The following is a 121,896-nucleotide window of genomic DNA, read 5'->3' on the forward strand; positions in this document are numbered from 1 at the left end:
AGATCTTTGTTTAACCTCTTCCCACCTCCCCACCCCCCTTCTCTCTGAGAATCATCAGTCTCTTCCATTTCCATGCCTCTGATTCCATTTTATTCACCAGTTTATTCTGTTCATTAGATTTCTTATTTGTTATTTTGATTTTTAGATTCAATTGTAGATAGGTATGTATTTGTTGTCATTTTGTTGTTCTTATTTTTTATCTTTTTCTTCTTCTTCCTCTTCTTAAAGAATACCCTTCAACAACATTTCATATCACACTGGTTTGGTGATAGCTTTTTCTGGTCTGTGAAGCTCTTTATGTGACCTTCAATTCTAAATGATAGGTTTGCTGGGTAGAGTAATCTTGGTTGTAGGTCCTCGCTATTTATCGCTTTGAATATTTCTTGCCACTCCCTTCTGGCCTGCATAGTTTCTGTTGAGAAATCAGCTGGCAGTCATATGGGCAGTCCCTTGTAGGTAACTAACTGCTTTTCTCTTGCTGCTTTTAAGATTCTCTCTTTGTCTTTAGCCCTTGGCATTTAAATTATGATGTGTCTTGGTGCGGCCCTCTTTGGGTTCCTCTTGTTTGTGACTCTCTGTGCTTCCTGGACTTGTAAGTCCATTTCTTTCACCAGGTAGGGGAAGTTTTCTGTCATTATTTCTTCAAATAGGTTTTCAATATGTTGCTCTCTCTCTTCTGGCACCCCCATAATGTGAATGTTGGTACACTTGAAGTTGTCCCAGAGTCTCCTTACATTATTTTCACATTTTTGGCTTCTTTTTTCTTTTTGCTCTTCTGGTTGGGTGTGTTTTGCTTCCCCATATTTCAAATCATTGATTTGATTCTCAGAATCCTTTACTCTACTGTTGAATCCCTGTATATTATTCTTTATTTTAGTCAGTATATGTTTAATTTCTAACTGGTCCTTTTCCATTTTTTGGATGTTTCTAGAAGATTCTTGAGTAACCTTATAACCGTGGTTTTGAACTCTATATCCAGTAGTTTGCTTTCTCTCATTTCTTTTATTTGTGACATGTTTCTTTGTCTCCGCATTTTGGCCACTTCATTGTGTTTGTTTCTATATATTGGGTAGAGCTGCTATGTCTCCTTGACTTGGTAGTGGCCTTGTGTAGTAGGTGTTCTGTAGGGCCCAGTAGCTCAGCCTCCCCAGTCACCTGAGCTGGGACCTCTAGGTGCGCCCCTTTGTGGGCTGTGAGCTCAGTCTTGTTGTAGTTGAGACTTGATTGCTGTTGGTGTTACTGGGAGGAATTCACCTCTAGGCTAATTGGCTGTGAGGACCAGCTGCGACTACAGTGGAAGAGCTGCTGTGCAGGAGACACCCCTATGGAGCAGGACTTGCTTCAGTGTGGCTTTTGTGCTCACTGAATCTGCCCCTTGAGTGTGTCACTTATGGATGTGTAGAGTTGTAATCTGGTATGGTCTGACACTGACCACTGGGTACGCTGGCTCTTGGGTCTCCAGGGAGGTGCAAAGTCAGCCACTGCCTGCGACAACCCAGCAGGAGTGACAGAGAGATCTGCAGATTCCTCCTCTTTGTATCAGGTTTAGAAGTGCCCAGATGAGACCCAGCTATGAAGCAAAGCAGGCTGGTGCTGGTGCCGGGTCTTGGGCCTTTTATTGATAGGTTTGGAGTTCCCTGACCCAGCTGCAGCTTGTTTGAGATTTTAGCTTGAGCAAGAATAGGGCATTCATATGCAAAAGCCTCTGCACACAGCTTGGTTGGGGTTATAAATTAGATGAGGTGGGGTCTTGGGGAATCACCAGGGTGGAGCAATCAGAAATGGCTGCCAGTCAGCCCTGCGACCAGGGAGTCTCCCCTGAGTTCCTGCCCTGATGCCACACAATCCAGTTCCTCTTCATATATGACTGTGTTCCCCAGAGCCTCACCATGGCACTAGAGCTCAGAGAAAGCGGGACCGTGTAAGTTCAGTTCCTGGTGCCAGCCTTTTAAGAGGAACAGCTGGGTCTCCAGCAGCCTCTGTGTCACTGAGACCGAATCTACACTGGTTTTTACAGCCCATAGTTCTTACTTCTTTTCCCAGCTCTGGGACCTTGGGTTGGGGGTCTGGTGCGGGGCTGGGACCCCTGGCTCCTGATCTCCCTCCCGATTTAAAAAGCAGCACATGTGGGTGCCAAACCAGCCCATTCTGGGCCTCTGTACCTCCTACCAGTCTCAGTGCGCTTTCTTCTTTACTTCTCTAGTTGTAGGACTTCCATTCAGCCTGCTTTCTATTGATTCTGGATGATGGTTGTTCTCTATTGTAGTTGTAATTTTGATGTGGTTGTGGGAGGTGGCGAGTACAGGCATTTACCTATGCCATCTTCAAATCTCTCAATAGTTCTTTTTCACTACTGAGTAATATACTATTATATGGTTGCGCCACAATCTGTCTAGCCATTTGAGTTTGCCAGTTTTGTTTTGTTTTAAGTATTTTATTGTTGAGAGTATTACAGATGTCTCCCATTTCCCTTCTTTGTCCCCCTCTACCCGTATCCCCCTCCCAGGCCTTCACCTGTGTATTGTCTGTGTCCATGGACTATGCATATATGCTTATAAGTCCTTTGGTTAATCTCTTCCCCACCCTCCTTCCCACTTTCCCTCTGAGATCTGTCAGTCTGTTTCATGCTTCCATGACTGTGGTCCTATCTTGTTAGTCAGTTTATTTTTTCTGAGTTTGCCAGTTTTTTATAATTATGAATCAAATTGCTGTGCATTTTTCTGTAAAAATCTTTTTGTGGGCAATGCATTCATTTCTCTTGGGCAAATACCTAGGTGTGGGATTGTTGAGTCATAGTGAGTGTATGTTTAACTTAGTAGGAAACTGCCAAACTGTTTGCCACAGTATATTATTATCTGAAAGTTCAGTTCTTTCCCATCCCCACCAATACCTGGTATTGTCAGTCATTTTAAGTTTGGTCATTCTCAGTGCTGTAAAGTGGTATCTCATGGTGTTGTTTTTTACATAGTGGTTTTAATTTGCATTTCCTTGATAGCTAATCATGTTGAACATATTTTCATGTGCTTGTTGGTCATTTATATGTATCTTTCTTTAAAATATGTTTTTATTGATTTCAGAGAGAGGAAGGGAGAGGGAGAGAGAGATAGAAACATCAATGATGAGAGAGAATCATTGATCCGCTGCCTCCTGCACGCTCCACATTGGGGACCGAGCCTGAAACCCATGCATGTGCCCAGACCGGGAATCGAACCATGACCTCCTGTTTTATGGGTCGATGCTCAACCATTGAGCCACACCTGCCTGGCTATATGTATCTTTTTTGAATGGTTTGTTCAAATATTATGTTCATTTTATTTGAGTTACCTTCTTTTTATTGAATTTTCAGAGTTCCTTATATACTCTAGTTAAAAGTCCTTTATCTGGTATTTGCATTGCAAAGATTTTCTTCCAGATGTGGCTTGCTGTTTGGGTTTCTTAATAGTGTCTTATAAAATGCAGAAATTTTTTTTGTTATTTTGATGAAATCCAATTCATCTGTTTTTCCCCCTCTGTGGTTTATGCTTTCAAGTCCTGTTTATGAAATCTTTGCTTTCCTCAAGGTTGTCAATATTTTCTTCTATGATTTCTTCTAGGAGTTTATAGTTTTAGCTTTTACTGTGATTTATTTCCAGGTAATGCTTTGTGTATGAGTTGAAGTAAAGGTCAAGATTCCTTTTTCCATATGGATATCCAGTTGTTCCAGTACCACTTGTTGAAAAGATCACCCTTTTCCCATTGAATTACATTAGCACTTCTGTCAACAATCTGCTAAACATAAATGTGGGCTTATTTCTGGTTCTACTTCTCACTAGCTTCATGACCTGGGATAAAGATTTTGCCTCTTTGAGGTTTCATTTCTTTATCTGTAAAATGGGATAATAGTACCTACTTCTTCCTAGGGTACTTTTTTTCCCTTCAGTGAATAAATATATATACAAGATTTGTCACTGTGCTTAGCATAGTAGGTCCTATATAACTCTGGACTGTTATTATTCCTGATCTGAATACCAACGTCAATTTTATTTACAAAGCTATTTTCCATTTACAAAATACTTGAGAATATATTATTTGTTGTGATCTTATCCTATTCCATCTCAGGCTTTAAAGCTCCTGACAGAAAGAGCAGCACGACAGTCATTCTTGAACTTCATCTGTACTCAGTAAACACTGCCATTTCCTGACATGCAGAGTCTGTGTCTTACCCTTCTTTGCATTCTGTGCATTCTCTCCCAACACATAGATGGTGCCCAGCCACATGTACATGCTAGGTGCTCAAAGGTAGTGTGATTTTGGATGGTGGGACAAGAATTTATCTAAGTTTCTCTGGAAATTAGTCATGTTTCCAGTGTTTCATTTCTCTTTCTCTCCACAGAGACTTCATGGGTTCTGAATCAGCATTGATGATCAGCCCCGACTCCCACATTCTATCCTCTGTCTGGCCTGCTTCCATCCTCCCTCGTGTTTCCAACTCCTTCACACTCGTGGGAGCTATCTGAATCAAAGCTGTTTGGGTTGCAAGAAGCAGAAACTCATTCAAATTAGCTCAGGTAGAAAGCAATCTATTGAAAGTCTGCAGGGGCACTCATACAAACTGAGGGTGGGGACATGAGGGTGGAAGTTGTACCTCACAGGAGAGTTTGCTTGACTTGAGTGACCAAGGAGAGCCTCAAAGATTAACAAAGGAAGTCTGGCTGTCATTTGAAAAGGTGAACATGGTGTGAAAGGTCTTTTCCAGTAGATGGAACACCTTGTATAGAGGCAAGGAGATAGGAATGGACTAGTCATTTTCAAATACTGCTTAGCACTGTGGTTATTTGGGAATCCAACTTGTCTTCCCACCTGAATTCTGAGTGTGAACCTGATCTCATAATTCTTCATATTGATTTGGGACAAAATAATAACTAAGATTGTCATCACCATCACCATCACCAGCACAACTATTTATTCAACACTTACGATGTGCCAGGTATAGTACTAAATTCTTTCCCATATATATTTTTTTTAATCTTCAGAGCACCTTTGACATTTTATAGATGAGGCGTGTTCTTTAACTTGATCAAAGTGAAGAAAGAGTCTGGAATCCAATACAGGTCTGCCTGTTCCCAAATTCCCTTAATCTTGAACCCTAAGACTTCTTTAGAATCTGGTCTTAACCTTTGGCTTACTTGTTGAATGAAAAAGGCTCCATGTGATTGGTATTGGAAATTTCCCCAGTCATCTAAAACTATTCAACTGTTAGTGCAGTTCTGAACTAGAGAACTTAATGATGATTTCCTCCATCACCAGGAGTTCTGGCTCTTTGAAAAAGACTATTATTTCTTCTGACAAGCCCTTCTTCAAATGGGATCTTAATTCTTAAACCTTGTAGGAATATTGACACAAGGAGTAAGTTATTGCTCAGCCACAGTTAGCATTGCTAATCTTTGGGCAAACCTCTCCTTTTAAAGTTGGTTCCTTGGCTTGGCTTTTTACTTAGAGAATTTTGGTTACTTAGAACTCATAGGAGGCGCTTTGCAATTGATACTGACAGAGTCTGGGAGGAAACGATGCACTTAAGTGTTCCCCGAGGGCCAAATGCACTTTCAAGATAGCTACAACGGTGTCTTTTTTAAACCCAGGTCCCTGTTTAGAGAAAAAGGTTACTTTGCACATTTGTTGCAATCTTTTTGAGATGTAATCTTTGGGCCATCAAAGAAAATCCTGTCATCTCCTATCTCTAATGCTCCCCGTATACTACTGGAATTACTCATGGTCTGTAAAAGAGGAAGTGGGGCTATGGAGAAAGACCTTGCCCCAGGAAGCAGTGAGCCATTCCAGTGTGGTTTACCGGGCACCATCTACTGTTGGTATTAAATCCCACCTCTACTCTGCCCTCAGCAGCCACTCCTACTGCCTGCTCTGGTGATCTGTCAACATACGGTTGCATAAATATAGCTCTGAGTTGGTTGCTAACAGCATTTGTTTGCACCTGTATAACTCTTTGTAGTTTGCAAGGCATTTTGAATCATTTGTCAATCCATCCATCTATTCATGCATTCAGTAAATACATACAAAAACAGATCCAGAGACAGAGAAGCATCGATCAGACTGTCAAACCTCAGAGGGAAGGTAGCGGAGGGTGGGGGTAAGGGGGAGAGATCAACCAAAGGACTTGCATGCATGCATATAAGCCTAACCAATGGACACAGACACCAGGGGGGTGAGGACATGAGTGTGTGTGTGTGGGGGGGAATGGGGGGATAAGGACACATATGTAATACCTTAATCAATAAAGAAAAAAACACACACAAAATACATATTTAGTAATAATAGTAATGTTATGGGCCCACAATGGAGCAAGCATTGTGTCAGACATAGAGGCCAAAGTGATAATCAAAAGAGTTATACAGTCATGGTCACTTCCATCATGGACTAAGGGCAGTGTTTTGTTGTTCGTGTTGTTTTAAAACACAATTTACTCGAATTGTGTTGTAAAAGATATTTCTTACTGAGGATCCTGGTCAAAACATGGACAACACACTGTGGAGGCTATTGTGAAAGATTCCTTATCCTCCTCACAGCCACTGGAGAGCTCATGGAGTCTAGCGCAGGAGACAGAAAATATTATTACTGTTCCTGCTTATAATAGTACTCCTCGGTGAGTGTGCCTCCCAGGGGAAGCCAAGGTGGTCAAGCACATCAGTCCCGGCCTTTGATCCTCTTAGGTCTCCCTGTTACCCTCAGGACACAGGCTCAACCACCTTTACCTGGTATGGAAGCCACTTGTGGACGGTCTGGTCTCTATCTATCTCTCTATCTCCCTTCACTGCCGTTCATACTACTTCCTCCCTCCTCCTCAGATGCCCTTCTCACCTCACACCAGAAACAGAATCCATTCAGATAGCTTGTACATCTAAATGTAAAATGAAAACAGTAAAACATTTAGATAAAAACATAGAACATTTTTCTGATCCTGGGGCAGGGCACAATTTCTTGAATAGGACTCAAAAAGTACTAACCATAAAGAAAAAATGGATAAATTTGACTATCTTAAGAATTTATTTTAATCAAAGTGAGTGAAAAGGCATTTCATAAAGTGGAAGAAGATGTTTGCATACATATATCTGACCAAGGGCCTGTAGCCAGGATGTTTAAAGAACTACAAACCAATAAGAACACAATAGACCAATCAGTAAAAAAATGGGAAATAGACTTGAACAGATTCTTCAGAAAAGAGATTATCCAATGCCCAATAGTCATTTAAAGAAGTTTTCAACCTCATTAATCATTAAGAAAATGAAAATTAAAGCACAATTTTATCAACACACCCACCAGATGTCTAAAATTTTTAAAAATCAGAAAATACCAAGTGTTATCAAGGATGTGAAGAAAAGGCAACTCTCTTAGAAAGCTGGTGGGGGTGTAATTGGTGGAAACATTTTGTTAAAAGTTTTTTAGCAATACCTGCTAAAGTGGATCATATACCATGACCCAGCATTTTATGACCAGCAATGTCACCTCTAGGTATACCCCAAAGAAATGCAGATATATGTTAACCCAAATAATATTTACAACAGCACTATTTATAATAGCCTGGAAACTATCTAAATGTCTATAATTTGAAGAATAGATAAATAGCTTGTGGTACTTACCACTAATAGAATACCCTACAGAATAATCAATCTATAACTACATGCACAATATAGTGAAATCTCACAACCATAATATTAAGCAAAAGAAATCAGGACATCTCAACTCCCTCAGTCCCCATCCCCATAAACCATATTCTGTGTGATTTCATCTATACAAAGTACAAAAAGAGGCAAAATTAATCGATACTGTTAGAAGCCAGGCTAACAGTGACCCTTGGTGGCAGGGGGGTTTATGACCAGAAGGAGGAAAAGGTAGCTTCTGGTCATGTTCTCTTTCATGATCTGGGTATCAATCATTTCGGTATATTCAGGTTGTGAAAATGGTTGCACTATATACTTATGATATGTGCACTCAATGCGTGTTAATGCATGTTGGGTTTCAGTACAAAGTTGAAAATATAAATATTAGTAATGCTGCAGTGAACACCCTTGTAGCTGTATCTTTGTAGACATCCCTCTTTGTTTGTTTTTCTCTTGACTAAATTCCTAGAAGTGGAATTGCGGAGTCAAATGCTGTGAACATTTTATGGCTTTCGGTGCATCTTGCCAACTTGTCAGGACTGCTTTTATTTATCTTTGTCTCCCTGTGCCTCGCCATGCCACTGCCTAATAGACATTTGGTTTATAGATGAATGATGAATAAATGAAGGCCTTCTTTCAGTTCCTTGAATGAACCAGGCCCTTTCAAGTCTAAGAGCAGTTTCTGTTTGCTCTGCCTGGAACTCTCTCTCCTGTTCTTTATACCGCTGACTCTCAGCTTAGAAGACACTCAGCTGAGAGCCTTTCCCCACCATACCATCTAAAGTAGTCCTTATTTTCTTTCTTAGCTCCTTTTGTTTACAAATCTCAATGCTTAATTGTTATATTTTATTTATTTATGGAGTTAGTTGCTTGCTTATTGCCATCCCGCCCACTGGACGACTCTAAGTGCCATGATGATAGGAGTGAAATATGTCTTGCCCACTAATCCCAGCACCTAGCACAGTGCCTAGGATGGAGAAGCTCCTTATGTTAGTGAGAAAGTTTCAGCAACGAAAAACAGATCCCTAATCCAGACCAGTAAGAGAAAAAAAAATAAAAAATAAAAAAATTGGGGGCTCATGTAATTGAGAAGTTCAAGTAATTGGTTCACTTCAGACATGGCTAGATTGACAGGCTCAGATAATATTATTAGATCCCTGTCTCTCTCTTTTTATCTCTTGCCACTATTTGACTTCATTTTCAGACAGGTTCTTTCTTGCAGTGGTACCAAAGGACAATTCACAGCCCCAAATTTTCACTGTTCACCATCTCTTAAGGAAAGGAAGCAAGTTTTTGATAGGGCTGTCAGAGTCTTGGAGAGGATGTTCATCGGTCTGTCTTAGGGCCACATATTCATCCCTGAGCCAAACACAGCAGTTATGGGGATGGAGTTCTATGCCCAGGCCATGGTTTCTTGACTATCTCTGAGGGGGTGCATGGGTGGGAGAGGAAGCTCCACCCCACCCAAACCACAAGCACAGATGTGAACAGGTGCAAGGCCACCTGGTGTTGACTTATTTGTCTAGCTTCTAGTCCAACTTACTACTCAACCAGCTGCAGGAACTCAGCTCTCTCACTGGGTATTTGCAGCCATTAACCTAAAACCAGCAACTGAGAACTACAAATAATTGAGCTATTTTCCAGCTAAGTGAGGCTGAAATTAAGTGCTCCCTTGAACCTTGATTGCCATTTTTAATCAGGCAGTATATTGTCATTCCCTGAATGACTTTGGCTTTTGCAGTTTATTTGGGGTTTAGGTGGAGGCCTGCCTTTTGTAACAAACACAGGGGTGGAGCTCATATATGACCTTTTCCTCCCTCACAATCCTTATCCTAAACTGGATCTTTCATACAGTTGTCTTGACCTGTTCAAAGATTACCCCCTTCCTCCTTCCATTATATTCACATCCCTCTGCTTCAGTCAGCTCAGCCACAGTTGACTGAGCTAAGTGACAAACGGGAATTTTCTCATTGTTATGCTGAGATACTTCAGATACATAAACTCACGACAGCCTTAGTATTCACTGCCTTGCAGACTCATCACTTTAGCCTTCCAATTTGGCTCCTTTTTCAGGATTTGTGCATGACCTTGAGGAAATCAATTCTCGCTTTCTGAACTTTGGTAGCTCTAGCTGTAAAATTAAATCATTGCCTTGTCTGCTGAACAAGATGGTTTCTGAAGTGCCCCCCAGATCTCTGATTCTGGAACTGTCTTTCCCCTCCTCAGTAATCTAGTGACGAGAAGGTGACCATTAACTGTGGGTTGGCTGCAAGACAAGCCACAGGATTTGTTGGTCTCCAAACACAATGAGAATGTGCTGCTCTTGCTCACAAAGTATTAAGAATGTCAAGACAGCAACAGCAGAGCACTAAGCTGCGTGTGGACCTTCCTAAGAGTGGGGTCCTGTGCCACTGCCTGGGCTGCACTTTTGTGAAGCCAGCTCCAGGTGCCTGAACGAATCAGACAGGAGAAGCAGCTATGCTCACGCCCCTCCTCAAATTCTGTATTATGTCCCCACATCTTCTACAGGGACAGCAAAGTGAAATGCCTAGAAAATAAACAAGTAATGTGAACTGTGGGTGGTTGGTGACTGTGACAAAATGAACAAATGTTCTACCTAAAAGGAACAGCTTATACTGAAATCTAGCCAATTGTCACCATGGGAAAATTTAGGCTTACTATTTTTCAGGAAAAAAACAGAATAAGGATTTCTTTAAAAATACAAAATTTCCTGATTTTTAAAATGTTGGTGACTGTTGAGAAAAATTAGCCGAAGTTTGAAAAATGAGGCAATTCCTGTCAATGGCATCCAAGAACCATGGTTCTCCAAATATGCTCCCTTATCAAGAGCATTAGTATCACCCGAGAACAAAGCATCAGCATTTTACACACACACACACATATATATATATATATATATATACATATATATATATATATATATATATGTGTGTGTGTGTGTGTGTGTGTGTGTGTGTGTGTACAGGGTGTCCAAAAAAATGTATACATACTTTGAATGATTATAAAGTCACTATCAGTTAAACCTGAAAGGAGTGAAAATTAAGTTAGTTATCAGCTGTTAAAGTGTGTATACATTTTTTGAGACATCCTATATTTAACCATGAGATGTAGCAAGCCCACTCTTAATCTTTTTTTACCTTAGAGAAATGAAAACTTACGTTCACATAAAACTTGAGTATTTATAGTGACTTTATTCATAATTGTCAAAAACTGGAAAGATCCACATGTTCTTCACTGGTGAGTGGATAAACTATGGTACATCCACACAGTAGAATACTACTGAACAATAAAAAGGAACTATTGACACATTGGGCAACATGGGTGAATCTTTAGTGCATTATGCTAAATGAAAGAAGCCAGACTCACAAGGCTACATTTTTTTATAGTTCCCTATATATGACATTATGTTAAAAGCAACACTGTAAGAACATGAAGCAGGTCAGTGATTGCCAGGTTCTGGGAGTGACAGGAGAGGGGAGGGAAATTTTGGGGTGATCTTGATTGTGGAAGAGGTTATTTGGTTATATGCATTTGCCAAAACTCAGAGCCGTGTATACTAAAAAAAGAAAAAAAGGAGAATGTTAACGTATGTAAATTATACTTAAATAAAATGAACTTTTAAAAAGTCCTGGTTGCTGGGAAAACGATAGCAAATTATCACAGGCCAACATTATTCTCAAAGTATGGGCCAATGAAGACAATTTTCCCATAAGTAACTTGAAAGTTTGTGCAGAGCCAGAATGAAATAACTATAATTAATCACTTAATCAATTATTTAATTAAACATATATTGTGCCTTCCAAATGCTAAGAGGATGAGACTAGAACAAGGTCCAGCTCCTATTCACAAAGGGCTAACGTGTAGTGAGGGGTGGGGTAAGAAAAAGACAGTTGCAGTATAACCTGATCATTATCTTTGATAATCACGAAAGAATCAGTATATAATTAGGCTCTTCACACATTACACAACTAAAAGCACAAACTAAGCATTATATATGTCCCCCACCCCCATGCTTATTAGCAGTAGAACGAAGATCATAAAAGCTAGTATTTGACTGCTTACTATGTGAGAGGTATTACATTAAGTACCCATTTAAGCTTCACAAAAACTCAATGAGCTATGTTGAGTGAACTCAAAAAGTCTGGAGGCTTTGCTAGAAATAAATGATAAAGATTTACTCAAGGGTCTGGGAGTTTGCAAACTGGGAGCACAGCTAGGCAAAACCCCAGAAGTGTTCCAAAGGAGAAAGGAAAGTTAAAAGTTATTCTAGTAAAAAGTATGTTCTCTGGAATTATCAGTCCTGCATGCTTGGCTCTAGGATCACTCTAGGATGGTGATCAGACAGGTGTCGGTCGGGCAGGCAGGATGAGGGGAGCCAGGAGCTCTGGTCAGTCTGGACGTCTGGATAATGGGTGTCAAGGGGGTGTATCTGTTGAGTCAGGTGGTAGTCAGATGGCCTGGATCTGTAACTCCTTCAAGGGACAATTAGAGGGTTATCTGGAGTCTGATGTTCATACAGGACTGGAATACTTAAAAAATTTAAGTCCCTGGGCTAGTTAGAAAAAGAATGGAGTCTTGCCCTGACCGGTTTGGCTCAGTGGATAGAGCGTCAGCCTGCGGACTGAAGGGTCCTGGGTTCAATTCCGGTCAAGGGCATGTACCTTGGCTGCGGGCACATCTCCAGTGGGAGGTGTGCAGGAGGCAGCTGATCGATGTTTCTCTCTCATCGATGTTTCTGACTCTCTATCCCTCTCCCTTCCTCTCTGTAAAAAATCAATAAAATATATTAAAAAAAAAAAGAATGAAGTCTTTCCTAATGCCTCAACCTTCATAATGTTAGTTAATAATTTTAGCAGCTTGGTTAAAGTGATTTCATTATATATATTCCCTATCATCACTCTTTCCTCAGCTAGGAACTACCATTATCAGCATCCTTTATAGATGAGGGAACAAAGTCACAGAAAAGCTTTTTTTGCCCCTGGTCCTGCAGCCAGTTAAGGACAGCAAAAGGATTTAAACACTGGCAGGAACATCTCCTAACCATTTTAGTGTACTGTAGATGGGAACAATGACTTGTGTCACCTGGACTCCAGAAGTTTGAAACTTGTTGCTCTAACCCTGCCTCAGTTTCCCCAACATGAGAGGAGAGAGGTCAAGTATGCAAAACTTTCTGAGCCACCAGGATAAACTATTATTCCTTCTGAGTTCTTTTCCTGTCTTCACAATTTAACCCACCCACCCCCATTACTAAAGTCATACCTAAATATTGTAGGAAATAAGAGAGAGAGAGAGAGAGAAAAAACTGCACAAAAATAAACAACCAACCAAAAAAAAAAAATCAAGCTGAACCAAAAACTTTCATTCATCCAAAGTTTCACCACTCAGAGGTAACCACTACAAACATTTTTAGCACATTTCCTCTTAGTCCTTTTTAAAAATGTCTTATTTACATAGCTGAGGTCATACCTAAATGTAATTTTGGACCCTGCTTTTTTTCATTTAACATCAGAGCATAAACTCTTTGTGAAAAGTTATTTTAAATGCCTTCATAGTAATCCATCATATGGATATTCTGTAATTTATTAACTGTTCCTTCACAATTTGATATTTAGGTTTTTCCAGTATTTTCGTTACTATAAATAGCACCACTATGAACATTCTGGTCCATAAATCTTTGTGTGCATTGCAGATTATTTTATTTTTAGGATAGTTTCCCAGAAATGTAATTAGTAGGTTAAATGTCATGAAGATTTAAAAAATTATGTAGAGATGTAGTATTTTTTAAAAACAACAAATACATTCTTTACAAATAAATGGGAAGGCTTCCAAGGGGGTCAAAAGTTCGGTATATGTTTGTGCCCGTGTATAAGTGTGAAGGGGGTGGATAAGAAACAGAATAGAAACTTTATCACTCCTTGGTCAAAGTTCCATAACCACTGGACTTTTTCTCTTGTGAGCCACTTCCCAATGTTCAGGGGCACATGCTGATTAAATACTGATCAGCTGAGTGCCAGCAAATGGAAACAAATTTCAAGTGTGGAGTTTGCATGTCTTTTGTAAGTAGATGGTGCACAGAATTGGCATTTCAGCCTTTGTTGCCTGGGACAGCACTTTCACCACCATTATCTGAACAGCTTCTCATAGCTCTTGGGTGAGACGGATCGGGATAGCCATTCCCATTCCCAGGCCATTGGTCAGACATTCAGGCCCAGAAAGAAGTGACTTATCCAAGGTCACAGAGCTTGTTGGAGAGAGCTGGGACTAGAATCCTAGTCTTTGGCTCTAGGGGGAAAGCCCTTGTTGTGGACTAAATTATGTCCCCTACCCCCATCCATATGTTGAAGCAACTGTACTTGGAGATAGGACCTATAGACACCAAGATTGTTGCAATAAGATGACCAATGCAGTTAATCAGCCATTTTAATAGAAGCCAGGAATAGAGATGCGAGTATACTAGCTGAGAACCAGTTTGGACCAAAGGGAACAGAGTCAGGACGAAATAAAGAAAGGCGTTTAGACTTCTGTGATTCTACAGGACAGAACAATGGAGTTACTGGGCATGTTTTATCCTTGAAGGAAAGGGAAGAATGACCCTGAAGGTGATTCAGAGGTCATGAGGGCTGCCCTTCCTTCCCACTATAGGCGTAGAGCATACAGTCCTAGAGGGCAAGGCTCTTTCAGAGGGTGAGTCCCCCTCCTGGTTTCTGGGAGCCAGGCTGCCCAGGCCTAGTGCCTCAAGGGGCAGGGTTGCAGCAAAAAGCCACAGGGGCAGGGTTGCAGCAAAAAGCCACAAGGGCAGGGCTACTGCCTAGGGCCACGGGGATGACACTGATGCCCCAGCTACCTGGAAGGCAGAGCATCCAGCCAGAGGACTATTCTAGAGCTTTAAGATTTAGTGGATCAACCAAAGAACTGATAGGCAAATATGCATAACCCTGGGGTGGGGTGGGGGCTGGGAGGAGGGGGAAAAAGGGGGGGGGCATCTATAATACTGTCAACAATGAAAAAAAAGATTCAGTGGAATTTGCCTTGCTAGGTTTTGGACTTCCTCTGAACCATTACCCTTCTTTCTCATTTCTCCCTTTTGGAATAGGAATGTCTATCCTATACCTCTATTTTGGAAGCAGTAACTTGCCTGGTTTTACAGGTTCACTGATGGAGGGAAATTTGGCCTCAGGATGAATCATTCCTAGAGCCTCACCCATATCTAATCAGGTATTTAGATGAGACACTAGACTTGGAGTTGATGGTGGAATGGGTTAAGACTTTGAGGGCTATTGGAATGGCATGAATGTATTTTGCATGTAAGAAGGACATGCATTTTGGGGAGCAGAGGATGGAATATTATGGACTGAACTATGTCCCCCCAAATTCCTATATAGAAGCCCTGACCCCCAGTATGACTCTTTGGAGAAAGAACCTTTAGAGAGGTAATGACCTTGGGCAAATTAGCCTCTTAGGTCTGGTTTTCTCATCTGTAAAACAGGATACTCTTAGTACCTGCTCTAGGAAATTATGGGGCTAATGAAAAGAAATGATGTATGCAGATTTCCTGGCACATATTGAAAGGCAATAAAAGGGTAGTTTTTTCCCCTAGATTAATTAAGTAAATAAATGAATAAATGTTACATGTTGAGGACAGTGTCTGGTACTTAGTAAGCACTATGCCAGCTTCAGTTATAGTTATTTTCTGATTCCTGCAGAAAGTAAGCCCTTCACAGTCTTGAATCCTAACCATCCCAAATTCCAATTTCCCCTCAGTACAGCGGGAGGTCTTTCCCCCACTAATACGTTTCTCTAGGAGGCCACTTTCTCTGCCTGGTGCTCCAATCCTCCTCCTCCCTAGCTCAGATGTCTTCTCCCCTGGGAATCCTCTCTGCTCCATCTCCTTCCTCCCAGTCAGAGGGAATGGCTCCTTGATTTGTGTCCTGCTAAGAAAACAACTCCATATAGCACTTAGCTCTTTGTGCCCGGTGGTTCCATTAACCTGCTGAGTGAGTGGCCTCCGTGTCACCCAAGGCGTCTAGAATAGTGCGGGACAGAGGAACGGGCCGCTGTTCCGAGTTAAACGGGTGCAGTTTAACTCCTGCAAGCCCAAGCCCAGGACCCTCCCCAGGCCGCGCCCACCTAGAGTGAATCCTCAACCCATGAGGGCCTGGACTCTGCTTCCGCTGCTCGCTGCTCGGGGTCACCTGAGCCCGCTGGATTCCCCAGGGGTCCCGCCGGCTCCTCCCCTGGCGCCCCTCCCTCCTCCTCCGGGCGGGGCGTCCCCTCCTCCACCCGGCGGAGCCCCGCGGAGCTGAGGGCGGAGCATCTCTGATGGCTAAGAGCCGGCCAGGGAGGCCCTGGACGGTCAGTGGGTTGCAGACGCGCCGCCGCCTGGCTGGGGTGCCGGCATGGCCGCGGGCTTGTGAGCGCGGGGCGCGCACGAGGGGCCGCTGCCACCATGCCCGGGGGTGTGGGCGCTGCCCGGCGCTGCCTGCTGGCGCTCGCCCTGCTGGCATGGACCAGAAGTAAGTGGCGGGGCAAGGGACTGGGGTGAAGAAGGAGGTGGGTGAGCTGGGTGGTCCAGGGACCTGGCAGTTGCGCCCCCTCCCCCCCGCCTCCCCGCAACTCCGCGGGGCTGCACCCCGCTGCCCCAGCCGGGGAGCTCCCCCGGGAATCCGGCTTTGTTCCCACGTAGTATGCCGTGGGAGGTGGTCGAGGTCCTGAGCATGCAGAAAGCCGCGGGTCCCCTCCCTGGCTTCCCTTCCTTCCTCCCTCTCTTGCTTTTTCCTCCCTGTTTTTTTTTTTTTTTTTTTTTTTTCCTTCTTTCCTTGCTTTTGGCTTCTCTTTCCGCTGCTTTCCTAGTCTCTCCTCTTTTCTGCAGTCAGTCTTTGTGTTCCTATAAATATATACTGATAAAATTGGAACCATACCATATGTACAGTTTGGTGTCTTGCATTTTCTGCTTCACATAATGAGCATTTCCTACATTGTTACATTCTCCAAAACATGATTTTAATGACTATAAATTCCATCAAGAAATCGCAGAACTATAATCTTAAGAAAGTTAAAAATATGACTCTCATACAAATATAGGGTGAATGTGGCAAAGATTCGTTGGGTTCATTCTTGAGGCAGTGAATGGAATGGTGAAGCCAGTTCAGGAACAGGAGTGGTACAGGCATTGGAGGAAGAGTGTGGAAATCTTGTTCTGGGACAGATGCAAAAGTGGTCAGTGCCCCATGGGGCCAGACGACCAGATTCTTAGTTATCTTTCTACTACGGTGAAGTCATTTGCATCTCTACGGACCAGAAATCTAACAGTTAACACATACAGTCTTTTAATTAATAGTAAGTAAAAACAAGTCAGACAGAGGTCCATTCCCCTAGATAACTTAGTGATACTGGAAGGGCCCTTAATGCCGCAATGTGACATTGAGAGGACATCCTGCTTTCTCTTTGCCTTGTTTCCAAGTTTTGAACAATTTTTTTAAAGATCCTGTGATCCTCCATTACTGAGCCTTTAGATTGCTTTCAGTATTTTTTTTTTTTTTGCATCATAAAGATCATTTCAATTTTTAAATATTCCATTAAATATTATGTAATTCCTTTATTTATTTTTTATTTTTTGCAAAGAGTCTGGACTTAATCAGAGATACAGAATATCAAGCACTTAGCATAGTGCTCAGAAAACAGGTAATGGGTAAATGAATGCATTGCTTCAGATTTTTAGCAAAATGATGAATCTGATGCCAGGCTAATGAGATTATTTTTAGGATATATTTTTATTGAGAACACTTTATAACAGTAATCTGAAAGGAAAGTTAATCCCACAACTCTAACAAAACAACTAGGGCCATCTTTTCTCTCATTCACTACATTCTATGTGATTGATGTAGTTGGTTTAGACAGCATTGATTTTGGAGACCTCACCCTCATCCCCAGGAGTCCTATGGATTTAGCCTGTTTTTATGGAGACTGATTTGCCTAGGTTTTGGGAAATGACCACTTTATTAAGATTGTCTGCAACCAGTGTTTGAGGGTGCCACTGCCTTAGAACAAGTCTCCTCAAACAAGTTACAATTCGCCTTTCTTAAAAAATAGGATTCCTGCAACCTACCTCCCAGGGTTGTCATGAATATGAAGGAAAGCTGGGTGGTGAGATTGATTTGGAAAGTAGGGAGTGTCATCCAGATGCAGACTTCCCATTAGGAAGCTCAAGTTTATGCTGTGATGCTTTGTGACTTGAGAAGCAATTTCACAGTGACTCTCCCCAGTAATTCTGTGAGATGGGCAGGCAGGTATCATTATTTTCATCTTACAGATGAGAAAACTGAAGCACAATTGAAATACTGCCCATGGCCTTGACTCTAGAATATGCCCAGAATCCAACCACTTCATTCCTCTCCACTGATGTAATTCTAGTCTGAGGCACCGTCATCTCTCACCAGGGCTCCTGCAAAGTCTCCAGCCTTGCCTTCTGCTTTTACTCTCCCTTCCTCCCCTCTCCCCCACCCAGCAAGCCGAACAATCTTTTAAAAACTGCATACAGATCATATTGCTCTGTATTTAAACCCTCCAGTACTTTCCAAGTCTATTTATAATAAAATCCAGACACTTTCCATGGCCTCTGTGATACCAGACCCATGGCTGTCTTGCTGACCACGTCTCCTACCAACTTCCCCCTCATTTACTAGACTCCAGCTACCTTTATCCTCTGCTGCTTCCTTGAACAGGCCAAGGAAGTAACATTTTACCCACTTCTGCTCACGCAGCGCCATTGTGCCTGTGGTTCCTCTACTTGGGGCCCTCTTCTTCCAGATCTTTGCATGACTGCCTTTTTCTGGTCCCTCGGATCTCAATTAAATGCCATCTTTGCTGACCATCCTGTCTAAAATAGGGACCCCTCCTCCAGTGTCTCTTTATTCCATGACCCTATTGTACCATATGAGAATACTTGCGTGTTGTCCGTTTCCCACCGCTAGAAGATAAACTGTGAGGATACAGAGCCCTGGCTACCCCTGTTGAGCACAGTATTGCCAACACCTAGCAGAGTGCCTGACCCATAGTAAATGCTAAGATCCTGGAATCCAACAGGTCTTCTAATGAGCCAGTACGGGGTCCTTCTCAGTCACAGTGCACGCGGCTCAGCTAGGGTGCAGAGGGCTGGGATTCCAATGGTTGTGCATCCTGTGTTGGCAGGAGGAAGAGGGGAAGGCAGCCCCCAGCCACAGCATGAACTAATAATACCTCAGTGGAAGGCTGCAGAAGGCCCTATGGGAGAAAAGGTAAGACCAAAAGCTCTCCTTTTCAGAGGCAAGAGTTGACAACATCATTCTGTGAGGGTAGGGGCCACCTACTCGACTTTCCCGGAGGCCCTGTCATCACCGTTAGTTCTGTTTCTGACCCACTCTATCCTGTCTATTTGTCACTTTTGAAATCCCAGATGGGACTTTCTTTCATCGTGTGACACACTTCTAGAACTCTTTCAAATGCTATTAGTCGAGGAAATGAAAAACCACATTAACGCTGACACAAGCTAAGTGCAAATATGTGTCACAAAAATCACTGGCTCGATTGGAGTTAATTAAATATCGCCATTGGTATTTTTTGCTCTGCGTAATACATGCTTCATTTTATTGATGAGGTAATATACATGGAGAGAAAATGCTAATCCAAACCCTTCTATATATATAAAAGCCTAAGAGACCGTTACGACTGGCCGTTAGCTATGACGTGCACTGACCACCAGGGGGCAGATGCTCAACACAGGAGCTGCCCCTGGTGGTCAGTGCGCTCCCACAACCAACCTCCTGCAGCCAGCCAACTGTCTGTGGTCCCTCCATGCCACCCCCCATCTGCAGGCCCTAATCGCCGGCCAGGCCAAGGGACTCCACCATGCACGTTTTCATGCACCGGGCCTCTAATTTTTTAATAAGAGGTCAGGTAGGGACCCAGGACTCACTGGGGAATGTGTATCTTAAAATTCAGTAGGCATCTTGGGCCACAACACCAGAAGTACACAGGCTTTATCAAGGAGCTTGGGAATACGTCAGAAAACTATCCTGTGCCTGCAGAGAAGGCCTGTGCATCTAGGATATTCTTTGTGGCTCTGGCTTTACATGGGAGAGCTAGACAGAAAGATGTGATTGTTGACCTCCCACTTTGTGAACTTCGTTTCCTCACTTGTGAAATAGGGCTGAGAGGGAATAAGAAGGAAGAGGGCTGGGGAGCAGGGGTAGTGAATAAGATCCCTTTGGGTTCAAAGGATCAGTGATTTATTGGGAAACATCTGAGCGCAAGATTACAGTAGCAGAAAGAGGAGAGAGCTATGTCAGATAAGACTTCAGACTTTGTGGCTTTTAAGTCTAGAAAGGCAAATAGAGAGGAACAATGCCTAGAATCCTTACAGTTATGTTTAGAGTAATACAGACATGTCCCCCCCCCCCCCCCAAAAAAAAGCTCCAATTTGTATTTACTAAGAAAACTTACAGAGAAAATTTTAGGATAAATCAAAGCAAGTAACATTTTACCCTAAAGACAATGAGCGCATGGATTCATTTCATCAAAAAGTAAGAAAGGCTGAAAATAGCTTCAGGAAAAGTCTAGACAAATTAATGGATGGCCAGCCTTGAACAGGTTATTTTTAAAAATTAGTCCAGCCTACCCATTATTACCGAGCACTGTCTCTGATAGTCTTTGTAGAGGCTTCTCTTTTCTTTCCAGATGTGGGATGCCTGGCATCCTCAGGAAGGGTTTGAGAAACAAAGTGGAGTGCCAGATCCTGTCTTTGTTCCCAGCCATTGTCTGTCCAGAATCTGGGTATTGCGTTTTGTACGAATAGTCAGCACAGTGCCTGGCATCATAAGTATTTTTTTTAAATATATTTTTTTATTGATTTGTTACAGAGAGGAAGGAAGAGGGATAGAGAGTTAGAAACATTGATGGGAGAGAAACATCGATCAGCTGCCTCTTGCACACCTCCTACTGGGGATGTGCCCGCAATCAAGGTACATGCCCCCGACCGGAATCGAACCTGGGACCCTTCAGTCCGCAGGCCGACGCTCTATCCACTGAGCCAAACCGGTTAGGGCCACAAGTATTTTTTGAATGAACAAATGAAGGGATGGAGAGAGAGAGGGAGAGAGATATGGAAAGAGAGGGAGGAAGGTGGGTCTCACTCATGTCTCTTATTCTCATTTACATAATTAATTCATCAAACATCAATTGAACACTCACTGTATAGTAAATATCATATTAGATCTTAACGAGGATGCGATACATAGGACAGATTGCCAATACCCTGTGGAACTGAAGACCTATTTCATCCAGCACTAAAGTGAAAGGAATTTTAACCCTTCTCTGGGGTCAATATACTAGTGGGTCAGCTCCCTAGGAGAGGTGACGTCGCCCATTCCAAGCACACAGTGGAGTTGCAAGAGAAAAGCTCAGTAAAGCTGGACAGGGAAGCTGTGTAGATCCTTGCAATGCTGCTTCATTGTTTTGCTTGAAATGTCTCCTGGAAACAAGGAACATCATCTTTTAAAAATATCAGTGTCTGCGCATCTTCCAGACCAGAAAGAAATATATTTGGATTACTCACTTAAAAATAAATATTTACCCTCATGTTGCAGTTTGTGTCTCTGTTGGGGAGGGGTGACAGTGCTTCAATTTCTATCAGCTTTCCTTTTTTGTGTGGGCTGTCACATGGCCACCTGCCTCTTGGATAAGAGAATTGCTGCAGCTCTGTCACCATGTGCTTATTCTCAGATTACCACTTGGGACTGTGTCCCTGAAGCCTCATGTGATTGCACAGGGCCCTTGCTCCAGAACTCCCCAGAGTAAAGTGGCAAAGGACCAGCAACCAGAATAGACACGTGTTGGCAGAGCTGAAGCAGGACATCAGAAACGGAGAAGTGAATCCCTTAGTGGAAAGCTATTGGGCAAGCATCCACCTAACTTCCTCTCCCCATAGTTTTGAAATGTAGTTCTTCTTAAGAGAAGTCAATAGGACAAATTAGCCAAGAAAAAAGCGAAGGACAGGGTTGCTCAAGCATCCTGGATCAGAAAGTTCAGATCTCATCATAGCCCTGCAAGGGGTTGCCCAGGACTCTAATGGGAAGTGGGTTTTGAGGCAGAGGTGGGGGGTAATGGGGGAATAAGGACACATATGTAATACCTTAATCAATAAAGAAATTTTTTTTTAAAAAAGGAGTTTATCAGTGTCTTGGTATCAAGTTAGAGAGCATATATTTAAAATACTCCAGAGAATTGGTGCTGTTTTAAACAGGTTTAAATATGTAAATACCCTGATTCAAATAAGCTTTCCTTCAAAAATAGTTTACCCACCCTATGTTGAATTGTTGAAGCATGGAAGTTAGTTTTGACTTCGATTTTTAATTTCTTTGAAAGTGTCCACAATAATAAGGTAAAAAGAGATAAAAGCCCATTTCTTATGCAATGATGAAAACAGAAAATTACACAAAGGGAAATAAAATTAACCAATAATCCCATTGCCTGGCGGTAATTATAGTAACTTATTGGTTTAGTTTTTTTTTCTCTCTACTTTTTCCTTTTATAAAAGTATATTGAAATAAAATATATAGTGTTATATTTTGAGTCTTTGTGCCTAATGATGATCATGTATAGCTTCTTAATGTAGAAATTATTTAAGTGATTATTTAGTGTTTTGTCATATGAATAGATCATTGTTTATTTACCTCTTCTCCTATTTGGACATTTAGGTTATATTTCATTATTCAGGGTTGTAATTAATGAACATCCTTCAATATAATAAACCTTTGCCCATTCTTCCATTTGTTCCTTTCAGACATAGTCTTATATTACTGGGTCAGAAGGTCTAAACACTTAAAACTCTTAGTCCATACTGTCAGATATTTTCCGGAGTTGGTGGTGTCAATTTGAATTCTCACTGGTAGGGTATGAGAGTGCCCACTTTATAGTGTGCTCTGTTGCCCTATGAGTCATGGTTTTAAAAAAATCTGTCACTTTTATTTCTTTTAAAGGTATTTTTTAAAAAATTGGAGGTGGATAGTTACTAGTGACGTTGAACATACTTTCTTGTCTGATATCTTAAATGACCTATGATGGGTGTATACCAACTTTGAGCATCAGCAAATTTGCTTTAGTATGTAAAATGTTTCATCTTTTGGACTTACAAAACCTTAGTTTTGAAGTGCTCCTAGTTGTCTCCTCTGAGATGACTGGGGTATTTCTTTAAACTGGGAGCAAAACAAAATAATATAAAATGAGAACGTATTATGAAGGGGCTCTTCCTGGTATTTTCGATAATAGCCCCCATGTACTGGGGGCTTCCTATAGGCAGATAAATTCTTTGCATTCACTATGCCACTTAATCCTTCTGAGAGCCCCGTAAGTTTGGCTATTATCTGTTTTATAAGTGAGGAAACTGAGTTGTAGGGAGGTTTAGGAACATGCCCAAGTTCACATCACGGCAGTGCCAGAGCCAGCACTTGAATCCAGATCTGACTCCACACAGAATTTGCTGCTGAAGATCACGTTTTCCAGCATTTGCCTTTACCAGATCTGCACGCAAGCACTTACCAGCACACCACATTTCAGCTCTGAGTTTCTTTCCTTTGTCTTTTAGGCGAAGGCAGATGGGGGAGGGGAATTGGTCCTTCTGGGATTGCAGCTATTTTATGTTTGGGCTGGGAATGCAATTGACCCTTTCCCGTTCACTTCCTGTGGATCAATGTCAGAGGGCTGCCCTAGATCCTGTGTGTGTTCCTGGGTGCCTCTACCCTGCTTTTAAGAACTGACATTCTTCTGTTGTTGCTTTTAGCATCCACTCAAAGCTGAGCTCAGGGTAATGGCCGAGGGGCGAGAGCTGATCCTGGACCTGGAGAAGAATGAGTAAGTGGACTCCTTTGTCTAAAATGAAACAATTCACTTCCATGTCAATGCCGGACGCAGGTGCTGCTGTTTTGTAAGGAAGCAGTTAGTGAAGTGACCCAGGCTCTCAATCCGGGGTTTCTCTGTGCAGAGCCTCTTGCAAAGACAGTGTTTCCACAATCTCTTGACTTGCTGTGCAATTGCTGGATTGTTTAATGGGCTGTATTTCCGGGCTGCTTCTTAGAGTTCACTGTGTGTGTGTGAGTGTGTGGTGCGTAATGAGGGAGGGATGGACTGGAGGACTCTAGCAGCTGTCTCACTAGCTGCAGCACAGGGCATGGCAGGAAGCAAAGGAGATTAGAGGAAAACAGCAGAGAGGAGAGAGGCAAGGCGGAGTGTTCTGGGATTTGCACCTTCAACCCTGGCTGCTCTATCTGTTCGGGGTCGACTAAATCTGAGATTCTGCCAATAGGGGCATGGTCAGCAGTCTCTTGGCTTCTTTGGGCTGGTTCTTCCATCTTTCTAACCGCATTCACCTTGGGTGGTGGCCTGAGTCAGAAATATTTCCACATTGATTTGCCATCAAGCACAGTTATATCTTGATTCATGTTATGGAGCAGGTGAATAGATAATGCATAGCCCTGTCTGTTGCCTGTTCTTGGGCCATTCCCAATCTGCTTGGCCACTGGAGAGCTCTCCTTCATTGGCCTGGAGACCAAGGAGGCCTTTGGTATTTGCCCGCCAACGGTCCCCCTTTGATTCTGCCACACAGACCTTGCAGATAAGGCTGCCTGGCTCAGACAACTGCCCATCTCTTCTTGGCAGCCTCCCTGGAAGCAGATGAGTAATCAAACACATTACTGCCAAGAAAGGGATGGATGCGGTCCTTCCCATAACCAGAAGGATGGGAAGGGCTGCTGAGCTTGGGTGGAAAGCGAGAACATAAATTATTCCAAATTTGGGCTTTTGGACCCTTGCGAAAGGAGCGTGGGTGAAGTCGGAAGTGTGGTAGAAGTGAGACTTGAGCATGCGCAGTAATGCAGCTTCATCCACACCTTTCCTCTGCCTACAGAATGTTAGACATCTCAGTCATTTTTGCTTGACTGAGAATACGTTCTAGACTATGAACTAGAATGTGTTCTTTTTGTCCCATTTCCCTGGAACAGACCTGGCTGCCACTGTCCCAGAGGGTACCGGCTCTGCATGCCTGGGATTTCTCCTTGCATAGTCTTCCCTTTGTCCTGCAGGAAAAGGCCATTAGAGGGTCTGTTCTTGATAGTCTCTCTCAGGGGTCTGCTTCACTTTCTCATGGTCCCAGCCCTCTAACTCTGGTCTAGATGTTCCCTGTTGCCACTCAGTCTAATCTGCTCTATTCTGCCCCCAACTGGAGTATTTGACCCTCCAGCTTCCTCTGGGCAGTCCAAGTGGTGGGGTTGCTGTGATGGGCAAATCCTTAGGAGTTGGACTTGCCAAGGAGGGATCCCAGCGCTCACCCTTCCCTCCTCTTTTGGAGCCTTTGTAAGAGATCATAGGAAGTTGTAGTGGGAATTCACTTCAAAAAAATACTGAGTGCAACTGTCTTATGTGTGGAAGTAGAAACTTCAACTCAGAGAGGGGTAGACACTTATGTAAGGCCATATAGCAGGTAAGCGAGAGAGGTGAGAGTAGGATCCTTTGTGTTCTTGGCCTGGATCTGAAGTTAAGGAGAGCGCGTGGATGTGGTTCTATTGTGTTTTGCTCTGAGCAGCTCTCTGGCTTCCCCCCAGTGAGCGGCAGGGGCCTGGATGTGGTTCCTGGTCTCCTTGAGTTGGCAGGAGGCAGAAGACTTGACAAAAATGGAAACAGCAGCGTCAAGCACTATGACCTCATCAGGTATCCCTGGGGGACAGCTTCCTGCTATTTTCATCTAAATTGGGCTTTTTGTTTTTGAACATGTGTTAGTGAGCGGAACTCCAACTGCACACGACTTCCTATTGTGTTTATTTCCCAAAGCCTTCTCATTCATGGTGCGTGCGAGGCCAGATGCAAAACAGCTTGGGGGGTGGGGATGATGCTTTTCTGATTTTTCAAATCTCTCTGTTAAAGTTTTTATAATCATGATATTTAAGGGGGAAACTGGGCCCTGTGCTAAGCGACTCCTCAGTCTGTTTTTTAAGTTCCTCAATTGATTCATTCATTTTTTCATCTCCTATACGTCCATAGCAGTGTAGGCACTAGTGTCGGTACTGGGGATATAGTTGTGAATAAAACAGTTCGGCCCTTATGGGGCTTATAGTCTGCTGGCGAGAACAGTAAACAAACAAACAAGTGAATGTGTAGTATGTCTGGTGACAAGTGCTATGGAAACGAAGGAACATACGGGCTCAGAGAGCAGGGATGGGGAGGGAGGCGCCGTTTCAGAATGATGGTCAGAGAAGGGCTTGGTGGTGAATTGGTATTTAAGTCGAGACCTGAAGGAGATGAGAAAATGAGCCATGTGGTTGGCTAGGACAGTGGTCGGCTTGCGAGCCACGGTTTGCCGCTCTGTTGACTAATGAGTTTGCCGACCACTGCCTTAAGGAAAAACACTTAAAAAACATTTTAATAATGTATTAATGTCTTTAGCCTGAAGTCAAAACTTCTGGGTAAGGGTAATGCCTTACGCAGTGGTCGGCAAACTCATTAGTCAACAGAGCAGCAAACCGCGGCTCACGAGCCGCATGTGGCTCGTGAGCCGCAGTTTGCCGACCACTGGGCTAGGAGATGGCTATTCCAAGGAGAAGGAACAGCCAAGTTCAAAGGCCCTAATAGGTTATGAAGGTTTCTTTTCTCCCTTCCCAACCCCTATACATTTCCCCCTACATTGGATTCTCGAGCGCCCTGGGAGCTATGGGCAAGAGCTTCTAGCACTCTGAGGGGAGAGAAGACATTTCTAATTTCTTTTTCATCATCCTGAGGTGTCTGGACTTCTCCCATCAAATCAAAGCCCATGTGCTAATGCATGGCCCAAAATAGCAATGACCAGGCCTTTAATGGAATTCGCACATGGAGAGATTGCCAAGAATGGTGAGGATGGAGGAGCATGGGGGATGGGCCAGGAGAGGGGGAGGGGACTTTAGCTCAGGCAGCAGATACCCAAGGTGCCTTACTTCAATAGCATGGCAGCTGGCAGTCTTTTTCTGCTGTGAAGCAAATCAGAATAAACAATGATGTTTATCTACTCAGTGCACAAGCATCGCAGAGATAATCTACATTTGGCTTTCATGTCAGATAGTCCTGGGTTCAGGTCCCAGCTCTCCCACCTCCTGGCTGGATGTCCTCTTTAAGCCTCAGATTCCCTATCTGGGGTATAATGAAAGTCACACGCTCGAGAGCCATGAAGATGAAATGAAATGGTTCATGTAAAGGTCCCAGCACAGTGCCTTGCTCATATTATATACTCAGTAAATGGCAGCTATGTGATTTCTCACGAGTGTCTTTATTCATTGCAACATGCTCACTGTAAAACATTCAGCAAAACCCAAGTATAATAAGTAAAAGAATGAAAGCCTCCTACCCACAAGAAGAATCCACTGTTAACAATTTTGATGGGCATACCTTGGACCTTTCCTATGAGTGTGGGAACCTGCACATAGATACTCATAGACACAGTCGCACAGAAGCACACACACACAGCCTGCTGTTTTAGTTGGGAAGGGAGGAGCAGAAAGAGATTATGCTATACATATTGGTCCACACTTGTTTTTTTAAAATTCAACCATATGTCATGAAGGTAGTACACTGCTCTACTAGAGTATGTATTACATTGTTTTATATTTATTCACACATATACACGTAATTTGCAAATATTGGTGCATAGCTGTTGTTCCGAGAACGTTTCTTGTGGTTAGGGCAGTGTGATACAGTCCTGAGCTCCGAGACAGACATGAGGAATTGGTCAAGAAGCCATTTGGCCCTTCTGGGCCTCAAATTTCTCATCTTTCAAATGGGTGTTTTTCCCCAGTTGGGCTCTAAGAGCTTCTCCTGTACCACTTATTTAAAGGATACCATGCAATACCACTTATTTAAAGGACACCATGCAAGTGGAAAAATGGAAAAGAAGCATAGAGTTTGCTCTCCATTCATGGAGACATCCCTGGAAAGAGGGGACAGTGGGATAAAGGAAAATCGCCTTCAAACCATGGACCTTGAAGTTGAGGATGAACTACTAGTTTAGGTAACATAAACACGAGAAGGGAAATTACAGAGAAGAAATGATGGTGCTGTTTCCACAAGCCACAGTTTGGAGGCATGCATCCATAATGTTTTTTCTCCATGTAATTTTCCCTATGCTCTGAGGACTGGCTCATCAACCCAGAGACCATATTGGACATAAAACAACAACAACAAAAACTTGTTTGCTGAAATGAAATGGAACCTTGCTGAGCTGTCGGCATCAGGGAGAGGCACACCTCAGGGAGTATAGGCCTTGTCTTCCTTCCCTTCTCCTTTCTTCACTTTTTCCCAAGAGGAGGGCACACTGAACTCCTGAACCAGCTTGCAGGATGCTCATTGGGCTGTATTACTAGAGGTCAGGGTCACGACATTAACTACATTGTAAGGTCACCTTCAAAGGCAAATAAACAGCTCAACTAGTGGGCACTGAGCCCAGAGGACCTCTGGCCATATGGTTCTCTCTGCTCGTCTCTTACACACATTTTGGAACTCTCATCTCTTCACTATACTGCCCTCCCTTGGAGTCCAAATGATGATAAGATTTGGGTTTTGGCTTGGAAAAGGGACAGCTGTCCTTTGGTCTCACCCCATTCATTGTGCTTCAGCCCTGGCTAAAGACAGATCCTGTTTGCATCAGTCTAGCTAGTAAGAATGGATATTTATTTTCTTCTCTGTGTGTATCTACCTCCAGACCTCCTGAGGAACAGTAATTGTCAAAGCAGAATGGGGGCATTTAGAGGTTTGCTGGTCATAGTACTCACCATTACATTACTTCTGACTTGAATCTCTCTTCATATCTCTGACTTTATATCAGTCCCTCAGAGATACCCTAGGGAAGGAGACTGCTTTTGTTGGCTTGGAAATCAGGCTACCACCTGGAAAATTAAGTCATTCGTGATTTAGCTCCCTCATTTTCTCCTTTTCCCCCTCAATCCTATTTGAGTTGTACAGTACTGGAGGACCAGAGAAGGGGAGAGCTAGCAGGCAAGAGAGGAGTTTCTCAGCACTAGACAGGATGGATTAGCTATCACCTCTTCTGCTGCACTTCTCTTCCAAGTAGGCCTGGTGGAAATATGAAGCCGATCCCGAGCAAAAAACCACGCATACCACCCAGGCCTCGGAGCTCTCCCCCGCCCCCACCCTCCCGGCTTCCCCTTGCATCAGGAGTACACTTTAACATCTATCTATGACTAGGAAAAAGGACCACTCCCTTCGTCCCTCTCTTGTCAGGAGCTTCATTTGTTGTTGGCAAAATTCAGTGTCCTGGATCAAAGAGAAGCTTAAGAAAGGTGTAGGACAATAGCCCCATGCTTTTGGGAAACCATGTTTCACTGAGTTGCATTTAAATGAGTCGCACACATATGGATTACATTTCACTTAAAATACACATGGCTTAAGAAATTAGAGGATATCATTCTCTAACCTAGTACTTGGCAGATCTCAAGTATTCATAATGTTTTTCCAAACTCAGCACGCAGCTGGGCTCCCCACTCCCTGCAGCTGAGATTGTCCAACCCAAGGAGACCGGTGCCGAGGAAACGATTGGATGGATGGGTGGGGACACCAGAATTTGATGAGAGCTGCCTGTGAGTGTTGGAAGCTTTTGTCAAATACTGTTTTTGAAGTATCAGCAACTGAATTAACCCTGCCGCATTGACTCAGAGGCAGTGAGTGCGTGAGTGAATTTGAATTCTAAGCGCTGTGCTTGGCTGGCATCTTGCCCCTGAGAGACTCTGTGGTCCTGTTTAAGATGCCATTCCCAATGCTGGCTTTGTAGACAGAGGTTAATTCCATTTCTAGTTCTCTTAATGCCCAGAACCTCTGAAGTCACAGACCATGTGGATTGCCAGCCGATCTGATGTGATCTTTGTACAGGCCAAATTCTCAACCCTCCTGCTGCATAAGCAGAATCCCCATTATTTCTAAATCATTGGAAAAATGATGTTACTGTCATAGGGTCCATTGTATAAACTCGGTCTCAGTAATTCGGACTGGTGATTGGCAGGGGTGCAGCTATACAGGTGATGGAAAAGAGGATCAAGTAGCATCTGGAATTGAAATAACCTAGGTGTGTTGATTCTGAAAACTGTGAGCACATAAACCTCAAATCCCATAATCCATAGAGCAAAACAGGCTTGGGCTTTGGTGCCAGAGTGACCCAGATTAAATTCAGGCACTGGCACTTCCTGGTTAGTTGGCCTTCAGCCAATCACTTGCCCTCCGAATGTTATTTCTTCACCTGTGTTCACGATAATACCCCTCAGGCAGCATTTACTGAGAGCCGTCACCGTCCAGAGGCAGTTCACACTCTGTCTTATTTAATCTCCACTGCAACCTTTCGAAGGAGATATTATTGTTTCTCACATCCTATATAATAAAAGGGTAATATGCAAATAGACCAAACAACAGAACAACTGAACAACCAATCAAAGCGTAATATGCTAATGATATGCTAAGGTTGTTCAGCCGCTCACTATGATGTGCACTGACTACCAGGGGGCAGACAGTCAACTGGTCAACCATTCGCTATGACATGCACTGACCACCAGGGGGCAGGTGCTCTGACTGGTAGCTTAGCTTGCTGCTGGGGTATGGCTGATTGGGACTGATTGGGACTGAGCAAAATGGGCCGGACATGCCCTGGAGCCTTCCCTCGGTCCCTCCCCAGCCCAGTCGTGCACTGGTGGTGTCCCTCAGCCTGGCCTGTGCCCTCTCGCAATCCAGGACCCCTCAGGGGATGTCAGAAAGCCGGTTTCAGTGTGATCCCGCAGGCTACTCACAGCAGGTAGGAGCTGCAGGTGGCGTTGCACTGTGGGTTTCAGCCGGATCCCTGCAGGCCACCCAGAGGGACCCCACCCGTGCACGAATTTGTGCACCGGGCCTCTAGTTTTATAAATAAAGACACTTAAGTGTGAGGAATTCAGGTAATTTACCCAGTGTCAGCCAGAGCCAAGAGTTCAACTCAGGTCTACCCGCCACTTACTATATTCTACTGCCTCATAGGAAATAGACATTAATACCTTCATGGCAGGGTGAGGTAGGCTGAAAAAATACCCCTCCCCCCCAATACTGTCCTAAGATAGCCACATTCTAATCCCTGAGGCTGTGCTACCTTATATGGCAAAAAAGAGACTTTGTCAATGTGACTAAATTAAGAATCTCGAGAAGGGGAGATTATTTTGGATTGTCTGGGTGACCTCTATATGAGTGTAGACAGAGGAGGATTTGCCCATAGTTGAAGAAAAGAAGGCAATGTTGACCTTGGGGGCAGAGATTGGAGTATTAAAGCCACAAGCCAAGGAATGCAGGGAGTCACCGGAAACTGAAAGAGCCAAGGAATAGAGTCACCCACAGGGAGATTTCAGCTCAGTAATACTGATTTCATTCTTTTGGTCTCCAGAACTGAGTGAGACTAGCATTCTGTTGTTTTAAACCACCAAACGTGTGTAATTTGTTACACAGCAGCCACAGGAAACGAATACGTGGGTGTGTGAGGTTTAGAGATAATGTAGTACAGTACCTGGCAAATAACAAGCAGTTTTTCAAAATGTGCTAACATTCATTAATGCAAAGTTAAGAACGTGTTTTCTGAAGTGTCTTGGTGATGCAAAACATTGCGTGTGTCCCCTGTGACTGTCTTCAAATAGGAAAGTGACAACAGAAAAACATATTGACAAATAGGACGTGTGGTTATTGTTCATCAGCATTTCCTAAGTTCCGGGTCATGCACTCTGATGCCCTGTTTGCCTTCGAATTCTGGCTGAGGAACGGGGGTCAGATATGAATAATGATGTCATCAATCATGGTGATAGCTGTAGTGTAGGAGATGCCTCTATAGCAGGCTCTGTTCTGAAGTGCAAGTGCCTATATTAGCCCCATTTGGCAGATGGGGACCCTGAAGCATGGAGCCACGTGACTTGCTCAAGGTCACCTGGATGGGAAGGGCAGAGCCAGGCTCTTAATCATTGCCTTTCAGATGCCCTGTCCTTGCTGTTCTTCTGTTAGTGCTAGCGTTACGTCTCCGTTATTCTGCCCTTCCTCTTTTCTTTCCTTCTTTCTTCCCTAGGCTCTGATTAGAATTTGGCTTTCAGTGTCCTGTAGTGGTGTAATCCAGGCAGGCTGGATCCAGAGCCTGGCGCCTGGTGCCCACTGGTGATACACGCTTTGGCAACTTGCTTCATCTTTGCATGTCTCAGTTTCCTCATCCACCTGATGGGGCTAATAGTAGTGGCCCATGTCAGATGTCGTGTGAATTTGCTAATGCAATGCTCTTAAAGGACTTATACCATGTGTGGTACACTGTGAGAGCCCAATAAAATAGTCACTGTTACTCGTGCTTTGTGGGGTTGGAAAAACATGTAAGAATGAAGTAAGAGGGAATTCCCCTGAGTTGGTTTCCAAATGTAATTAAGAAGACTTGACCTTAAAACCCATTGCCCCCGGGAGGAAGCTCACTTTTGCTCTGCAGCCAGTGCCCAGGTTGACCTCATTGTATCTCAAGAATACAGCATTGCAGGGTCCCCCGGGCCAAACTGTATCTCTTCTCTGTGCCTGCGGAATCAGTGCCCGGTCCCGCCCTTGGCAAGTCCCTGAACTGTACGATAAGGAGTCAGGATCTGTTCCCCGGTTCCGGCTCTCTCTCCTTCCAGGGACCCACAGCCAGGGCTGCCTTTGTAGCCAGGAAGGATGTCCACGGTTTTCTTTTGTCTCCAGCTTATTTCTCCTGGCGGCCCTTCAGCAGGAGTGCGGGGTAAAATGAATGGGAGGAAGCTGTCAGCTGGCCTGTCGGCCTTAGATGGACCCTTGTCAGAGTGCGGGGAAGCTGTGCACTCGGAGGAAGTCGGGAGTTTATTCTTGAGTCTGAGGATTCCTTTACTGTTAAGCACCTTCAGGGAATGAGAGCTGGCGTCCAGTGAGTGAGCATTTACCATGAGCATACTATTTTACATAGATTTTTTTTAACCCTACGTATATTTACCCAAATAGGAATATATAGTATCTTCAGTTTTTTTCACTTGGAAATATAGCATCCCAAATCATTAAAAAATTTTTTTACATGAGAACTTTTGGGACTGTTTGAAAACTTGGATAATAAATTCTAGGAAAAAATTACACAAGTAATAGAGTTTTAAAATAAATCAGCTCCTACTTTATATGTTATTCTGTAACTTGCTTTTTCATTATTTGTCTTTAATATCTTTTTATGTAGCACATTTATAGGCCTCCTGTTTTATTCTGTTTAATGGCAATATAGGATTCCATTGAATGGATGGACCAAAATTTATTAATTTCTCTTTCATGGACAGTTAGTCTCCCAACTTCTTGCTATTACCAATAATGCTGCAGCAATAGGCTTATACATAATCTTTAAGCACATTTGCAAGTATTTCTGTAGGACTGAGAGAAGTAGTGTAGCAAGGTCAAATAGCATATGTGTCCCCTTTTTTCCCTTCACTTTCAGAAACAGTGCTGGAGTGAACACCCTTGTATTCTTTGGAAGGTTATACCTATAGTGTAGGAGATGCCTGCTATAGCGGCGTCTGCTAGATCTGAGTCACTGGGTCACACCTCCTAGATGTGAATCATTGGGTCAAAGGAAATTTACATGGAACACATAGATGGATTAAGGCACGTTGCCTTTGGTTTCTCTCTAAATTACAGCTCATCACCTTTGTTTAGATAACTTGCTTCACATGCTATTGACAGTGGTTGACTGTGGAGTTTGGGCAGACTCTTTAAACCCAAGCTCTCCTGCATTTAAAAAAACAACAACAAAAAACAAACCATCACAAACAGCTTTATTGAGCTATAACTTAGATACCATATGCTTTATCCACTTAAAGTACACAATTCAATGTCTTTTTAGTATATTTGCAGATCAGTGCAACCCCACCATATTCTGGTTTTTGAACATTTTTATCACTCTGAAAAGAAGTCATCAGAAGTTATGGGTTGAATGTGTCCCCCCAAATTCATATGTCAAAGTCCTAACCATGAAGTGCCTCAGAGTGACCTTATTTGGAAATAGAGTTATTGTGGATATAATTAGTTAAGATGAGCTCATCCTGGAGAAAGGTGGTCCCTAATTCAATATGACTGATGTTCTTATAAAAAGGGGGAATTTAGACACAAACATGCACACAGGGCGAACTCCATGTGAAGATTAGAGTTATGCTGCCACAGCCAAGGAACTACCAGCAGCTGGGAGAGGAGCCCAGAACAGATCCTCCCTGAGAGCCTTCAGAGACAGCATGGCTGTGCCAACACCTTGATCTTGGACTTCTGGCCTCCAGAACTGTAAGACAATAAATTTGTCTTTTTAAACCACACAGTTTGTGGTACTTTGGTTGGGCAGCCCCAGCAAACTCGTAGAAGTAGTCGCTCCTCACCTACCCCATTCAGCCCTAGGAAACCACTAACCTGATTCCTGTCTCTATGGATTTGCTTATTCTGGACGTTTCCTATAAAAGGAATATTCAATATGTGGTCCATTGGGACTGGCTTCTTTCACTTAGTGTATTGTTTGTGAGTTTTATCCATGTTGAACAGCATGTATCAGTACTTCAGTCCTTTTTGTTGTTATTCCATTGTATGAAGTTACAACTTTTAGTTTATCCATCCATCCATTGATGGATCTCCTGCCTTTTCAGCCACAGCTAACTTGACCTCTTCTACAAGGTTGATTTCAGGAAATACTGATTAAGCACCTATGTGTACCAGTAAAGCCCTATGCTAGGTGCTCTAGGGAGCAGGAGCAAACACATTTTCCTTGCCATCTGGCTGTGTACTCTCTGAGAGAGAAAACATGGACAGCCAAATCCAAGGCATATTACAGTTTTACATAAGAGAGTTGAAAGTTCACTGCTGAGGAGACAGGAGGGAAGAGAGGATTTCTGACTTTGGGAGAGAGAAAGCTTCTCTAAGGAGGACAGCTTAGAGCTCTGTCTTGCAGGAGTAAGGAGGAGAGTCTTTGGATGAGGGAGGGAGGGAGGGAAGAGAGCTGAGTGGAAGCATGAAAAGGAATTCAGACTGAGAAATTAATATATAAATATTTGGTCTAGATCAAGGGGAATCAAAGCTGTGGTGCTAATAATCTCGTAGGAATTCAGTATTCCAACCAGCCAAATCATTTTAATTCTGAAGAGTGGACATGCTGTGATGGAGGAGGTTGAGATACTGTGGGAGCATGGGGAAGGGGAACCTACCCTGGATTGAGGGTCAGCTTCTAGGAGGAAGTGAATAAATAAGAAATAGGGCTGTGATAAACTCCCCTACGCTGACTGTGTAGGTGTCAATCTCTGCCTTAAAGTCCATCAAGAGGTTTTTAATGTACTTGGGTGCTCCTATATTGAGTACATCTATGTTTACAAGATTTATATTTTCTTGTTGAATCATTCCCTTTAGTATTATGTAGTGACCTTCTCTGTCTCTTGTTAGGGCCTTTGTTTTGAAGTCTATTTTGTCTGATATGAGTATTGCTACCCCAGCTTTTTTGTCCTTTCCATTTGAATGGAATACATTTTTCCATCCCTTCACTCTCGGTCTGTGTGTATCTTTTGTTCTGAGGTGAGTCTGTTGTAGACAGCATATATATGAATCATGTTTTTGTATCCATTCAGTCACCCTAGGTCTTTTGACTGAAGTATTTAATCCATTTACATTTAAGGTTATTATTAATAGGTATTTATTTATTGCCATTTTTATTTTCTTTATGATCTTCTCTCTCTCCGTTTCTTCTTCTTACAGCAGTCCCTTTAACATTTCTTGCATTGCTGGTTTGGTGGTAATGTACTCCTTTAACATTTTTTTGTCTGGAAAGTTTTTTATTTCACCTTCAATTTTAAATGATAGCCTTGCTGGATACAGCAGTCTTAGATTTAGCCCTTGCTTTTCATTACTTTGAATACTTCATGCCACTCCCTCCTGGCCTAAAGTATTTCTTTTGAGAAGTCAGCTGTCATTCTAATGGGAACTCCATTGCAGGTAATTTTCCGTCTCTTTCTTGCTGCCTTTAAGATTCTTTCTTTGTCTTTAATGTTTGCCATTTTAATATGATGTGTCTAGGTGTGGGTCTCTTTAGGTTCATCTCGATTGGGACTTTCTGTGCCTCCTGAACTTGTGTGACATTTTTCTTGGAGAAATTTTCTTTTTTTTATTTTTATTTTTTATTTTTTATTTCTCTGAGTAGTTTTATTTCAATGGTAAAAGCATACAGACACGTAGAGTACTTGCCAGTTTCTACACAAACCATACTCTTCTTTTTTCAATGATCTTCCCCCAAATACCCTCCAGCCAATCCATAAGAGTGTCCATTTCCACACACCCTAACCAACCCTCTGCATTACCAAACTTTTTTTAAAAAAATAAATCTTGAGAAGAAACCAAGATGGCGGCATAGGTAAACACCTATACTGCTGCCTCGTACAACAATTTCAAAACTGCAACTGGAAGAGAGAGCGGACATCATCCAGAACCACTAGAAAGCTGGCTGAGTGGAAATTCTGCAACTAGAAGGAAAGATAAAAGGACACTGAGACCCAGAGGAGCTGTGGAGGACAGAGGTGCGGAGAACCACGTGCGGAAAGGGCGAGCGGCTGAATACGCGGCTGGCTTACTCGCAGCGCGCGGAGAGGGCGGGCAGCAAGCACGCAGCTAGCTTTCTCGTTCAGGAGGGAAACAAAACTTCCCGACTGCACTGAAATCCAGTTCTGGGTGAGACTTTGGGTACCCACACTCATTTGGGGAGAAACTGGACTGTCTGGCAGCAGACGAAACTCGAGGGCAGCCTTCTCTCAGAGGTGTGTGCAGCCATTGCTGCAGGACACTGAGACATAGGGGCCTCGTAGGGTGGGGCTGATGGAAAACCAAGGCTGTCTGCTCCACCCTGAGACTCTGCCCCATCCAAGCTGAGCACAGAACCTCTCCCAGCAGAGACACAGCTGAACCTCACAGCCAATTGGCCTGGAGGTCAACTCCCCCCAGTGATACTAACAACAATCTAGGCTTAACTACAACAAGACTGCACACAGCCCACAAAGGGGCCCATCAAGAGTGTCCACCTCAGGTAACTGGGAAGGCTGAGCCACTGGGCCCTGCTAGGACACCTTGCACACAAAGCCACTCCATCAACTCAAGGAAGCAGCCAAAATGTGGAGACAAAGAGGCAGGTCACAAATGAAGGAAATGGATGAAAGTAAACGACTGGATATAGAGTTCAAAACCATGGTTATAAGGTTTTTCAAGAATTTCCTAGAAAAGGCTGATAAATTTAACAAGACCCTCGAGGATATGAAAAAGGATCAACTAGAAATTAAGCATACACTGAATGAAATAAAAAATATTATACAGAGACCTAAAAGCAGACTAGAGCGCATTGCAAGAACCAAATCAAAGATTTGGAATACAAAGAAGCAAAAAACACTTAACCGGAAAAGCAAAAAGAAAAAAGAATCCAAAAAGTTGAAGATAGTGTAAGAAGCCTCTGGGACAACTTCAAACGTACCAACATCAGAATTATGGGGGTGCCAGAAGAAGAGAGAGAGCAAGATACTGAAAACCTATTTGAAGAAATAATGACTGAAAACTTCCCCCACCTGGTGAAAGAAATAGACTTACAAGTCCAGGAAGCGCACAGAACCCCAAACAAAAGGAATCCAAAGAGGACCACACCAAGACACATCATAATTAAAATGCCAAGAGCAAAAGACAAAAAGAGAATATTAAAAGCAGCAAGAGAAAAACAGTTAGTTACCTACAAGGGAGCACCCATACGACTGTCAGCTGATTTCTCAACAGAAACTATGCAGGCCAGAAGGGAATGGCAAGAAATATTCAAAGTGATGAATAGCAAGAACCTACAACCAAGATTATTCTACCCAGCAAAGCTATCATTCAGAATTGAAGGTCAGATAAAGAGCTTCACAGACAAGAAAAAGCTGAAGGAGTTCATCACCACCAAACCAGAATTATAGGAAATGCTGAAAGGTATTATTTAAGAAGAGGAAGAAGAATAAAAATATAAAGATAAAAATTATGAACAACAAATACGTATCTATCAACAAGTGAATCTAAAAACCAAGGGAATAAAAAAGCTGATGAACAGTATTAACTGGTGAATATAATAGAATCAGGGGCATAGAAAGGGAGTGGACTGACAATTCTTGGGGGAAAAGGGGAGTGGGGGGTGCGGGAAGAGCCTGGACAAAAAGCGTACACCTGTGGATGAGGACAGTGGTGGGGAGGTAAGGGCAGAGGGTGGGGTAGGAACCTGGTGGAGGGGATCTATGGGGGGGAAAAAAGAGGAACAATTATAATAATCTGAACAATAAAGATTAATTAAATTAAAAAAATAAAAGAAAAAAATCTTTATTGTTCAGATTATTACAGGTGTTCCTCTTTTTTTTCCCCCCATAGCTCCCCTCCACCTGATTTCCCACCCCACCCCATGCTCTTACCCCCCCGACACTGTCTTCATCCATAGGTGTAAGATTTTTGTCCAATCTCTTCCTGCACCCCTCACACCCCCTTCCCCCTGAGAATTGTCAGTCTACTCCCTTTCTATGTCCCTGATTCTATTATATTCATTATTCCATTCTGTTCATCAGATTTTTTATTCACTTGATTTTTAGATTCACTTGTTGGTAGGTATGTATTTGTTGTCATTTTGTTGTTCATAATTTTTATCTTTACCTTTTTCTTCTTCTTCCTCTTCCTAAAGAATACCCTTCAGCATTTGATATAATTTTGGTTTGGCGGTGATGAACTCCTTTAGCTTTTTCTTGTCTGTGAAGCTCTTTATCTGACCTTCAACTCTGAATGATAGCTTTGCTGGTTAGAGTAATCTTGGTTGTAGGTTCTTGCTGTTCATCACTTTGAATATTTCTTGCCACTCCCTTCTGGCCTGCATAGTTTCTGCCGAGAAATCAGCTGACAGTCGTATGGGTACTCCCTTGTAGGTATCCAACCATTTTTCTCTTGCTGCTTTCAAGATTCTCTCTTTGTCTTTTGCCCTTGGCATTTTAATTATGATGTGTCTTGGTGTGGTCCTCTTTGGATTCCTCTTGTTTGGGGTTCTCTGTGCTTCCTGGACTTGTAAGTCTATTTCTTTCACTAGGTAGGGAAAGTTTTCAGTCATTATTTCTTCTAATAGGTTTTCAATATTTTGCTCTCTCTCTTCTTCTGGCACCCCAATAATTCGGATGTTGGTATGCTTAAAGTTGTCCCAGAGGCTCCTTACACTATCTTCATATTTTTGGATTCCTTTTTCTTTTTGTTTTTCTGGTTGGGTGTTTTTTGTTTCCTAATATTTCAGATCTTTGGTTTGATTCTTGGGGTCCTTTGATCTACAGTTGAATTTCTGTATATTCTTTATTTCAGACAGTGTATGCTTAATTTCTGACTGGTCCTTTTCCATTTTTTTTGGCATTCTCATTAAGGTCCTTGATGGTCTCACTAAGCTCCTCGGAGGTCTCATCAAGTTTCTCGGTGGTTTTTAGAAGATTCTTGAGTAACCTTATAAATGTGGTTTTGAACTCTATGTCCAGTAGTTTGCTTTCCTCCATTTCTTTCATTCGTGACATGTTTCTTTGTCTCTGCATTTTGCTGCTTCCCTGTGTTGATGGAGTGGTTTTCTGTGGTAGGTCACCAGTGGTTCAGCCTATCACCTGAGGTGGACACTCTTGGTGCACCGCTTTGTGGGCTGAGTGCAAAGTCTTGGTGTAGTTAAGCCTTGACTGCTGTTGGTACACTGGGAGGAATTGACCTCCAGGCCAATTGGCTGTGAGGACCTGCTGTGTTTATAATGGAAGAACTGCTGTGCTGGAGACATGCTTATGGGGCAGGACTTGCTTCAGTGGGGCTTTGGTGCTCACTGAGTCTGCCTCTTGAATGTGTCACTTATGGATGTGAGTAGTTGAACTCTGATGTCGTCTCACACTGACCACTAGATACACTAGCTCTGGATCTCCAATGGGGTGCAGGTCAGCTAATGTCTGAGGCCACCCGGCAGGAGCTACAGCAAGAACTACAGTTTTCTCCTCTTTGCTTGGGGTTTGGAGGTTTTGGAGCTGTCTGACCAGAGCTGCAGTTTGTTAGGTTAAGCTGCGATAGGGCAGGCCATTTATATGCAAAAGCCGCTCTGTGGAGCTTGGGTGGGTTTGTAGATTGTGCGGGGCGGGGTCTCAGGGAGTCACTAGGCTAGGGCGTGGCAAACAGTGATGGCTGCCAGTTAGCTGTCTCTGCGTCTCCGCGTTTCCAAGTCCCCGCGCCTCGCGCCCCAGCACAGTAAACAATAATTGCTGCGCGCACCTCTGCAAGAAAGCCGCCTTCACTTTCTGACCCAATGGCAGACAGTCCAGCTTCTCCCCGTAGGAGTTTGGGTCCCCAGCGTCTCCCCAGAGACTGGAGTTCAGAGTAATCAGGAGCTTGTCACCCTTTGGATTGAAAAAAGCAGTGCACCCAGTCGCCCGCCGCCAGCCTGATTCGCGCACCTCTGTACCTCAGCTTTTCAGCACTTGTGCACATCTCACTGCTCTTTTCTCTTTCCTTCTAGTTGTAGAACTTCCACTCAGCCAGCTTTCCCGTGATTCTGGGTGATAGACGTTTTGTCTTTTAGTTGTAGTTTTGAAATAGTTGTGTGAGGCAGCAGTTTAGGTGTTTACCTATGCCGCCATCTTGGTTCAGATCTCTTGGAGAAATTTTCTGTCATTATTTTTTTAAACAGATTCTCTGGCCGAAACCGGTTTGGCTCAATGGATAGAGCGTCGGCCTGCGGACTGAAGGGTCCCGGGTTCGATTCCGGTCAAGGGCATGTACCTTGGTTGTGGGCACATCCCCAGTGGGAGGTGTGCAGGAGGCAGCTGATCGATGTTTCTCTCTCATCGATGTTTCTAGCTCTCTATCCCTCTCCCTTCCTCTCTGTAAAAAAATCAATAAAATATATTTAAAAATAAAAATAAAAAAAAAAATAAACAGATTCTCTGTTCCTCGCTCACCCTCTTCCCCTGCTGGTATTCCTATAATGTGGATGTTGTTACGGTTCATGGTGTCCCAGCGCTCCTTTAAGCCATCTTCCTGCTTTCTAATTCATTTTTCTCTTTGCTGCTGTAATTGGGTATTTATTTCTATCTTGTCTTCCAAATTGGTGATTCAATCTCTGCTTCATCCAATCTAGTTTTAATTCCTTCCAGTGTGTTCTTGATGTCATATGTTATTCTTAATTTCTGTATGGTTCTGGTTAATGGTTTCTATTTCCTTTTTCATGCTACTATAGTTCCCTCTGAGTTCTTTGTAAGTTGCACTAAGCTCCTTAAGCACCTTTATAACCATTACTTTGAACTCTATGTCTGATAGATTGCATGTCTCCATTTCATTTAGTTCTTTTTTTGGAGATTCCTTCTTTTCTTTCATTTGGGGGTTGTTTCTTTGTCTCCCCATTTTAGCTGTCTCTTTGTATTTGTTTTTATGTATTAGATAGAACTGTTATGCCTCCCAGTCTTTGTGGGATGGCCTTATGTAGAAAATATCTTGAGGGATCAGTGGTGCAGTTTCTTTGTTCACCTGAGCTGGATGCTCTAGGAATGTGCCTTGTGTGTGTTATTTAGGCTCTCCTGTTGTAATTTGAACTTGATTGTTGATGTCCTGTTTGTGGGAGGGTTCTTCCCTCCGACTTGTTGCTGGTGAGGTTCAACCCCAACATCATGGTGCCAGCTGTTATACAGGTGTTGAAAAAACAGAATAAGATACAACAGGACCAAACCAAAAACCACGAAAATCAAGCTATTCAGTGTAACAAAAACAGGAAAGAAGAGAAAGCAAAGAAAAGAAAAAAAGAAAAAGAATACTAAAAGACACGCGACCGAAGACTTAGAGTGGATATAAAGAAAAAGGGAAAAAATAAGAAGATGAAAAAATGGCTATATGGAAGCAAAGAGGAAGATAAAAGAACTATAGGAGAAAAAAAGAAAAGACAGAAAATAAATGAAATAATAATAATGAATTTAAAATATAGTAATAATGGGTATACGAAGATATAGATAGGAAAAGTAAAATGTAAAAAAATGAGGAAAAAGATAAAAACAAAACAAAGTAAGAAAAATTAATAACAGTAAGGATAAACTAATAGAATAGAATCAAAATTAGAGAAATGTAAGAAATTAGAGATATATAAGAAAAAAGAGGAAAAAACAAACAATAAAAGCAAAAAAATCCACACACACACACACACACCCCAACAAACAAAACCACACACACTCACATACTCAAAAACCTTTGGGTCTGCTATTTGTGGAGCTCACTGGATTTTTGCTCTGATGTTGTTGAATCTTGTCCCTTGGTGTGTCTATCCTGGGCCTCCTGGGAGCTTCTGTGGTGCAGGTCAGTGTGAATCACTGTCCCTTTCTGTCCCTGAGCTACCTGATTGAGGTCTAAGAGGTCAAAGCCCCTAGTAGTCCAGCACGTAGGTAGTTCTTAGCCCAGAAGCTGGGTCTGCCTTGAGTCTCACACCTTGATTGTCCCTGTTCTGAGCTATACTTCCTTTCCCCATGGAGTTGGTCCTGGAGGTGTCAGCTGCAGGTGCTCAGGGTCCTGCTTAGTTGGGGGGTGCGGGTGTTGTCTGCAGCAGGTGCGCATGGGTTCTGGGTTGTGTCCTGATGAAGAATATTTTAAAAGCCAGATAGTGACAGCACCCAAAAAACATTTGAGCAGGACTACTTCCACTGAAGTGTGGAGAATGGATTGGAAGAAGCAAGACCAGCAATAGTAACAAAATCCATCAAAAGTTTTATTATAATCTGAGTGAGAAATTATGGTGATTTAATTTAAGGAAGAGGTACCTGATTTGGAGAGAAGGGGATGGATTTTAAAGATATTTATATGGTAGAGTTGTGGAAACTGGAGATGGGTTGAATAGGGCTGAGGGAGAGGATGGATTCAGAACCAGTCTGAGGTTCCTGCTTCAGGAAGTAGTAGGACAGTGGTGCCAATCCCTGGGTTTGTCCTTAGCTTGTGGTGGGACCTGGGACAAGCTACTTCTTTCCTCAGGTCTTTAGGTTTCTCATTAGATCAAGGTAGTAATCCCCAGTCACCAACTTTGCAGGATTGTAGTGGGGAGCCAATGGTGAAATCTATGTGAAAAGTAGTCTCCTGTATATTTTCCGTGACCCCAAAAGGAAGGTCTGTCCTTGTCTTGTAATTTGTGCTCTGACATAGTCTTTCCTCCTTATCTAAAATTCTAAGCACTTGATATTCTAGGAACTGGTTAGATCTTTGCCCATTCTAGCAGCTGAGGCCTTACTGGGGACCTCTCTGAGGGTTCTCAAACCAGCTTTTGTTGAAAACAATGATATCATTGAATGGGTGGACCGGGCCAGGCTTCCCTCAGCCAGTTTAAGGAGAAATGGGGTCTTTATGACTTCTGTACTGATGGCTCTTTTCCAGTCTCTTCCATAGTTCCCAAGGGCCACACTACCCCCTTTTCCTCTTTCTTTTTCCCCTGAGGTTATGGGTTTGCAGAAAACTGGCAACCTCCACATTTTCTTCTCTTGCATCAGTCTCCCTGGAGAGAGGTCCAGATGGGCCAAGGGGCTATAATGGCTGCATTATATCAGGCATGGTTTCTTTTTCCAAACCCCCTCCCCCCTTTCTGGGGAAAGGAAGAGAAAGTCATAGAAAGGGATTCCTTTGGAGGGAGGCGAGTGCTAGCAAAAGAGGTGATTCTAAGTGTTGGCAAATATGACAGGCTCTTGGTATTCTAGAAGTTCTTTATATCTTGATTTATTTTATTTTATTTTTCAATTATAGTTCACATTCAGTATTATTTTGTATTAAGTTTCAAGTGTTCAGCATAGTGGTTATAATCATATGCTTTACAAAATGTCCCCCCTAGTATTTTCAGTACCAACTTGATACCATATGTAGTTATTACAATACTAGTGGCCCAGTACACGAATTCGTGCACATTGAAAGGAAATTAATTAGAAGAAATATTTTAATATCACTATTCACCCTTTCTCTATAATAAAGTGTCAACCAAATTCATGATCGACAATGACAGATGGAAACTCACACAAGCGATTGGCACCAGTGAGAGCTTTATATGTATTGCACATGCACAAGTCAACTTAGCCTTTTATATATATAGATAGATATAGATAAACTTGCTTAATTAGACCTGCTTTCTGATTTAGCCCAGTGAAGCACCCCAACTTCTCTTTCAGGTAATTGTCAGCAACACAGGAGTAAATATTAACATGAAGCAGATTATTATTGTAGATTATGCAGGGAGAACAAAGGGTAAAATATTTAACTGCAGCAGTGTTTGACTATATTCTGCGCAGTGAGAAAACCTGAAGTCATTTTCAAGGTCCACCATTTCTTCTTTTCAATCGGGTCAAGTTTCTAAGCTTTCTAAATCTCCGTTTTCCGGCTAATGAAAAGAAAATAGGATTCCACCGAGTCTCCTGTCTCCCTGCTCCAGGACTTCTGTGAGAATCAAATGAGATGAGGCATGGAAAACGCTTCACAGACATTTGGTTAACGTGTAAAGTGTTTCCACCTGGCTGTGAAGCAAGTTGTGTTCCTGGGCTGAAGAAACTCCAAGGAGGATAGTTGCTAGGCTAGGTAGAAGAAGCCGGGCATTGCTACATGACATCATTACCCAGATGGACACTTAGCATATTAGCCTTTTATATATATAGATTATTGACTATATTCCCTGTGCTGCTGTACTTTATATTCCTGTGACTGTTTTGTAACTACCAATTTGTACTTCTCAATTCCTTCACCTTTTTCACCCAGTCCCCCAACCTCCTTTCCCTCTGACACCTATCATTCTGTTCTTTATGATCTCTTGACTTCTTGATGTTAGATTTGTGGTTTGGATAAACTGGCTTTCAGTTGTGTGGTGATAGGAGATCAGCAATGTTGAGTGAGCATTCTGACCTGATCTGTTGGCTGTCTTTCTTCTCCGCCTTACCCGCATGCATGCATGCACACATGCACAGATTTGCCCCCCTGCTCTATATTTGTCTACATGTAGGCAGCTTGTTAGGGGAATTAGTAAGTTGGTTGCAGCACTGGTTTGCAGCAATTCTAGGAAGGCAGGAAGATGAGCCTTGAAACAGTGACTTGGGTTCTGAGAACGAGATAGTGATATCTACCTTCTGTGTGGCCTGTTAGTGTTTGCAAAGGACTTTCACAGATGTCCTTATAGGGAAGAAAAAAATAATTTTCCCTCTAGCTGTCTAAGTTCTCAGCTGGTTGGCAAGAGGGATTAGCAAGAGAAAAACAAACAGAAATTAATGTGTCTACATGGGTGCTACCCAGGGAAAAAGGAGCAACTCACTTAGAATTCAGGATTCTATAGCATCCTCGATAAAGAACAATAAGTGTGTAGAGAAATGGCAGGATAAAGGAAAGAGCTATTAGGCCTCTAAAGGCAGTAAGCTGTGCGTAAGTAAATGGTAAATAAATGGTGGATAAAGGTTAGTTAGTCAAGTTTGTTTTGCAAATTCCACTGGTGCCTTCTCCAAGCTGATAGGGTCTAAAGTTGTCTCTGGTAATTAACTTATGTCCTTGAGAGAGTGGGGCGGAGGGAGGCCTTTGAAAATTAATGTCCTGCTTCTAGGCAAATAGGGGAAGGCCAAGGTTCTTTGTTTGTAGTATCTGCTTCTTCTCAATTGTCTTCAGCACAAAATAATCCTGTGCTAAAGTGGTATATTTGGGGGGAGGCATATTCTGCCACCATTCAGCCTCCTCTAATCTTCATGATGGGAGATATAGATGCAGGAAAACCGTGCATGGTGCTTGGCACACAATTGGCCTCAATAAGTGTTTGTGGCATGAGTGAGTGGGCTTGCAAACGCAGAGCCTAGGGCTCAGAAGAGGTGCTGCTGCTTGGCCCAAGACCCAGAGCAAATAGGTGATGGATTCAAGCCAGGAGGAACTTGGTCTTCCCGATGCCATGTGCCCCATAGTGTATACACTATTATGCTGCTTAATAAGCAATTATTGATGAGATTGCATGCACATCCTTCCTCTCTGCCCTCTGGGAGTGTCTGGATGGCTGACTCTTGGATTATTTACCACTGACATTTAGCTTATCTTACTTTGGTTTATTTAGACTGATGGGTTTAGAAACAAAATCTAACTGTGTGATGGTAGATATATTGCTTTTGCTCATTTTCAAGTTCTTCATCTGTAAAAGTGAAATGGGGTAAGCATTGGACAGAGAGGATGGCATATAGGTTCTTTTTTTGTGGTAAATTCTGTAATTTCTGCACTAATGCCCCTCCCCACAAAAAAACCCTTCATGGAAAGGATATGGGACAGCACGTTGAATGAGGGAAAAGGTGTAGGACTGGGGCTTGGGAAGGATAGGATCAAGGAATTCATAGACAGTCTCCTCAGGTGCCATCACTGGAGTGACTCAGCTCCAGCCATTTTCACGAGGTGTCACTCATCTTGAAATTCAGCTAAGTGAGACCTGATTGTCCTGGCTTGTCATGACTGACTCTGGGTGCTCCCAGCTAGTAGGTAGAGAAAGGGGAACATTTCTCTAAATGCAAATCAGGGGACTGTTATCCCAAGGAGGCGGCAGGGATGCTGGAGGCCAGGACAACAGATGTTCTTGACGACTTAGGAGGCCTTTCCAAGTTCTAACCTTTTTGGCTTGTGCTTGGGCTGTGGTTTGTGCTTTAGGATGCAAAGAAACTCTGGGCAATATTTATCAAAGTTATGGGATATTTAATCAGAGCCTAAAAGGGACCAGGCACCCACCTGTAAGGCAAGTTGGATTGTGGTCTTCACCCACCTGCTTTTTGTTTGTTTTTCATGGGATGGTCCACCTATTCCCTTCTTTCTAAGCATATTCTCAAAGGTCCTGTGATCTCAGAGGTTCATTTTCTTCACGTCCTCTGTCTCATCCACAAAGTTTATCTCTACATATGGCTGGTTACCTCCCTCTCACATTGGTTACCCCCCCTTCCTTTCAGGTTAATCTGATAAACAAGCATTCGTGGTTATTTATCAAAGACTGGTTGCTAAGAGGCTACTATCAAGCAATGTTTCACTTTTTTATCTTTCTCAGAAATAGTAAAATAGTACCCCATTTCTCTTATCTGCTCTTATCCATTTCCAGTAAATACCCATAGTGGGCTATGCAGGACTGAAACAGAGCTGTAACCTGTGTGTGGGTGAGCCATTTTTAGGGCTCCACAGGTCCCTGCCAGTTAAGCTCCCTGATCCCAAGATGTTGACCCTATCTGCACAGAGAGCTTGCTCATCTTTGTGGAAGCAGCCAAGAGGGAGGCCTGAAGAGGATTAAATAAAGACCCTGCTGACCGAAGGAGCAAACAGCGCTTATCCAAACATCCTTTGGTATTTAACATAAAAGCAAAACACGGGATCAGGAGCTGGTCAGAAGGGTACCAGGTCTTGTGGGGACTAGGAGCCGATGTAAGGGGAAGTGGTTGGTGAAAAGGAGTGTTGATTTAACGCATTGTTGGGAAACTTCCTTAATAGAAGGTTAAAAAAACACACATGCCAAGTAGCTTTGGCTTTGGGCCAGGCTTGCGGGTGGTGCCATCTTGCTCCCCAGTGCTGCTGCTGGAGCTGGTCCCCGGGCAGCGATGAGGCTTACTCCAGGGAGGCCTTGGGGTAGAAGGAGATTCCTGCTCTTTCAAGGTCCCCCTTCTATGGCCTTTCTGTTCCCTCAGAAAGGAACGTGGGCCCTTGGACTTGTCAGTCCCTTATTTGGCTTTGGGGCTTGACTTGGCATGTTTATTTCCATTCCTTTGGAATCAGGAATGGAATGAGCACTGGTTAGGAAATCTTGATTCTAAAACAGCTCGAGCCATTTCTTCGCCCCCTTGTCTTTCTTCTTCGAAAACAAAAGAAAACAAAGCAATACTTACTGAATTTGGTATATGACTGTCCCAAATATGGCAGGCCTTGTCCGCTCTCTGAGACTAGCGCTCTGCTTCTCTCCAACCCTTCCCAGAACCTGCCCGTCCTGGGCATCACCGCTTTCATTTGATAGGGAACAGGCTGAGTAGCTTGTGACTTGCATAGTATCTCCATGCTCATTAAAAAATATTAATATTAAAATTTCCAAACATCCCTGAGGGGAGAGAAACTAGATTACGAACCCTCAAAAACTCATTATCTCTATGTAACAATGATTAAAGTTTCATAGGTATTTCTGGAAAAAATGATGCCAACGATATTTGTAAAACACAAATATTTTACACTGTTCAAGGAGTTTAAAAAAGTTTTTTTACATTTCTTCATTTTATTTAAGCACATTTTATTTTATTTTTTAAAATTTCTTTATTGATTAAGGTATTACATATGTGTCCTTTACCCACCCCCCCATCTCCTCTACTCATGCCCTCACCCCCCTGGTGTCTGTGTCCATTGGTTAGGCTTATATGCATGCATACAAGTCCTTTGGTTGATCTCTCCCCCTTGCCCCCACCCTCCCCTACCTTCCCTCTATGTTTGATGGTCTGATCGATGTTTCTCTGTCTCTGGATCTATTTTTGTTCATTACTTTATGTTGTTCATTATATTCCATAAATGAGTGAGATCATGTGATATTTATCTTTCTCTGACTGGCTTATTTCACTTAGCATAATGCTCTCCAGTTCCATCCATGCTGTTGCAAATGGTAAGAACTCCTTTTTTACCGCAGCGTAGTATTCCATTGTGTAGATGTACCACAGTTTTTTAATCCACTCATCTGCTGATGGACACTTAGCCTGTTTCCAAATCTTAGCTGTGGTGAATTGTGCTGCTATGAACATAGAAGTGCATTAAGCACATATTTTAAATTAGCTAGTCTTCTAACATTTTACAGCAACCATATGAAGTAGATTGTCTTTTCCCCCATTTTATTGATGAGAAAACTGGGGCACAAACTCACAGAACTAATAAGCATCAGAGCTAGTATTTGAATGTATTTCCCCATTTGATCCTCTCGAGTAAGCTGTGAGGTAGTATTTATTCCTCTGTTCACTTGCCATCTAGGAAATCGGGGGCTTGAGTAAGTGAAGCACTTCTCATACAAATGCACCTCTCAGTCTTATTCACTGACAAATGTGGGGGGTGGGGGTAGCAGGATGATAAAACTGGTTTAAAAATTAGAAAAAAGTAATGTTGAAATAGAGTGCTTAAATTAGATACAAAGCTTGTTAATTAATATCCTAGGGGCAATAAAGCCCTGCATAACCTTTGGCATTCTCTCTTCCACTGGATGGAAATAATTTGCATCTCTTAATAGGTTTTTACAAGTTACAGTCTCGTTTTTAAAAAAGCTCCCCTGATTAATTGTGAACAGTCTTTTCCAGTTTAAGGAAACTGGCCTCTCAGAGTCTATGACCTGACAGTGCCCTTTTTGTGACATTGAGAGGGACTTCAGGCATCTTGACTCATTTCCAGGGTTTGGAAGGTCAGTCATCTAGAGGGTAGTGTGGCTGGTACTCAAACCAAAGCTTTCCGAGCCCTAGATTTTCCCTATACCTTGTGCTGGTATCGTTTTTTAGGTTTTGGGAGGTTAGAAATGGGAAACAGAATTTAAAATGTTAAAATTGATCCAGTGGAGCAGGAGAATTCTCAGAGCCTGAAAAGGTATCACCTGGAAAAACTATTAAAAATACAGATTTCTGAGTCCTTCTCTAGGGAATAGAATTCTCTGGGTCTGGGATGTGGCCTGGGATTTTTTTTTCCCACAGCATTTCCGGGTGTAGTGCAGTTACTGGACTAAGTCCCATAATGATGGCATTAAGAGCATGAGCAAGAAATGAAAGAGTCTTACGTCATCACCAACACAGGACAGCAGGGAAAAGGTCCTCCAGGGAAAATAAGAGGGACCAGCCAGGCTGCACCTCCCAAGCATCATCAGTGTCTAAGTGCCCGGAAACTCTTGGAAAAGCAAGATGGGACCAAAAGCTGGGGGAAGAAGCTGTCAGTAAAAATAGCCCCTGGATAGCGGAGTAATGTTTGCTTCCGCTGAGCTTGTCTGCATAGGTTTTTCAAGGTAGTTTGGAAATTGTTAGCACTCTGTCTTCACCGGTTTGCTTATCTGAAGCAGCAGGAAGGAGAGCTGATCTGAGAGATATTTTGCAACTTTGCTTTGATTTGAAGTTTAGAGAGGCATTTCAGGTTTGGATGGTGCTGGGTTTGAAGGCCCCGAGCCTTAGGAAAGGTGGGGTCAGGGGAGTGTGCCTTTGGGATCAGACTACACGTATAAAAAGGTTCCAGGCTGCCACGGGCAGTTCACTTGTCCTTCCCCGGAGAGCAGCCTTATGTTTTATGTCTGATATTTGGGAGCTTATTTTCCCAGGTGGCATTCAGAAGATACAGGTCTTGCTCAAGGACTTTGGGGTCTGGGGCAGCCTGGGTTTCGCCAGGTGGACATTCCAGTGCTGGCTGCTGTTAGTATTGGACAGGATGTGGACCTGCCTGTGGGCTTGTGAGCCTGGAGGGACCCACAGGGGGCTCTTACAGAGGGCAGGAGGGTGCACAGAAACTGCTTTTCCATCAAAGCCAGAAAAAAGGAGGGGGCGGGGTGGGAAATCTTAGATAGCCCTTCTCTCTTCCTGGACACACATCACTCACAACTCGTTTCCTGAAAATCCTAATACACTCCAGTGCTGAGAGACGGCTTCCTGCCGATCTGCTGAGCCAGCTCCTTGTCAGGGAGGAGATGAGAACAAGATGTGGTCAGAGAAGGGGCAGGCGGGCCGAGCTGGGCTGCTCAGTGGCCCCATGGCCACTCTGCGAGGGGACAGCAGTGTCTGCAGGTCCTGAGAGCAGTGCCAGGGCACCACATGGACACAGATGGGCCCAGCTCAGGGCAGTGGAAAGTTCGAAAGCAGTGTCTCATCAGTAAAATTTCACAGATGGTGGTGATGAAACATGACCCTTCCTTTTGCTTCAAGAAGAAAGGACCTTCCTGGCCAACATCTGCAACCCCATTTGGGGAAAGGGTTGTTATTGCAAAAAAACACACAAAAAACCAAAACACTAGCCCTGAAGTTCTCACATGTCCATCCTCTTCTTCCTGCCCCATGCTTTGCTTACGCCTATTGCTCCTCTCTGCATCCAGTCGCACTTAAGAGCTGAGTCTCCTTTGTGTGACAGCACATGTGTCCTCAAGGCCACTGTCATCACCATCAAACTGTGTTTTGGACTGCTGGTTCCTGGCAGTGCTGTAGTTTTATGCTTCCACCTTCTAAGAGAGACAGAACAGAAAACTGCTTTAAAAGTATGGCCAGGACCAGCAGACCTGCTTTGAAACCCGGCTCTGACACGGTACGGTGAGAACCTGGACAGTTACACGTCCCAGTTCCCAGTGTCCTCAGTTACAACATGGGGAAGGGGTTAGTACCATGAAGGTGAAGTAATTGAACACTTAAATATATGTGAATGATTCTGATTGCAACTTTTCCGGGTTTCCCAAGCTCAGAAGGATCCAGGGTGCGGTGGAGGCAGGAAGGTGACCCAAGCTTCTTTGATATTTCTGAAGATTGCCTTCCTTAAAAATATGTTGAAATCTTGTGGTCTAGAGTGTTAGTTTTGATCCCAACCCCAGAGTTCTGTCTGCTTCAGTGTACCTGGGGTGGAGCCCGACAGGCTGCATTTTTAACTAGCTCCTAGCAGTTAGGTAGAAGAGGAAGCAGATTGTTCCTTGGAGATTCAGAAGACAAAGGAAAGGCCAAGTAGGTGCCCGTCACAGAGAGGTAGTTTCTGGTTCAGTGTAAGGACTTTCTTTAACTCTCAGGAGCTCCCTGTTGCTGGATGTGTCCAGGGATGAATGGCCATCTGGCAGATTCCTGTACAAGGTAGAATGGTCATTCATTTATTCATTCGTCCACTTATTCACCAAATAAACATGGGCCTCCTGCCTTGTAGCAGCTGGAAGCTGGGGAGAAGCCTCAAACAAGGCAGCCATGTCCCCTGCTCTTAGGGAGCCCATAGTCCAGTGAGTTTGGCTGATTCCTAAAGTCCCTTTCAATGTGGAGACTCTGAGAGGCCTATGAGTGGCCAAGGACTGGCAAGAATGTGGTCACCTGTGAGGTTCCCTCTGGATGGCTTTCTTTGGAGCATCTTAGTGTCATCGGATGAATAATTCTCCCCCTAAGACTGAGAAGAGGCTGATAATGTATTTGTCAGGAGTACATTTTCAGTGAGAACATTTACATCCCACTGGCGCCTGGATAGACAATTAAACTCTGAACCCCTGCCTGTCTGTCCATTACGCAGTCTCTGAAACCAGACCTAGGAAATGGGGCTGCAGGAATGAGCTAATTGCTTTTTTTTTTTTTTTTTGCCACTCCCAAGTGATCTACTGGAGAGTTACTGGCTGGGGAGATTTAAAGGGAAATAGGCAACTCCATCAGTTTTGCTGGGTCCTTCCATTGTACTTCCTGTTGAAAGCAATAGTGATAAACGCTAACCTTTACGGAGCTCCACTCTGTACCTACTTGGTGGTAAGCCCTTTTCATGCATTTTGTCGGTTTACTCTTATGGCAATCCTGTCAAGTAAGAATGTTATCTTCATTTCTGAAGAAGAGAAAACAGATATATATTCAGAGGGAAAAAGTAAGTCGCTTATGGCCATAGAGACAATAAATGTCAGAACTGGTATTGAAACCTTACTCTTGCCGACTCCAGACCATGTTCTCAACTCCTAGCATGCCGATCGATTCATACATTTACTTGTTCCTTCATTTATCCATTCCTTCATCCAATAATTAGTTAAATTGTTCTTTCATTGAGTAATTGTTAAACAGGGATATATACTGGTGAGCAGAGCAGCTTGGCCTTTGTCCTATGGGGCCCACAGTATATCTCCCTCCGACACATAAGTGACTCCTCTCTAGGTACTTGGCTACTTAGATGCTCAGGAGAAAGAGGACGGCTAGGAGGCAGAACTCGGCAAGTTAGCTACTGACACAGTGTTTCCTTGTAATGAGAGCTTCTCTACACAAGCTGAGTTTTGGGCTTTGCTTTATTTTTACATTTCCTCGTTGGGTTTCTTTTCTTGTTGTCCAAGGCTGGATGTTGAAGGGCTTGACATGATGCAAGAGATCATTCTCGTGGCATTTGCCTTCTGACTGCACTCTAGGGGCAGAGGGGAATCCGAGCGTTAGGAGTCCCAGAACTCTTAGAGTTGGGAGTGACTCTAGAGACTCTCTTCAGGGACCCCATCTTTCTGGGAAATCTCACCTCTTCCAGAATCAGAGTGGTCCCTGCAGATTCCTTTGGTTTTCCATGCTGGCCTGAGCCTATATTTTCTTCTTCTGAAAAGGAGTTTCAAATTAGGTTTTCAGTTTTCAAAATAAACGCAAGATCATTATTTTAAAAAAGCAACCGATTTTCAGAAATATGCAACTGACATTGTGAACATCTGCAGTCCCCTGAGATAACCACCATCAGCAGTGGGCACTTGCTTCCCCAGTTGTTTTCAATGCATACACTAGGGCAGCGGTCACCAACTGGTGGTCCGCGGACCATTGGTGGTCCGTGAGGTCTGAAAGGTTGGTGACCGCTGCACTATTGTGTACTATTATTGTTTTTCATTTAAAGGGATTTTGAAAATGCATACTTTCCTAAAATTTATTTTTTTATCGAACTCAATTTTAGACATTCTTTTCAACTAGTACATATAGATCTACTTAATTCTTTGTTTTTTTGTTAGACTCCAATTTCTCTTCCATTAGAAACCCTTTGCCCCCTGACCTTGATTTTCTATAGGTACATTCTGCTTTCAGTGTGGCTGAGCTAATTGGAACATCCATTTGGCTCCATTATTATTATTATTATTATTATTATTATTATTATTAGAGGCATGGTGCACAAATTCTTGCACAGGTGGGGTCCCTCCTATCTGGGCCTGGGGTGCGGGTGAACCAGATTCGAGGCTGTCAGGGCCCCAGCAGCAAGGTCTGGGTCAGTGCGCATCGTAGCTACTGGCCAGTCGTCTGGTCGTTCCGGTTGTTTGGTTGTAAAGGTCGCTTGGGCTTTTATATATATAGATTATGTTTTACTTTTAGAGAAATTCTAGGAATCTTGTTTGGTGTCCCTTTCCTTTGGTGAAATATTCTTAACCTCAGCTTCAGGTGGTCTGTAGTAAGAGAGAAACCAATGTATAATTTTAGAAAAGAAAAGAATTTATTAGAAGGGTAACACACAGAAATACCAGGTCTCAGGAAATTTGAACCACTAGGTCTCAGAAAGGACAGGCCAAGGCAGACTCAGGAATCCATGCAGCAGGAACAAAGGAACAGATGAATTGCTCCCATCTGTTCAGCTCTTGCGGCATTATTCCATTGGCTTAGCTTGGATCATGGCCACCCTTGGCTAGGCTAGGGAGGACACCTGGATTGACAGTCTCACCAAAACATGCAACAGGGGAGAGGTATTTCATTAAAGAAAAATTGGTGTGCTGATCCTTCCTTGGATGCAGTGGTAGAAAAATCAATCCAGGTAAATTTTGAGTTATGTGTTTGCATGTGTGTTCCCAGGACCCAGAAAAAGTTGAAGATCACTGCTTTAGTCCGTTGACTCCATCTGGTTGTCTGAACTCAATGACGACCCCCACAAATACAAAATTCATAGCAAACTCTCCCTCATGGTTTTCTTTTAGTTTCTTAGGCCCTATGGCCGCCCCATTTCTCCTGCACTGAGATGTGGGGGGTAGTTCTGCCTGCTTCAGTTAGAATGGCTAGCCATAGTTCCCAGGAGGGTGGAGTCCATCACCTCAGGAGACTAATGTCTTTTCTTATTCTTCACAGGTACCTTTTCGCTCCAACCTACACAGAAACGCATTATACTCCGAGTGGCAACCCTCGAACCTCCACGCTGAAATCCGAGGTAAGTTCCAGTCAACGAATAGCTACCAAACAGCTGCCCTCCCTGGCCCCACCCCTGGGAAGTGAGGAGACAATAGCAGGACTCTATGGAGGTGTCCTCCTCCAAAGCCATTGTTTCTCCTGACTGAAGACCAAGGGAGCCAGCAGGAGAGGCCAGGTGTGAACCTCTTGTTTCCTACATGTGCCCTCTCCTTTGATGGCTAAAATGGTCAACTTTAGGATAATTGCATCTGATTAAAATTGGTATAAATCACCATGAAGCATACATTTTCCTTGCTTTATGTTAATTACTCACATATTAATAGAAGGTTAAGCAAAAGGGGTGATTTCCTGGCAATCCTGTCATCTTACCCAATCAGATGTCTAATTGTTCCTTTTTCATTTGGATCTGTGAAGTTTTGTAATCTGCTAAGTTTTTTGTAGCCTGCAATGTGTTTTTTAAATGTGACTTTAGGTTATGAAGATTTTCTTATTTTACTTCTATATCCATATTGGCTATTTTCCCCCTCAAAGTGGTTTTTCAGTACAGATGTTTGTCATTTAAAAATGGTTTTTCAGATGGATACATTTTTAGTTGGCTTCACCACAACCCACTGGTGGACATTGAAGGTAGTGAATCATGCACATTTCATGGTTTGCCTGCTCTTCCTACCAGGGGACCCATTAAAGTCATAGGCTCAGAGCAGTGGTTCTCAATCAGGAGTGATTTTGTTTTAAATCATCCATTTACTTAAACTTTCGTTGATATGCGGGTAACTAACATGAAGCAAAGAAAATATGCTTCACGATGATTTATACCAATTTTAATTCAATGTAATTATCATAAAATATACTATTTGTTTGTTTGACCATTTGAGCCAGCAAAAGAGGGGGGCACTTGGCAATGTCTGGAGACAGTTTTGATTGTCATGGCCAAGAGATGGATGCTATTGGCACCTAAAAGGTAGAGGCCAGGGATGCTGCTAACCTACAACACAGGACAATCCCCCTTTCCCCTGGGGAATTATCTGGCTCCGAGTGTCACTGGTGCCCAAGTTGAGACACTGGGTTGCATAGACCCTTCTCAGATGCTGGGCTGATGGGATGGGCTGAAGAAGAAAGGAAGATGAACTCTGGCAGGGGACATAAGGGACTTGAGTGGCATGTACATAGAGATGGGAGATGTGGCGTGAAGACAGCAGCACAGGCCACTGTCAGTCATTACCAACTCAGGTTACTTTATCAGATTACCCTTGAATGACGAAAGGGACACTAGATGTGTGGTAGCAGGTAGCAGGCAAGTTGGCTGTGTCTTTTTATCTTTGGGGAGGCTGTCCAGCTGTGGTGTGTCCTCACATATTCTTCAATGCCCCTTGGCCAAAACTCTTTCCTTCCTTAAGATTTCTGTTCTCCACCTTGGGGGAGATAGGGAGGGGACAGGCGTGCCTCGAAAGCCCTATGTCTTGAAAGCCCTAGCCATGACAACCTCACAAAGCACCCTCCTCTGTGTTGGGCTCTGCATCGGTATACCAGCAGCTCAAGAATGGGTCTTAGTGCACAAGTTTGCTGTGACCTCATGCTTCCTGCTATGAAAGCCCCTCAGGGTGGCCCCCTCAGGCCAAGGAGCTGAGAAGGAATGAGATGACTTCATGACTGTTCATTTACTTGCTCTTTGTGCTCTCAGAATTAGGCAGAGAACCAGCCCTCTATCCCAGAATGCCCCTCTTCCTGAAGGTCTTGCTGACCCAAGTATGGCAGAAGTTATTGTTTTCTTACATCCCCTGCTACAGCAAAGCCCCCACCCTGCCTCATGGGGCTCCCAGTCAGCTTTCTTATTTGGGAGCTGAAGACTCAAAGAGAAGTGGGAATAGAATGAACCATTTAGCTACATTTGACCCAAAAGTTGAGGACCACACTCTACTACCAAACTTGGCCTGGGGCAGCGGGAGTTCTGGGAACCTTATCAAATTCATCGGCTGGGCCGCTAGGCTGTAGGCTACAGCCCTAATCTAGGTCAGATCGCTGGGGGAATGGGTCTGTGAATGTGTTCCAATAGAAAGAGTTACAGCGTTTGGGGTCTGAAGCCAGGGTTTTAGTCTTGGCTTTAGCTATTTGACCTTAAACAACCCTTTTGACTACAGTAGTGTTGAGTTTCTTCTTCTGAAAATTGAATATGCTAAGATCTGACTCTCAGGGCTGTGGAAGGGTAAAATGAAGCACTGATTTTATGGGAATTTATAAACATCTCTTGCAATGCCACATTTTACACATGAGGAAATTGAGAGAAAAGAAAAAGTAACATGCTTCAGTTCAGATAACCAGCGAGAGACTAGACCTCAAGTTTCCATTGGTGCTAGAAGATCATAGTTTTGACAAGTTAATTGGTATGCACTTTGCTGGGAGAGGCAGAGCATGGAGTCTGAAGTCAGCCTGCCGGGGTTTTAATCTCCATTCTGCTGTGTGGCCTGTGAATGACGAAACCTCCCCAACCTTTAGTTTCCCTTTTTTAAAAAATGGGACAACTATATCTACCTCATAAGGCTTTGGTCAGAATTTTTTTAAAAAATCTGTGTAAGTTGTTTATCCAGTAGTAAAAGCTGGATGGATGTTATCCCTTGTTGTTACTAACACTGAATGGCAGGCATTATTACAGTATACTTGCGACATCGTGTGTGAAAGCCCTTTGGAAATTTAAGGCATGCTACAAAAGTCAGTAGGGATGCTGTTTCAGAGAGCACCAGGCAGTGAGCACGTCAGCGCCAGCCCAATGGGAGGAGGTACCAGGACTCTTCATGGCTCTGAATTCTCTTTACATTTGTGTACTTCTTGACTCTCCATCACTCCAATATCTGCGAGTCCCATTTACCCCATACAGGCTCAGCCCCCTCTTCTACCCACAAATGATCCTGGGTCGTGGAGTCCATGGCCTTGTTGCTGAGTTCTAAGGACCAGGTTTAGAACTTAAATGCCGACCATGTGCCTCCAGGTCCCACAAGAGCCAGGGGCGGGGGGTGGGGGGATGGAGTAGGGGGAGATAGGTGGAGAAGCCATGTGGCAGGCTGGCATTTGAGCGTAGATGGACTCCTGGCTGGAAGGAGGGTCATGCCCACCTCCCCTCTTTTACTGGTGCTGCAGGATGTCCCTGGCTCAGTGGCTTTCCTTTGTGCCCCGCTAAAGGTCGGGATCTGACTTGTTTCAAATCCTTAACTGCCTCCTCCTGACTGCCTGGGCATGAATCGGGGAGGAGCCACCCTGCTGGTAGCAGATTGTGTCTGAGCAGGTGAAAGAGCACTGGACTGAGATTGACCCTGAGTGGAGTGCCAGCCTGGCCTGTCCACTGTGACCTGGCTGCCTGGCTCAGCTGGGCAGGGCATAGAATTGGCACAGCACAGGCCAAAGATTCAGCCCCTTGGTGGGCTTGCCGCTCCCTGAGGCCACATTCTGCCTTTGACAAAGGATCACTAATGTTTATTGCCGGCTGCCCCAGGCCTGTAACCTTGCATTCACCCCTTGAGTTAGCACTTGAGGTCAGACAGAGGTTGTGCAATTGTTCACATAGCTGCTCGGTATGGAGCTTGTATTTAAACCTGGCCTGGGCGTGCCAGAATGCTCAAGTTTAATTATTAGGCTATTAATTAAATAGCCCTGGGCAGGAGATGGAGCCAGAGAAGACAGATGAATGGGTCACTTCACCTAGGTCACATGTCTATCTGCTGGGTAGCAAGGAACATCCTGCTGGTGGATCGCTGGGACTGCGCAGCCTCAGGGTGTTGTGGTGGGTGGGGGAGGAAGCTTCCAGCAGCTACATAGTTTATATCCTTCCTAACACTTACCTGTTCAGGACCTGGCTCTGCCCTGGGGGTTACCCTCTCTCCCTTCTGACCAGCTTCTCTCTCTCAACCATTTGGGAAGGAGCTTGCAGCGATGGCCCTTTGTTACCACCCCTCACTGTGCCCAGGACAGTCCCGGTTTGCACCCTCTGTAGCCTTCTCAGCAGTGTCCTGGTTTGCCTCCTAAATGCTCTGGTTGCCCTACTTATAAAGCCCTCTGCTGGCATCTCCAACCTTTATTTCGAGCCACTCTTCATGGTTTGTAATTATATCTCTGTATGGCTTTTTCCTTTAAGATTGGCTCTCACCAGACCGTGGAGTCCCACTGTAGCTGGATCTCTGTTTGTTCATTGTTGTGTCTCTGGGGCCTCGCCCGGGGCCTGGCACACAGCAGTGCTCCACAGATGTTCATAGTCACGGAGGAATCCAGCCGGGCTGGGAGGCCACATGGCCCTGAGACACACTGACTAGAGAGCAGCATCGGGCCTTTGGCGTCCACAGATGTAGGTGCCAAGTTCAGGCACGCAGGGATTCAGGGAGGTACAGAAAAGCTGGCTCTCTCCATTTCCTAGGGCTGCTGTAACAAAGCACCATGAACTTGGAGGTTTAAAACAACAGAAATGGATTCCCTCATAATTCTGGAGGCTAGAAGTCCAAAATCAAGGTGTCGGCTGGGCCACGCTCCCTCTGTAGTCTAGGGAAGAATCCTTCCTGGCCTCTTCCTAGCTTCTGCTGGCCCCTGGCCATCCTTGGTGCTCCTTGGCCTGTAGCTTCATCACTCTAATCTCTGCCTCTTCTTAAAAGCACCCCAGTCTAGTATCACTTCATCTTAACTTAATTACATCTGCAAAGTTCCTATTCCAAATATGACCACATTCTGAGGTTCTGGGTAGACATGAATTTGGGGGAACACTCTTCAACCCTGTAGAGCTGGGGTGGGGAACCTTTTTTCTGCCGAGGGCCATTTGGATATTTATAATATAATTCGTGGGCCATACAAAATTATCAACTTAAAAATTAGCCTGCTATATTTGGTCAAACATTTCATTAACTCACCCCTAATGACTTGGCAGGGCCAGATCAAATGACTTCATGGGTCTTATACAGCCTGTGGGCCTGATGTTCCCTACCCCTGCTATAGGTACCTCTAGTGGGGAGGTGGGCTCTTCAGAAGCCAGTGTTCCTGTGGCCAATATCATGGAAAGAACTCTGCACTGGCTCTGAAATCCTGGTCCTGCACTAGCAGAAGGACCTGCGGCAAACCTCTGTGCTCCTCTGAGCCTCAGCTTCTTTGTCTGTTCATTGGGGACGATGACATCTGCCCCGTCCCACCTCTCAGGACTATGATGAGGATCAAGTAAAGTGGAGGCTTGGAAAGCTGTCCGCTGGTTGTCAGTCAGGTTAGGCTACAAATATGATCATCCGTGACCTTCACGGGACGTTAACATTGCTGGGCCTGACCTCCCCTTTCTCCTGGCTAGGATCACTGCTTTTACCATGGGACGGTGAGGAAGGCGGAAGAGTCCAGTGTCACGCTCAGCACCTGCCGGGGAATGAGGTAAGAGGCCCTGACAGTGCTGGGGGACACCTGGCTCTCTCCCAGGAGTGGGATTCTCAGGACAGCAGGGCTGGCCTTGGGCAGGGGCCTTGAGAAGCCGTCCATTGGGTGTGTATGCAAGCCAGTTCTGAGAAGGGCTGAGCTTGGGAATGAACTCGAGGCTCTTGAGTTTCAGTGATACTCAGGTATGGTGAAGCATCGGAGCAGGAGAGGGATGACTGCCCCCAAAGAGACAGTTGGCTATACTCAAGATCCCAAGAGGGGCTTGCTGTGTGTGTATGTGTGTATGGCGGGGTGGAGGGCATACTGAAAGCACAGGGGTCAGTCAGGAGGCAGAGGGGGAAAGGGAGATGTGGCAAGAGTCTTTATTGCAGCTTCTGCAGGAAGAAACAGGCAAGGCTTGGGATTAGTTTCAATAATTTCCGTGGGATCTGGGGCTCAGGGGCTGTCTCTAGTTGTCTGGTACCTGGCCTGAGGTGAACAGGGCAGGGGGATAGTGGCCCAGAAGTTGAAAGCCACATTTGAAATGCATGCTCACTGGCGAGTTGTTTACTGTCTCAAGGAATTGGCTAACCCTGGGAGCAGATGTCAAAGCATCAGAATGTAGAATATAAACGATGGGGTCCACACACTTGAAACTGATGAGTTGGAACATTTATTCCCACTTCCCCTTTGCTCTTCTCTGGTAGAAGTACTTCTAGGTGGCAAAAAAATGAAATAGGCAGTAGTGAAAAGAGAGGGCGGGAAGAGAAAGGAGAAGCAAGGATAATGTTCAAGACAGAAAGTTAACGGAAAAGTTCCGCCTAGTAGGCACGTGGGAGAGAGAGTGACTCTTCATTCTCTGGGCCAGGCTACCTGGGTGTGAGCCAGTGGCCCTTTACCTGCTGGGCGACCTTGGGTCTCGATGATCTGTCTCATTTGTAAAATGTGGATAAAGGGACTATATTCCTAGTGTCGTGAGGATTGGATGGGTTAATAGATACCTAGTGTGTACAACTGGCTGTCACATAGGAGCACCCAGTCACCTCCTCGATCCTTGCTTTCTGGGTGTGGCATGCAGAGGGCCAGCGTCACCTGGGAGCGTGTTCAGTATGCAGTGTCCCTGGTCCCACCCAGACCTACGGGTTATAATCTGCATTTTACCAAGATCCCCCAGTGTGCCCGGTACAGTTTGTCCCTGAGAATGTATCTCCTTGACAGTATAAATTCTATCTCCAATATCTGTTTCTCCAGCCTACCCGAGTGCTTTGCATATAGTAGGACCTATACATGTAGATTGAAGTAGTAAATACCACTTGTTTAGACTCTCCCCACACTCCCTTTCTTTTGGAAAAGAGATGATCTGAAAATTCCCTATTTTAATTGCCTGGTTTTTTTTGTTTTAATATATTTTTTTTGATTTCAGAGAGAAAGGGAGAGGGAGAGAGATATAGAAATATCAGTGATAAGAGAGAATCATTGATTGGCTGCCTCATGTACACTCCCTACTAGGGATTGACCAGGAATCGAACAGTGACCTCCTGGTTCACAGGTTAATGCTCAACCACTAGCTACACCAGTCAGGCTAATTTCCTGGGTTTTAATGTGATGCCTATACCTAATGTGTTGATACACTGTCTCTATGAAAAAAAAAAAAAAAGAAAGAAAGAAAAAGCCCTGATGTGTAGCATCTGCCAGTATGCTGGTAAAGCTATTCCCACCATGAACCATTTAAAGTAGACAGCATGACGGTACTGCAGGCAGAACTGGGAAGATATGCACATGACTGCCTCTTATGATCCCGTAGGTTTTTCCACTGTGTACCCTTCTTCTCTGTCAACTGATTCATTCAATAATTGTTTGTTTCATTCAGCATATTAATAGTGAGTGCTTGCTCTCTGCCCATGCCCTACACAGATGGAGGAAAGACAGGCATTGAAAAGTACTTTTCTGGGCCCTCAGTTTCCTCACCTGTAAAATGGGCATCAATGACAGGCATGGTAGAGAATGAGATGTGCTATGTTAACTGCACAAGCATATGCAATTATTGTCGTCTTACACCATTTTATAACGGTGAACTGCTCAGATTTACATAGGCCCACATGCAAATGCTAGGCTGCAGATCCCACGTGTTTGTTTATAAATTGGCCATGTCTCCTCTGTAGGGCTCCACGGTGAATCAGCCAGAGGGAATTAGGCAGGAAACAAGCTTTGGCTGGGCCATAACAGTGGCCTCCAGTCCCCCTACTCAAGTGTCTTGGTTGAGCCAAGCCAACTGGCCTCCCGGTGGTGTTTACAGGCCCAGCCAAGGCCACCTGCAGTCTGCAAGTAAACAACCGTCTTTCCCAAGAAGCAGGAAAGGGAGCATGCAGGTGTGACTTGCATCTCTCCACCCCTTCCTCTGTCCCCTTGGTCTGGAGCGGTGGGAAGTTGGCTTGGCCTCTTGTAAATCATTCCCGCAGCCGAGCTGACAGGGGAAACCGGGTGAGCCGCCCATGTGTTTCTGTTTTGCATGCTTCCCTCTGGTGGGGCCCACTCGCCTTCCTTTCCCAGCCATCTCACTACACACCTTAAGCAACCAAGGGTGTCTGTGGACTCGACTGATTTAAGAGCTGGAGACTCGTGCCAGATGGCTCCATTCGGGCTCGGGAAGGAGCAGCTGCGGCAGCTGCAGCCTTCAGACCCGTTTAACACTCAAGTCCCCCACCCCCACCCTGGCTCATAAAGTGATGTCGCAATGGAAAATCTTTTAGCAATTGAGCTTGTCCTGGAAACATGCTCCTGTGATTGGAGAAAGTAGGTAGGACTTATACCAAGTGGATTCTTCAGATACAGAGGAATTCAGCTGAGTTTCTAGATGGTTGCTAGGCCCCCTCTTCCCTCCAAACCAGTTCTTTAAGCTACTTCAATTGAAGAAGTAATACATGATCATAGTAAAAAAAAAAAATTCAGATAGTACAAGAGTATACAATGAAAGGTAGGTCTCTTACCCTGAATTTACAGAATCTTCCCTTTTAAGCGGTGGGCATTGTTCTCAGTGTCTTGTGTGTCCCGTTAGATATTCCTTGCAAAAAAAGAATATAGGTATGTAATGAAGTGCTTTTGTCATCTTATTTGGGCCACTGACCCCTTTGAGAATTGAGTGGAAGCTATGGATACTTATAAACTACACCAGTAAAAAGATGTACTACAGCATTTTGTTAGGGATGTCGGGTGTCCATACCCATCAAGTCTGTCTCCAATGAAGAACTCATCCTCTGAATGTCTACAGGACTTCTCATCTGCACAGATACGTGGCAAACTAACACAGAGTAGAAATGTAAGGAGCGAGGATTATTTGTGAAGAAGTCTAGGCAGCACTGGGCAGAAATGTTCTTGATTGAACCTGTGGGTTGTGGGAGACACTGTGTGTGTGTGAGTATGTGTGTCCCTAGCTCACTGTCAGCAGGAGAGATATTGGTTGCAGTAAAAATATTTTTTAAAATCTGATTGGTCAACTTATTTTTTTTTTTAAATATATTTTATTGATATTTCACAGAAAGGAAGGGAGAGGGATAGAAAGCTAGAAACATCGATGAGAGAGAAACATCGATCAGCTGCCTCCTGCACACCTCCCACTGAGGATGTGCCCGCAGCCAAGGTACATGCCCTTGACCGGAATCGAACCCGGGACCTTTCAGTCCGCAGGCCGACGCTCTATCCATTGAGCCAAACCGGTTTCGGCGGTCAACTTATTTTTAAAGAAACTGCTTATTAAGAATTGTCATTACATAATTAATTAGTGTGTCAAACATTCAAATAATGTAGCAGTGTTAAATGAAAAAAGTGCAAGTTCTTTATTTTGTCCACCCTTTCAACCAATCCCATTCCCCATCTGTAATCACTGTTGGGTGTATATATAATTGAAATACATAATTGTGTGTATATCGTATATATATGTTACACATATATATTACTTTTTAATCCAAATGAGATTACCCCATACATACCATTCTGTAATTTTTTTTCCATTTAACAAAAAATTGTATTTAAAATAAGTAGAAATCACAAAGTTTACATGGCAAATTCTGTAGAATTAATAGATGACCTCAAATGCTCCATACTTATCTATCCACATCTTGTCCTCACGAGTTCTACTCTATAGTCAAACAATTTCCTTAAACTGATTTGATTTCTTTCTCTTTTTTTAAATTGAATTTATTGGGGTGACATTAGTTAATAAAGTTATATAGATTTCAGGTGTACAATTCTATAATAATTATCTGTATATTACATTGTATTCACCACTCCAACTCAAGTCTCTTTCCATCATGTAATTTTGTTTCAATTTAACATTATGTCTTAGGCATACAGATCTATCTCATTCTTTTAATGGCCGCATAGTTGCTTATGTACTAATTTATGGCATAGTTTCTTACGTACTAAAGTCTGTCAAAGACACACAGTAGATCATCTGTAGTGATCTTTTTTTTTTTTTTAAATAAATCTTTATTCAGATTATTACAATTATTTCTCCTTTTTCCCCCCATAGCTCCCCTCCACCCCTTTCCCACCCCACCTTCTGCCCTTACCTCCCCCCCCACTGTCCTCATCCATAGGTGTATGATTTTTGTCCATTCTCTTCATGAACCCCCCATACCCCTTTCCCCCTGAGAATTATCAGCCCACTCCCTTTCTATGCCCCTGATTCTATTATATTCACCAGATTATTCTGCTCCTCAGGTTTTTAATTCACTTGATTTTTAGGTTCGCTTGTTGATAGATATGTATTTGTTGTTCATAATTTTTTCTCTTTTTCTTCTTCCTCTTCTTTAAGAATACCTTTCAGCATTTCATATAATACTGGTTTGGTGGTGATGAACTCCTTCAGCTTTTTCTTATCTGTGAAGCTCTTTATCTGCCCTTCAATTCTGAATGATAGCTTTGCTGGGTAGAGTAATCTTGGTTGTAGGTTCTTGCTATTCATCACATTGAAAATTTCTTGCCACTCCCGTCTGGCCTGCATAGTTTCTGTTGAGAAGTCAGCTGACAGTCGTATGGGTGCTCCCTTGTAGGTAATTAACTGTTTTTCTCTTGCTGCTTTTAATATTCTCTCTTTGTCTTTTGCTCTTGGCATTTTAATTATGATGTGTCTTGGTGTGGTCCTCTTTGGATTCCTTTTGTTTGGGGTTCTGTGGGCTTCCTGGACTTGTAAGTCTATTTCTTTCACCAGGTGGGGGAAGTTTTCGGTCATTATTTCTTCAAATAGGTTTTCAGTATCTTGCTCTCTCTCTTCTTCTGGCACCCCCATAATTCTGATGTTGGTACGCTTGAAGTTGTCCCAGAGTCTTCTTACATTATCTTCAACTTTTTGGATTTTTTTTTTTGCTTTTTGCTTTTTCGGTTGAGTGTTTTTTGCTTCTTTGTATTTCAATTCTTTGACTTGATTCTTGTGTTCCTCTATTCTGTTTCTGGGTCTCTGTATAATATTTTTTATTTCAGTCAGTGTATGTTTAATTTCTAGTTGGTCCTTTTTCATATCTTCGAGGGTCTCGTTATATTTATCGGCCTTATCTAGGATATTCTTAAAAAGTCTTATAACGGTGGTTTTGAATTCTATATCCAGTCGTTTGTTTTCCTCCATTTCTTTCGTTTGTGATCTGATTCTTTGACCCCGCATTTTCATTGATTCCCTGAGTTGGTAAGGTAGATATTTGTGCTAGGTTTCCAATATGGCCCAGTGGGTCTGCTTCCCCAGTTAACCTGAGGTGGACACTCTTGGTGCACCCCTTTGTGGACTGTGTGTACAGCCTTGTTGTAATTAAGTCTTTATTGTTGTTGGTATCACTGGGAAGAATTAACCTCCGGGCCAGTTGGCTGTAAGGATCAGCTGTGTCTATGCTGGGAGAAGCCCGGTGCTGGAGACAGCCCTATAGGATTAGACTTGCCAAATTGCAATAGCCTCTGTGCTCAGCTTGGATGGGGTGGAGTCTCAGTCTTGGCTTCCTGTCAGCCCCGCCCCTGCGCGCATGTGCGCTTTCAGTCCTCCGCCTTCCCCAGCTCGAGTCTCCGCCTGAGAGTCCAGACTCCCCCCACAAGAGCGTGGGTCCCCAGGGGCTCGCCTGGAACTGGGGTTCACTGCAGTCAGAACTGGGGCTCGGTGCAGTCAGAATCCTCTGACTCCCCTCCACTAGGGAAAGCCTGTGGCAACCCCCGCAGCCTTTGTGCGCACCGGCGTGGCGCGTGTGCGCACTTTCAGTCCTCCGCCTTCCCCGGCTCCCGAGTCTCCGCCCGAGAGTCCAGACTCCCCCTACAAGAGCGTGGGTCCCCAGGGGCTCGCCTGGAACCAGGGTTCACTGCAGTCAGAACTGGGGCTCAGTCAGGATCCTCTGACTCCCTTCCACTAGGGAAAGCCTATGGCTACCTCCGCAGCCTTTGTGCGCACTGGCCTGTGTGCGCCTTCAGACTTCTGCCTTTCCCAGCTCGCGGTCCGAGGCTTCCTTCCCCCTTCCGCCAGAGGAAGTCAGCCAGGCTCTCAGCCGCCCTTCCTCTCTGCGCGCACAAAGCCCCTTTGCCATACCTCCAATTCTCTGTGAGCTTTTCTCCTTCCTTCTAGTTGTAGAATTTTCAATCAGCCTGCTTTCCTGTGGTTCTGGATGGTGTCCATTCTGTCTTTTAGTTGTAGTTTTGAAATTGTTGTGCGAGGCAGCAGTTTAGGTGTTTACCTATGCCGCCATCTTGGTTTCTCCGCTCTGTAGTGATCTTTTTGATGCATTACTCTTATAGCAGATCCGTCCTCAAAACTCTGGGGCCCACACTCACTGTGGTTGGACTCAGGTTCTGTGGGAGACTGAGGATGAATAGAAGAGTATGCATGGGAAGGGTGCATGACGGCCTGGAAGGCACCTGAGTTTGTGATCTGACTCCACACCTCCCCGCCATGTGATCTCTGAGCTTTCCTCCCCTATTTCATTTTCTCCTTAGCTTTGTATTGGCGGGGCTGGTGCCTCCCTGTGGTCCTTACTCAGTTCTATTAGATGGTTCCCAGGAGGCTGCTGAGTCCTGGGAGGGGACTTGGGGATGGTGTCTGGGCCCCACCACAGGCAATGAGCCTGGTCAGGAAACCTGGGATCGGCTCCCTGCCCCAACAGTAACTTATTACGTGACCTCGGGCAAGTACCTTTTTCTCTGGACTTTGGTTCCTCTCACCTGATAAAGGAGGGTAGACCAGACCATGTAAAGAACCCTTCAGCGTTGGAAGTTCTGCTCTGCAGAGCGAGTGGACAGAATCTCAGGGAGGTGGCACCTGGGACAGAAGGAGGTGGCCCATAAACACACAGCCAGTCCATACCTGCCTGCCTCTGCCAAGGAGTGGCAAAGCCCATGCTCCTTTGAATACCTGGCCTTCCTTATGCAGAATGGATGAGAAGTGCTACCTCTGAATCAGGCGCAGAGTAAGCCCTCATAGGGAGTACCATTAAACTGTGACATGTGTAGACTGGAATCAGACAATTCCTGGTTTAAAACCTGACAGTTTGCTTCAGTTCTCCATCCTCAAATTTTCTCACCTGTGAAATGGGAACAATAGTGACATCAATGGGTGATGGGTGCAACCTCCTTGAGAGCGGGGACCTTTTTTCCCATCGTGCTGCATCCCCAGTGCCTGGAATAGTTCCTGACAATTGTAGGTTCTCAATACACATGCGTCGAATGGCTATCAAATAAAATGCTCTGTACCCTCCCTGATGTGTAATATATGCCAGTGGTCGGCAAACCGCGGCTCGTGAGCCACATGTGGCTCGCAAGCTGTGGTTTGCCGCTCTGTTGACTAATGAGTTTGCCGACCACTGACCTAGACTCTAATATCGATTCCAATAATTACAGGCTGTTGTTGTTCCTTGTGATTAAGCCCCTATCCCAGAGCCGCATGTGGCTCGCAAGCCGCAGTTTGCCGACCACTGGTATATGCTATTCTTTTTAATGTTATTTTGATTGTTATTAAACATTGCCTATTCCGTCAGTTATCACAGCAGCCTTGGGAGATGGCCAGCATTGTTGAGTGACTTGTCACACAGCTAGGAGACAGCAGAGTCAGAGTTGGAATCCAGGTGTGCCTCACCCCAGCCCATGCTCTTCACATGTGCCACCCCTGGGGGAGCACATCACCTGTCTGCCTCTTTCCTCCCTTCTATGCCACCTTCGAAGCTCCTACTCCTCACTTGGATGCAAATTGGGGTTAAGGGGGAGGAAGGAAAGGTCATTACCTCCTAGGGCCGCTGTGGATGTAGGGAGGCAGGGTGTGTCCCCCTGGGTTTAGCTCTGAATGGACAAATTCCCAGGAAGCAGCCTTGCTTAGTTCCTTGAAGGACGCTAGTGGACCAGTCCTGCAGTCACTCAGGAGTCAAACCCGAATTGGCTACTGTCAGCCTGCCCTGCCCTGCCAGGGTTCCTCTGTGCAGTTTCATTTGTATCAAGCTCTTAACAATGAGGGATAGGATGGAGAGCGGAATGGAGAATAGCTTGTGAGGTCCCAGCCGCCGGGCCCCCTCCCATGCCCCTGGTGAAGCTTGGCCATGCTTATATTTAGCAAATTAGATCAACCGAGGCTGCTAGAAGGATAAACAATTGGTGAGCGTTCACAGGAGGGCAGCCAGCAGGACCTGAGGGTGGTGACGGGGGAGGGCTCCAGGAACTAGGTTCTTAGAAATCCCCCACTGTCAAAGCTGGGGTTCGCTGTGAGGTGCTGAGACTTGTGCCAGCCTCTCCCCCGACCCTAGGCAGTCTGGGAGGATTGCAACTGTGACATGGGGTGAGTCAGCAGGGGCCACAACCGGGGGGCGGGGGTGGGAAGTGGGGGACAAGGGGAGGGCCACAGAGTCCTATTGTTGAGAGGACTTCCAGTGTCCTTCTGAGCCTGTGTTTCTCAAATGGTCATCTGCCCTGTCCCTGAAACAGAACTGCTAGGGGCTTTGTGAGAGCTGGGCCCCTGCTGCACAGCCTGGACTCCAGGCTGCAGTTCCGCGTGTAGCTGTGCAAGGAATTGCTGTGGGACTTGTTAAGTGCCGATACCCAGGCTTGTAGAATCCAAGATTCCTACATTTGTATTTATCACGCACTTTGTGGAATGTTCTAGTATAGAGCTCTGCGAGCTCTGTCTGATCCTAGCAAACTCTGACCCATAGGTTTGGAGCTCACTGATGGAGGCAGCGTAGAGGTTAAGGGCATGGTGTCCAGAATCTACCAGACCTTAAATCTTTGGCCCCAATCTCATGAGAGCTTGTTATTTAATCTCTCTTTGGGCTCAGTTTCCTCGTCTATAAAATGGGACCTCGTAGTGTTGATGGGGGAATGAAATAAGAAAGATGGTGTCTTACTTCAGATAGGCTGGTTGGGTAATGGCCCCTCTGAGGGGGTGCTGGTGCCTGACATTTGTAGCCGTCCATAACCTGGAGATACCATTCTGACCCACTTTACAGTGCTATTGGACAGAGGCAAGTGAGGTCATGGGACCTGGAGCCAGACTGCTTAGGTCCTTGCTACCTGTGTAAGTTTGAGTTGGTTATCTAACCTCACTGAGTCTTAGTTTTCTCATTTGCACAATGGGGATAATGTTTGTAAGGATCATGGAAGCTGGTGTAAATAGTAAAATACTCAGCACAGTGCCTGGTCCTTAGAAAGGCTCACTATTTATAACCACAGTGATTATTAATATTCACCCTGCACTAAACTTTGGCATCGTCTCTGTCCACTTGGCCCAGAGGCCTATTCAAGTGATGCCCCGTCAGCTACTCTGGAACTTGCCCCAATTCCTACCTGGAACTTTCCATTCACTGAGTGTTATCTCCATAGCCCAACCTGACCTACACAATAGCATTAGCTGGTTTGTGGTCCAGCCTTCTGTGTTTGCAAAGTTCATAGCCATCGGGGGAAACTGAGGTGACGGGAAGGGCCTTGGTCAGCCGAGATGAGAGATAGTTTGGGAACAGGATGCCCGTAGCAGCTCTGCCCTGTCTGGGTTTGGGAACGGATGTGACCCTTGCTCTTTACCCCATTTCCACCCCTTGCTGTCCAGGGAGCACCTTGGGTGTCCCACCGATGGGCAGCTGCAGGATAGCTCTGGGATTGCTGTGTCAGCCTGGGCGAGGCCGCCTGGAAGCCGCCAGGCTCCAGCACCGGAATGAGGTCAGGCAGGGATGGTTCCAGGAAGGGCTGCTGCTGATCAGTCTGGCCTGTCTCTCCTGAGAGCATCACAGGCTCTCCCCGAAGGGCAGAACCTGGGTGGGGTTCCTGAGGAGCTCGGGTGGGGCTGGAAGCCAACACAGCTGAAGAGAGCAGTCCTTTGAATTTGGAGTGGCAAAGGCTGACGCGGACATAATTTAACTTGTGAGTTTTCTGGATGGATGAGAGCCTGCGGTTTTGGAGTACATGAAATGCTGCGGGGCCCCTGGGGCTCATTGCTGGGCTTCTTCCTCCCCCGGAGTCCTGGGTGCATTCTCTTGTAGTCATGTCACTGCATCAAGGATGGCAAATGGGCTTCTCCTCACCCTTCCATTGATTATTTTAAGTTCTTTTAATCCCACTTGAGGATATGTTTTCATTGATTTTAGAGAGACAGGGAGGGGGAGGGAGAGAGAGAAACATCAACTGGTTGCCGCTCGTACATACTGCGACCGGGGATGGAACCCGGAATCTGGGTATATGCCTTGACCTGGAATCGAACCCGTGACCTTTTGGTGTATGGGACGATGCTTCAGCCATACTGGACAGGGCTACTCACCCTTCCAGTGATTATTTGCACTAGTGATCAACAATAAGTCATAGCACTCTTTCTCACCTCACTGATGCAACCCTTCAGGCAGCTGCGTCCAGTCCATCAGTGTTGGGTGATGAAACCTCCTTGCTATCTCTGTTATGTACTGTAGTGATTTACTCCCATGTCCAGACCCCAGGCTCCGTGAGGGCAGGCACTTTGTTTGTTTTGTTCGCTATGTCATCTTCAGCAACAACAGGATGCCTGGCCCATAGCAGGGGCTTGGGAAATATTTGTGGAATGAATGTCTGTCCTTCAGTGGGCTGTGAATTACTTGAGGACAGGGGTTATGTCTAGATTACATCTGGTACAGAGTAAGGGCTCAGTGAGTAAATATAATGAACAAATATATCTTTATTTTGCGTTCAAAGGTAGTGTCTGTAATCAAGAGAAGGAGTAGTCGCACATGCTTGGTTGTGGATGTCACTTTACCAAAGAGCTGCCTTGCTGACATGGGGAAGTTGGGGCTAGAAGGAATGCCATTGGTGATGCCTCCAACTCTGGTTTCCAAGGACAAAGATACTTGTCATCCCATTTAATCATCCCAAGAGTCCCCATGAGTTAGTAAATTACCATTTGCATTTACACCTGGGAAAACTGAGGTTCAGAATTATTTAAGAGCGTCTGTTGAAGAGCATTTGACAATTTCATGTTGAAGCTAAGACCAGGACTTGGGTCTCCTCACCTCCAGGCCAGTGTTCTTCCTCTGGTCAGCATACCATCTTTTTCTGAGTCTATAAAATTTTGCCCTATGACTTACCATATATCATGTTTGGGTTTGGGAAGCTTTTTTGAATCCTGGTCCTACCACATTTGTAACTATTAACTGTTCCTGGTCCAGCCTTTTTAGAACCTTTGGGCTTCTCTGTGATAAGCTTTAGTACCTGAAAGTGTGTACCACATTTACACACATGCACATTTACATTTCTCTGGAGAGGAAGTCTGAGCTTGCCTCAGCTTTTCACCAAAGGGTGCATGACTCCATAATAAGGTTAAGAACCAATGATTAGCCCTGGCCCTTGTGCATAGCGGCTAGAGCGTTGGCCCATGCACAGAAGAGTCTTGGGTTCCATTCCCAGTCACGGGCATGTACCTGGGTTGCAGGTTTGATCGGCAGGGCACTGTGGGAGGCAACCAATCAATGTGTCTCTCTCACATTTATGCCTCTCTCTCTCTCTCTCTCTCTCTCTCTCTCTCTCTCTCTCTCTCTCTCCACTTCCCTCCCTCCCTTTCACTTTCTCTAAAAATCAGTGGGGAAAATATCCTCAGGTGAGGATTAACAAACAAACAAAAAGAACCAGCGATCACAACCAACTTTGCCATTTTGCATGTGGGGAAACTGAGTCCTGAGCAAGGGACTTTTCCAGGGCCTCAATCTTTAACCAGAGATTCTATTTATCCTATTGACAGAGGACTGATTGTGGTGAACAGTAACCTCAGCTACATCATCGAGCCCCTCCCCGACAGTGGGGGCCACCACCTTATTTACAGATCTGAACATCTCAAGCTGCCTCCCGGGAACTGTGGGTTCGAGCACTCTGGAAACACCAGCAGGGACTGGGGCTTTCAGTTTACAAACCAGATCAAGAAACGACCTCACCGGGTGAGTTTTCAGCGCGGGAGTCACCTCGGGATAGGCTTGTCGTCTCTGAGGGCCCTTACTTTGGATCCAGGGATAATTCTGAAGTAAAGGGAGATGGCTAAAAGGAGTAAGTAGCTTTCTCTCTCATTCTAAGTCGTTGTTGAGTGTGGGTTACCCTTGTATTTGCTAGAATAATGCTTTGGGGAAAACACTACTACATCTAAAATACTCTGAGATGCTAATTTCAGAAACTTCAAAATGTGAGGGGGAAAAATGTACACTTCCCATTTTTGAATAGCCTCTTAACCTTATGCCCAAAGTGTTTGCTTACTTACACCGACAATAGAGGTATGTGGTTTAAATGGTTTGAGGGAACTTGATGTCAACATGTCCCCCACACAGTGTGTTGGCCTCTGACCTTCCTGGACTAGGCAGCTGGGACTAGAGGACAGGACCCAGTGTCCCAGAGCAGCTGCCGGTGGTACCCAACATGGCAGGCCGAGGGGGCACTGAGGGGGGTGGCGACCAAGGCTGGAGCTGGCCCGTGTGCCCAAATACAAAATCAAACTAGCACCACTGCTTTGAAATGAGGCCAAGTCGCCATTTCTCCAGGCTCTGATCTGCTTGTATCTCCTTCTTAGATGAAAAGGGAAGACTTGAACTACATGAAGTACGTGGAGCTCTACATCGTGGCTGATGCTGCAGAGGTAAGGGGGAGGCAGAGGCTTTTAGCAGAACTGCTCTTTTAATAGCTTCCATCCCACGCTTCCAACTGCTCTGGGGGAATGCTGAAGCACTCGTCTTTCTCCCATTCGTCATAGGATTTTGACCTTAACTCTGAGCAAGGCCTCTTTTGGCTGTTTTAAACATGGTTGGAGGAGAAAAACAAGGAAAGTCTTCTAGCCCTGATACATTAATCAGATAAAAAAAAATCAGTGCAATTGCATTAGTGGGATTACCATTTCTTAGCCTGGGTCTGAAGACTTCTAGGTTTTGGTGCTTATTCTTGGGGAGTCTGAATTCTCTATAGAAATTTAAAAAACAATTTTTTTTTGTACAGATAATAGGTGTATTCTGAGTCATCGGACTTAATACAATTTTCTTGCCCATATATGTGTCCATTTTAATAATCAGGTTGGCACTAAATGAAAACCCGAAGGTGTGGTTCCCAAAATGTAGTCCCTGGACCAGTAGTATCGGTAGCACCCGGAATTTGTGAAAATGCCAATTCCTGGGCTGTACCCCAGAACTACTGAATCCTGAGCTGTGGGGCTGGGGTCCAGCAATCTAGGTTTTAACAAGCCCTCTGGGTGATTCTGATACACAGGTAAGCTGGAGAACTACTGACACAAAGGAATAGCTGTTTGGCCTTTATTTCCATATGCCTCAAATTAGACAGATTCTCGCAGGCCTTGACTTCTAAGATTTGATGAACACTCATCTCTCTCTTTCATTTATTCATCCGTGATTTCTCAATTCTCTCTTATGTGCCAAGCACAGAACTTGGCCCCAAGAGATACAGACAGACCTGCCCCTGGAGTCACAGAACTGACAACCGCAGCAGGGAACTGCATACTGGCTCCCAGTGTGGTAATTGCTAGGATGTTCCATTACAGAGGATTAGAAATGCAGACAATGAGGGAGCCAACACGGTGGCTTTGGAAATTGGCAAAGCTTCTCCAAGGTGGTGAGGTTGAAGTTGACACCCGAAGAATGGGTTCACGCCCCAGAGCCCATATTTGCCTAAATTAGCCATATTTTACCTCCAATTCTCACTTTATGTGGCGACTCGACCACATAGCTAAGCACATCTTTTGGGCATGGACGACATGAGCACCTGAGCACTCACTGGGCTGTAGGCTCGCTGCATGCTCGCCAGGGGCTCCCTGAGGCTGAGGCTTATCCGAGCTCCAGTCCATTTCATACCCCATCCAAGTGGTTTAGGTATCAGCTCCCCAGAGGGCCTCCTTCCAAGGCCGCTCTACCTGGTCCACAGTCCCAAAGCTCAGGTTTTGGAGGCAGTGCAGGGTAGTTGGAAGGACACTAGATTCCAGTCCGGAAGACCTGCCTTCGTGGGTCATTGGCAGGAGGAGGTGGCCTTGAGCTGTTCTAAAGGAACAGGGTGTTAACTGGGCAGAGAGGTGGAGGCGAAGGGCACTCCAGGCCTGGGGAACACCATGTTCTGCTTTGAGAAGAGTTTTGCTTTTTAACTGATGTTGGTATTGGTTTTTAGCAGCCTCTTTCCCCCCTTTTGTTTTCCTTTCCGAAGACTGGTGTAGGCTGGGAGCAGGGTGGGGTCAGGATCCAAAGCTGATGCAAAGGCCAAGGCCCCAGGGTCATGGGAGGCGGTAACCCTCACTGGCCCCTAGCAGGAGGGTTGCTGGAAGAGCTGAGCTCTTCTGACTCCAGGCCATGTTTTCATTTTAACTTTGCATCTCAGATCATCTAATGCAGTGTTCATGAACCAGTTTTTTTAAGCCACAGAATCCTTTGTTCAGACGAAAGCTCCTGGGACCCAGGAGTTAAGCACATAGAAACACAGCCACTCTGTTGTAAAGGTGGGGGACCCTCCCCTTCAGCCCTGCACTCTCCCCAGTGGAATCTTGGGGCAGGGTTTTAAAACCCACTGGATGTGAGTCTCTGCAAGTCAGAGAAGCAGGGCAGAGAAGGGATTGGGCATCCTTAGTCTCCTGACCTTCAGGGTCGCAGAAAACGCACACAAGGAAAACCAGCTGCTCGGGATGCCTTCAGGACTAAGGTGTCGCCTGGGCCACCATCCTTTTTCAGAGGGGCTGCTTTCAGCAGCAGCCAGCATGCGTTCCTGACAGACAGGCGGGCTCAAGCTGCCTGGGACGGGAACTGGCTTATTTCTCAGGGTCCTGGGCTTTGAATGAGTCATGGGGAGGGGGGGAGGAAGGAGAAGGGGAGGGGGGAGAGGGAGGGGGTACAATAGGCCAGGCTGGTTCTCAGGCTCACAAATCCCTCCCCCTCGCCACCTCTCCCCCACTCCCTCTTCCAAGGGCCTCTTGGCCTTGGCCTCTGCAGGCAGAAATGTATTCCTGACAATTAATCTGGAAGGATGGGAAGGCAGGGAGGGGGAGGGGAGCCTTATCTGTGATTTACAACCTGGTGCTTAGACAGGCCAAGCTCCTTCTCTGGGCTGCACAGGGAGCAGAGACAGATAGTGCTGCTGTTGCTGCTGAGAGAGACTGGTGAGGGAGAGGGAGAGGGAGCAGAACGAGAGGGAGTATTGTCAGCAGTAAAACAGCTCACTGCCTGGGTCTAGGTGGGAACACCTGGGTGGGTCTCAGTTTATTTCCTCAGGCAAAATGGGAAATCCAGGAGCGGGAAGGGCAAGATGGGGTGTTGCAGAAGGGGGCAGGACAGCTGTAAGAGCGGGAATGCCAAGAACTTGCATGTCAAATCCAGCCCACACGTTTTTGTAGGCAGAGTTTTACTTCCATGCCTACTGCGGCGCGTATTGTCCAATGGCAGGGTTGAGTAGATGCAACAGAGACAATATGGCTGCAAAGCCTGAAATATTTACAATCTGCCCATTTAAGAAAAAGTTTGCTGGCTCCTGCTTGAGACTCTTCTGGATGACGCGGTACATTCCTTAAATGGACAGTTGCTTGAAGATAAGAGCAGTATATTAGAAAGACAATAAAACATGACTCTGATTTTATAATAAACTAGAGGCCCAGTGCATGAAATTCGTGCATGGGGGGGGGGTGTCCCTCAGCCCAGCCTACACCCTCTCCAATCTGGGATCCCTCTCACAATCCAGGACTACTGGCTCCCAACTGCTCACCTGCCTGCCTTCCTGATTACCCCTAACTGCTCCTGCCTGCCAGCCTGATCACCCCCTAACCACTCCCCTGCCAGCCTGATTGATGCCTAACTGCTCCCTTGCCAGCCTGTTTGCCCCTAACTGCCCTCCCCTGCAGGCCTGGTCCCCCCCATATGATCTCCCCTGCAGGCCTGGGTCCCTCCCAACTGCCTTTCCCTGCAGGCCTGGGTCCCTCCCAACTGCCCTTCCCTGCAGGCCTGGTCTTCCCAACTTCCCTCCTCTGCCGGCTTGGTCACCCCTAACTGCCCTCCCCTGCTGGCCTGATCGCCCACAACTGCCCTCCTTGGAGACCTGGTCCCTCCCAACTGCCCTCCCCTGCTGGCCATCTTGGGTCCACATGGGGGCAGGATCTTTGACCACATGGGGGCAGCCATCTTGTGTGTTGGAGTGATGGTCAATCTGCATATTACTCTTTTATTAGATAGGATATTCACTAAATCCTGCCACACTTTCTGCGCAGTGAGACCAATTTAGAAATGGGATGGCTGTATATTGAGAAACTTCAGGATTAATACCTTGTAAAGTCTAAGTCACAATGCCTGATACTGACTTGAACTCTTAGAAAACACTAGTGAAAGTGAGGTGAGTGACAGTTCCAAGGAAGCCCAGGAATGTCAGTGCAGTGGAAGATTAGGGAAGGGTGGTTTTCTCCCTCATGGCAGAGACACACCCATCACAACCAATATCCTTGCGAGTTTTATCTGGATGTTCTTTATTTCTTGTTTGGCTATTCTTGCTGAAGGAGGTGGAGGAAGGGCGTGGAGGTTTAGAATTGAAGTGGCATATATAGTTGTGTACCCAAGGTAAATGAGATAGGTACCCAGATTCTGTGTAACAATGATAGCAGACAGGACATGCCCATCACTTGCAAATGTAGGTCAGTTGTGGCAGATTTTATCTTTACACGGGGACGCTTTCCTTCATCATTGCAGCTGAAAGAGGGCTATCCTTTTGAAGCAGGAAGGATAAATGTGAGGCTGCATCATGAAATGTCTTCTTTCTGGTACCCATGGCGGACATTTCCAATCGGGCACAGAACTCTTTCCTGCTGAGCCCCAGGCAGTCTCAGAATTCTTCTCACCATAGAAGGCACTGCCAGTTAATCTGAGCCGCGTGCCAGACAAACCCGGGTCTTATGATCCTCGATACCAGCACCCGCTTTGTATCACTCCTGTGGCCTCCTGTTGCCATGATTTCTGTCCATGTTTTCTCAGTCCATTTCAGTTATATGCCCCTTCAATACAGAATCTGCCATTGCTGTTATTTCTGGCCCTCTCTCTGTTGTAACTGAAGCTCTTCTAGGCTAGGACCAGGATCTCACACCGAGTGCCAAGTCCAGTGCCTTGTGTAGAGCAGGCGGTCAGCAACAATTTGACCACTGCTGATAGATCACATGAAAGGAGCCCTGTTGAAACCCCTGGGATGGTGGCTTTATGTTGGATGATGCCCAGGGCAGGGATCAGATTGGTCCCTCTTCTAAGGCCCAGTGAGTTTGTGGGAGGCCTTCTCATTTGGAGGACAGGAGAACAAGGTTGACTTCAAGGGCTGGAGAAAGAGAATTCAATTCACTGTACAACCATGGCATGCCTACTCCGTGCTGGGCACTGGTGGGTGGGGATACCAGGATGGATGTGATCCAGCTCTGCTCTCCCTCAGCTGACACTGTGTGTATGTGTAGTGTGTGTGTGTGTGTGTGTGTGTGTGTGTGTGTGTGTGTGGTGAGGAGATAGCTATGTAAAAATGACTGCTCATAGAAGATGGGAGAAAGTAAAAACTAATTCAGAGACAAGTAATGGGCATGGGAGGGGTTATGAGAGAGGCCCTGGCGTCTTACCTAGTTCTGCTTGTCCCATTTAGTTTACCAAGAATGGACGAGATCTGGAAGCCACCAAAAACAAGCTCATTGAGATCGCCAATTATGTTGATAAGGTGAGACCAGGTGTGTACTTTGTGGGAACAGTGCCAGCACTCAGAGGACAGGAGATCACACGGCCCCTGAGCTGCCTCGTGTGTGATGGACTGGCCGGCCCAGCCAGCCTCTGAGAGGGAACAACAATGCCTCAGAGGCGCAGGTGAACTTGCGAAGCTCAACTATGTGACCTGAGCCAAGTGACTCATCTTCTTTGGCTTGAAGTTTTGTTTTGTTTTGAATTTATAAAATAGAGGGGTTGGCCTAACTCAATGGTTTTGGATAATTTTTTTTTTTTCTGGTGGCTTCCTTTTTTTGTGGTTGTTTAAATATATATACTTTTTATTGATTTCAGAGAGGGAGAGATAGAAACATCAGTGATAACAGAGAATCATTGATTGGCTGCCTCCTGTACGCCCCCTACTGGGGATCGAGCCTGCAACCTGGGCATGTGCCCTGACCGGGAATGGACCTTTGACCTCCTGGTTCATAGGTTGACACTCAACCACTGAGCCACACCAGCCAGACAGGTGACATCCTTTTTTATTTTATTTATTTATTTTTTTAAAAAATATATTTTATTGATTTTTTACAGAGGGGAAGGGAGAGGGAGAGAGAGTTAGAAACATCGATGAGAGAGAAACATCAATCAGCTGCTTCCTGCACACACCCTACTGGGGATGTGCCTGCAACCAAGGTATATGCCCGAATTGAACCTGGGACCCTTGAGTCCGCAGGCCGACGCTCTATCCACTGAGCCAAACCGGTTAGGGGGTGACATCCTTTTTAAAAATGAAATCTTGTGTCACTGTCCATGCATTGTAAGCCCTGGCATTGTTTGCTTATTTTGTTTTTGTAATGCAAGTGCCTGGCTTAAGCTTTGAGTGCCCAGGCCTTCATTACCAAGAGGCATCCACTTCGAAGTGGGCTCTCCCGGCCACTGCAGGATGGGGAAGGACCAGGCCCCCTCCCTCCACTGAGGCTCTTCTGTTTTAGAGATCTTGGTTGATTTTAGTAAGAGACCATTTGGGTACATGTGTGGTTTTTCTTTCAACCCAATAAAAGCTGAACCCAGGCCCTTTCTCTCTCTTCTCCCCTCACCTCCCCCACCCCCACTCCCCACCTCGCTATGTGGCCCCAGGTGTGCTGTGTGATTTCCAGGTCTTGTGAATAATAAACCTGTATCTGTTCAGTTTTCTGATGGTTATTGCTGAAGGGAGTCTTGCAATCATAATAAGAATCACAAGGGTGGTCCAGCTCTATAACGCTGGTTATTCATAGGCTGAGATCAATTCAAAACCATCCAATATAAGTCAGATGAAACGGGCTGCTCCAAGCTGAAGCAGGGTGAGGACTAGAGCTCTGCCCTCTCACCCCTTCTCTCCATCCCTGCAGTGGACATGGAGTAGCTCGGTTTAAGAATGCTTTAAGGTTCTTTAAGGCTCTAAGGTTCCTTCCAGGCACAGAGCTCAGGAGTACTCTGACTGAGGAGAGAATTGAGCTAGGTCAGCAAGGGAAAAGGACAGAATCTTAAAAGTTGAGGAGTGGCTTGTTTCCGGAACAATCTGTATAGTCTCTATCTGTGAAAGATTCTAGAGTGATTTCCTGTGTCAGAAATACCATGCCCATGGCTGACTTTCCGAGGGCAGGCCTTTCAAACATGCTCTTAGGGAATGCCCAAATTCTCGACTTTTATTAGAACAGGCTGGTCTGGGACATGGTCCTTAAAATATTTTTTTAAATATTGTTATAGTGCAAAACGTAGTAGAACAGGTAATCTAGCCTCTTCATAGGCTAGCAGCCATTTTAAAATGTAGGTTCTAATATGTTTGGGGTCACAGGTCTCTTTGAGACTCTAACAACACTGTACAAGTTCTAACAAAACTGAACTCCTGCAGCTTTAACTCTGGGCTGGCTAGGGAGTCATGGGTCCCATATCCAAAGGAGAAATCATTTTTTCCTAAACACTAGAGTATAAAGGAGAGAGCTTAAATATTTTCTAGACACTTACAAGCAGATTTGGTAGTATTCTGATGTCATCAGGTGAGAAAGTCTATGCCAAAAATAGCTCTGGAAATTCCAGAAGGCCTGTGGTCAGTGACTGGTGAAAGTCAAACATTGGCATTTCCTGGAAGGAAGGGTTCCAGGAGTGCAGTCCAGTCCTCTCTAGCTCTCCACTCACTCAACAATAACATCTAAATGGTCCTCCAACCCAAACACTCAACATCTGGGAAAACAAGAAAAGCGTAATTCCCTGAGGGGTATACAGGAGGCGGGCTCTGTTATCACCCACATGACATCTATTGTTCTGCAGACACGGCAGGTGGCAGGTTTGGCTGGGTCTCCCCTTTGTGAACTGTCCGGCTGGTCTGGGTGATAGGACTGACCAAGGGTGCTGAAGAAAGACGGAAGGAGAGGAGAGCCCTGAGCAGAGCCCAGCCCGCCCTCGGAGCCTGGCCTGGCGAGCTGGTTCCTTCTGTGGAGCAGTCTCGGTTCTGTCCTCAGCATTCCTGGCTGGAAGGCTAGCCCACTTCTCTGAGGCTGCTGACCCAGCTACTTGAACTGAACTGTTGTTGAACTAAACCTGGAATGAACTGCACTAATTTGCTGAATCATGAACCCAATCCAAAATGCTTTTCTTTAGCTGTGAAAAAGCCAAGTTTAAGTCCTTAAAAAGCTCCCTTAGTGAAGCAATTTCAAATTGGAATTCAAATCTTTTATTTGCTGTAATGATTGGCCTGGCACAAAACAGGAAAATCAAAATTTCCGTTGAGATCAACGGATGTTTTGCTGAATCTGGAGCCCATCTTACACCACAGCATCTTGGAGGCAAGTGGATGGTGTGGTTGTAAAACCGCCCACACTAAAGCAGTGTGGGGCCATGCAGAGGCTCTGAGATCTGATCATTTTGTCTCGAATCCTGGCTCTACCATTTTTCTGCTGAGAGTTGGGACAAGGAAGGTTTTAACTCCAAACCTCAGTACATAGTGCATAGAAAGTGCTCCAGTTGCTGCTTTTAGCTGGGGCAGTACCTGCCCAAAGTCATCCAGTATTTTTGTTTTTTAAAATACATTTTTATTGATTTGAGAGAGAGAGAGAGAAGCATCAATGATGAACGAGAATTATTGATTGGCTGTCTCCTGCACGCCCCACACTGGGGATCGAGCCTGCAACCTGGGCATGTACCCTGACCGGGAATCGAACCCTGACCTCTTGGCTCATAGGCCAATGCTCAACCACTGAGCCACGCCAGTCGGGCAAATCATCCAGTTTTGGATTAAATGGTATCTTCTTGCTCATATGACCTAGATTTACATGCACCTTTTTTTTTTTGTAAGTCATTGCCTCAGTAGTCTCTAGGGCATGCCAGTCAAAGAATTGCTTATACCCACACCTTCCAGTAGTCATCTTGTTATATATATATGACATAAAAGATACAGTATATCATAAAGGTTAGATAGAGCTGTAGCCTTAAGGTCCCAAGAGTCAGGTCTCATGTACAGAATTTCCAAATCTTTGGGTTGGACGGAACCCTGACAATTATCTGGGACCTTTGCAGTCTAATGCTTTGTAGCCTTGATAAAAGCTGGACACCTCCAGTGATGGGGAAGGAAACTTCTGAGAGTAAGCATGTCTACCTACTTATATACACATGTACTTCCTAAACGAGTGCAGACATCTGACCATGAAATGTCCATCTACCATTGGGCGCGTTTATCCGATGGCATGCTGTTTAGCCACCTGAGATGTTTCAGCTCCTCCCTGGCATTGGCAGATGAAGGTGATGCTGTAGCTTTTCTCTTTCACCCAACAGTTTTACCGACCCTACAACATCCGGATTGCTCTCGTGGGCTTGGAAGTATGGACTCATGGGGATCAGTGTGAAATTTCGACGAACCCATACACCACCCTCTGGTCATTTCTTCGTTGGCGGCGCAAGCTGGTCTTTCGGAAGAAGCACGACAATGCACAGTTAATCACGTAAGTAGCCTTTCTCTACAGGCATTGCTTTGGCCTTGGCTGCAGAGCCCCTGCCGCAGTGCTGTGCTGGCTGCCCCGTCATTTCCTGGTGCTGAGTGTCGGTTGCCCTGGGCCACCTTGACTTTCGGTCCCGGGGAATTGGGTATTTCTCAGACATGTGCTCTGTAGCTAGCACACGCTGGAAAAGACTTAAAAAGAGTCATAACAGTCCCAAGAAGTATTTACAACCTAGGTGAGAAAATTAGACCGACACATATTCAGTTGAGCATCTGAAACAATTGGGTGTGTTTGGGGAAGTGACTGACTGACTTGTGGTCATGGGCAGTTTTTTGTTTTTTTTTTTAAATATATTTTATTGATTTTTTACAGAGAGGAAGGGAGAGGGACAGAGAGCTAGAAACATCAATGAGAGAGAAACATCGATCAGCTGCCTCCTGCACACCCCCCACTGGGGATGTGCCCGCAACCAAGGTACATGCCCTTGACCGGAATCAAACCCGGGACCCTTCAGTCCGCAGGCCGACGCTCCATCCACTGAGCCAAACCGGTCAGGGCAGTCATGGGCAGTTTTGAAACAGACTTTCTAAGGGGCTCATCTTCATCTTGGGGCTCTGAAGCAGGCCTGGGCCCGGGAGGAGGACGAGGGCTCCCTCGGTTGTCCTTCACTTCGTTCTGAGGGGCTGAGGGCTGACTGCCCAAGGTGGTCCAAGTGGCAGATGGTGCAGGAACTGTGTGCTCAGTCGGAGGGAGACCTGGAAGGGGGTGGGGTGAGGGTTGTGTTGGAGTTTCTTCCATCCCAGGGGGAAAAAGAGAAGATGCTGACAGGGGTCATGGTGGCATGTGACAGTCCCTGGGGGGTGATTATCTGGTGTTTATTAGGGTTGACTTCCAAAGGTATTCTGAGACAGTTACAACAGAAGTCCCACACATAGTAAGTCACTGCCTTCCTGATGCTTAAATACCTTTCTGAATCAACAAGCATTTAAACCTTTGTTTACTCGTTTTAAAAGGCATGGTATGTCCCATTGGTTTTAAAATATAGCGCTCCAGTGTCCTTGCTAATTGTTACTTCAGTTTTGTTTTCCTTTTTAAGCCACAAGTTATTTAGGAGTTATTAGACGTTATTTAGAAGTTTTCCACAAAAAGCTTATTTAAAATTTTTGTTTTTAATTTTAAAAATAATAAAGACCCAGGAAATAGCTGTACCAAAAGCCTGGGCAATGAGTACAGTCTGGTTACCAAGACTTTTGGCCTGAATCTAGGTTTCCAGGTGGATTTCCTCAGAGCCATTGTCTAAGTTTATAAAATAAACGGTGGGACCTCATGTACATTGGCATGCATTTTGTGTATTCCTTTGCATCTTGTTTCTCTGAAGAAGAGTCTGTCTGGACTTCATCAAACATTTTTTAATGTTTATTTTTTAAATGCATTTTTATTGATTTCAGAGAGGAAGGGAGAGGGATAGAGAAATAGAAACATCAATGATGAGAGAGAATCATTGATCGGCTGCCTCCTGCACGCCCCCTACTGGAGATTGAGCCCACAACCCTGGCATGTGCCCAGCCTGGGAATCGAACCATAACCTCCGGTTCATAGTTCAACGCTCAACCACTGAGCCACTCTGGCCAGGCTCATCAAACAGTTATTAAGCACCCACTATATTTCAGAGTCTATGCTAGGTTCTAGTGATCCCAATCAGATAGTCTCAGCTCTCAAAGATAGCAGGGTCTAGATAAGAAGACAGCATGGAGATATAGAAGTACCGCACACCGAATTTCTTTATAGATCCTTTAAACAAATTACGTTTTGTGGCATGCATGAAAACACTGGGTTTTAGTTATTCCCTGGCCCCTGCCCTGGGGGAGGGATGGATTAAACTGGGGGAATGGAGCTTGGCTGTTGGCAGATTAGGATCACAGTTGTGAAACAGAGGCAGAAACAGGTCATTCTCGCACCCTGCTGCACTTTGAGAGGCTTCCGATGGGACACATCTGTTTTCTTGGCCCCTGAGTGATGTGGGAATGAAGCATCAGCCCTCTGGCAGCTGTTACCTCCCCCCGCCCCTGCATCCTCCCCATCTACCCCCAGGCACATACCCCAGAGCCAGGATGTGGCATGCGACCCCAGCAGCTGGAGGAAGTGGGCATGATTCACTTCAGCATCAGCCCCTGTGCCATTCTTCCCTCACCTCACCCCTCCCTGTGACCTTTTCCTGTGCAGCAGGGATGGGATGCAACTTTGCAAGCCCTGCCCATTTCCTTCCAGAGAATGGGGCTGTGGGCATATGTAGGACAAAGGGACCTTTCACTCTCTCTTTCTGTTTTTTTTAGAGCGGTGAGAGGGTAGGTGAGAGGAAATGAGAGGTGTGGCTGCCTGGAATCTGTCCAGCTGGCCTGGAAAACCAGGGCCTCACCCCTTGGGAATGATCTGGGAGTGTCAGAGGGGCCAGTGGACACCATGGCGGCCACCTGCATGGGCACATTGAAACAGCCCACTCAGTCCCCTCCCTAGTCACCCTCTCCTTCCCTTCTGCAGGGGCGTGCGTTTCCAGGGCGTCACCATCGGCCTGGCCCCCCTCAACGTCATGTGTTCCGTGTACCAGTCTGGAGGAGTGAACATGGTGAGTCTCAGCTGATACATTGTGTCACAGAAGGCAGAAGACCACCTCACAGGACAGGAGGTCATCTGGTCAAAAACAATTAATGGGGGGGGTGCGGGGGCGGGTGACTGATCAGTGATTCTCTCATCATTGGTATTTCTGTCTCTCCCTCTCCCTTCCTCTCTGAAATCAAGAAAAATATGTATTTTTTAAAAAAACCACAACCCCTCCCCCCAAACCCACAATTTTATATGTAGTATGCAGAAAAAAGAAAAGCTTCGAGTAGTTGTTTAAAAGGAAGTCAGTCAGTGATCAGAGATGGAGATACCTGGGGTGGATTTTCATGGGTTGGTGCTTATCCCCAATTGTCAAGCCCAGGAAAACCCAGAAGCAGTCACATTAATACATCGCTAGGTCTTTCATATATTCCAAGCTAGGGGAGGAGTAAGACAACAGATGGAGGTTTTTTCAGTTCTAGGTTTTATGTTATGTTTCATCATTATGAAACAAGAGCCTGTCTCAAAGTCATGGTTAGGAACTTCCTGCCTTCTTTAGAAATTCTCTCTGACTTGGTGACTACTTATTAAATGACTTTGTTCATTTCTGACCTGTGAAGTGGATATCACGGAGCCTGCTAGCATCTGTCTGTCCATCCTCTATCCAGCCCTTATGATTGGCAGTGCAGCCTGTAGTTAAAAGAACAGGTTTTTATCAAGCTGCCAGGCGTGGCCAAAGGAAAGGCAGGTTTGGGGTCAGGGTCTGTCTTCCTGACCTGCACTCTCTCCCTGAACAGGACCACTCTGAGAATTCCATTGGCGTGGCTGCCACCATGGCCCATGAGATGGGCCACAACTTCGGCATGACCCATGATCTGAAAGGTTGTTGCCACGCCAGCGCAGCTGACGGTGGGTGCATCATGGCAGCCGCCACCGGGTGAGTCACGAAGGAAGGGGAGGGCGGGGCAGAGGGCAGAGCACGGAGGCCAGTGCAACCCCGCGCTCCTCCCAGCTGGCCCCAGGGGGCCTCTGTTAGACCTCGGAGAGAAATGCGGTTTTGACAACTAAGAAATGGGAAGAGGACAAAGGAAGCAAACGTATGCAAGGAGCACCAGGTGTCTAGCAGGAGGTTTGCTGTCCTAGGTCTTCAGCTGCAAAATTCGCCCGAAGACCTGTGTCCTTTTCTTTTCAGGAATTTTTGATGAGGATCCATTTTAATAATAGTCCCAATTCTTAGTCCCTCCATTCCAAGGGGGTTTGATGAGTGCTCTTACTTCCCCGGCTTGATTGTCAGGGCTGATGTAGGCTCCAGAACAAGGGAAAGAAAGAGGAGCATCTGTACACCCCACAGCGAGCCCACAGGGGATTTACAGGCTGCGTTTACCCGGAACAAGGGCAAGGCAGCCTCATCTCCCTGTAGCTGTGAGGGGTTTAAAACCCAGAGCCTTTAAAAGAGAATTCTGGAGTTTACTCAGAGGCTGATAGTGCCTGGACTCACTCAGCAGAGAGCATTGGGTTCTCCCAGGACGCGGGTCACCCTTTGGAAGGCATCATGGTGGAAGCCTGTGTTCCTCCCACCCCAAACCATTAGGACCTGCGTATGCTTCTTAGAGAAATGGTGTCAGTGTCTCCAGGAGCAAATTGGAGCCCCAGGGGCCAGTGCCGTTCCCATCTATTCTGTTCCCATCCCTTCTCTGCTGTGACACACAGAGGAGGGTGTTGCCATGCAGGATACAAGTCCATGGGCCATGTTCACAGCCCATTAGCTCCTGGTTAAGTCCACCTCTTTCTTCCCCAATCGAAAGAGCATATTCGTAGACAAGCAGCTGAGAGTTATATTAATTACTGCTCCAGTTTGTTTTTAACATAGTTATCAATTTCGGTAGTTTAACAGTTAGTAACAAATTCCGTGTGATAGAGGGAAAACCCTCTAGTGTCTAACCCGGGGGTGGGCAAACTTTTTGCCTCGAGGGCCACAGTGGGTTCTTAAACTGGACCGGAGGGCCGGAACAAAAGCATGGATGGAGTGTTTGTGTGAACTAATATAAATTCAAAGTAAAGGAGCGGAGGGGAGAGCAAGAGAACCGGATAGAACAGCCGCATCCGGCCCACGGGCCATAGTTTGCCCATGGCTGGACCTGTAGTTGGCTTAGAGAATTGGGATCAGGATGACTTCTTTTAGAGACCCAAATGGTAATTCTGACCTGCTACCAGGGAATGAATGACTTTTAATTCTTTTTCCCAACAGTGGGCCCCAGGCCCTTTCATACCCTTGTGATAAAGAATGTGCCTTTGCCAGTTGGATGGGTGAATTTGAAGCACTGCCTGTATCCTTAGTACAGAGAGCAGATCACTGGCCCAACAAAACAAAAAAAACCCACCATGATCTTGGCCCTTTTTGGCCCGGTCCTCTGTCCCAAGAAAATCTCAATCTAATACCAGCTTCAGAAAACGTTTGAGTTGGCTGGTATTTTATTCAGCTCTAAGGCACTGGAGACCTGTTGTAACACTCACATGCCTTTATTTATTGCAACCCCTTCATGCAAAGGGCAGAAATGGCTGCTTCTGATTCTCATATACTTCCTGTGGGCAGAAGGACAGGAAAAACATTATGGGGTGGTTACTATTTCTTTATTCTTAGAAAGAATTGTAAGTTAATATAGCGCTAAAGTTCTAAAAGGGCAAAAGGTATGTGCATGGGACTAGTGGGGGTCTGAGTCCATCAGCCCGATGGGCAGAAGGATTGACAGCTGTTCTGGCTGCTTGATGTGCAGACTCCCAACTAACTCCAACCTCATTCTCTTCTAGGCATCCTTTCCCCAAAGTGTTCAATGGATGCAACAGGAGGGAGCTGGAAAGGTATTTGCAGTCAGGCGGTGGGATGTGTCTCTCGAACATGCCAGACATCAAGATGCTGTACGGAGGCCGGAGATGCGGAAATGGGTACCTGGAAGAAGGGGAAGAGTGTGACTGTGGGGAGGAAGAGGTAAGGTGTCATGGCAGCACAGGCAAGAGAGAAAGAATTTGCGTTCGTTTCAAATCTCAAGGTCAAAGAGAATGCAATTGAAAATTTTCTTATTCATGCACATTTCCTACGACATCACAAATAAGACATGGAGGGTCAGCCTTCACTGTGGACCACCTCTGCAGACTCCCAGTTTGAGCTTGGCACTGTTGATGTCCAAGTTTGGGTGGAGTTCTTCCTGTGAGTGTCTGATCTAACCACAAACCACAGTCCACACCAGTGCAGTGACAGGTGCCCTTCTTGGCCTCCCAGCTGCACCAAATTTATTCTGGTGGCCCCGCAGCTGGATATCTGAACTTGACCCTGGGCCTTTGGAGGATGCTGAAAGTAATAAGCTGGGCTGCATAGCCTGGAGACGAGATGGTGGAAAGGGGAAGTGGTCAGGTCTGAAAGGGCCGCCAGGGGGAAGGAGCAAGCTGTTTTGATCTTCAAAATGAGTGGCAGGCATACAGCATAGCTGTGTCACTTTAGCAGATGCGTGTGGTCCTGCAAGAAGCAGAACTGGGTAGTTTCATCTCTATTTTTTGAAAGATGGAAATATGTACATTAACAAATGAAAACAAATTGGGGGAGAAAACATGAGGAACAGCTATGGTGGTGAGATTTCAAGTCTGTATATGTGGGAAAAGTATTTGATTTTGTAACCTAGCTTGATTTTTTTTCCCTGTCAGCATGTAAATATTATAATAAACTAGAGACCTGGTGCACGAATTTGTGCACAGTTGGGGTCCGGGCAGGCCAGGGGGAGGGGACAGGGGAGGTTTGCTGGACAGCCCTGCCCCTGGTTGACTCCCCATCAAACTCCTGGTTGAGGGGACAATTTGCATATTAGCCTTTTATTATATAGGATAGGACAAGACCTAGTTAAGACTGTGCCATGAGTTCAGAGCAGTCAGCCCAGATGCTTCAGAAAGGAGGTGGGGTTGAGGAACACCCCCAAGTGGGTTCAGCCTATTGGCTTATATTTGGAGCAGCTGCTGATTCTACAGTTTTTTACTAATTGGGGGGTACTATGCTGGTGCTAGGGTTAGGATAAATACAGCAAAAATAGATGTGGTCCTTGTCCGTGTGGAGCATATAGTACAGTTGGGGAAACACTTTGACCAAATAGCTGCAAAGGTATCTAAATACAATCCATGGTAAACGCTAGGAGGCTCAATGACAAGATGCCATGACTATTTGTAGTGTGAGGAGAGCTGCCCTCCTGAGTGTGGGTGTGACTTCTGACCCCATACACGAAGGCTATGAGGAGTGAGTGAGGAGCACAAGGCGAGAAGACACACTGTGCCTAGAGGTGGGAAGAGATATGATATGTTAGAAGGGAGGGAACGGTCTGCCCGGAGCCCAGGGTGGTGAGGGATGGATGGAAGGGAAGTGTTCTAATTCCCTCTCTTAGGGAAGATGGGTGGGCATCTATAGTCAGGCAGTGGTGTCTCCAATATGCTTGACCTGGACAGTTATGGTTATGATATGGTTAATAAGCATGAAGTGGGCCCCAGGTAGGCATGGCTTGAATTCTGCTCCAACACTTGCCAGGTGTGTGTGCCTCGACTTGTTTCAGCCCCAGTTTCCCCGTCTGTGAAGTGGGAATGGTCTTGCCTCGCTGTCTGTGATGGTCCTATGCACGGAGACCGGCACATTGTCAAGAAATGTTTGTGGCCAGGCCTGTGACTATAGTTGGAGTGTTATAAGGACACTCACAGCCACTGGCCATCTCATCATCCTTTTAAATCTCTTGCTGTCAGCAAATGGGGAGCAGTAGGGCAGGAAGGAAGCAAGGAGAGCGTGGAAGCCCTAGAGACCTGTCCCGGAAAGGCCCGGGCTGGCGAGGCTTGAGGAAGAGCAGCAGATGGTGAGAGAAGTCTGAGGAAGCAGGCCAGGAGCTGACGTAAACTGTGTGCAAGGTTGTTGCAGGATGCCCTGGCTCCTGATGGCCTCTTTTTGTGGGATAGAAAGGCCTGGGGGTGGGAGGAATGGGGCGGCGGCAGGGAGGGCAGTGTAGAAAAGCACAGAAGACAGAGTCTTGGGGTATTTTATTGGGGATGAGAAAAAAATCACAATTTCCATATAGTGGGATGCTATTCTGAAAATCAGGTTTGGGAAGGAAATATGATTATAAGGAGGTGTGTGCATATTACATTGTGTTAAAAAGCAGTGTGGATACTTCGATTTTATAAAATAAGTGTATGTGTATAGGAAAATGCCTGGAAAAATATCCACACTCAAAATGTAGTTGTGTCTAAGCTGATAATTGTGTGTGTGTGTGTGTGTGTGTGTGTGTGTATTAAATACAAATATAAACAATATATATTTCCCCACCACTAGGATAAATATACATTACCTTAGCGATTAAGCTATAAAGTGATTTTTTTATAAAGGCTTCCTAGGGAGAGGCTCTGGGCACGTGGGCAGGGGTGGGGAGATGGGAGAGGCAGGTGAATGAAGGCCCTGACCCCTCCCAGACTCTGTCTCCCTGTCCTGCTGCCCCGGAGGCTCACGCCCACTCCCACTGCCTCCCCAGGAATGTGACAATCCCTGCTGCAATGCCTCTAACTGCACCCTGAGGGGAGGGGCGGAGTGTGCCCACGGCTCCTGCTGTCACCGCTGTAAGGTGAGTGGCCCTTTCCCTGACCTAACAGAACCGCTGTGGGGTGAGGGACAGGACACAGCCTCCTTCTGGGAGAAGAGAAGAGAGGGCCTCAAAGTTTCAGTAACACGGAACCTGGACCCCCTTGAACACATAATGAGCACATGTGAGTATACATGTAGGTGTTCTGGGCAAATGTGCATATATATATAATTTGGATGTAAATGTGTGAATGGATCTATATATTTGCATATGTGAGTTTATAAGGTGTGTGTGTGTGTGTGTGTCCGTGTATATATTAGTGGGCCTGGTTCTTTTGCCATTTATTCACCATGAGGCTTTGGATGCATTGCTTAACCTCTTCGGCCTCAGGTTTCATAATCTGTAAAATAGGGATAATTATTACATAAACCTGTCATGAAAACTAAATGAAGTAATAGTTGTACTGGGCACCAAAGCGGGAGCTCCATAAAAGTAGCCGTTATTACTGAAGTACTTAGTCAACTGTAAGTTGTTGCATAAATATGATCTCTGCCCGACCTCCTCTGGAGAGGAAGTGAGTTACCTTTGTGAAAACACCTGGAAAACTCTAAGTCACTGTTCACGTTAGAGTTTGAACCACTGAGGGCCTGTGAAATAATGGGAATGGGAATTCCGTTCCACAGAGTGATGCTCACGGGCCCTCTCTGGGAGGCTGGAGGGAGATTGATGTCTTCCCCGCTTTCCCTCGCCCAGCTGGTGGCCCCTGGCACGCTGTGCCGCCCACAGGCCCGGCAGTGCGACCTTCCAGAGTTCTGCACGGGCAAGTCTCCCCACTGTCCCACCAACTTCTACCAGATGGACGGCACCTCCTGCGAGGGCGGCCAGGCCTACTGCTACAACGGCATGTGCCTCACCTACCAGGCCCAGTGTGAGCAGCTGTGGGGTCCCGGTAAGTGAGCCAGGGTGAGCCCTCATCCCACCCACCTCTGCTGAGCGTGGCATCTTGGCTTCAACGCAGCATCTCCAGATGCTGCCCTTGGGTCAGGGTAGACTTTTAGGGAGAGGCAGTGGACTGTGTGTGTTCCTCCCAGTTCCTCGATGCTGTCAGTTCTCAGAGCGGGTAAATGGATAAGAATCATCTAAAAGACAAATGGGCAGAGGATGGAGACAGAACAGGAAGATGCTTACCCGCACTCATATGAAGTGAAGGCAAATGATAACTACTCTAAGAAGGGATTGTTCATGCATCAGATTGGCAGCAACTGAAGAGTTAATGTGATGTAATAGTAATAATAATGATACTCTAATGACCACAAGAGCAATGATAATATAGTGATGTGGTGAGTGAGGGGACTACAGATAGGTACAGCCCCTACAGAGAGCAATTTGGTGATGTGAACATTTTAATTGGGGCCATCCATTCTACTACTTAGGCATGTATCTTCCACTGTACTTGAACATGTATGTGAAGGTAAAGTTTACAAGGATAATTGTTGCAGCATTCTTATTTGTAGCAATAACAGCCTATACATCCTTCATAGGGGCCAATTAAATTAATTCTGGTACATCCATACCATGGAACACGACGCAGCTGAATAAAAGGCGCAGCTCAGTGTCTACTGAATAAAATCTTCTCCCACAGTGAATTGAGAGAACAGTGCAGGATGCAGAACGGTCAATAGAACAGGCTGTCATTCTTGATTAGATAAATTATCTCCAAAAGATACACAAGAATTGTGTCTAGAAGATACATAGTTCTCTGTAGAAGATATAGCATTAATCATGATTACTTATCCAGGGTGTAGGGAAGTAAGAATTGGAATGGCTAGTCCCAAGAAAATTCCCAAGACATGCTTCATTTCTTTAAACATTTGCACATTTAAAAATCCCTAAAAGGACAGGGTTTCTTTACTAGAGAAAAGAAGGCTTAACATACAAACCCACAGGTAGATACAAAACCTCGGTAAAGTACAAAGAGCTGATATGAAAGCTTTTGCTGAGTAGGAATGGAGTAACCTGGTGGGGGGTACAGGAAGAAAACATTCTCTCCCCAAAAGCTTTCTTCACCTTGACTCTTTACCAAGGACTGGCTTTGCCCATTGGGGATTTCTGACTTCTCCTCACGTTGCCTAGAGTCCTGACGAATGTTTCTTGCCCATTCAGGAGCCCGGCTTGCTCATGACCTCTGCTTCGAGAGGGTGAATGTGGCAGGGGACACCTACGGGAACTGTGGGAAGGACATGAATGGGAAACACAAGAAGTGCAGCATCAGGTAATGACCGCTGGGCGGACCCCGTGGGATGAGGGGTAACAAAGCAATTCCTTCTGTGTCCTCCTCACTCCTCCCTCCCACCGGCTCAGCAGCTTGGCAGCCCCGGAGCTGGGCCATAAATAAATCTTTCAGTGGGTTGTTGGACAATGCCCCATTCAGCTTGAGGAAGTCCAAGGGAGGGTGCGGATGGCAGTGCTTTCTAGAAAACCAATCAGACTTCCTTTTAGGACTTTCTTACAGTAGGGCAGGGAATCAGCCTTCTTGGGGTCATTTCTCTAGGGTGCTAATTACACCCTCATCTGAATAACCCGTCATTCATTCACTCAGTCACTCATTAATTCATTTATTCATTCATTTCAACCATTCATCCACCCGTTCACCTATCCACTCTCTGTGGAGGGTGTACCATGTGCCAGATACTCTGCTGAGTACATGGAACTATTAATTATGTAGCATGATAATGGACATGATCTTAGTGGGTGCATGTGGTTTCCCAAAGGAAGTTATGCCTATGTGGAGATCTGGACAAATTATCTCATTGAATAGGGTGGGGAATGGTGCTAGTCCCTGGGAGGAGTGTCCCAGGCAGAGATGAGAAGAGAAAAATCGGTGGTCAGTAGGACTGATAACAATTTGATATAAAGTATGATGTTGGGGTGCAATGGAGAAGGGGCTGTTGAGAAATGAGACTGGGTAGTTAGGCAGGGACCAGATCATAAATTCCTTGAAGACATGGCTGAGAGATAGTGGACTTCGGCTTGAGAGCAATTTAGAAATTAGATTCTAATGGGGCAAGACTGGAGGCAGAAAGATCAGTTTCCTGGGGTCCAGATGAGAGAGGACGATGATGTGGTTGCAGCATCTGGGTGCATGGGGTGCAAGGACCATAGGGGCAGATTGCTCAGTTCCGGCCGCTGTCCTGGCAGGAAAGAGGACATCCTAAGGCCAGTGCTCCGGCCTGGATCTGCTTGGGGACAAGGATCTTGTTTCTTTCCCTTTGTCTAAGTCCACGTGGGGTCTCTCCTGGTGGGTCCCTAGAGCATGCCCGTTGCTCCTTTGCCCTTTCCCCAGGTTTGCAAGCCTGCTGTCCTGGTCAAGAAAAACTAAGCTCTTCTGTGCCCAGTTCTTTCCCAGCCTCTGATTCCACCTCCTTCTCTCTTGGGCCCAGAGATGCCAAGTGTGGGAAGATCCAGTGTCAGGCTTCTCAGTCCCGGCCCCTGGAGTACAACGCTGTGGCCATCGACACCACCATCACCATAAATGGGAGGGAAGTCCAGTGTCGGGGCATCCACGTCTACCAAAGTACCGAGGAGGAGAATGACATGCTGGACCCAGGCCTGGTGCTGACGGGGACCAAGTGTGGCTACAACCATGTGAGTCTCTACCTCCAGCTCTACTCAGGGTTTGGGCTGCAGAGGACAGTGACTGAGGAGCATGAACTCAGGAGGGAGGATGCCTGAGCTCAAATTGAAGCCAGCCCAACATGACTGCACTTCCACAGGCTAGCTTCTGTCATCATCACTTTAGTCCTCATCATTAATATCATATGAATTAAGACTAGGCGTCAGAGAAGCCTGGGGGAAATAGTGGCACCATCTCAGAGTTAACTATGAGAATGCAATTATTTTTAAAAAACATAGAATGCATTTTGTATAGCACCTGGCACAGAGTAGACTGCTGTCACCATCATCATTATTTTTAAATGTAATATTAAAATTAGTGCCTATTAGCATACAGTTAAGGAACTAACATATACCAGCATATAAAAACACAGGATGTAATAACACATATTTATTATATTATTAGATATTTATATTATTGTTTTAACAATATGATATTTGTTGTTTTCTCGCTAATCACAAAAGTAAAAGTGGAATTTAGTTAACTGCTATCCAGCCCTTTGCTTTTTTTGGTTTTCGAATTTTCACTATAATGTATAACCTGACGTGGGCTGCCTTTTTGAGTCCCATAGGTCCTAGGTGCAAAGCCCCAGTCTTCTGATTGTCGAGCAGTGTCCCTTTGCTTGTTCTGACAGTTCGGTCTCCTCCTCACTGCAGATTTGCTTCGAGGGGGAGTGCAGGAACACCTCTTTCTTTGAAACCGAAGGCTGCGGGAAGAAGTGCAATGGCCACGGGGTACGTGTGCCCAGGGTTCTGGGGCTCCTCCGCTTGTGTCCCTGCTGCAGGCCCTGTGGGAGGCGGGAGCTCTCCAGGGTGCTGACGCCTCTGCCCGGCCCTCGCTCCAGGTCTGCAACAACAACCAGAACTGCCACTGCATCCCGGGCTGGGCCCCACCCTACTGCAACACGCCTGGCTTTGGGGGCAGCATCGACAGCGGGCCCATGCCCCCCGAGGGTGAGTGCCTGGCCTGCCCACCTTTGTGAGGAGTTGTTGGCACCAGGGGGGCAGGGGGCACGTTGCAAAGGGATAATGCATCAGCTTTATTATCCTGATTTTGTAGATGAGGGAACAAGAAAAAGAGGGGCTGATGGGGAGGGTCAACTGAGGCTGGCAGCCTGGTGTGGGGATCAGCTCAGTTGCTCTTCTTCTGTCTTCTCTATTGAGGAGAGTGAACCCTCTTAGAGAGAGGGAGATTAAGACAGACCATAGGTTACTGAATGATCTCACCCTTTTGGGGGTGGGTGGCAACCAGTCCTCCTCAGCCACTTAAAAATAATCAGGAACCTGGAGCACATTCTAGTGCTTCAGATTCCCTTGGATGAACAAAGCTTAAAATGGAGAACCAGACACTCAGAAAAATGTACAGTGTTTTCCCGGAAATCTCAAAGATTCCAGCCCTTTGGTTTCCAAGCTTTTTAAAATATATTTTTATGATAGTATTTAAATTAAGTAATACACATTCACTGTGAATCGAATATCTGAGGAAGAATCAGGATATGTTGTTTGGAACCCACTGCGGTCGCCCAGGCAGCGTCTGCGTCTCTCACCGGGCTCTGTTCTGGAAGGCGTAGGTCCCGTGCTGGCCGGCGTGTTCTCGGCCCTCTTCGTGCTGGCGGTGCTCGTGCTGATGTACTACTGCTGCAAGCAGGACAGCAGGCTGGGCCAGCTCAAGGCCTTTGCCCTTCCCTCCAAGTTGAGGCAACAGTTCAGGTATGACGGGGTGCCACAAAGGCCTTGGGGTCCCTTGTGGGTCATAGCGCTTTCTGTGGTGGTGGATATAATTCAGGGAAGGTCAATGCAAGGTGCATGCCACCCTCTCCCCTTGGCCATGCTCCAAGACCACGGCAGACAGTGCTCGTCGACCTTACTTTATGTATTCTCTACAGAGCTTGGTCATCACTCAGAATCCTTCTCAGCAGAATGCTCCCAATCAGTTAAAGTTGAAGAACTCTATTTTCCATCCTTTATCTAATTGATTTGTTTCCCATTTTAAAGAGCAGGAAACTGAGGCAACAGAGAAAGAATGGCTAGCCCAGGACACTCACAGCGGGGGCTGGGCATCAACTCAAGACAAACACTAAGTTTTTTTTAAGCAATTCATCCCTTGGGATATTGAAGATGTCTAGTCTCTGAGTCCTGTATTATATTACACTGTCCTGCAGGGGATTTTAAAGCCCTGGTCCTTCTGAATCGATGCCTTAAGGGGGATTAGTTGATGGTTGATGACATCCTTGAGTCTCCTTGGAGGAGAAAGGTCTTAAATGGGTAAAGAGAAGGTGCTGAGGAAAACTGTGGTTTGAATAAGGCCAACTCTTATTCCCTGGGAATTCTCCATTGGCCACATGTCTTTATACCTAGGGAGCTGGGGTTCAGGGGGACCAATCTTATTTCCTCCAGAGCAGAATTTGGGGAGGATTTAGCTGTTTACTGGCCGTGCTCAGGTGAGAGGGAACTCAGGCACTGACCCTCGAAGATCACCCCCATTTCTTCTTCCCCCAATCCTTGTTACTAGTTGTCCCTTCAGGGTGTCTCAGAACAGTGGAACTGGACATGCCAACCCAACATTCAAGTTGCAGACCCCCCAGGGCAAGCGAAAGGTAAGGACTTTGCACCTTGAACTTTGCTACTTTTTCTTATCATCAGGACCCTACTGGGTTTTCCTAATAGCCTCTGTGGTTTGTGAAATAGATAATAAAAACCCCTAGTGACTTGAAAGGTTGCATCTGGCTTCTGGGATCGCCGGGAATTAAGAAGTCACCCAGTTCTCCCTCAGCCTTTGGTCTCACAAGGGTACCCCTGAGTTTTTAAGTGCATTGAGAGTTCCTTTGTCTTAGACATTCCTTGTCTTATGCATATAGGTGATCAACACCCCTGAACCCCCACGGAAGCCTCCTGTGCCCCCTCCGGACTATCTGCAGGGCAACTCCCCACCTGTGCCATTGCCAGCACATCTCCTCAGGACTCCTAGGAACCCCCCTGGGGCTGGACCCCAAGTAGAGCGGAAGGAGTCAGCCCGGAGGCCTCCCCCAAGCCGGCCAATGCCCCCCGCACCAAATTGCATCCTCTCGCAGGTAAGTGGATGCTCAGCAAAAAGCTGGGGACATTGCTTTTAAGGCCACTGGCCATGGAGCGTGACTGAGGCTGGGAAGGGGGAGCTCACGAAGTCTGAGCTGACTGCGTTTTCTGCGTTCTGATAACGACAGGGTAAGAGTGAAGAGTCTGGGGAAATGTGCTCCCAGGCAGCCCCTGACCTACAGGGGATTTCCTCCCTGGGTGGCCTGTTTTATGACAAGTCACTACCCACCCATCTTCCACACCAAAGTAACGTCTCCCAGTTCCCCGCGGCCGTCTTCCCTTCTCTAGGTCTTTGCAAAGGCTGTTTCCTCTGCTGAATGCCCAGCTCCTCTTCATCCTCAGGTCTCCCCTCAGATGCCACCTCTCCCAAGAAGCCTCCTCTGACCCCGGAAGCCTGAATGGGGCAGCCCCAGACTTCCCTCATCTTTGTAATTAGCCCACCAAATTGTACCGATGGGTGCCGTCCACTAGGCAGGAAGCCTGAGGAGGGGTGTGCCATGATGCCTGGCTCATGGGGGCCTGTGGGGGGTGGTGGGCCTGGGCTGTACTCCCAGGGGTGCCCTTCGGAAGCCGAGCAGCCCCGCCCGGCTGCCTGTTTACCCGGCGCCTGTGCTCTGAGGCTGCAACTGTACCTCCTGGCAGAAGTTCGCGCAGGCAGACCCAGATGTTTCCAGGGCGGCGGCCGGCCTTCCCGAGCCAAACTGTATTTTGGGTGTGACCCCACCGTGGAGCGGGGGATTTGCTTATTTTCCTCTTGGGACTGCTTTTCTTGGGCACAGTCCAGAGGGCGTCACAGCGGCCCAGCCTGTCTCTGAACCTGGGACTGCTGTTGGCACCAGGTCTCTGGGGGCCCCTGGGACACAGGCAGTGTCACCGTTTGGCAGAGATCAGAACACCAGGTTTGGTTCTCTGATAAGCTGAAACTGGGGTGGGGGCGGGGTGGATGGGAGAAGCTGTGTGGACAGGGAGGCAGGGGAAAGACTGGCGGAGGAGGGGGGGCAAGATGAGAGCTCATTAATCTGCTTGGGCAGCCATAGCAAACATCACAGGCCAGTGGCCTAAACAACAGAAATCTGTTTTCTCTAGACTCTAGAGCAGGGGTGGGCAAACTTTTTGACTCGAGGGCCACAATGGGTTCTTAAACTGGACCGGAGGGCCGGAACAAAAGCATGGATGGAGTGTTTGTGTGAACTAATATAAATTCAAACTAAAGGAGCGGAGGGGAGAGCAAGAGAACCGGATAGAACAGCCGGATCCGGCCCGCGGGCGTAGTTTGCCCACAGCTGGTATAGATGCTACAAGTCCATGATCAAGGTGTCAGTAGATTTGGTTTCATCTGAGGCCTCTCTCCTTGGCTTCTCCCACGTCCTCATACGTCCTTCCTTCATGCATGTGTGCCCCATGTATCCCTTTGTCTGATGGCCTCTGCCGAGGACACCAGGGGGATTGAATTAGGGCCTCATTTTTAACTTAATCACCCCTTTAAAGGCCCTCTCTCCAAAGACAGTTCCATTCTGAGGTACTGGGGGTTAAGGCTGCAACATATGGATTTGGAGGGGCACAGTTTAGCCCATAACAGAGGGGGTGCAGGAGAGAAGGGGAGCAAGAAGGGAGAAAGCAGGGCAAGCGACAGGGTGTGAAGGGAGTACAGAGGTGTGGGAGGAGAGACGGAGGGAGCAGTCTGATGAGACAGCTGTCCCTGTGACCCCCACACTGGAGGCTTGTTGAATAAAGATGGTGTCAGCCTCACCCCAAGGCACTGAGCTGGAGGGGTGGGGCACCAGGGGCGAGGTGTTAATTTTAAGTAAGATGGTCTGGGACGGCCTCATGGAGAAGGAGATAAAACATGAAGGTAACATAAAAGCAGAGAGGAAAGAATTCCTGTTCATTGTGCCCCTCATAGCTAACCAGTCATTTTCCCACTTTATTTTTATTTGCACAAATGATGCACATACATGGTCTTGCGGAAAAAAAGTACATGTTCTCCTGGTTGAACACCCTCAGCTCACACCCCATCCCTAATCTCAGTTATCAGTGTGGTCTGTGTCCTTCCTGACTTTCTTCCGTACAGTTGTATTTACCCCAGGGACGGGTGAGAGGCCGTGGTGGCAGATTTTACGTGAACTCGCCTCTGCCGCTTATACTAGTAGGTCAGCTCCCAGTGACTCTTGGTCATCTTTCCACATTAGCACATATCAGCCGACTTCATTCCTTTTAAATGCTGCCTCCTAGTCACTGTATAAATGCAGTCATTTGTCTCCCGATGGAAATTATGGTCATTTATAGTTTCTTTGGCTGTGACAAACAGTGCTGCAAGGACCGTCCTTGTCATTTCACTTTTGTGTATCTGTGCAGGTAGTTCTCTAACCTGAGTCCTACGAAGTGGGAGGGCTCAATAGGAGAATGGTTCTTTCTCGTGTTCATAGGTGCTGCCGACTTGCTCTCCAAGGCTTTTTCCTGAGCGTTAACACACAGATGCACACAGCTTCTTTTCACCTGGCACCGTATAGGAGAGCATGTCCCCTTTCTCACCTGCCTGCTCCGGTATAATGGGAAACCCTTTTGAACAGGCCCCTCCAGGCTGTGAGTGAGGCTTGTGGCTTTCTCCCCAGGATATCTCCAGGCCTCGGCCACCTCAGAAGGCGCTCCCGGCAAACCCCGTGCCAGGCCGCAAGAACGTCTCCAGGCCCGGCGGTGCCGCCATCCTGCCACCCACCGCCGCAGGCCGCCCTCAGCAGTCCTGGCCTCTGTTAGCACCTGCCCCAAAGGTGAGTCTGAAGAAGCCCTCAAGGTCAAGCTGAAGCCAGAGGATCCCGGGGCCAAGACTGTGATTGAGAAAACACACTGAGTTCACGCTTCCTGTTGGAGGGCTGAGCTTCTGAACCAAAGCCAAGGACAAAAGCTTAGTGTTTCTCGGTGCCTGTGTGACTGTCCCTTAAGTAGGGGCTAGGGGTCTTTTTGTCTCATGTGGAAAGTGATGCTTAGGAGCCTGAGCTCTGATGGCTCCACACCTGGATCTGCACCCGACTGGCTGGGTGGCCCTGAGCAAGCCACCCTCCTGAGCCTGTTTCCTTTCCTGGAAAGAGGCAACAAGAAACAGCACCCCCCCTCCCCCCAGGCTGCCATGAAGGCCAAGGCAGTTCACGGATGCAGACTGCCGGCCTCTGGTAGGATGTGCACAGTGACTCCTCCTCCCCCTTCCCCGGGCTGACCTGCTCTCCGGCTGCCAGGCCTGGGAGTCGGAGCACAGGGGAGGGGAGGAAGCTGGCTGTCTCCCTGTGTTCCCAGGGGGCCCTGGGAAATCTGTGGACTGAGCTCCAGCTTTGCGGGGAGGAAGGGAGATGGCTTGTCAGCTCGGGGTGGGGATCCACCATGCGGAGTTATGTCATGGGAAACCATTTCTCTGTCATGCGTCTGACCTGTCCACACCCCAGAGGACACCACCAGTCGCAGGTAGCTGATGCCTGTCTCCCCCCCACTCCCTCTCTTTCCACAGTTTCCTGACTACACAGCGCAGAGGGCTGGGTGGATGACTAACTCAAGAATCTAGACCTGCCTAAGGGGCTGCTCCCTTTCCTGGGACTCTGAACACCACAGTCTGGAAAAAGCCGCCTGGCCGCCTCCGAGCCCCTCCTCCCAGACCACCGCATCTCCGAAAATCTCCTTCTTGACTCATTGCCTCCCCAGCCTCCTCAGAGGCCCAGAGTCCCCATCATCCAACGGCATCCAAGTGTTGTTTTGTGCAATATACAGCCCCGGGGGACGGGGGAGGGCACACGGGAGAGGATGAATGGCAGCTTCTCCAACCTCCCTTCAGCTGGCCCCTCACCGCAGAGGTGCCCAGGCCCGGGCTGTCTGCGCCGAGGAGCTCGGCTGGGAAAAGTCCCCTGAGCCCTTCAGGTCAGGACTTAGCATGGAGGAGCCGTCCATCCTCGTCCCGTGGTGGAAGGTATGCAAGGGAGCTTCCCAGTGCTTGTCTTCTTGAAGGTCCCCGGCTGGACGGAGGCTGGGCACTTACCCATCCTTCGTAGCTCTGAGACTGAGGGCCAAACCAGCCGCCGCTGTGTCCCTGCCCGGACTTGGTGGGCGTCACAGCTTCTGGCTCGGCATCCACACGGGAACAAGTCTAGTTCCCTCCTCTGTCCTCCCACATCCCACATCCCCTTATTTCTCGGGTCTCTCTGACTCAGACAGGTACTAGTTGTAGGCAATGTCGACAGCAGGGGGAGCACCAGGCCTCCCCTGAGCCGTAATGCCAAAGGTTTCGACTCCGGACTCATGGTCATTCTTGATTGCCATTGTCTTCTGCACTTTCTAAGTGCCCCACGCTTTTCCCCGCTTGGACCCGCCCCGTGTGAGGTGCTGCGGGGAGTGGACCACAGCAGTCCTGACTTCCTGGGAACCTGGTGCTTGTGTCCTGCCTGAGGGTTCGCTCCATCGGTTCTCACGGGTGTTGACCAAAGCGGACTCGGGCCCTGGCTGTGGGGGCGTGGCTTCATTTTCCATTATGTTTTGTGACCTCAGCAGGGTGAGTGTCTCCCCCTTACTCCCTGACCTAAACCTAAGCAAGGTCCCTAGGGGCAGGGACGGCAGCAGGTGCAGTGACCTAGGGAGCAGACGTCCGAGGAACCCCAGTCTGTGCCTAGGTCTGGTCACGGCCCTCGACAGAGCAGCCCTCTCTCTAGAGGTCCCTAAGAAGCAGCAATCGGCCGTCTCGAAGGAAGAGTGTCTGAGCTGGCGCCAACTCGGCTGTTTAGGCTCTACTTCCTTGCGTTCTCTCTGGTCACTGCCTTACCTGCCCTCACAGAGAGAACTCAGAGCAGCCTCCGACGCCGCTCAGAGGGTCCTGCCCTCCCCGGAGCAGGGAGGGAGGGCTGTGTGGTGCTCTGTATGGTCAGACCACTTGTTGCTGGAATGTTCTCTGGGACTGCCACCCCCAGGAAGGTGCTTTTGGAAACCTCAGTGCACGGAAGAGACTTGAGCTCTCACCCCCGACCCCTTACAGTTCTCTGCACACAACAGGTGCTCAATAGATTGGGTTTGTAGGCAAGTGGGAGGTTGGGGATCTGCACCTGGGGACACACATCGGTGGGTTTAGAAGGTCTCAGGGAAATGGGGTCTCTTCCCTCAGGTAGTCATGATGTTCACACCCCGTCTCCCTGACATGGGCCCTGGTGGCCCCCCCATAGCCAATTTCTGCCTTCCTTGCTGTCAGTTAAGTCGGGGGGCAGCCTGTCATTGAAGTGTGGTACTGCAAACGTCCAGGCCTCAATGCTGGGTCCCAGAAATGTAAAGAACAACCCCCTGCAAAAAAAAAAAAAAAATCACCCTCAAAGCCACCCCTTGGCTCACAGATTCTCCTGTGGCGTGTCCAGCTTTTCTCCCTCATGTCAGGGGGCAGATGGCCCTGCAGGGGAAATGCCACAGCCCTGTGGCTGCTTGAGCCTTTTGAACCTGAAGTCCACTCTCCCTGGAACCATAACCCAAAGAGATCTGGGTTGTTGCTTTCTTGTTTTTGTTTTGTTTTGTTTTTGTTTTCCATTATTACCACCTCCATCCCATAAAATTGTACTGTGAACTGGAAGATGGTAGGATTTTTTAAATTTGATAGATTTTTGGCAGCCGGTTCTATTGGCTGTTTCACTCTGGGCTCTGTTTGTGGGGCCAGGAGTCGCCACTCTGGCAGGCCACGGTGGCTGCCCAGGAGCAGAACCGGCCATGCTGTGCCCCCTTCCCCGCCTGTGCCCATGTGCTGCAAAGACAAATCCGGACTCAAGGAAGGAGGGGCTGTGTTTGAAAGGATCACTGCAAGACTGGGAAAGGGAGTATTTCAGCAGGAGAATGCTCAGGCAAGCTGCCGCCAGGGCTGCCCGCCTCCCAGAGCTCCAGAAGAGAGGCCTTTGCTTTCACAGGGAGGAGTGAAAGAGGTGTATTCAGGGACCATCTTGTGCTCAGCCTTTTGGGGGAGGAGCTGTATGTTGGGCTGAGGATGGGTCCAGGTTCAGAGTCCCATGGGGAGGAGAGGAGCATAGCTAAGGTTTCGTGGACTGAGTTAACCAGCGCTTTGTTCAGATGGAGCTGTGCATAAATCTTTTTTAAAGCTAATTTAGCCTTCTGCCAGTTTTACAACCTTGGAAATGTTTTCCTTACAAGCCTGGGAGCCATCTCTGAAATGTAAACCTCAGGGGACCTCAGGGAGACAGCGCCTGGCTCCCTGCCTCTCTCGGTGGGAGCGTCAGGCCAGGCATGGGGCTCCAGGTGGGAACTACCTGCCGGCCTGGGTTCTCTTTGGCCTTGTTTACTTCTCCCTGTAAAAGAAGAGCCCTTTCTGCCCCAGCTCTGAGACGCTTACAGGTCTCGCCGGATTGCAGTAGCCCCTGGCCCCACTGCCCTTGCTGCCTCTTGGCATAATCTTTTTGAATACAGCCTCCCCTTACCCATGTCCAAATTCGTATTTGGCAGAGGGGATGGCAGACTTGTATATTTAAATTGGGGACCAGTTCTGCAGTCAGTGACTGTGTGAACTGCGTGTATAGTAGCTCTGCTGGACACCCCAGGAAGCCACGGGTATGCCGACTAGAAAGGTGCTAAGAGGGGTTCTGCAGAATCTAAGCCAGGCGCCCCCAAAGCTCCCCTTCCCCGCATCCTCTCACACCATCCACTACGTGTGCGTGTGTGTGTGTGTCTGAGATCCAGGGCAATGTGAATTTTCTTTTATATGGGAGATTGTTCATAGGAAACAGATCATCTTCTCTCTCGTCCACCTAGTAATTGTTTACAGTATTTGTACATCTATGCAAAATACTTGAATGGGCCATGGTGCCTTTTTCCCGTGTTTGTATTTAATTAAACTAAATTGTCATTTGAAATGTCTGGTTTGGCTATTCCTTGTTTGTTTGAATGTCCTACTGCTCAGCCTGGAGAGGATCTGTTGCCGGAGGACTCCTCAGGAGAGTGCCCACAGAGACCACAGCCCGCAGCCTTAATGGGAGAAGTTGGAGCTGTACACAAGCCTTGGGCTGCCCCAGACCAGTCGAAGGGGCTGTTAGTCTGCACTTGGATATAGGCTGGTCTAGTTCAATTAGGTTCTGGGTCAGGAAAGGTATGAATGATCCTGGGGTTTCCTGGTATGAGTTTAGGAGGCAGCTGAGACCCTCTGTTCTCATCTTAATTGCTAGGGATTCTAAACTTCAGAAGAGTCAAAGAGAGAGGACTTGCCCCTGTCTATTGGGCTGGGTGGGCACATGGGGCTGGGGGTGGGGGGTGGGGGGTGCTTTCAGACTCCAGAGCTCATCCATTAATGCTTCCCAAACCACGAAAGGGTCCCACCCTCATTCCCTCATTGGACCCACTTCAAGTTTGAGGCTCTCTCAAGACAGACAGGATCCGCATAACCGTGATAGCAGGAAGCATTTACTGAGTACTTACCCAGCTGGGCTCCGAGTGCTACTTCGCCTCATTTATTCTTCACAGCAGCCCTGGGAGGGTCCTTGATTCTGATCCTACTTTTCTAGTGATGAGTTTGCCTAAGGACATCAAAGACGTCAAACACAAGGGCCCTGCCTACTAAAGTGCCTGCTCAGGAAAGCCCCCACCAAACAGCCCTGCCTGCCTAACAGCATCATCGAAGCCAACCACTGTTCAGACACGGAGCCTGGCTGCCCAGACCTGGGTTCAGATTCCGCCTCTGCTGCTTGCTAGATGTGTGAGAGGGGGTACGTTCCAGAGCCCCGAGTCTCCTTTTAATGCAGGTGGGGATAACTCCCGCCTCGGGAATGCGGGAATGCCGTGCTCATTAGCAAAGTGCCCTGCGGGAGCCCGCCCAGCTGGGGCTGGCCCAGCTAAGTGCTCAGAGATGACATCTGTGTCAGAGCTGAGCATGGGGTTCGATTAGAACTTACTCTGGGTTGAGAGCTGGTCCCCAAGAGAGTTGGGGCCAAGGAGGACTATTTGGGATGGTATTTTTCCTTCATTCAATAAAGGTTTTTATGAGTCCCAGCTATGTGCTTAGGAGAGTGGTCGGCAAACCGCGGCTCTTGAGCCACATGCGGCTCTTTGGCCCCTTGAGTGTGGCTCTTCCACAAAATACCACGTGCGGGTGTGCACGTACAGTGCGATGAAGGAGTACCCTAATTAAGTTAATGACAAGGTATCTACCTATATAGTTTAGGTTTAAAAAATTTGGCTCTCAAAAGAAATTTCAATTGTTGTACTGTTGATATTTGGCTCTGTTGACTAATGAGTTTGCCCACCACTGGCTTAGGACAACCATCCGGGCCTTGGTGTTCGCTCTGTACTCTGAGGCGGTGACAGCACAGATCACAGAAGACATGAGCAGAGTAATATCACACTGTGCCTGGGGGTTAAGACTGCAGACTTGGAGCCAGATATCAACGTGGACTCTTCCTGGCTGTGTGGCCTTGGGCAGTTTCTTAACCTCTGACTGAGAACCTTTCTTCATATATAAGATGAGGATAAAAAAATATCTGCCTTGCCGAAACCGGTTTGGCTCAGTGGAGAGAGCATCGGCCTGCGGACTGAAGGGTCCCGGGTTCAATTCGGGTCAAGGGCATGTACCTTGGTTGCGGGCACATCCCCAGTGGGAGGTGTGCAGGAGGCAGCTGATGGATGTTTCTCTCTCATCCATGTTTCTAGCTCTCTATCCCTCTCCCTTCCTCTCTGTAAAATATCAATAAAATATATTAAAAAATATATATATCTGCCTTGAGGATTTGGGAGGACATAAAGAGAGAATTTACGTGAAGCTCTTAGCATGCTGTAAGGGCTCGGGCATCTTCTGACTCTGTTCCCTAATCAGCCTTCCGCTGTAGGAACTTCCTTGGAAGCCACAACCCTCCAGAGATCGGGGACTGGCTTCCCAGCACTAGAGGGACCAGGGTAATTAATTGTTCCGTGTCCAAGGAAGGCTAAGACGCAAGTCTAAAGTAAACACACCTGAAGGTCTTTATTCATGACCCTGCAGACCACACTCTCAGGGCCCTCAGATTACTGCTATTCCCAAGATCGAACATGTTGCATTGATTTTAGTTACAGACAGAAATCCACATTCCTTAACAACTGGGGATTTGAGGCTGGAGGTGCAGGAAGCCAGCCTGTTGGCCAGCTGCACCTTGGGAGCTCCAAGGCCAGCAAGAGACTGGCCTGGGCTTGGCTGCACCAGAGGGGGGAGGGGAGGGAGGTATGTAAACACAGGGCACAGCAGGGAGCTCTCAGGGGAGGTGCTGCCCCAGCTCAGGGACTGAGGGTCAACTCCTCCCTCTTTCCAGATACTTGGCTCCATTCAGTAGTCCTTGTAGCAACTCGCACTCTCCTGCAGCTGGAAAGCAGACTTGAAGGGAAGGATATCAAGTATCTCTCTCTCCAGCTGCTCCTGTTTTGTGAATGTCTCTGGCCAAGTGTGAGGGGACCAACAGCAGTCCCCAAAGCAGGTGGTATTGGAGCATCATGACATGCTGCTTCCCAGGTGGGCAGCTCATCAGGGCAACTGGGGGCTTGGTGGCAATCTGGTCAACAGCCAGATGCTCCCGTGCCAAGCCTACACTCCACTTGGTCACTGAAGTTCAAAGCTGGTCCCAATGGCCAAGCCTCTAAGGCTGGAGCCCAGAAATTACCCAGAGCCCTCTCTGCCTGGGGAGTTGGTTGGGCACCAAAGTAAACACAAAAGTTAGCTCCTGGTTTCCATGGAGCCAGTGGCTGCTTCCTGCCAAATCCTGACTTTGCTCTTCACTCTCCCCATCTTCCAAATATTTTGTTTCATTCCTCGGTGAAAAGAAAAGTGCATCTGCCAATAGCTCGACAGGGCACGTTTAAGAGCAGTGCAATTGCTGTTCTCTGGGGCAGAAGGACACACTGGGTTTGGCCAGCAGAGCTTGGCTGTGAAGCATCTTTTGTTGTGGTGGTTGTCGCTTTGCTTTGAGTTCTGAGATAACTGACTGAACATCTCAGTGATGGACTCCTTAAGATGTAATGAGAGAGGAAAGGGGCAGGCATGGGGGAGGAGGCCATGGGAACGAAGATGCTGACCTCTGGACTGGAGTACTTGGGGAGTGGGGCTGGTGGAAATGTTTCCCTGAGACACCAGGTGACTTTCACAGTAAGAAGGTCAGTTGAGGTCTTAGTTCTGTCTCCAAAGAAAGAGGAAGTGGCGAAAGCAGCAAGACATTTTTCCTTAGCTGTGTCTCTGGACAGGGAGGCATGGCGATCGCCTTGAGCCTTGTCTTTGGGCTGAGGAATGGCGAGTCAGTCTCAGGAGAATGGTGCTGAGGATTTCCTGATGACCAACATCTCAGGGAAGTCCTTAGACTGTGCTACATTCAACAGGTCAGATTCTGTCTTCTTCCCACCCACATACAGATGGCACCCAGGAAACACGTGGGAAGGGAGGTCCAGGAGTCCTGCTGGCAACAGTATAAGCAGGGCGTTTGGTCACTGAGGCTGTGATCCCAGGAAGTTCTGTCCCCACCACTCAGTGGGTATGGGTTTTCCTTCTGGAAACAGTGATGAGGTATAAATGAACATCTCAGAAAAGAGAGCCCGTCGGTAACAGCTGTGCTGAAAATAACTTCCCACACGGAGAAGTCAGGCTGTACCACGGGGCTCATCCTCACTTGGGACCCCTGAGCTTTAAGAATGGACGATAAATACTTTAGGTTTCTCTTCTGGCGAGGGGGTCCTGGAGAGTTCTATATTGTCCACGAGGACATTCTTGTCTTCGAGTCTAATGACAGTGGGCTCGGGGGCAGGGGCTGGGGTGGGGGTTTTGTGCATGTGGGGCAAGCGTGTCTGGCTCATGTCCAGGTCTCTGAAAGCATGAAGCATGAACACACCCAGGATGATGGTGACGAAGCCCGAGAGGGTGCCCACGATGTCCACGGCGGACATGCTGTGCCACTCCTTGAAGAGGATGATGGAGGAGGTGACCACGATGGTGGTGAAGAACACGTAGTAGATGGGGAACACCAGGGAGGTATTGAAGATATCCAGCGCCCTGTTGAGGAAGTTGACCTGAGTGCTGAGCGAAAGGGCGAGGATGAGGGACAGGATATAGGGGAGGGGGTGCCGCACGACTGGCAACCCCTGGAAGAAGTTCTTGATGGTGATGCCCAGACCCTTGACGGCAGACACCGAGAAGGCCCCGATCACAGAGCAGATGACAATGTAGACGAGGATGTTCCTTTGTCCGTAACGTGGGGCGACGACAAAGATGAGGATGAGGCAGAAGACCAGCAGCAGCACAGCAAACACGATGTACCCTTCAGAGGAGAGGGGGACAGAGAAACCCCAAGGCCTTGGTTTCCTCATTTGTAAACTAAGACTAATAATAAGACCTTCCTGGGGAGGGTGGGTGGGAAGAGATCAACCAATGAACTTGTATGCATCTATGCATAACCCGTGGACATAGACAATGGGGTGGTGAGGGTGGGCGGAGGGGGGGATGGGAGCGAGCTGGAAGAGGTTAATGGGGAGAGGAGGACCTATGTAATACTTTTAACAATAAACATTAAAAAAAGACCTTCCACAGAGAGCTTTTCTCATAGGATTAAATGAGATAATGTATGCTGTAAGACAGAATGTGTTTCCCCAAATTCATATGTTGAAACATAATCCCCAAAGTGTTGGTATTTGGAGGTGGGGCCTTTGGGAGGTGATTGGTCATGAGGATGGAGCCCTCATGAATGGGATTAGTATCCTTATTAAAGAACCTCAGAGAACTCCCTCCACTCCTCTGCCCATGGGACACAGTGGGAAGGAAGATGGTTATCTATGAATCCGGAAGTCAGCTTTTGCCAGACACCCAGTCTGCCAGCACCTTGATCATGGACTTTCCAGCGTCCAGAACCATGGGAAATAATTGCTGTTGTTTATAAGCCAGCCAGTCTATGGCATTCTGTTATAGCAGCCACAACTGACAAAGACAATGCCGGGGTGGGGAACCTTTTTTCTGCCAAGGGCCATTTGGATATTTATAACATCATTCTCAGGCCATACAAAAGTATCCACTTAAAAATTAGCCTGCTCTATTTGGTCAAACATTTCATTAACTCACCCCTAATGCTTAGGCAGGGCCAGACCAAATGATTTCATGGGCCTTACATGGCCCACGGGCTGGACGTTCCCCACCCCTGGATAATGCAGATAAAGCATTCAGCACAGTGCCTGGCACACACTAAACACTGAATAAATGGGGTGGGTATATATCAAGCTGGGAAACCAATAAGCTGGCCTTAGCACCAGCCGCCAACTTTCTTTAGCTTGCCTTCGCCTCCAGGTGGCAGCACCTGAGATGCTCCCAACCCAGTCAGCCCTTCCACTTGGTTCATCCCCCAGGGCTTTCCTGCTCAGGGGTGGAGGGAGAGGGGCTGCGGGGTAGGTGGGGGGCCTGGAGCCTACCTGTGTCTTTCATCTTGGCAGCCATCTCAACGACAGTGGTGACCTTCTCCTCCTCGGGGGCATGGATCACCATCACCGTGCTGCCAGTCACACAGATCACACAGCCCAGCTTCCCCAGCAGGTTCAGACTCTCTCCCAGGAAATAGGAGGAAAGGATGGCACTGCGGGTGGGAATGGGAGGAAGCCATGAGGCAGCCAGGCCTGTGCAGCACCCAGGAGAGAAACGGGGTCTGAGCAAGTGGTCCCTGAGAACAACAGAGGACGCACTCCTCTCTCACAGGGGAGCTTTTCGAGACTCCCCCAAAGCCCTCACTGATTGAGGGTTACGGTGTGTGCTGTTGGGACTGCGGACATGCATGGGAGTTCCTTTCACTCTAGAGCAGTGGTTCTCAACCTTTCTAATGCCGCGACCCTTTAATACAGTTCCTCATGTTGTGGTGACCCCCCAACCATAAAAGTATTTTCGTTGCTACTTCATAACTGTAATTTTGCTACTGTTAATGAACTGTAATGTAAATATCTGTGTTTTCCGATGGTCTTAGGCGACCCTGCTAGCGGTTCTCAACCTGTGAGTCGCGACCCACAGGTTGAAAACCGCTGCTGTGAGACCTTTGGGCTGTTGGAAACCCTTCCCATGGGTTTGGACTTGGCCTGCCCCTCCATTGCCCGTTGAGATGAGGAGATGCCAGAGCCACTGGCAGCAAGCAATTCCAGGAGCCAGAGCTCTGAACAGCATAATGCCTCCTCTGGGAGCTGGGACCGACCCACGTCCCTCATTGCAAGTGGCAGTTGACTCCACTTGGCAGTTCCAGACCTCAACAAACTGAAAATAGGAAGAGCCAGGGAAAGCAAGAGAGGTGACAATAACCTGATGAGGACACTCAGCGCTCCCAGAGGTGTGATGACGGTCGCAGGAGCGAATGCGTAGGCCCCGAAGTTGGCGATTTCTCCAGCAGCCACTAGGAAATGAAGGGAGAAAAGAGGCTCCAATGCCCCATCCCCAGCCCAAATGAATCTGGGTGGAGACGGCTTCATTCAGTGTGGGGCCATTCACAGAATCCCAGACTAGCAGTCCTTAAAGTCCTGATCCTTATGCTCTCTCCCTGGAGAATCTGATCAGAAGGCGAGGCCCAGGTCATCCTGATCAAATCTTTCCATGTTAAAGATGGGGAAGCTAGGCCCAGCGTTCAAAGTCACATGACATGGTTGTGGGTAGACATGATCTTATTGTTGAGGTCTCTTGGCTTCTAGTCCAGGCATAGTTAAGTGTGTCTCAAGGACTGCCAATATTTGCTCTGTATCTTTAAGATAAGTTCTAAAAAGTGTTAATTATCAAGTAAAGAAACAGTTACAGTTATCAGTTCTCCAGGTAACAACTGGTCCATAGCCATCTTTCCCAGATGAACTGTGGGTGGTTTACAACAGAGAGGCAGGTGATTAGAAAGCCTGACATCCTCAAAGGGCCCAGTTCTCCCCCATTTGCAGACTCCTGCCATGCCTCTTCTGTCTCTCCGCTAGAAGAGAATGACCTGGGTCTGCCCTTTGAAAGCAAATGATAAATGCGATAGCTCTGGCTAGGACTGGAATCAAAACCCGACGTGGGGAATTATAAATGGAAAGCTGGCTAATTTTCCATCTGAAAGAATTAGGGCTTAAAAGCCATAGAGGGTGGGTGGAACTGTGTGAATGTGAAAATTTGGGCAAACCTTAAGTGGCAGACCAGCCTTGTTCTAAGTGAACCAACCCACAGATTGCCTGTGGAATGGAGGAACTGGCTCAGGAGCACCAGCTTCTGCACGGAGAAGTCCAAGAGATGCCAACAGACAATGATATCTCCCTATATTTCAGGGGAAGCTGAGAAATTGCTCTTTTATCATGACCAGCTCTGTACAAACCTCTCTGGGAACAGATGCTTCATGGATGAAAAACTGACTTGGGGTTGAGAAAGTGATCTGAGATGCAGGTAAGATGTTCTACCTGCAAAGACTCTCAGGCTTCCCCCTGAAAACCTGGGCCTCACATTCATACTTTGCACACTAGAGACAAAAACGTCCCCTCCACCCTTCCTTTCATCTCTGCCTCTGCCATCAACAGGTCACTGTCATTAGTAGCAAAGCCCCCACTTACTGGTGAGAAATCCGGCCCACCACATTGAGTCCTTCAGGTAGCCATAGCCTCCGTCCACTGTGGAAAGAAAGGGACACAAAGTTAGAGCTTGGCCACACTTTCTCCGGCACCGTTTCTATCTCTGCCTTCGCTCCACAATCTCTAAAGTTCAATGTGTGTAAGCTGTGGTTAGTCCTCCGGGCTTGCTTCTGGGCCCTTTCCTAGTGAGTTCACCCATTCCCCAAATTTTAAATACTGACTATGTGCTAGTGTCCCTATTTCCTGTATGTGCCCCGATCCTTTCTTCTGAGCCCAGATGTATATCCAGTTGCTTATTTGACATCTCTTGGATCTCTCGAAGGCACCTCAGACTCTGACCTAAATGGAACTCTTGATTTTACATGCTCCCCATCCACCCACCAAATGAAACTCAGTAACTGGCACCTCCATGTACCTAGTTGCTGAAGCCAGAAACCAGGCTTAATCCTTGACTCCTCCCACCCTTCCACCTTCTGCATCCAGTCCATCCTGCTGATTCTGTCTCCAAAAAGCATCTTACATGTGTTCTCTCCACGGCCACCACCCAACTCCATTATAATCCATTCCTTTCATAGCATCCAGTGGTCTATGATTTAGTCATTCTCAGCTTATAGCTGGCCAATGGCTTCCAAATATACTCTTAGGATAAAAACTATGAACAAGTTCACCTCTCCCAAGGCATCCCCTGCCACTCTTCTTACCGCTCAGGCTCTATTTTAGTTCTTCAAAAATGATGAGTCTTTTATATATATCATATATATATATATATATATATATATATATATATATATATATATATTTCAGAGAGGAAGGGAGAGAGAGAGACAGAAACATCAATGATGAGAGAGAATCATTGATCGGCTGCCTCCTGCGCACCCCCTACTGGCGATAGAGCCCACAACCCGGGCATGTGCCCTGACCAGGAATCGAACTGCGTGACCTCCTGGTTCATAGTTCAAGGCTAAACCACTGAATCACACCTGACAAGCTCGGCCTTAAGACCTTTGCACATGCTTTTCTGTGTTCGGAATAGTCTCCTTAAGGATATTTGCCTGAATCTACACCCACTCTATAGGGTCTCTGCCTGAGTGATGCTGCCTCTGAGACCTTTCTCCCTTGGGGCTTTCTATCATCTCACCCAGCTCTTCTTCCTCATGTGTATCATCTATACTGTGAACCGATCTATTTATTTTCTGGCATTTCTCCCACTAAAATGGAATTGTGTCTGCTTTGCTCACATGGTGGGCACAGAGCCTGGTCCATAGTCAATACTCAATAATATTAGCAATGATGATGATAATGGCTGGGTTAAAGATGGTTCTGTGAAGATCCAAAATTGCATGTCACTTTTTGTACATTCCCATTTTTCTAAGAAGGTCTTTAGGTTCCTAAAGGAGTTAAAATCTCTCATACATGCACACAAAAAAAGTTAACAGCTCTGAAAGCATTTTACTCTAAGGTTTGAAATCTCAGAAGATATTAAAATAGCAGAAAATTAAATTGAACATGTCCCAACTTGAACACATCATCTTCCCACAAACCTGCTCCTCCTGCATTATTCATCTCTCAAAACAGCACCCTCATCTCCCCAGTTGCTCAAACCGTAAAGCTGTGTCATCCTTGACTCGTGTCCTTACCTTCCCCTTCAACATCAAACCCAGTAAGTTCTACCTCCAAAACTGGACTCCACCACTTGTCTCCATGCCCACTTCCCTCTCTCAGGCCCAGACAAAGTTCTGTTATCTCTCTCCCCTAATTGGTCTTCCAACTTATCCCTAATTCATCCTCTACCCAGCCACCAGGAATCATCTCACATCATAAATTTCAGTCACTTACAATCACACTCAAATTTTGAAGCCCAGTTTACTCGACCCGTCATGATCTGACCCCAACACCATCTCTTCCCTGGCCATGCTCCAGCCATCCTGAACTACATTCAGTTTCTAACACCACTCATGCTCTCTTACCTCTGAGCCTTCGCACATGCTGTTCTTTCTGCCTAGAACACTACATCCTCCTTCCCCCCGCTCACCTTGTTATCACCTCATTATTTAGGTCTCAGCTTCTGAATTGCTTTTCCAGAAAACCTCCCCTAACCCCCAAAGCCCAGGTTTTACATGCCCCTCCAAAATATTGCCATAGCATCCTATTTTTCCCACGACAGCACTTAACACACAATGGAACAACTGCCTACTGTCATGCCTGTCTCTCCCACCAGATTCAATGCCCCAGGGCACTGTGTCCCATGTCCAACGTGGCACCTGGCCCACAGCAGGTACACAATGAATGATGATTAAATGAGGACATTCTTGTACACGTGATGCCATTTCTAAAGAAATGTTTCATGGGTACACGTCTTATTTTCCAAACAAGCACATCCCTGTGGACAGAGATTCCACAATTTTGTGTAGGCCATAAAGGGGGTCAATATGCTAGCAAGTGAGGGCACAGTAGTGTCTGACATTGTTCCAGACAGAGGTACTTGTAGTCTTATTTTGTAGGGAAGTTGTGACTTGTCTATGATGACACAACTGATAAGAAATAAAACTGGGACTAGACCTGGGGTTTCTGATTCTTGGCCCTGAGACTCTTCCCTCTCTTCACCCCAGTTAACTGATCATGAGGATGTCAGGATATATTGGACTGGATTCCCAGTGGGGTTGACAGTGAGCCTTTTGCGCCCTTCCAGGCCAGGCTTTCAAACTGCTGCAGTGAAGGGAGGTTCACAGGGCTGTCTGAGGGTTCAGCTGCCCAGCACCCCATCTCTACCTCCCCCCACCCCCCGCCCCAGGAGCCTACCAGCCCGCGTGGCCCCCGAGGCCACCAGACGCAGGAGGCCTTTCTTCTTGAGGATGACGCTGCTGCCGATGAGGAAGCTGGACAGGAAGGCCAGACCCAGGCCGACATAAAAGCTGTAGTTCTTCGTGAACCTCTCATGCCAGCTGATAGAGGTGACATTGCTGGGTGCCTGGGGGTTGAGGTCACCGACGATCTGGCACAGGACTTGCTGGGAGGAGCAGTATAGGGTGATCAGGGAACCTAGGCGGGAAGATCAGGGTGAGAGACATTGGCATGCTTTAAAAATATTAGAATCAACCACCCTTTCAGACCCCATGCTTCAACCATGGCAGGACTCCATCCGCACCCTGGGCCCCCCACCTAAAAACAACAGTTAGCATTCACTAGAGCTTACGCCAGGCTTGCATGAACTCATCAGATTCTTACAACCACCTGTCACATAAGTGCTGTCTTTCAATCCCATTTCACAGACACGGATTTGGAAGCCCTGAGAGGTCAGGCACCTCACCTACGACCACAGATGGACTCCCGAACTCCAGCACCTAGCCACTCAGCTCTTCTGATGCCCAAACAACAGGCGGGGTCCCCGACCTCTCCTTGAGTCCAACCTCCCACCTCCACAGGAATCCCCTCCCAGCCTCTGGGCCTCCAACAGCTCAGGATCACACAGGGATTCTCCCTCCGAGGACCTGCTCACTTACATCTCCCTAACAGCCACAATGGAGACCCTGACAGGTAACACGAGGCAGTGAGGTTAGAGAGCCCATAGTCCTTTTTAGGCCTGAGGATGACGAAATATAAGCGTTCAGTTTGTTATAACTGACCATTCCCAGGCCTTACTTCTGAGACCTCCCGTGCTTGGGGCCAGTGGCTGGGACTTATTTTCAGGCCTCAGAGGGACCAGTGTCTCTCTCAGATTCTGATTGTATTTTGCTTTCTAAGTCCTAGAGTCTGTGAGTCTGAATCTGCCCTCATGCCCCAGAGCCCTCTGCTTGCCCTTCTGGCACAAACACCGAGGACAACAGGACAAACTTGGGCCTGAGGGGCAGACCCTTAGTCAAAAAGCTAAGCTGTCCAAGTTCAAGGAACAGTACAAAGCATAGCCAATGGTCCTCCATTGCTAGTGCTCACGTGGCCCTCTGCTCCAGGGTTTTCCATGGACCTTCCCATCATGAAAATGGCACAGTTATCATATCCAGGGTTTTAGCTGGAGAAATTGGGACCCTGATAAGTTCCACAACCTGCCTAAGGCTACATTGCTGGAAACTGGTGAAGCCAGAATTGGACCCCAAACCTACCTCCTGCCAAAGCCCATGCTCTCAACCACCACCATCCCTCAAAATAGGGAGCAAGGGGGTGGTGGTGTTTCATTCAGCCTCTTGAGGGTTATTTTAAAATATGAATTTGTTACCAACATTTAAAAATCAGGAGATTTCTCATGAAAATGCAGCTCTTGGTTACCTTATGGGGCAGACCTTCCCACTGTAACAATTGGCTGCCGCGGAGCACTGTTATCCCCCTAGAGAGGACATGCTCTTTGCCATGCCCCAGAGTCCATACCAGGCTTCCTTCAGTTATTTTTTTATGTGCTCGGCCTTTGTAGGCTTTTGAATTTGTGACCGCTGGTGGTAGGTCTTTTTCTAACTGTGTGTCATAAAGACCCGTATCCTGTGTCAAGGATGTAAGCCTGGACCAAGCTTGCAATAATTCAAAGTCAAGCATCTCTGGCTTTGGAATACCCAGCCCCCAGAGTGGCATCTCGGTGGAACTAAACAAGGGCAATGTTGACCTTTCTTCCTTGGCACAGAAGCACGAGCTGGAACAGCTCTTAGAAGGCACCCGTCTAGCCCTCTTTCAGCTGGGGAAACTGAGGCCCGAGAAGGGGAAGTACTAACTTGTATACCTCTGTGTCCTTTACAGTGGGTGATCTATCTTTCTGACATCAGTGTCACAATCGAGAGAAGATGAGACAAGAAGCCATCCCGGCCCCTAATAAACTCGTTCTGATTGCTCACTCCTGTTCCTCAAGAGTCAAGTCTGGGAGTTCCCTGCGCTCAGGAAATGAGCCAGAGCCTGGGAGGACGTGGGCCAAGGAAGGCGACTCCCAAGGGGAAGGACAAGCCCATCCCCATGCCATCCCCTGCAGGTGGAACCAAAGCGCCCACTGTGGGTTTGGCTGTTTTGGAGAGGCCTGAAGCCCCCTGGGGCACAGCACCCTACATTGAGTCAAGTTCTCCCATAGGGATAAAGAGAAAAAGAGAGAGGGCTGAGGGCCAAAGGAAATCCAGTTCTGGGAAGGATGCCATCGGACAAGCAGGTGTTGAGCCACATCATTCCTGCTTCTCTTCCAGAATACACTAGGGCTGGGGAACATGTTCTTCCCCAGGGGAAGGAGAGGCTGAAAATGAACTACCTTGTTGGTCAGGAAACCAGAGCCAGCCAACACCCAACAGGCCGGCTTTGAAAGCTTCACTGGAGAGAGAAGTTAGAACAACAGGGGTATCCCACAGCTTAGAACGGTGAGAAAGCAGAGACATGGCAACAACGATTTGAGCACAGTGGTGTGAGTATGGGTTTCAGAATCCAAGAGCCCTCGTTCTATATTCCACTTCCCCACTGTATTACCCTGAGTTTTCAGACTTTCCAGAGCAGCGGAATCTCTGTCTCTAGACAGTAAGGCAATCATAGCTACCTGTCTTCCAGGGTTGTGTTAGGAGTTAAATGGTAAGAAGTCAATGTAAAGCCAAGGGTCTTGCCTTATGGCTTGTTCTTTCCCACTTTTTTCTAAAAGGTGTGTGTGGGTTTGGGGGGTGCCCTCACCTGTCTTTAGTGGGCTCCAGGGAGACAGCCAGACATGGGTAGCTACTAAAGTCTGAAGCAAGTATTACATTAAAAGAAACCTGGGATCCCACACCTCTAGATCGACCTATTGCAATCAATGCCTGCTTCCCCCTCCTCCCTACCCCATTTGTCCCCCTTTCTCCCATTGTCCCTTCAGCTACCCAGCTCCCAAGGTTATGGGGCAAGTCAGCCAGAACCCCAGCTCCTTCCCAAGGTAGGTCTGAGAACTGGGTGGGAGACAACTCGTACTGACCTCCCTCCCCACCCCCACCCCCACCCCACCCCCACACACATCACCCCTCGGTTTTGGGCGCCCCTGGCAGGAGAGGATGTGAAGGAAAGGAGAGCAGAATGGAAGGCGCGCAGTCCCCTGGGTTCTCCCTACCCCGCCCCCACCCCTTCTTGGCCCTGTACCCACCGTTCTCGCAGCTGGCATAGCTGGCATTGCTGGCGGGCGGCTCCATGGGCCCTGGGCGCACGCACCGACGCGCGCGGATGGCGCCGGGCGCCCGGGCTCCGGAGCAGGTGGCTGAGACTTGTCCCGGGCGTGCGAGAAGCCGCCCGGGTCGGGCCCCAGGGGTAGGGAGAATGACGCGCCCCAGAAGGGGAGGGTCCCTGGGGAGGAGTCACCCAGGGTCTTGGGCAACTCTAAGGCCGGGGTACCCCCCGCGCCTTGCACTCGAGCTGCCGCAGAGGGGCGCACGCCCTCTGGGGGGCGGACGCTGCGGGGCTCAGCGAGAGGGAGTCACCGCCCCTCGCCCAGCGCAGGCGGCTGGGGGCGGGTCCCCGGGCGCCACCACCCTCCGAAGCTGGGACTGGCACCCAGATCCCTCTCCAGTGACGGCGTTGATGGGCCCCAGGACGGTGGCGGGAGAGAGGCCAGTTTTCTGGCCAAGGTGGAAATGGGGGGTGGAAGGGGACACTGGTGCCAGTTGGGGCCCTCTCCGGCCACGGGGAGGGGGTCCAGGACCCTCGTTTTTTCCTTCCTGCCTGCCTTCCTGACTTCCTACCTCCCTGCCTTGCTCATTCATTCAACGTAGGTCTGATAGTGCTGGGCACATAGTGGATGCGCGGTAAATAGTCGGTATACATGTGGAATGAATGATGATAGAAGCTTGGTAAATTGAATGAAAGAAGGAAGTGAAGTGACTGGAGGCCAAAATGAGTCATACTTGGTCCCTGTTCCCAGAGAACCTTATGTATTATGGGGAAAAACACAATGGGATCAATTATCTAAATCACTGCTTAAAAAATAGGGTGATGGAAAGACTGTGTTACTGTTGTGTAACAATAAAAACAGAGGACAAGAGAGGTGGAGCGGGTCCCTGTGGCCTGGCCTTTTAAATCATGGGAGAGCCCCTTGAGGTTACAGTGCATTGTGCAGCCCAGATCCTGAGATACAGACGCCCACGTGCTGTTAATACACTTATTTTTGTATGTGTCTGTGACTGGTGGAGCCACTACATCTCAGAGTGCAGGTCTGGGCCCCCTTTCCCAGAGCTAAGGGCAGTCCTGAGTTCATCCTGTGCTTCGAGACAGGGCCTTTCAGATTAGGCGAATTTCCTGTTTCAGCGCAGTGGGCTGAACTGGAGGGAGCTGGGATCTACTGGAGAGCCCTCCACACCCCCTCTGGGCCCAGGGTCCTGCTTGTTCTAGGAGGGGGCGGGGCCTCGCCGGGCTGCCATCCAGTGCATCCTGGGAGTGCGGGCATAAAGGGCCCCATTGAACTGCAGGCTCCTCACTGCTTCCCGACAAAGCCCTTTTCTCCCGGAGCCACAATAGCCCTGTCAGGCAGGTAGCAGGGCCTGCAGCGTTGTCTCCCCAGAAGAGAACAGGGCGCACTGTTTGTCCCAGGCTCAGTCCCCCAGGGAGGGCGGGTGGCTTTGGGAAGAGTCTGACCAGCCTGGGACCGAGGGGCTCTGCCCTTAGCCAGCCAGGCCCTGGGAGCCAGCCACATCTCATTTGGCCAACAATTTGGGGATGAGTAGAAAAACAAACTTACCAAAACCCCAATTCTTAAAAACGTGGCTTCTCTAAGTGCATGACTACATGTTTTCTATTAGCGAGCCATCGTGTCCAGTATGGTAGCCACCAGCTCCATGTGACTATTGGCTGATCTGCACTGTGCTAGATTGTACGTGTAAAACAGGCACTGTTTCTGCTTTGTTGGGGGGCTGCCCTGTGCATGGAGGGTGGTTAGCAGCATCCTGGTCTCTGCCCTCTAGATGCCAGTAGACACACGGCTGCACTCCCTGCCCCTCCCCTTGTGACAACTAAAATCATCCAAATTTCAAACTTAGTAAGAAAAATAAAGAACAAAATATCTAATTAATATTTTTAGTATTGATGACTTGCTGAAATGATATCTTGGCTACATGGGTTAAGAAAACTATATTATTAAAATTAATTTTCTTGACTTCTACTAAACAATTTAAAATTATATATGTGGCTCACATTGTATTTCTCTTGGACAGCGTTGTTATAGAGGAAGAAGCTGAGGGCCAGAGAGGGAAGGTGACTAGTGGAAGGTTCCAGAGCACCAGAGAGGCAGAGGAGGGCTTCAGTCAGGTTTCCAGACTGGAATCCCACATCAACTCTACTACCCCAGACCACTCTGCAGCTGAAAGGAAACCCCAAAATCGATGCCCTGTGTGTTTCCAGTGTGCTATGGAGGAGGGATAGAGAGTAGAGACATGAGTAATATGAATGCTATTTACAGAGGGCTGGCTATATGTTACACATATGTTCATGTAGTCTTTGCAACACCCCTGAGAAGTAGGCTCTATTAGTAAGTGTCTCATTTCTCAAATGAGGAAACTGAGGTCCAGTGAGGGCACTCAGCCTGTAATCCAACACAGAAGCCAAGAATCCAGCACAGACCCTCTTTTTGATGCTACCAGACTGCCTTGTGGTCCTCGGTCTAGGAACACGCCATGAGACTCGGATAGGTCACTTCTCCTGCATTCCTACCCCAGGTAAAGGGCTGAGCAAGAAGGAGCTTACAGTCCTTCCCAGCCCCGCAGAGCTGGTCTTCTGGGCAGGCAGGGAAGGACGAATGGCTGCCATCATCTTCAGGCTGACCTGGCATCATGCGAATCTGGACGATTGACATGCAGAGGCAGGTCCCCAGGAGGCCACTGTCCTCATAAAGAGCTTTATTGTCAATAGAAATAATGTTTGGAATGGACTCACGTGCACTCAGACTGGCTCTAAGAAAAGCACCTTGCCCAGCAGTGGGGTCCACACCAATAGGCACCAATAACGATGAAAAGAACACACTAGTATAGGACTGACTTCTTCCTCTGTGTGCTAAGCACTTTGAAGGCATTGGCTCATGTGGTCATTACTCTGGGTACCATTTTAGGCCCCATTTTACAGATGAAGGAACTGAGGCTCAGGGAGGTGAAGTGCCTTTCCCAGGTCACACCCAGCAGTAGAAACAGAACTTCAAGCCGGGCTGGTGAGTTCCCAGAGCAGCTCTCTTAACCAAGGTACTGGCTGAGGAGGCCAGAGCCTTCTTCCCAGACCTCGTCTTGGTTCTGCTCGGCATGGGGTGGCTGGGAACACTGGGCCCATCCAGAAACCACACGGGCCAGACATACAACTTTTCCTCAGCCTCCTTCAGAGTTAGAGCTGGAAGCCCTCAACTAATACAACCTCTCTGGTTTGCAGATGGGGAAACTGAGGCACGGAGAGGACAAGTTCAGGCCCACAACACCCTGCTAATCAGTGGCACTTAAGAATGCCAGTCCAGCACTTTTATCTCCAACTACGCTTTTGCTCTGGGCAGAAAGGGCTGACTTGGGGCAAATAAGAAGAGTTATTAATTTTTGGCCACTTTTTAAGGATGAGCCAGTGCGCTAAGGATTTCACACACATGATCCTATTTACTCTTCACAATGAGCCTAGGAGTGAGGTGTGGCTGGGATTCTGATTTCAGAGATGAGAAAGAGGTTAAATAACTTGTCTGGAATTAAGCCGTGGAGCCAAGATGAAACCCAGCAGACTGATCACACTGCATTTGTGGGATTCCCTCATCGGAGTATCTGCCTACAGGTGGAAGACGTTTCAAATTCCTAGGGAGGGCAGAGCTCTCTGCGGGGAATATATGTGGAAGCGCAGCATTGCTCGGCCTTGGAGTGGGTGTGCACTTGGTGTATGGAAAGGAACTTCAGATCTCATCGAAAACCAGCACTAGTTAGAATGATACTGAGATGAACGAGGACTTGCTGCACAACGTCCGTGCTGCAGGTTGCTTACATGTATTAACCTCTGGTCCTTAGTCTCACGAGGCGCAGGAAGTTACCCTCGTTTTGCAGGCGATGACAGTGAGGCTCTGGGAGGTCTAGTGACTTGTTCATGGTCAGGCAGATAATAAAGTGGCTACACTGGGATCTGAGCAGGTCCTCAAAGCTCTTACTGTGGTCTCTTCCTTGTTCCTTGCCTCCCGCTTGCCTGAGTCCCTGCTCAGGCAGCAACCTCAGGGTGGTGGACGGGGGCACTGTAGTGACACTTGTCCCCTGCACCTATAGCATCTGGTATGTGGGAACAGGGAGGAAAGAGGCACAGTGGACTTTGTGGACAGAGGGAAGACTCTGATTTTAAAGTGGGAAGAGTCAACTTGAAGATGAAGAACAAACTTAGGCTCTGTTTTCCCTCTGAGATTTTAAAAACAATAAATCCATGTTAAACGTTGATGTCTGAGA

General features: G+C 46.6%; 2 protein-coding genes across 4 annotated transcripts; one reads left to right on the forward strand and one right to left on the reverse strand.

Moving 5' to 3' along the window:
• Positions 1–16,030: 16,030 nt before the first annotated feature.
• ADAM19 (ADAM metallopeptidase domain 19) lies at positions 16,031–103,855 on the forward strand. Of its 3 annotated transcripts, none has more exons than XM_080675822.1 (23): positions 16,031–16,186; positions 18,861–18,946; positions 23,485–23,555; positions 54,524–54,602; positions 59,892–59,968; positions 72,147–72,339; positions 72,960–73,025; positions 78,026–78,097; positions 81,892–82,058; positions 84,594–84,678; positions 85,451–85,590; positions 87,462–87,639; positions 90,200–90,289; positions 91,001–91,196; positions 92,411–92,519; positions 93,688–93,892; positions 94,577–94,654; positions 94,765–94,873; positions 95,485–95,629; positions 96,432–96,516; positions 96,778–96,990; positions 99,607–99,762; positions 100,491–103,855. In XM_080675822.1, exons 1-23 carry the CDS (start codon positions 16,120–16,122, stop codon positions 100,542–100,544), a joined length of 2,721 nt encoding a protein of 906 aa, XP_080531948.1. In that variant the 5' UTR covers positions 16,031–16,119; the 3' UTR covers positions 100,545–103,855. The 3 variants fall into 3 exon arrangements, with proteins under 3 accessions (XP_080531948.1, XP_080531949.1, XP_080531950.1); XM_080675823.1 differs by having other exon boundaries at positions 16,073–16,186; positions 95,491–95,629; positions 100,491–102,302; XM_080675824.1 differs by lacking the exons at positions 96,432–96,516; positions 96,778–96,990; positions 99,607–99,762; positions 100,491–103,855 and adding an exon at positions 95,915–96,047 and having other exon boundaries at positions 16,073–16,186.
• A 2,081-nt stretch (positions 103,856–105,936) lies between these two features.
• NIPAL4 (NIPA like domain containing 4) lies at positions 105,937–117,669 on the reverse strand. The gene is made up of 6 exons (XM_080675826.1): positions 117,609–117,669; positions 114,350–114,589; positions 111,533–111,589; positions 110,274–110,364; positions 109,406–109,566; positions 105,937–108,267 (listed from the first exon to the last, which is right to left on the reverse strand). Exons 1-6 carry the CDS (start codon positions 117,652–117,654, stop codon positions 107,639–107,641), a joined length of 1,224 nt encoding a protein of 407 aa, XP_080531952.1. The 5' UTR covers positions 117,655–117,669; the 3' UTR covers positions 105,937–107,638.
• Positions 117,670–121,896: the final 4,227 nt, after the last annotated feature.

The sequence above is a fragment of the Plecotus auritus genome (assembly GCF_963455305.1).
Source record: "Plecotus auritus genome assembly, chromosome: 6".
Taxonomy (NCBI): Eukaryota; Metazoa; Chordata; class Mammalia; order Chiroptera; family Vespertilionidae; genus Plecotus; species Plecotus auritus.

What these genes read in the sequence shown, in the direction of transcription:
- ADAM19 (XM_080675822.1), top strand. Translation starts at nt 16,120, where the DNA reads ATGCCCGGGGGTGTGGGCGCTGCCCGGCGCTGCCTGCTGGCGCTCGCC. An exon ending in CCTCCACGCTGAAATCCGAG is followed by an intron (nt 54,603 to 59,891) that starts GTAAGTTCCAGT and finishes TCTCCTGGCTAG; the next exon opens with GATCACTGCTTTTACCATGG. An exon ending in CACAAGAAGTGCAGCATCAG is followed by an intron (nt 92,520 to 93,687) that starts GTAATGACCGCT and finishes TCTTGGGCCCAG; the next exon opens with AGATGCCAAGTGTGGGAAGA.
- NIPAL4 (XM_080675826.1), bottom strand. Translation starts at nt 117,654, where the DNA reads ATGGAGCCGCCCGCCAGCAATGCCAGCTATGCCAGCTGCGAGAACG. An exon ending in CTATGCCAGCTGCGAGAACG is followed by an intron (nt 114,590 to 117,608) that starts GTGGGTACAGGG and finishes CTTCCCGCCTAG; the next exon opens with GTTCCCTGATCACCCTATAC. An exon ending in GTGGGCCGGATTTCTCACCA is followed by an intron (nt 110,365 to 111,532) that starts GTAAGTGGGGGC and finishes TTCATTTCCTAG; the next exon opens with TGGCTGCTGGAGAAATCGCC.